This window comes from Oryctolagus cuniculus, chromosome 5 (assembly GCF_051225735.1).
Source record: "Oryctolagus cuniculus isolate XC-2025 breed Fujian yellow rabbit chromosome 5, ASM5122573v1, whole genome shotgun sequence".
NCBI lineage: Eukaryota > Metazoa > Chordata > Mammalia > Lagomorpha > Leporidae > Oryctolagus > Oryctolagus cuniculus.
This window is the reverse complement of record NC_142871.1, coordinates 11,373,523-11,517,701: the sequence shown is the minus strand read 5'-3', so window position 1 is coordinate 11,517,701 and position 144,179 is coordinate 11,373,523. Positions and strand designations below refer to the sequence as shown.

At 41.6% G+C, this 144,179-nt stretch overlaps 1 protein-coding gene across 11 annotated transcripts; it reads right to left on the bottom strand.

The window, feature by feature from the left end:
• Window positions 1-46,767: 46,767 nt before the first annotated feature.
• On the bottom strand, window positions 46,768-115,849 carry LOC149126408 (uncharacterized). Of its 11 annotated transcripts, none has more exons than XR_016233606.1 (4): window positions 115,553-115,849; window positions 114,383-114,531; window positions 112,451-112,524; window positions 71,355-71,896 (listed from the first exon to the last, which is right to left on the bottom strand). XR_016233606.1 is itself a non-coding variant. In XM_089332522.1 (3 exons), the coding sequence occupies exons 1-3, from the start codon at window positions 115,821-115,823 to the stop codon at window positions 47,087-47,089; spliced, it is 576 nt and encodes a 191-aa protein (XP_089188648.1). In that variant the 5' UTR covers window positions 115,824-115,849; the 3' UTR covers window positions 46,794-47,086. The 11 variants fall into 11 exon arrangements, 2 of the variants coding, with proteins under 2 accessions (XP_089188648.1, XP_089188649.1); XR_016233600.1 differs by having other exon boundaries at window positions 71,373-71,896; window positions 114,383-114,580; XR_016233603.1 differs by having other exon boundaries at window positions 71,374-71,896; window positions 114,495-114,580.
• Window positions 115,850-144,179: the final 28,330 nt, after the last annotated feature.

The following is a 144,179-nucleotide window of genomic DNA, read 5'->3' as shown; positions in this document are numbered from 1 at the left end:
TGAGCATATAGTCATCCTACTGTACATTAGAGCTTGAGATTTATTCATCCAATAACTGAAAGCCTGTACCCTGTGAATCTCCTTTGCCCTTCCCTCCCAACCCCAATGGCTGCCAACCACTCTGCTTCCATGAGTTCAACTCTTTTTTAGATTCCATATATAAGCAGGGTTATTTCTTTACTTGTCTGCCTGTGCCTGGCTTATTTTCCTAAGTGTTATGCCCTCCACATTGATCTATGTTGTTGCAAATGGCAATGTGTCCTTCTTTTTTATGACTGCATGACAACACATATATGTACACATATTCACGCACACACACATATCTAGGGAATAGGCCACATGCTCTTCACCCATTCATCTTTTGATGGACACTAAGGTTGATGATGCATCTTATCTAACCGCAACAGGCATGGCGTCCTCACACCTCTTCATGATGCTGATTTCATTTTCCTTGGATATATATCCAGGGGATCATATGGCAGTTTTCTTCTTAAATTTTTTGAGGAAGCTCTACACTGTTTCCACAAGGGCTGTGTTTGAGAGAGAATGAATGGTTCAAGTTCTTGTCTCCAGTGTGTGAAAGAATTTTGAGACAAGATGTAGATAACGGTGCAAAGATGAGTAAGTTCTTCAGCAAGGCACAGGAACACACCAGAGAGGGAGTAAAGATACGCCCCAGGATGAGTTGCCATCTGATCTGGAAGCACAGGGGTGGTGCTTTGGGTGGTTTTCCAGGAAAGAGGAGAGATTTCCAAAAACTAGGTGAAACTGCCCATTTTCTGGCCCTTTTAGGAAGACTCAGAAGCATCCTGGTGTCAGATACAAAATGGGAGCAGGAGTGCAAGCCATGGCAATTTTATTCTAATGATTTATTTTTAAAAGATTTATTTATTTGAAAGATTTGCAAAGAGAGAGACAGAGAGATGGAAGCCGAAGTCAGGAGCCTGGAACTCTATATCTGGATCACCCACCCACATGGCACATTAGCAGGGAGCTGGACAGGAAGAGGAGCAGCTGGGACTACAATCGGAACTCATGAGACGCCAGCATTGAAGGGGTGACTTAACCCACTGCACCTCAACGCTGGCCCCTATTCTAGTGATGTAATAGGCTCTATGTCATGGCAGGGATGCAGTCAGCAGCCACGTTGGATATTTTTGGCTGGTGCCAATTCTGATTGTCGGCTTTGCTACAACAGTGATTTCAGCCACGTGAGATTCAGACGCAATCCTGGGGAGTATGTGGTGATATACTTCCTTTGGCCCTTTTTCTGATACCTGTCTCCTTACCTATGTCCACTGTATTAATTTATATTCCCACTAATAGTGCAAGGGCTCTCTTTTCTGCATATCCTAACCAGCTCTTGTCTTCTTGTTAACAGCCATACCAACAGGTGTGACTAACAACGATATCTCATTGTTGGCTGGATTTGCATTTACCTGACCATCAGTGGTCTTGAGCACCTTTTCCTATATTCATTGGTCTTAAGTGTGTCTCCTCTAGAAAAATGTCTATTGGGGTCTGTAGCCCATTTTTAATTGGATTATTTGGTTTTTGCTATTGAATTGTATCATTTCTTTATGTATATAGAAATTACTCCCTTATCAGACATATGGCTTGTAAATCTTGTCTCCAATCCTGTAGGTTGTTTCCTTTGTTGTACAGAAGCTTTTTAGTTTGAGACAATCCCACTAGTCTTGTTGCTTTTGTTGGGGTCCTATCTAAAAAATCATTGACAATACCAATACCAAGGAGTTTTTTCCTTAAGGTTTCCTCCAGGAGTTTTATGGTTTCAAATCTGACATTCAGGTCTCTAATATATTTTGAATTGGCTTTTTTATATAGCATAAGAAATGTGTACAATTTCATTCTTTTGTATACAGATACCCACTTTTTCCACCATCATTTACTGAAGTGACTCTTTCTGCATTATGTGTTTTTGGAATACTTGTCAAAGATTAGGTGAGTGAGTATGTGTAGCTTTATTTCTAGGCTTTCTATTTTGCTCCATTGGTTTGTGTGCATGTTTTCCAGTACTATGCTGTGTTGATTACTATAATTTTGTAATATAGTTTGAAATAAGAAAGTGTGATCCTTCCAACTTTATGATTTTTGCTAATAACTGCTTTGGCTTTCACAATCTTTTGTGGCTTCATGCCAAATTTAGGATTATTTTTCTACTTCTGTGAAAAATGACATTGGAATTTCAGTAGAGATTATAGTGTGTATATATATATATATCTTGCTTGTTTAATATGAACATTTAAACAGTATTAATTCTAATCCACAAGCATAAAATATCTGTTTATTTGTATTTTCTTCCATTTTTCACCAGAGTCTTATAGTTTCCAGTATTCAGAGCTTTCAGCTAAGCATTTTATGATTCCTGATACTATTCAATCATATTGCCTCTCATTCAATCTCCAAACAACCTCCATTTCCAATATCCATGTAGGTGGTGTGCACACACACAGATACAACACTCTCAGTGTGCACACACAGATACAACACTCTCACATACACATGATCTTATTTTTAAGCTTTAAAATATTTATTTGAAAAGTAGAGAGAGAGAGAGAGAGAGAGAGGGAGAGAGAGAGAGATCTTTCATCTGCTAGTTCATTCCCCAAATGACTATAACAGCTGAGGTTGGTCCATGCTAAAGCCAACAGCCAAGAACTCCATCCGGGTCTCCGATATGGGTGCCCATACACATGATTTTTACTTTGTACTCTAAATTACATCATTCTCTTTGAGCTCACATAAAGGGGTAGTCACTCGGTTTACACCACTTCCCCCTGAGGGTTCACAGTGCTTTCCCAAGGCCACAAGACAGTGGAAACGGGCACCTGACCCCTTGGTGAAGAAGTGGGTACATCACCCGCATGAGCACATATTATTTTTCTAGCATCTTATGTCAAAGAAATCCTTGATATGTATGTGCCATGCTCAGGAAATATTTGTTGATTGCTATCTCTGTGTCTGAAAATCAGGTGGAAGATGCTTCTTCAAGCCTGCCAATTTACAGAGACCAGCTAAGTGCCTGGCGTTCCTCCATGTTCTTAGCTGTGGATATTTTTCATTAGAGAAATGCTGGTGTGGAGATTCTAAAAACTGACAAGCCACAGACTCAGAGTTCAGGCTAGGAATTGTCTGTGGGTCCTCGAATTGGTAGCTTTGGGATCCACTAGGAGAGAAGGCCTACACTTCTGGGAACGGAGAGTCCCTACCCGCACTTCCGGGAACCAAAAGTCCTTGTCAAGGTCCCCACAGGTGCCTAAAGGCCAACCAATGAGGATCAGACCTGCCTCAACCTTTAACCCCCACACCCTGTATCTATAAAAGGAGCCCTCCCAACCTCTGACGTATGACTTCCCAGGTCCCTGCTCTGTTGGGACCGGAGAACCAGAATTCCAATAAAAGCTTGTGAATTAATTGATTCATCTGACTGGGAAGATTTGTTATGCGCCAGACACCTTGCAGGAATCACTGTACTTTTCTATCAAGCATTTTCTTTTTAAATAAACAAGTGATTGCATCCTACATAATTTCTTAGTGCTTAAGAATAAATGGGCATAATTAATGAAGTTAATAAAAACAAAATAAATTTCCTGCTCATTAAGATTCTCATCTGTGTTATTCTTTTTTAAAGATTTATTTATTTATTTGAAAGTCAGAGTCACAAAGAGAGAGGGATAGACAAAGAGAAAGAGAGAGTGAGAGAGAGATCTCTATCCGCTGGTTCACTACCCAAATGGCCACAGTAGCTGGGGCTGGGCCAAGCTAAAGTCAGGATCCAGGAGCTTCTTCTGTGTCTCCTAGGTGAGTAACGGGGGCCCAAGCACTTGGATCATCCTTGGCAGGGACTCAACCAGCACCCATATGTGATGCCAGTGTTGCACGCAGTGGCCCCACCAGCTACACCACTACACCAGCACCTCATCTCTACTACTCTTTACCTTAGGTTTATATTTGTTGTTTTCAGAAAAGTCAAGGTGCACTTATGGTCACAGTTGTCTTGATTAGTATTTTAGTATCCCAGGAAGGAAAAGCAGATACTAAGGAAAGCTTAGTCATATGTTACCCTTGTTGGGAAGAAGCTCAGAGACTAGATTCACCGGTGCTGTTTTCTGGTCCTATTCTGGACTGAAATCAACTCTAAGGGTAATGAAGCTAGCAGGTAACAGGGTAGTGGCTTTAAAATTATTTTCCATGTCAAATTGAAATGAAGGCTTATAAGCACCAAAGATAAAAATTGACTTGAAGACTACTTGGTTGTTAATTTTTATAAATTAATAATCACTGGGAATTAGCATAGTCTTTCAGCAATGGGTTCCAGTTTCAACAAAAGGAAGACTGAATTTTGCATGACAGAATAGACCCTTCCTTCTCTGTCTCTGCTTGGTTTCCCAGTCTCATCTCTTGCCAAGCCACCTATGAACCCTAGTCAGCTTCCCTTAGCAGACCCTCTCTCAAATATTCACCTTCTTTGCACCTGCTGATTCCTATGCCAGTAGGGTTTGCTCTTCACCCTGCCCACTCAACTCCAAAAACTCCTACTCACCCTTTCAGCCAAGGTTAAAATGTTACCTAAATGCAAAACCTGCTCCAAATGCACTCTCCCAGGTAGGACCATGGAACCAGATGTGTACTCCTCTTACAGAGGTTGAACCCATCCTTTATTTACATAGTGACCATGGGTCTTCACAGCTGCCTCTCACAGAAGAGTGTCAGCAAGACACATATTTTCACAATTGCACCCTGAGGGTGCCTGGAACCATGTGAAGTATTTGAAGGATCTCACTGAACACTGAGTACAGGAAGGAATGAAGAAGGCATGAAAGTGAGCAATGGACGAATAAATAAAATCCTGTCTGTGTAGACCGTGACACCAGCAGGCAGTCACCACTAACCCAGCGGATAATGAAGGCAAAGACAAAGCACTGCCTTCCATATGGTGGAAATCTGCTCCTGTCTGTCTCCACGAGGGAGCTGAGAATGACACACCCTTGGCGAGCCCTTCCTGTTACACAGGTCCCTCCCCTCTGCCAGAAATGGGTCTCTCTGGACTCCCCAGTTCTGGTCATGAATGTTGGTGCAATTCCTCAACAATAATATGAGTGGCACCTGATTTGATTTTGGCTGGAAGCAATGTCTGAATGCTTGCTTTCCTATAATTTGATCTTTTTTTTTTTTTTTTTTTTTTTTTTTGACAGGCAGAGTGGACAGTGAGAGAGAGAGACAGAGAGAAAGGTCTTCCTTTGCCGTTGGTTCACCCTCCAATGGCCGCCGCGGCCGGCGCGCTGCGGCCGGCGCACCGCGCTGATCCGATGGCAGGAGCCAGGAGCCAGGTGCTTTTCCTGGTCTCCCATGGGGTGCAGGGCCCAAGCACCTGGGCCATCCTCCACTGCACTCCCGGGCCACAGCAGAGGGCTGGCCTGGAAGAGGGGCAACCGGGACAGAATCCGGCGCCCCAACCGGGACTAGAACCCGGTGTGCCGGCGCCGCTAGGCGGAGGATTAGCCTAGTGAGCCGCGGCGCCGGCCTCCTATAATTTGATCTTAAAACTTCAGTTTGATCTTTTTTCCTTTTTCTATGAATTTTTATTCTAGAGCACTCTATGTGCATTCACAACCAAAAGTTCCACCACGCGTCTTGATAACCAACATAAATTGTTGAATAGACTCTCATTTTAAAAATAAGTTGTGAGTCCTCTTCACTTTAAAATGATTCACCTGATTCAAATCTCCATTGCCTAGATTTTAGAAGATCAACTCTTCCATGATCAATTCTATTACACAAACAAATGTAATCTGATCATTGCTTCTGTAGCCATGGTGATGACCATGGATGGCTCCAACAGTCCCCTCTGAGACAGTGGGCCCTGGATCAATAGTATTGGCCTTGGACTCTTCCTCAAGCCCTAATTCCATGTATCTAATAGACTGTAAAACATGTCCACTGGGATGATTTGGCATTTTAAAATGAGATCTTCCTACAAAGCAAACACCTTCCATGTAAAAAGCATCCCCACCTTTTAATGTTGTTGTTTGCACAGCATACGTTGTCACATGTGCTGAATACTGCCAATGACTTTCACCTTCTTTCTCCACCACAATCTAACTTGTCCACAGGTCCTGGCAACTGTACTTCCATTGTCCCTGGACAAAGTGCTACCTGGAAATCCAAGTTCAACTGCAGAGCACGTACCGAATGCACTCCTGCCCATCCTCCCATAACTTTATGTAACATCTACAGGACTTCCACATAAATGTTCCCCTGCCAATTTCCCACCATAAGACCAGAGGCTGTTTAAATAGCTCTATTGTATTTGTTTTGTTCCTTTAGCCTTTAACAAAGTGCTAGAGGATGTATGCGATTAATAATAATGTGCTTATTAAATCCCAACCTTGATTGCATCACTGTTTTCCAAATTCACAAGAAGCAGTGCTTTGGCTTGGACTATTGCTTTCTCTTGCCTAACATTTCTTGCTGTCTCTAAATCTGTTATTTTACCTAATTCATTACATAGTACATTAATTTTCCTATATTACTTCATCTTGTCCAAAAATTTAAGGATTCCTTCTTGCCTAATGATGTGAGAAAATTTCCTTTGCCTAGCGTTTGGGGCATTTTAAAATGTTAGACCTAAGCTGTCTTTCCATCTTTGGTGCCCAGCATTCTTCTGATTTTTCCTTTGCTGGCTTGTCACTCTTAGGATCCTCTTCTCCCATCTTCCCCCCAGTGGGGTTACTGGGAGAAGAAGACAGGACAGAGTGGATCCCGCAAATCACCCAGTGCGTGTCTTGTAGGAGAGTTGGGGAGGGGTTCCTAAAACGCACCCAGTACGTGAAGTCCTGGCAAGTTCCCCCTTCCTCAGATTGGGCCTCTTTGGAGAAACAGCGCAGCCATTTGACTCTTCAGTTCTTCATCTATGCAGAGAGCTTAGGAACCTTGTTTCTGAAATTATTTGGGACACGTATTGTGAAAATACAAATGGGAAAGCTATTGTCACGAAATGACAAGGGTTAACTATGTTGTGGACTTAGGGTACCTCAGAGCCAGTGGTCAGGGGAAGACGAAGCTCTAAAGACAACCTCTCTCTGTTCAAGCATTGCCTTTATCATGGCAAACGCAACTTAAAAAATACCCTCATGCAGTTCCAAAAGCAAAAAAGGTGAAAACTATTTAATCATTAAACAAAGGACTGATTCTTATGTAAGGAAATAAAAAAGAATGCCTTTCAACTTTACTTGGAACTAATTTTCTTGATGATTTCATTTACAATTGAAAGAATTTGTTTCCAATGAATTTTGACAGCTTCTAACTTTCTCTTTCTGTTTATTTTCCATTGGCCCAGATCAGGGGACCTTGATGGTTTCCACTGAAGCCATTCAGAAGCTGTGAGGAGGGGGCAGAAGGAGACTAAGGACTGCTAAAGCTACCAAAGAGCAAGTTAGCCCTCGGGGCTGTGGGTTAGTCCTGGATCCTCCAAGGTTCACTTTGACCTGCCATGGAGATGCACCTCGCTGCAAAGCCACGCTGGCTGCTCCAATTACACATTACATTTGCTTCCAGGATCATCATGAAATGCGCAGACCAGAGCACTACGTTAAGTGAAACAAGTCAAGCACTCAAAGACAAATATTGCACGTCCTCAATTACGTGTGGATGTTAAAAAGTTGGCATCATCCAAGTGGAGAGAATAGTGGTTACCAGAGCCTGGAAAAGGTGCTGAGGAGGAGGGAAGAAGAAAGAGGATGGCTTATGTGCACTGGGGTGCAGGAGAATACGAGAAATAACTTCTAATACTCTATAGCACAGCAGGGTAGCTATGGTTGACAACAAACAATTGAATATCACAAAGGAGATAGTAAGGAGGTTTTTTTATTATTATTTATTTGACAGAGTTAGACAGTGAGAGAGAGAGAGAGAGAAAGGTCTTTCTTCCGTTAGTTCACACCCTAAATGTCCGCTATGGCCAGAGCTATGCCGATCCAAAGCCAGAAGCCAGGTGCTTCTTCTTGGTCTCCCATGCAGGTGCAGGGGCCCAAGCACTTGGGCCACCCTCCACTGCCTTCTGAGGCCTCATCAGAGAGCTGGACTGGAAGAGGTGGAACTGGGACTAGAACCTGGCGCTCATATGGGATGCTGGCACTGCAGGCGGAGGATTAACCAAGTGAGCCACAGTGCCAGTCCCAATAGAGAGGATTTTGAATGATCCCAACACAAGGAAATGATAAATTTTGAGGTGATAGAATGATAATTACCCTGATCTAATTAGTACACATTGAAATGCCATAAATACTTAGAAGTATTTTATGTCAGTTAAAAGTAAAATATCTATTTTTAAAGACCAATGCTCTCTTTTATTTTCACCCCTATATAAATTATGCTGTTTATTCCTTTATTCACTCATTCATTTTCTTCAATAAATAATTATTATGTGCTGGTAAAGAATTCACGCGCTATTCTAGGTAATTAAGGAGAAAGCTATATGTACTCCTGCTCTCAGAGACATTAAAATTTCAAGGAGGAATCAAACACCTGCATGGGTAATTGCAATACAGTGGGTTAAATACAATGATAGATACAAATGTAGTTTGCAACAATAGCATGTAGTTACAGTACCTGTTCCACAACCAAAGAGGGTTCTTTCTCTAGGAAGATGAGCCTTTATTCAATCCTGAAATTTAAATAAAACTAAGGGGATGAAGTATGGAGGGACAGCAAATGAAAATGCCTGAGGACAAGCACTTCCCCTTTTAGGAAACTAAAATTCTGTGCAGCTAAATACAGAGTATGACATGGAGGAACCACGTATCCCCGGCAAAGATTCAACCACGTGGACTCAGAGTGATCTATGCTACACCACTCCCACTTCCCGGAACCATGGCAGACATGGCTAATTGATCACAACTTTCCCATGGAACTCGGAGGCAACCTCAGAATCCTTTTAGCATGGCACTCTAGGGAGTCAATTCCAATCCATCAGAAAGCAAGATGAAATCAACCTGCAATCTTTGCTATACAGGGAGCTTTTGAAAGTCTTAACTAGGGGAATGACAACCAGATTTGTGATTTTAAAAGCCCCAGTAGGAGAACTGTAGGTAGTGACTGGGGAAGGAGTCAAAAGAAAACCAAAAGGCTAATTCCATATCTTACGTAGGAATCATTCCAGGTCATAAATTCTTCTCATCAACTGTATTCAAAAAGGAATGAACGAGCAACACTACGGAGTCTGTGGAAAGGGAATAAGCTGGCTCCAAGCTCGGTCCTACAATGAACACAAAGTCCAAACAGCAAACGATTTAGGCTTTTCTCTCTTACATTTCCACAACGCCTCTATGCTAACATTTGCTCTGAGAGGGTGAAGGGACTATAGTTTATTTTTTTGTTTAATCATCAGAAAACGAATGCTACCACCTAAGGAGAAAGAATGCTATTTGCAGCTGCTGCTTCACCATCAGAGAGGAGACATCTAGAAACTTCAATAAGAAAAACCCAACAAGATGGGAATAATAATTTAGTTTGGTCTACACTGCTGTTAAAGGAGAGCAGTCAGTGACTTTCAAAATAACCTCACCTGGGCTTGTTGAATTAAGAGTCTGAAACTTTTTTTCCCACTTTTTTATATCCCAGCAGAACTGCCACTTGTCAGTCGATTTGTTTTTAATTCCCAGGTCTCCCTGGTTTGTTTGTAGCTACGATGCTTTTCCTTTTTAAGTGCATGAAGAGGGCTATCATTTTGATAATCTGTGTCCCCCCAAGGCTCCAGGGATGTGAGGAAACAAACATAACTAACAAGAGAGGAAAGCACAAAACTGGAAGGCTCCTGCTTATTACACAGGAGAGGCTGGGCAAGTGACAAAACACCAAGAGGGAATCAGCTATCTGACACCAGGCACTTAGCAAGGGGAGACAGGCAGAGATCTCTGGAGCCAATCGCATCTCTGGGTGGTTTTCTGCAGAACTGAGAGCTCTGGGCCTCTCGTGGAGCAGGTCTGCCAGGTCTACATTTCAGGGCAAAGACAGCAATGAGCATAAAGAGGAGGGGACAGCCCATTCGCAAAGCATCCTACTGAAGGTGAAACCAGGAAGGGGAGAGACAGGGAGAGACAGAGAGACTTATTTGAAAGAGACCGAGCAGGTTGAGTCTGGAACTCTTCCCCACCCTCTGACTGTGTACCACTCTCTATCCCACATTTCCATCACCACTGTTTTCTATTTGTTTTTGTTTTGTTTGGAGGAGAACTTTGAGAGAAGTTGGGGCAATACCACGGCTGAGAAAGAGCTTCTAAGATCAATCCCATTCACAATAGCCACAAAAAACAATCAAATACCTTGAAATAAACTTAATCAAAGACATTAAAGATCTCTATGATGAGAATTACAAAATCTTAAAGAAAGAAATAGAATCTTAAAGAAAGAAAAATGGAAAAATCTTCCATGCTCATGGATTGGAAGAATCAATATCATCAAAATGTCCATTCTCCCAAAAGCAATTTATAGATTCAATGCGATACCAATCAAAATACCAAAAGACATTCTTCTCAGATCTGGAAAAAAGATGCTGAAATTAATATGGAGACACAGGAGACCTCAAATAGCTAGTTTTTGTGCAACAAAAACAAAGCCAGAGGCATCACAATACCATATTTTAGGACATACTACAGGGTAGTTGCAATCAAAACAGCATGGTAGGCCACACCGCGGCTCACTAGTCTAATCCTCCACCTGAGGCGCTGGCACCGCGGGTTCTAGTCCCAGATGGGGGTGCCAGATTCTGTCCCAGTTGCTCCTCCTCCAGTCCAGTTCTCTGCTGTGGCCCGGGAGGGCAGTAGAGGATGGCCCAAGTGCTTGGACCTCAGCACCCCATGGAGACCAGGAAGAAGCACCTGGCTCCTGGCTTCGGCGCCACGTGCCGGCCCTAGCAGCCATTTGGGAGGTGAACCAAGGGAAGGAAGACCTTTCTCTCTGTCTCTCTCTCTCACTGTCTAACACTGCCTGTAAATAAAATAAAATAAAATAAAAAACAGCATGGTGCTGGTACAGAAACAGATGGATAGACCAATGGAACAGAATAAAACACCAGAAATCAATCCAAACATCTATAGCCAACTTATATTTGATAAAGGATCTAAAACCAATCCCTGGTTCAAAGACAGTCTATTCAACAAGTGGTGCTGGGAAAACTGGATTTCCACATGCAGAAGCATGAAGCAAGACCCCTACCTTACACAAAAATCCACTCAACATGGATTAAAGATCTAAATCTATGACCCGACACCATCAAATTATTAGAGAAATCGGAGAAACCCTGCAAGATATAGGCACAGGCAAAGACTTTTTGGAAAAGGCCCCAGAGGCACAGGCAGTCAAAGCCAAAATTAACAACTGGAATTACATCAAATTGAGAAGTTTCTGTACAGCAAAAGAAACAGGAAGGTGAAGAGGCAACAAAGAGAATGGGAAAAAATATTTGCAAACTATGCAACTGATAAAGGATTAATAACCAGAATCTACAAAGAGATCAAGAAACTCCACAACAACAAAACAAACAACCCACTTAAGAGATGGGCCAAGGACCTCAATAGACATTTTTCAAAAGAGGAAATCCAAATGGCCAACAGACACATGAAAAAATGTTCAGGATCACTAGCAATCAGGGAAATGCAAATCAAAACCACAATGAGATTTCACTTCACCCCGGTTAGAATGGCTCACATACAGAAATCTACCAACAACAGATGCTGGCGAGGATGTGGGGAAAAAGGGACACTAACCCACTATTGGTGGGAATGCAAACTGATAAAGCCACTATGAATGTCAGTACAATGTGAATTAATATTATAACTAGTACTCAAACAGTACTTTACACTTTGTGTTTCTGTGTGGGTGCAAACTGTTGAAATCTTTACTTAATATATTCTAAATCGATCTTCTGTATATAAAGATAATTAAAAATGAATCTTGATATGAATGGAATAAGAGAGGGAGCAGGAGATGGGAGGGTTGCGGGTGGGAGGGAAGTTATGGGGGTGGGGGAAGCCACTGTAATCCATAAGCTGTACTTTGGAAATTTATATTTGTTAAATAAAAGTCAAAAAAAAGAATTTTAAGTTCATAGTCTATGCTTTAGTCTAGAAAGGACGGAAAAGGCCTTTTGAGGATGAAATTTTGAGTTTTAACTGGTGGAGTCCTCTTTGCTTTCTACACTCAAAAACTATTTTGACAGACCTTTAGCTAGTCTGTTCTTTCTGTCTCAAAGATCAGCTGGTCTAGTGCAGGGAGCAAGGTGTCTGGGCTTACAGAGATGACTGTGGGGGAATGAGGTGTCTTGTAAGTTATACCTTTGGACTAGGAGTCTCTGTTACACAGCTAGCTGTCCATCAACAGGGTCTTGAAGAAGGTGTAATCCAGATGTTTTCTGTCCCTCCAGAAGTGAGTCTTCCTGAGAGAGATGTGCCAGGGTTTCCTGTACTCTCCCATTTCTGCCTCTCTCCCAGCCCCCAAATACACTGTCACATTTGAATAGATTCTTCCCTTCCACTGTCTCCAGTGGAGGACACCCAACCACAATGCATTTCATTCATTTGGTTCAAGGCAAGGAGTCCACTGAATAGTTTTTTCTTACTAATGTGATTCGCTTCTCAACGCCTTGATCCAAAACATCTTAGGTTCACGAAATGTTACAGTCTAACTAATTCCTGAGTTCCAGGAAGGAAAGAAGGATAAAAAGTAGGGAGAGAGGGAGGGAAGGAGGGAGGGAAGCGGGGAAGATGCCTGGGCTTGGCCACAGGGACACTCTTTTCCAATTGGCAACATGGCCATCTCTCTCCTTCTCCACACCCGAGGCCCAGGTAGTAAGAGGTAGTTAGGCAGGTAGGATCTATTTTTTTCCTTTTTCTCTCTTTTTTTTTTTCTTTTGGTTCTTCGTGGTTTCTGTTTTGACAAGCCCTCTTTAAAGACCTGCCAGCTCAGCTGAACAAAATTTGCTCTGGATTGAAACTTGGCATTTATAGCTGCAATCCCAGGGAAGCCTTTAAAAACACTAAATTTGGATTAAGTCTGTTAAGAACTCTCCAAATTGCACGTGTAAAAATAAATTTCAGGAGCTTTTTGTTCCTACTATGTGAAGAAAGCAGATTCTAATCTCTTACCAAGAGAATCTGCCAGTCTGTGATTAACATCTCTTCCTATGTCTGCAGCAGAAAATTTCTACAAATACAGCATACAAAGACTTCAAAAGATTCATGGGAAAATGGAATCAAAAGAGAAAAATTAAAAATATAAACTTTTTCAAACTAAACTCTATCAAGCTCAAGATACTTTTGTAAGCAATATCATCTATTTTTTAAAAAATTATTTATTTGAAAGTCAGACACAGACTGATTCACTCCCCAAATGCCCTCAAGAGCCAGGGCTGGGCCGGGCCAAAGCGAGGAGCCAGGAACTCAATTCAGGTCTCCCACATGGGTGGCCAACTACTTGACCCACCATCTGCTGCCTCCCAGGGTGTACATTAGCAGAAAACTGGAATCAGGAGAGGACCTGGGACTCAAACCAGAAACTCGATATGGGTGTCCCACACAGTGTGTTAACCATTATGCAAACGTGTGCTCCAATCAGCTGAGCTGTTTTTAGCCCACCCCCAATGAACTCAGGCATGTCTGGGGTCCTGAGAATTTAAGCATGTCAATGCACTGTTTCTCACATTAGTAACTGAAGACAGATGAGTGCCCTTTAGTCAATTTGTAAGATTCGGAAACTGAAGGAATCAGAAGGAGCCAACCAGGACTGTGAGTGGCATCCAATGACATCCCGCTGAAAGTCTCACGAAGGTCCTTGTTTGAGGACAGGGATGAGCAGGTGCACAGTGGTGAGGGGAAGGATTCCGGGTGGCTATTTCCTGCGGTTATTCTGGGAATGCTCTGGCTAACCTTCTCCAAACGCTGTGGAAATAAGCACATGCGATCGTTCTTTGGCCCTTCGGAAGTTGACAAGCAAAATGCCTCGAGCATCCCCCCAAATCCATTTCCCTGACTTCTGCTCTTGGCCAGCCTAACTTGTGCCTTCTCCTTGGCATGTACTGGTAATGCCAGGCTTCATCTGCTGTAAAATTTCATGGAAGAAATGCTACAGGATACTGCTCTCACTTGTTAAAATTTTCCATTGAAAGCTCTGCTCTTGTCCACAGCTGGTCCACATGCAGCAATTGTGCCCATAGGGCAGAAAGTCTGGTCGCCTTTGCCTTTTCCATCGGCGTTGTGTCAGATGGACCAGGGCAGGTGTCTGTGAAGATGGCTATCTTTCTGCCGTGACTCACGAGTCCTTTCAGGTTAGAGCATGACCAAGATGACTCTTCTCCGTCACAAATTCATGTGGATAGTCTGCCGCTGCAGCCTTCATTTTCAATGGCATCTTGTCCCTTCTTAAAGCAAGTTGTCCATGTCTAAAAGGCTGATTTCTTGGGGGGTGTTTTCTCCATCAACTTTGCCTAAAGCATCAGTGATTTCAGCAGTCTTCCACCGCAAATGCACCATCCATTTGATGTTTGTGCTTGTTTCCATTTTGGCAGGGTTCATGTCGCTCTTTGCAAAATGATGGCTTGTCCTTCTTCATGCCTCAAACTTGACCCCGTTCAGACATGCTATAACAAGTTAGAACGAGTTTCTTCTGGTGCAAAAAAATTTTTAAAATCTATGCATAATCTTTTCAATAAGATGCACTTTCCATGGCCTTCTTAAAGACCCCTCATATTCATACATGTAATTTACATGCACATTTTTAAACTATTTTGAATAATGAAATGCTGGGCTGGTGCCATTGCTCACTTGGTTAATCCTCTGCCTGCGGCGCAGACATCCCATATGGGCGCCAAGTTCTGTCCCGGTTGCTCCTCTTCCAGTCCAGCTCTCTGCTGTGGCCTGGGAGGGCAGTGGAGGATGGCCCAAGTGCTTGGGCCCCTGCACCCACATGGGAGACCAGGAGGAAGCACTTGGCTCCAGGCTTCGGGTCGGCATAGCTCTGGCTGTAGCGGCCATTTGGGGGGTGAACCAACAGAAAGAGGACGTTTCTCTCTGCTCTCTCAATGTCTATCTGTCAAAAAAATATAAAGAAATACTAAGGAAACTTCTAGCCCCTTCTCAATCCCCACTGGGACCTTGATCTTGAGGAGGCCAGGAAGGAGGAAGAAAAGTAGGAAACGCATGAGCCCAACGTGTGTCCTGCCCACTTGGCTAGGAGACAGCACAAGGAAGGGAGGTGCCTTTTTTCTCACCGGGGGCATAAGTCCACTCTTGGCAGCAGGCCCAGCATAGAGCAGAACCCGTTAGTGGGTTCTGCTCAACTTGCCATGAATGCAGTGTGGCTTCTTCTACCTCGTTTTTCTGCCCTGTCTGCATCCACTCACTAAGGGGTAGTGGCGGCCATGACGCCCATCAACCTCCTAATGGCTTCTTTACTTCTCAGCATCAATTTAAAAAAAAATCTGAGTGTGTTTTGCTCACAATCTTATCATTTTATTACTATATCAAAATCATACTGAAATGAAAACTTTTAAAATGCAGGGGAAGGAGTTGTGCTGCAGCGGGTTACGCTGCCTCTAGGGTCTCTCGCATCCTATATGGAAAAGCCTGGGATGGACTCCCATCTCTGCTTCCCATCCAGCCTCCTGCTAATGCGTCCTTTCCCCATGACAAACACTGAAGCAATGGATAACACGTCCATCTGTAACTCAGAGCACTGTGCTTTTGTCTTTATTAATTGTATCCTCTTTCTCTCTTTTCTCCAACTTTTTCAGTCAACTATTTAAGTAGTTTATCATCATTGTTTAATTTTTTCCCTGATGGGTATAAGTACTTTAGGCTAGAATGTTTTTCTTAGCAATGATTTATAGTCTAGAATTCTGATCCACGTTTTCACCACTATTAAATACTATACTGTTGGTTTATGTTTCCTCTTTGATCCAAGAATCTTTTAACAGTTTTGGTTTTTTCCACCTGAAAAGGCCTTGTCCTGTATTGAATTGTAGTTTCATTGTATTGTTTTCACATAATTTTGCTCTGCTATTTCTATCTCATCAGAATTTATTGAGTTTGTCTTGTGATATAACGTGTGATCAATTTGTGGGAAAGATCTATGGGAAGAGGGCTTGCTCATTAGATAAATATTTAGAAAGGCTAAGTAATTGCTTTATTTCATTCTTTTCTACCTCACTTTTTTTTTTCTCTTTCTCTTTCTTGTACTGGGAGACGTTGGTCACAACCTACACTTATTAGCAAGTTTCTTATATATCTCTATGGTTCATGATTCATGAAAGTCCTACTGTCATTTGTTGTATACAATTCTTTAACATTTAAAACATTATTTCTTTGAGAGGCAGAGACAGTGAGAGCCTAAGTAAAACATTCGTAGGAGAGGGTTCTCATGCACTGGTTCCATCCCCAAATACCTGCAATGGCCTGAGTAGGGCTGAAGCTGGAGTTGGAAATCAAATGAGATTTCCCACACGAGTGGCAGGAACGCAACGACATGAGCCATCATCGCTGGCTCCCTGGGTCTGCATTAACAGGGGGCTGGAGTGAGGATCTGGATCCGGATCAGGAGTGAGAACAGGATATGGAACTCCGGTATTTCAATGAAGGATGCAGGCATGTTAGCTAGCGTCATAGCCACCAGGCTAAATGGCCACCCCAGATAGTCATAATTATTGTATCCTGTGTGAAACAGACTTGGGCCAACCTGATTTCTTCCTTGTTTGATATTAAGATTGTGGCCTCTATTTCTGCTTCTCTTTGTTTGTGTTTTCCCAACATAACTCTACCCATTCTTTTGTTTAACTTTCAATAATCACTTTCAGTTTTATCTCCTATACAAGCAGAGGGTGGGGTGAACTTTGTAATCCTGTCTGAAGTATCTTTATTTATGTGAATGGCGCCTATTTTTACATACTCACATAGTAGATATGCATGGCCTTTAGTCACTAGTATTCATATATGTATCCATGTACGTGAATATGTATATATAATTTTTTTAAATGTGGCCTGTTTGCTGTATTTTGTCCTTGTCAATTATTAGTCAAGACTTTTATTCTGTTTTCACACTTTTACATTTAAATTTATATAATTTTCTTAATTATCTCTTTGCTTTAGATACTATACTTGTATATTAATTTCCTATTATGAGTAATAATTCATTTGTAAGCTCTCTCATTTTCTTCACTACCATCTTTCTATGTTTTAATTTTATTTGCAAGATAAAGAGAGGGAGAGAATTTCCTATCCAGTGGCTCATTCCCCCAAATGTCCACAACAGCTGGGGCTGAGACAGGCTGAAGCCAGGAGCTGGGAACTCTGTCTGGGCCTTCCACATGGGTGGCAGAGATCCAAGCACTTGAACAATGACCCGCTGTCTCCCAGGGTACAAATTATTAGGAAGTTAGAATCAGACTTGATCCAGGACTCAAACCCAGGCACTCTGAGATGGCTTACCTATGTCACAAGCAGTGTCTTAACCACTGCACCATCAATTTCAAACAATTACTGTCTTTTACATTTCCTTTTTTACTGGCAAATAAGCTAAAACATACACTCTCTGGTTTGTCAGCTTTAAAGGATCACTGTGACTCCAGCTATTACCTTCAAGGCAAGCAATGATCTTATACTACTTTCCACCTTTCCTTCACATGTTTGTTGGTGTGCTATTGCTACCAATTTGGAACGCATAAAAATGTATATCTTATTCTTTTATGCTATAACTTTCATTTAGCCTTAGCTTCAAAGTTAAATATATGTAATATTCACCATTAGTCTTCTTCTTTAAAGCTTCCATATCAGCTCGTGATGGGCCAACACTATTCCTCCAGCAGTTCACCAGCGAGACATGCTCACCTCTGCTGCACTGACGCCTTTACTACCAGAGGAGCAGTTTGCTGGATACACAAATCTTTGGCTAAATTTTTCCACCTTGAGTCTCTTGTAGGTTTTTCTGTGATTTCCACCATAAGACACTGTTGTTGGGAAGCCTGATGCCATTCAGACTGAGTCCATTCTGTGTTGCTGTAACAGAATACTACAGAGAACACACACATACTTACAGCTCACATTTCTCGAAGCAGGAAGTGCCAGTTCAAACTGCTATGCCCTGGTAAGAGGCTTCTTGCTGTATCATAACTTCATGAGAGGCATCAGATACTAGAAGAAGGGAAAACAGAGGGACTGAGGGAAAAGGGAGAGGGAGAGGGGTAGGAAGAGAGAGGGAGAGAGATGAGAGGGGACCAACTTAACCGTTTCTTGGGAACCCACTATTTGCAATGATGAGCCCACTCTGTGATAATGGCATTAACCATTAGGCCTTCATAGCCTAAGTAGTTCTTAATGGTCCCAGCTCTTGATGCTGCCACAATAACAACTCAATATCAAGGTGTGTTTGGGAGGGGACAAACTTTCAAACCATAGCATAACCTAATTTTCTTTCAAAAAATGTTTTGGCCTGGCTGTCATGAAAATATTTGCTTTATCTTCTATATCAAATACGTTTTTAAATAACTGTTAGCAGAAAGGGTTAATTTTGACGTTTAATGTACCTATTTAAATCATTTTTATTTAAAGAAAAGTGTCATGAATGATACTTAAAATATTTTTTTCTGTTTCAGTATGTTCATTTTCTAATTTGGGAATCCCAATTATAGAAATGTTACATTTCCTTTCCCTTATCTATACTTTTTTAAGTTTTTTTTTTTCTGATTCCTTCTGTTCTAACCTTTATGTTTCTAATCATTCTTCAAACCATAGCTATTTTATTTTGTTCTGTGCAATTCAGTCTTTATTTCTGAAGCATTTTTTTCTTCTTTTTTTATGAGCATACATTGATGTAGGATTTTTCTAAATATTAAAACTAGCTCCTGCATGTATGTCAGGAGCTCCATATATTAGGGCGAATAAAAACTAAATACTCACCATCTCTTTCTGCACTAAACTAAGTCTTTAGCTTCAAAATGGAAACAATGTTTTCGGAACTGTTCTGAAAAACTTGTCTGACAGGTAACTCATACAGAATACTTAATGAAATGCTGTAAAATGCCATAGTCATTTAATCAAAATAGTCCATTAAAGCAAGAATTGATTTTAAAATTACATATATATAATATATGTGAAAGTATATGTTGTGAAATATTTAGAACTTAAATATTTTATTTTACTCCAAAATACTTATTCATCAATCTTTTGATCACTACATCCTTACTTTTGGAAGGCTGACCAGTGAATAGAATTCCATGTCACTTTGTTTTATTATTTTAGTATAAATCACATTAAGACTTCCAGCTTCAATTTCTTTAAAGTTGGCAGAATATAAGGACACTTGGGGAATAATACAGGGGGAGGGGGTGTGGGGTATTGAAAGATCTCCCAACTTTCTTGATATTTTGCAGTCACACCATTGACACCTAAAACAGCAATATTTTAATAATTCCATCAAATCTTATATTAACTTTGCTTTCATAGACATAGCAACTCTTTATTCATATAAAGAGAACTGATTTCATGTATTTCATAGATACAATTCTAAGAAGATAACCATATTTCTTTCCCTCCCTCACTCAATTCCCCCTCCTTCCTTTCATTTTTCCTTTAATTTTTATAACAACATAATTTCAATTTACTTTATACTTGCAGGCTTAATGCATCACTAACCATAATGTTCAACAAGTAAAAAGTAGAAAGACCAGTGTTCCAAAGTAGTATAGACAAGGGCTATAAATAATAATCTAATCATAAGATGTCAGCTTCATTCTTACACATGTGGGATTTTTTGTCTTCTGTATCAACTACCACATATCATAGAAAACATGTATTTGTCTTTTGGGGACTGGCTTATTTCACTAACCATAATGGCCTCCAGCTGCATCCATTTTGTTGCAAAAGACAGGATTTCATTATTTTTCTGGCTGAATAGTATCCCATAATGTATATATACCACATTTTCTTTATCTAGTCATCAGTTGATGGACATCTGAATTTGATTCCGTATCTTACCTATTGTGAACTGATCTGCTATAAACATGGGGGTACAGATAACACTTTGATATGCGGACTTCATTTTCTTTGGGTAAATTCACAGGAGTGGAATCATGGGGTAATATGGCGGATCTATTTTCATATTTCTGAGAAATCTTCATATTATCTTCCATAATGGTCTTACTAGTTTATTAGGTTACATTTTCCCTCACATCCTTACCAGTATTTATTTATTTTTTTTTATTTTTTGGTCATAGCTATTCTAACTTGGCTGAGGTAAAACTGCAAGACCCCAGAAGCACAGGCAATAAACGCAAAAATAGACACAAGGGATTACATCAAGCTAAGAAGCTTCTGCACAGAAAAAGGAAACACTGAACGAAGTGAAGAGAATGGGAGAAAATATTTGCAAACTCTGCATTTGGTAAAGGACTGAATCCAGGATACATAAAGAGCTCATGAAACTCAATAGCAACAAAATAAACAATCCAGTTAAGAAATGCGCAAAGGACATGAACAGGCATTTTTCAAAGGATGAAATACTAATGGGGAACAGAGACATGAAAAAATGCTCAGGATCACTGGCCATCAGGGAAATGCAAATCAAAATGACATAGCAGCTCTTCACAGTTACAGAGAGGTACTTAAAAAAACGTCATGGAGATAAAATAAAAGATAAGTTTTAGGGTAAAAAATTTTTGAAATCCATGCAGATTGTTCACAAACATTTTGGAGACTTTTTGCATTTCATTATATTTCATATCATTCAAGATATATTATTGCAGTAATAAATTCAATTATCATTAACCCAACTGACTTTCAGATCTGGTAGGATATGGGTAGGTAAACTAAAAAGTAGCCTACTGAGGATAGGTGCATCTGTGATTAGGTTTTATAGAAGAGTTAAGAGCACTGTCCCATTTAGTGAGTGGGCTTTGTGCATGTCAATTAGGAAAGGTTCCTCTGATTTGCAAATTTATATAGCCCCTCCCAGGGTACTCCGGGAATTTCCATAGTCCTTCACTTATTAGAGGTGTGGAATAGGACATCTCTGTCAAGATTACAGAGGCTGATCTCTTTTCTACTTTCTTGCTAAGAAAAGCAGATTCAGAATTCTATCATACGCTCAGTGTTAGAAAAGTATAACATTCTGTATCGCACCCCAAGGAACTTGAAGAATATTCAGTTCTTTCTCTGATCAATCGGTTTTTTGGTGACCACATCAATGCCTCCTGGTCCAGAAGTTTTATTATCTTTTAAAGAGAGTTTGCTGTGTTCAGGACCCTCCAATATGTGCTTTGGCAATTTTATTCCTTTGCTTGACCCTTCAGTGTAAAGTTTATAATTAAAATGCTTTCATTTCTAATTTTCCATTTTGTTTCTAATGAGGTAGCTAAGTTGTATTGATGAGTTCCTTTCACAGGAATATTGATTTCTATTAAGATTCATAGATTTCCAATTTGAAAAACTATGCAAATTGACATTAAAATAGTACCTTTTAGCAGTCATGGGAAGATATGAGAGTAGTAAGGCCAGAAGGGGGATACTCAAGCTGTTGCCTAGATGGGCAGTGCTCCCTTCAGCAAAGGGGCATTTACACGGGGAGAACACATTACAGCTCCTGGGGCAACGTGTAGATAAATCAGCTCAGTTATTTGTTGTTTGTTTATTTGAGACCCAAAGACACTGAGACCCCAGAACCCTCAGAGACCATGGGGTGACTCCACTCATTTCTGATGCTACATAGAATCTCTTTCTCCATATCGTTATGCTTATCTTACTCATTTGCCTTCATGTTTTCATTGCTCTTGAAAATTTACAAACTATATCATATGCTCCCTTAGCAAAAAGGAATCACAAAGAGCACATAATAAACTCAGAATAGCTTTAGAAGGAAAATATGTTATGATATGAGATGAGATAAATGGTAAAATACTTGTGTAAGAAAGGCAACTTTGATCAAGAGATAGATCTCAGCGGAAAAGCCAGGTTAAAATCTATGTATACTATGATTATATTTCTTGAAAATGTAACAAGTCTATGAATACATATGTATGCATATAAACTCACACACTGTGAGTGAATACTGAGAAAAAGAAAAAAATCTTGAGGAATATATACCAAAACATTAGTAATTGTTTCCAAGTGTTGAAGTTAGGAAGTACTTGTTTTTAAAAGTTTTTATTTATTTATTTGAGAGACAGAGAGAAATAGAGTTCCCATTTATTTTTTCCCCACAAATCCCCACAAGATCCAGGGTTGGGTCTGGCCAAATCCATGAACCAAAAATTCAATCTAGATCTCCCACATGGGTGACAGGAGCCCAATTATTTGAGCTATTACCACTGCCTCCCAAGGCCTGTATTGGTCGAAGCTGGTGCCAACAGCTGAGGCCAGGAATCTAACCCAGGTACTCCAGTGTGAGACACAGGCATCTAAACCTGCATCTTAAACATTAGGCTAAATGTTCGCCCCTAAAATGGGTAAATATCTTTTTTCTTCTTTATATTTTCTGTACTTTTCAAATATTTAAAGTAAAAATGGATTGTTTTTATTAGAAAAATGAAAACTACTTACATTTTCTGGAGAAAAAGGAAATGCAAATGGATATATATTTCTAACCCACGGCAGAGGTATATGCTGCTCAGGTCTCTCTTGTATCCCTTCTAGGGACACTTATTCATTGTAGTACTAAAATATTGTGAATCTCCTGGGCACAGACAAAAAAGTCATGTACATAGATCTGTAATGTGGGGAGATACAAAGATGTTAAAGAAAATCATTAGTTACAGTGAAAGGCCACAGAATGTGAAAAACGATATTTGAAAGTCAGAAGCAAACATATGTACGCGGCTACATTCATCATGTACAAGTACCACAAAGACAAAGCACACTGTTTCTCCATTCTATCCGTGTGTCACTCAACTACAGTAGAGCAGAGGTCGCAGGTGTCAAGTATCAATTTGCCTCAAGCAATGCTTCAGAAACCTTGGAACTGCCTTTGTTAGCATATTGTCAGATTCAAAGAGAAAGGAATTAGTAATTCTGGGGAAATTCTAGCGTTTTATATTGAGTCATAAAAATATCTTTTGCAGAAATGGGCCTAAAGTAAAGTCAGGAGACAAGAAGGTTAAAGGCCCATGGAAGTATAAATTGAAACTAAACAGAATATTCGGAAGAACCAGCTTGGTCACATGGCCCCCTTGCTGAGTTGCTGGAGCAAAGCGCCAAGATATTCTGTGCTATGGGATAGGAGGCAGGAAAGAGAAAGAATTGGGAATGATTTACATTTATTTCCAAAGCGTATCACTGACAAGAGCTTATGAAACCCTCTGATGTCCATTTCAGGCCAGGTTGAAAGAATCCTGCCCGCTTACCGAAGATGTGTTGCAGGAGAGACACAAATAGAAGAGTAGTACCATATGATTCTGACTGGTAGATTATAGTGACAATCAGAAAGCAAGAATGAAGGGTAGGAGTTCATCTGGTTTCAGTGACATTTAACAAAAATAAGTGCCCATGCATTCATCCAACAAACATTTATTGAGCCACTACCATGTGCCAAGCAATGTGCCAAAGATATATCTATGTCTAAGACATAGACTTTGCCCTCAAGGCACTTCCTTGAAGTCGAGAAGTGCTCAAGAAATTCAACAACAATGAAACCAACAATCCAGTTGCAAATGGGCAAAGGACTTGAACAGGCATCTCTCAAGAGAGGAAATTTAAATGGCCAACAGACACTTGAGAAAATGCTCAGAATCACTAGCCATCAGGAAAATGCAAATTAAAACCACAATGAGGTTTCACCTCGCTCCAGTTGGAATGGCTCTCACACAGAAATCAACAAACCCCAAATGCTGGCAAGGATGTGGGGGAAAAGGTACCCTGCTCCACTGCTGATGGGAATGTGAACTGGTGCAGCCACTGTAGAAGACAGTATGGAGACACCTCAGAAATCTGAAATAGATCTACCATATGACCAGCGATCCCACTCCTGGGAGTTTATACAAACCAAAATAAATCAGCATATGAGCTATCTGTACTCCCATGTTCACCGCAGCACAACTCACAACAGCTAAAATATGGAATCAATCCAGATGCTTTCACTGTTGTCTGGAGAAAGAAATTATGGTATATATATACTATGGAGTTGCACTCAGTTGCAAAAAAATAATGAAATCCTGTCTTTTGCAACAAGATGGAGATAACTGGAAACCATTATAATTAGTGAAATAAGCCAGTCTCAAAGACAGATATCATACATTTTCCCTGATCCGAGGTAACTAATAGCATACTTGAAATGTAATGTATTGGAGTGAAATAGATATTTTGAGATTCGATGATTGTTAATAGCCCCTATGGGTTCCTGGCTTCAGCCTGGCCCAGCACTCACTGTTGTGGGCAACGGGGAATAAACCAGCAAGTGGAAGATTTCTCCATCTCTATCTCTGTGTCTCTCTGTCGCTTTGTCTTTCAAGTAGATGAAAATCCATAAACATTTTAAAAATTCATAATTCATGTCAAGTACACCAAAACATGAATAATAACTAACCACATATTTGTCTAAAAATCAATGGCAAAGGTATTAATATTTAGTTATTGCTTTGTTATTGCTTTGTTTTTCTTTTGGCATTTAAATGAACACATTCTGATCTGTAAAATCTGAAGAGGCTTAAAAATGGGCTTTTATATACAAGTATGTATATATACCTGAAGCTCTTTTTTTATCCCTAGTATACATAAACATCTTTATTTTTCTAGCAAAAAATAATACATAGTCACATTTCAAATTCAGAAGATTCTAAAAATTGCAAATAAAAAAGAAAAATCTTTTTAAATTCTAGCACTTAAGGAAAACTACTTGGCATATACAATTCCAAATTTTTTTATATGCATTAACTCATTAAGACATAATATGAGTATATATGAGGGAGTTTTAAAATGCACATTATCTTTTAATTCTGTTTTCTGCAAATTTTTGGAGTCCCTCTCATGCATCTGTTTATATGTTTTCATATTTATTAACAACTTAACATCATGCAAACTTCTCTGAGCATTTCCAATTAAAATTTAGAAATTAAGTCATTTCTAAATTAATTAAATTATTTTATTTTCTGGAAAAATCTTAATACAGTATTCATAGAATATCTAAAACAGAACACAAAAATATACTCTCTCATATCAAAACCTGTAGGATGCAGCCAAAGTGGTACATGTAGGAAAATATTAGCCTTATATCTTAATAAAAGAAACACTGTAGAAAAATAATGAACTAAATCTTTAGGTTAAGAAGTAACAAAGTAAGCACCGAGTAAGCCCAAAACACATCTGAAAGGGAGAAATGAAAAACAACAAATTAATAGAATCGAAATAATATCTCTGGAAGGTTAACAAAAGCAAAGTTTACTTGAAAAGTCTAATAAAATATTATTGGTATCACAAATAGAGAGGAAAAATGTACAAAAAGATATTATTAGAAATGAGAAAGAAATTATGTCATAGAGAAGCAGATTTAAATGTAAAGGTTTAACAAATGTTTAAGAAACACACAAAATCCATGTACTGGAAATGTTCCTGGGGAATACAAAGTGAAGGTCTTTAAGTTATTCATGTAGAATAAGAGAATTTTGATTAAAAATAAAGAAAATAAAAAAGAATATTACAAGGTGCTCTTTATATGAATGGAAAAAATTCAAGGTAAAATACTAGGAAACCACAAATAAGGATACTATTTTTTTTTTAATTTATTTTTTGACAGGCAGAGTGGACAGTGAGAGAGAGAGACAGAGAGAAAGGTCTTCCTTTGCCATTGGTTCACCCTCCAATGGCCACCGCGGCTGGCACACCACGCTGATCCAATGGCAGGAGCCAGGTACTTCTCCTGGTCTCCCATGGGGTGCAGGGCCCAAGCACTTGGGCCATCCTCCACTGCACTCCCAGGCCACAGCAGAGAGCTGGCCTGGAAGAGGGGCAACCGGGACAGAATCCGGTGCCCCGACCGGGACTAGAACCCGGTGTGCCGGCGCCGCAAGGCAGAGGATTAGCCTAGTGAGCCACGGCACCAACACAGGATACTATTTTTTTAAAGATTTATTTTATTTATTTGAAAGAGTTACAGAGAGAGGTAGAGACAGAGAACGGTCTTCCATCTGTTGTTTCACTTCCCAGATGGTGCGCCGATCCAAAGCCAGGAACCAGGACCTTCCTCCAGGTCCCCCACACAGGTGCAGGGCCCAAGGACTTGGGCCATCTTCTACTGCTATCCCAGGCCATAGCAGAGAGCTGGGTCAGAAGAGGAGCTGCTGGGACCAGAACCGGCTCTCATATGGGATGCTGGTGCTTCAGGCAAGGGCATTAACCCACTGCACCATAGTGCTGGCTCCATAAGGATACTATTTGAAAATAGAAAATTGTAAGTGTTGGCAAGTATGTAGAAAAGAATGTAAAATACTACAGCTGTGAAAACCAATATGGACATTCCTCAAACATTAAAAGTAGGTTTACCATACCACTCAGCAATTCCACTTCTGGTTATGTACCCAAAAGACGTGACAGCAGCATTGTTCACAATAGGAATGAGTGGAATGGTAGGCTAAGTGCACACTGATGGATCCAGATAGGCAGAATGTGGTGTAAGCATACAACAGAATATGATTCAGCCTTAACAAGGACCAAAATTCTGACACATGCTACAGTGTGGATGAAACGTAAGAACATTATGGAATCCACCAGTCGGCCATACAAAGACAAGTACTGAAACATTTTGAGAAATATTTTGAGAAATATGAGGTCGGTCCCAAGTATAGTCAAATTAATAAAGACCAAAAGTAGAAGGATGCTTCCCTGGGACTGAGGGAAGAAAGGAGGGTGGTGTTCGTGTTCAATAAGCACAGAGTTTTAGTTTGCAAGATAAGAGGTGAGTTGTCGCACAATGTGGATGTATTCACATTTCTGAACTGAGTACTAAAAAATGGTCAGGATGGTACATTTTGTTTCATGTGTATTTTGCCACAATTTTAAAAATTAACTAACCAATTTCAATAATGACACCAGAGGGAAATGGTACATTTTCATAAATTCAGAGAAGCAGCAATGAAAAATATCAGCATAGCTATCAGGGATGGTATTTTTCTCATCTTCGATGCTTTGTGGTATCTTTGTTGAAAATCAAACTTGTCACAGCAGTGGAGCTGCCCGAGCAAGCATGAGTGAAATGAAGACACACACAGTGCAAGGGAGTGGGGTGCACAAAGGCACCTGTGGGGCTGTAAGGATTCTACATTGTACTGAAGCAGTGGTTTAAAAAATGTAAGAAGAAAACTTTTTAATAATCTTCAATTATAAAATAGACTTAAACAGAAAAGATAATTATGTCCAAATAATCTACAGAAAGGAAGAAAAGGGAAAGAGCCGAGTGAGTCATAAGACAAACGGAAAAGTCCCATCCTCTCGATGGCAATTACTTTAGCAAGTGCAAGTGATAAGCCATCTTAACATAGCAAACAAAAGATGAAAGTTGTCACATTCAACTTTCTAAGCAGCCAACTATGTGCCATCTATAAGAAACAATTTTAAACATAAAGACACACAGGTTCAAAATTTTAAAAAAGAAAAGGTTATATTGTGCAAACAAAACTCAAAAGAAAAATGAATGATTTTATTACCAATGAGAGGGAGATACATTAAATATTGACAAAAGGGCAATTTTAATAATAACATAATACCTGCCAGTAGATATCAAGACATATGAAGAAAAATCTTATAGAAATGAGAGAGAAAAGAGAAAATCCAATTATAACGTAAAACTTCATGATTCTTTTCTCAGTAATTGTTGATGGAGAAAGTATATGAAATTGAGTAAGGATATAAAAGACAAGAACAAAATTTTCAATCAACTTGATATAATTGACACTTATGGACACATCACACTACAATTTTAGTATAACACACATTGTTTTTGAGTGTACACAGCAGATTCACCAAGATGGATGGTATTCTAGGCTAACAAACAAACTTTAACAAAATCAAAAGAAAAGAAGCCATGTAAAACATGTTATCTGAAAAAAGTGAATGACATTTGAAATTAATAACAGAAAAATAGCTTTAAAATTTCCATTTATTTATAATTCATTTATAAATTAAATGACATGCTTCTGAATAACCCAGGGGACAAAGCAGAAGTCACAAGAGAAATTAGAGCATACTCTGAGCTGAATAAAAAGTGAAAATACAGCCTCTCAAAATATGTAAGATATAGGTGAACTATCATTTAAATGGATATTTACAGTATTGGTAAAAAAAAAGGTCTCAAATCAGTGACAGAACATCTGCCTTGAGAAATTAGAACAGGAAATTTAACCAAAAGTGAGCAGAAGAAAGAAAAAGACCAGAGTGGAAGTAAATGAGTAAAATAAGTATCAGCAAAACCAATAGAGAATATCGATGGAACCAGAGGGCTGCTCATTTCTGACTATAACAGGCAGTGACTTATACCACGTTGACTATTCCATAAAAAACAACAACATTGGAGCCAGCGCTATGGTGCAGTGGGTTAAAGCCCTGGCCTGCAGCCCCGGCATGCCATATGGCCGCCAGTTCAAGTTCCAGCTGCTCCACTTCCAATCCAGCTCCCTGTTAATTCACCTAGGAAAGCAGCAATGATTGGCCCAAGCCCTTAGGCTCCTGCACCTTCACCACTGTGGCCATTTGGGGAGTGAACCAGCAAATGGAAGACTTCTATCTCTCTGCCTTTACCTCTCTCTGTAACACTGTCTTTCAAATAAATTAAAAAAAATCTTTAAAAAAGCAACAACATCAAAAATAAATGTATCAGAGAGCTATCAAATTACCTAGAACTTAAAGCACCAAGATGTTGAAGAAAAGGAAATTACATGCATGTCATCTCAAAGTCCATGCCTCTTCTCCCCTCAGATCCTCTGACAACTTCAAAGTGCAGGGCCCAAACTGAAAAATACAACAGAAAGCAGTGGCTAAAAAACTAAGAGACAAATATCCATAATGAACATAGATGTGAACATTTTCAACAAAATACTAACTAATTGAATCCAACAACACATCAGAAAAATAATTCACCTGGACCAAGTGGGATTTATCCCTGGTATGTTGGGATGGTTCAACATTAAGAAATTTTATACACCACATTAACAAACTGAAGTATAAAAACTATATGATTATCTCAATAAATGAAGGGTAAGCATTTGATAAAATACATCCTTTCATGATGAAAACCTTTAGCAAATTGGGCATAGAAGGAGGGGCCGGTGCTGTGGTATAGAAGGTGAAGCCTCCACCTGCAGTGCTGGCATCTGGTTCAAGTCTCAGCAGCTCCACTTCTGATTCAGTTCCCTGCTAATGGCCTGGGAATGCTATGGATGATGGTCCAAGTCATGGGCCCCTGAACCCACATGGACAACCCAGAAAAAACTCCTGGTTCCCAGCTTTGGCCTAGCCCAACCCCAACCATTGCAGCCATTTGGAGAGTGAACCAGCAGATGGAAGATCTCTCTCTCTCTCTCTCCCTCTCCCTCTCCCTCTCCCTCTCCCTCTCCCTCTCCCTCCCTCTCACTCCACCTCTCCCTTTCTCTCTCTACATCTCTCCCTTTCAAATAAATAAATAAATAAATAAAACTTAGTGTAGAAGGAACATCCCTCAACACATTCAGGGCAATATATGACAAAATTATAGCTAGCAACTTTTTGCATGAGGAAATGTTAGAAATATTTCAACTAAGATCTGGAACCAGACAAGCATACCCAATATCACCTTTGCTATTCAATGAAGTCCTGGAAGTTTTAGCCAAGCCATTAGGCAAGAAAAATAATCAATGGGATACAAATTGGAAAAGATAAAGTAAAATTATCCCTATTTGCAGATGACATGATTTTACATATATAGAGGAACCAAAAGACTCCACTAATAGACTACTGGAACTCTTTATAAAAAAAGAGTGTGGAAAAGTGGCAGGATATAAAAATAACACACACAAAAAAAGTCAATAGCCTTTGTATAAACAGACAATGCCATGGATGAAAAAGAACTTCTAAGATCAATCCCATTAACAATAGCTACAGAAAAAATTAAATACCTTGGAATATATTTAACCAAGAAAGTGAAAGATCTCTACAATGAAAATTACGAAACATTCAGAAAGGAACAGAAGACACAAAGCAAATGGAAAAGTCTTCCATGATAGTGAATTGGAAGAAGGAATATCACCAAAATGTCTGTACTATTGAAAGCATTTACAGATTCAACATGATCCCAATCAAAATACCAGGGCTGGCACCGCGGCTCAATAGGCTAATCCTCCGCCTAGCAGTGCCAGCACACTGGGTTCTAGTCCCAGTTGGGGTGCCGGATTCTGTCCCGGTTGCCCCTCTTCCAGGCCAGCTCTCTGCTGTGGTCAGGGAAGGCAGTGGAGGATGGCCCAAGTGCTTGGGCCCTGCACCCCATGGGAGACCAGGAGAAGCACCTGGCTCCTGGCTTCAGATCAGCATGGTGTGCCGGCCACAGCGGCCATTGGAGGGTGAACCAATGGCAAAGGAAGACCTTTCTCTCTGTCTCTCCCTCTGCCTCTCTGTAAGTCTGCCTTTCAAATAAATAAATAAATCTTAAAAAAATACCAATGACATTCTTCTCATATCTAGAAGAGAAGATGCTAAAATTTATATGGAAACACAAGAGAGATCGCTAAAGCAATCTTATACAACAAAAACAAACTGGAGGCATCATAATATCAGATTTCAAGAGATACTAAAGGGCAGTTAGAAGCAAAACAGCCTGGTACTGGCACAAAAATAGACATGAAGACTGAAGGAACAGAATAAAAACTCCAGAAATCAATCCACACATCTACAACAAACTAATCTTTGACAAAGGACATAAATCAATCCCTGGAATAGGACAGTCTCAACAAATGGTGTTGGGAAAATTGGATGTTTACATGAAGAAATATGCAACAAGACCCCTACCTTACACCTTATACAAAAATCCACTCAAATTACTACAAGAGAACTTTATGGGAAACTCTGCAAGACATTGGCATAGGCAAGGACTCCTTGGAAAAGATCCCAGAAGCATAGGAAATCAAAGCCAAAATTGACAAAAGGGACTTTATCCAGCTGAGAAGCTTCTGGACTTCAAAAGAAACACTCAGCTAAGCAAAGAGGAAACCAACAGAATGGGAAAAAATATTTGCACACTATGAAACTGATAAAGGATTAATTTGCAGACTATAACAAGAGCTCAAGAAACTCAACAAAAACAAAACAAACAATCCAGTTAGGAAATGGACAATGGACTTGAATGAGCATTATTCAAAATCTGAAATTCAATGACTAACAGACTCATGAAAAAATGTTCAGGATCACTAGCTGTCAGGAAAATGCAAATCAAAACCACAATGAGGTTCCACCTCACTCCAGTTAGCAGAAATCAACAAATAATAAATGCTGGCCTAGCAAGGATGTACCCTAATCCACTGTTGGTGGGGATATAAGCTAGTACAACCATTGTGGAAGACAGTATGGAGATACCTCGGAAAGATGATAATAGATTTACCATATGACCTAGCAATCCCAGTTCTGGGAATTAACCAAAGGGAAATGAAATCAGCAAATGAAATAGTTATCTATACCTGCCATGTTTATTGCAACTTAATTCACAATAGCTAAGGTAAGGAATCAACCCAGATGTCCCTGAACTGATGACTGAATAAATAATTTTATATATATATATATATATATATATATACACATATGTGTGTGTGTGTATAATACACACACATACATACTATGGAATAATACTCAGCTATAAAAAAGAATGAAATCCTGTCTTTTGCAACAAAATGGATGCAACTGGAAACTATTATACTTTGTGAAATAAGCCAGCCCCCAAGACAAATGCTGTATGTTTTCCCTAATCTGTGGTAATAAAAATATAATGTATAGGAGTGAAATTTACATTTTGAGCTTCAATGATTGTTTGCAGCCTTTGTCTCTATTGTTGAGGAATAGTGTTTTTTTTTCTTCGTACTATTTGTTTTAATCTTTACTTAGTGTAGGGTTAATCTTATGAGTATAAAGTAAACTGAAAGTAGATCATCGTAATAATTTACAGTGGGAATAAGAGAGGAAGGAGGAAGACGAGTGGGAGCATGGGCAGGAGGGAGGGTAGGGTGAGAAGTGTCACTATGTTCCAATACATGAAATACATGACATTTGCATACCATAAATAAAATTTTTAAAATATCAAAAAGGAAATAAAAATAAATAAATAAATAAAAGGTTAAAAGAAAAATACAGTATTTTTTGTAATATATAAATATAGGGTGAGGGGCCAGCAACATGGTGCAGTAGGTTAATCCTCCACCTGCGGCACCGGCATCCCATATGGGAGCCAGTTCTAGTCCCGGCTGCTCCTCTTGCAATCCAGCTCTCCGCTGTGGCCCGGGAAAGCAGTAGAAGATGGCCCAAGTCCTTGTGCCCCTCCATTCACAAGGGAGACCTGGAAAAAGCACCTGGATCCCAGCTTTGGATCAGCGCAGCTCTGGCCATTGTGGCCATTTTGGGGGTGAACCAATGGAAGGAAGACTTTTTTTCTCTGTCTCTCTCTCTCACTGTCTATAACTCTCTCTCTCAAATAAATAAATAAATCTTCAAAATAAATAAATAAATAAATAATCTTTTAAATAAATAAAGAGTGATAAACATTAAGGCCAAGGACTCATCAATGAAGTGAGGCCTTGGTCATCATGTCAGGTTTACAGTGAGGATCATAAAGGTATTGTAGAATCCTAGCCCCAATTTAGTTCACCCCCTGACTGGACTAATCTCATCTGCCCTTACTCTAAACACTACTGATGTCCAAACATAAACTTTTTGTGCATAGAGAGATCATCAGCCAGAACCTCTATAATTTTTCAAACACAATATCGAGCATTCAACCCAAAATGGTCATGCATATAAGGAAGAACTAAGAGAAATTCAGACAAGAGAGGCCATAGATATTCATATACTAGAATTTTCAGTAACAGACTTTAAAATAACTGATTAATTCTAAAAAACAAAATTGCCACCAGCAGAACTTCAAGAGAGACCCAAAGGCTCTGAGAAGCCATCAAATTATCATCTACAGGGGCTGGCGCCGTGGCTCACTTGGTTAATCCCCGCCTGCGGTGCCGGGATCCCATATGGCAGTCAGTTCGAGACCCGGCTGCTCCACTTCCCATCCAGCTCTCTGCTATGGCCCAGGAAAGCAGTGGAAGATGGCCCAAGTGCTTGGGCCCCTGCACCTGCATGGGAGACCAGGAAGAAGCACCTGGCTCCTGGCTTTGAATCGGTGCAGCTCCAGCCATAGTGGCCATGTGGGGAGTGAATCAACAGAAGGAAGACCTCTCTCTCTGTCTCTCCCTCTCACTGTCTAACTACCTCTCAAATAAATAAGTAAAATCTTAAAAAAATAATCATCTAGAGCAGTTTAACCATCAATAGCTGAATTTTGTAGCATATTTATTCAAATAAGATAGTAAATGAAATGGAAAATAAGTGAAAGATATCTAGAAATAAATTAGAGCAAGGCAGAATACATCTAAACATCTAGGAAGTACCACGGGAAAAAATAACTATTACAATACAGGAAAGAAGGCAAAAAATATGTAAGATAATGGACTGACATTTTCTTCTAGACTCAAATTATCTAAAATTATTATCTACGTAGTTTGAGTCTGAAATAGCAAGAGAAAAGGAAAGACATAAAAGCAAATAGTAAGGAGATAATACGCAGAGATTCCTCAAAATGATAAATATAAGAATCAAGCCAATGATTAAAGTTGTGCTGTGAACTCAAGAAAGATAAAAATAAAAAAATCACCAATAGATGCATCAGGAGAATCTTCTAAAAATCAATTAAAAAGATAAAAATTTCAAATCATGTAGAGAATGAATCAGTCATTACAAACAGCAACACCAAGAGAAACAGATAAATTCTATTTAATTCTGATAAATTCTCAGAGAAAGAATGAAGTCAAAAGACTATAGATTGGCAACTTGGGTAGTTGGAAATGAAGTAGCATACAACCTGGATTTCTACACTCATTGAAAGTATGTTTCAGAAATAATGTCAAAATAAAGAAATTTATAAATGAACAAAAATTAATGCTTTCCCTCATTAGCAAAACCATGACATATTTTGAGAGAGAAAATAATAAGCTCTGATTATTTCACAGAAATCGAGGGAGGAATGAGGATAAACAGGTTAAATATTATGCAAATCTAGATAAATATTGACTACACAAAATAGTTTTTAATATATGTATATTTAAAGAACAGTACTACACAGAAGCACATACAGGGGAGGTGTTAGAATTCAAGTGTTTTACAGTACCTCACTGAATTCCCTAGGAATTGATAACAATATTCACTCATGTTAGATTCTTTTTTTAAGATTTTATTTATTTGATGCAGTTACAGAGAGAGAGAGAGAGAGAGAGAGAGAGAGAGAAAGGTCTTTGGTCTGCTGGTTCACCCCTCACATGGCCACAATGGCGGGAGCTGGAGCCATCTGAAGCCAGGAGCCAGGAGCTTCTTCTGGGTCTCCCACACAGGTTCAGGGTCCCATGTGCTTGGACCATCTTCTACTGCTTTCGCAGGTGACAGCAGAGAGCTGGATTGGAAGAGGAGCAGCTGGGACTCGAACTGGAAACCATTTGGGATGCTGGTGCTGCAGGTGGAGGATTAAACTACCATGCCACAGCGCCAGCTCCCATATTATATTCTAAAAAGTCAAGGATGTAGCCAGTGCCGCGGCTCACTTGGTTAATCCTCTGCCTTGCGGCGCCGGCACACCGGGTTCTAGTCCTGGTCGGGGTGCTGGATTCTGTCCCGGTTGCCCCTCTTCCAGGCCAGCTCTCTGCTGTGGCCAGGGAGTACAGTGGAGGATGGCCCAAGTACTTGGGCCCTGCACCCCATGGGAGACCAGGAGAAGCACCTGGCTCCTGCCATCGGATCAGCGCAGTTCGCCAGCCACGGCGGCCATTGGAGGGTGAACCAATGGCAAAGGAGGACCTTTCTCTCTTTCTCTCTCTCACTGTCCACTCTGCCTGTCAAAAAATAAAAATAAAAAAAATAAAAGTCAAGGATGTATGCCATAGCATCTAGGATGAGCACTTAGAAATGTTAATAAGAAATGAGGTAAACAGAATAACAAATAAATTCTTGATTAACTGTAGTAACAGGAAAGTAGAAAAAAAGACGTAAGAAAGATATAATACTTAAATATAGTAATAGGTAGACTTAAAATCAAGTATCTCAGTAATGATACTAAGTATGAAAGGAAAATCCAATTAAAGGCAAAATTTCAAAAACTGAATTTCAAAAATTGATATAGTATTACAAACGAATCCATTAAATATAATGACACTGAAAGACTGAAAGTGCGATAATGAGGCTACATCATACAAACGCTAATTGAAAGAAAACCGTGAAAGCAACACTAATCTGAGACAAAACACATCTGAAGGTAAGAAGTGTTACTAGAGAAGAGGGGCAAATCATAATGTCACTAGGGTCCCACTTTACAATGAATGTGAAATATATTGACGTTCAACACATCTAAAAAGATAGCTTCAAAATATGGGATGAAACACGGGCTGTCATAAAATAATCGTTCAAGCTTAAAGAGAAGTTGTATAGCAGCACTAGCGTATCTGAGCTCATCTTCAGATGGATAATTTCCTGTACACAGGCTGCCTCCTATATCAAGTGTCTACACATATCTGCTTCTCTGAGCGCTTCCCAGAGAACCTGGGGAGCACCCAAGGTTCACACACGATCCAGGAATAAAGAGAGCCAATGTCTATTGAGGAAGAACCCGCAACTAATGGAAGATGGGAGCTGGTAGACACACTCTTTTTTTCTTCCTCTTCTTTCAGTCATGCTCTCCAAGAATGGGAAATTTTTAAGGCATGTGCTATGCATTATTTTTTGAGGGTCTCAAATGGAATTAAGTTGAAGTCTTTAAGAGTGGAGTCCAGCTCCATTGTGTGCCCTGTATCAGCTTTTCTTCCCTTTCTTGTCTCGCTTTCTCTATTCTTGTAATTTCCAAGATTACCACTCAAATAAAATACCTGAGCCCAAGCATTCTCCCAAGTGTGTGATTTTAAGGGAATCTAAACTGAACAATAACTCTATTGGTAGCAAATAGTAAAACTATTGTAAAAATATAGATTTTGAATAATATATTTAACAAATGAGACAACTGAATTATACAGAACACTGTATCTCAATAAAGACTGTATTTGTTAAATGTGTTTTTAAATGTCTAAGCATGAAGGGATCTTTATCTTTATTACCGATTATTTTAAGGGATCTTTATCTTTATTTATCTTTATTATTGATTTCTAGGCTAATTTTATTCTGATTAGAAAATTTAAATCCTTTAAAATATTCTGTAACTCGTTTTACAACCCAATATAGGTCAGTGCTGGTAACACAGAATACCTAGGTATGGAATGAACAGAATCCATACAAATCTGAATTCTGAAAATTAGAAAATGTTGATAAAGTAAGGCAAAGATTATCTAAATAAATGGATGGTTGCATTGTGTTCATGAATTGGGAGATTCAGCATAATATAGATGTCAATTTTCCTCAAGTCAATTCACAAGTTAATGTAATTCCTATAAAAACTCAGCAACATTCATATAAATATAGAAAATATTTTAAAATTTATATGAAATGGCAGAAAGTTAGCACAGCTAAAAATTCTTGAACAGAAGAATTACATCAGAGAAGTCACAGTAATTATAGCAATTATTGTTACTGTATGATGAATCTAAAGAATTACAAAGTAACAATAATCAAGACCAAGTAAAACTAAGATAATGAATAAACACATAGATCAATAGAATATAATGTAAACTCCGTGACTATATTCACATCAGTACAGCTGACTGATCCATGGAAAGGTGCAAAAGCAATTGAATGGAGGAAATACAGTCTTCAAAAAGTGGTGTTGTAGCAATTGAGTGTCATTAGGCAACTAGTGAACCTCAACCTAAGTGCTATAACTTATATGAAAATTAACTGAAAATTGATCATAAATTTAAATACAACACGAGGGTCAGCACTGTGGTACAGCAGGTTGAGTGATCGCCAGCAATGCTGGAATCTCTGGGAGATCTGGTTTGAGTCCCACCTGTTCCACTTCTCCTATCCGGTTCTCTGCTGATGTATCTGAGAAGGCAACTTATGACGGCCCATATAATGGGAACCCTGTCACTCATGTGGGACCCAGGTGGAATTCTGGGCTCCTGGCTCAGCCTGTACTAGCCCTTGCCATTGCAGCTATTTGAGGAGTGAATCAGCAAATGGAAGATCTCTCTCTTCTCTCTCTCTCTCTCTCCCCCCCCACCCTCCCTCCTTCCTTCTCTGTCTCTCACTCATTCTCTCTATAACTTTGCTTTTCAAATAAATAAACAGATTTTTTAAATGTAAAAGTATAAAACTTTCATAAGAAAAAATATTTGGGGGCTGGCACTGTGGTGTAGTAAGTAATCAGCCACTTTGACACCAGCATCCCATATGGACAATGGTGAGTCCCAACTTCTCACTTCCAATCTAGGTCCCTGCTAATGGCCAGGGAAAAGCAAAAGATGGCCCAACTGTTTGTGCCCCTGGCATCACATGGCAGACCTGGACAAAGCTGCTGACTCCTGGCTTCAGACTGGCACAGCCCTGGTCATTGAGGATATCTGGGCAATTAATCAATGGATGAAAGTTCTCCACTCCCCAGCCCCGTAACTCTGACAAATTGAAAAGGCAACCTATTGGATGGGAGAATATATTTCCAAACTGTATAGCTGATAAGAGATTTATATGCAAAATATATGAGCAACTCAATATAACTCAATAGCAATAAAACCAAATAATTCAATTTTAAAATGTGCGAGAGAACTGAATACGTGTATTTGCATAGCCAGTGAGCTTATGAATAAGTGCTCAACATCACCAAACACCAGAGAAATGCAAATCAAAACCATAGTGAAATACCACCTTATACCTGCTAGGATGGCTATCAAAAAATTCAATAGATACATGGCAAGTGTCTGGAGAAAAGGGAACCCCTGTTCACCGCCAGTGGGAATGTCAACTTGTAAAGTGAATTATGGAAAATAGTGGAGGTTCCTCCATTAGTAAAAATAGAACTATCATGTGGTCCAGCACGTCCACTGTGTATTCAATGAAATGAAATCAATATCTTGAAGAGTCATTTGCACTCTCATGTTCACTCCAGCATTATTTGCAATAGACTCCCTATGGAATCAAACCAAGGATCTATCAAGGAATGGATAAATAGTGGTACAGACATGTAATAAAATTGTATTTAACCATTAAAAAAAAGGGAAATCATGCCATTTGCCACAACATAGGTGAACTGAGAACATTATGAAAAGTGAAATCACAGAAGGACAAATATTGCCTGATCTCACTTATAATGGAATCTAAAACAGTGGAACTCACGGAAGGAGAGTTAAGAATGATGATTGACTGGGGCTGGGAAACGGAGGAAGTGGAGAGACGTTGGTTGAAGAGTACCAACACTCAGTTCTAAGATGCATGAGTTCTGAAGATCTAACATATAGCATGGGTAGTGATGGATGTGTTAATTTGATTGTGATAATCATTACACTATATTTCTCTATCAAATCATGACATCATCTACCTTGAATATATTCAGTCTTTATTTGACAAATATTTGAAAATAAGAGAAGTCAATCATAAAAAAAGAAAAAATACTATTACAAAAGGGATAAATCCATGAAAAGACATTTCAGCAAAGAGAAATATAAATAGTAAATAAGCACAAGAGGGTGTTCAAACTTATCAGGAAACCTGAATATCCAAATTAAGCCAACAATGAGCTATCATTGTTAACCTGTGAGAATAACTAACATATAACAGTGATAATACCAAATGTGAGAGGCATCAAGGTGGCAGAATAGGGAGGGAGTTTATTGCTCTAGTCTAGAGGAAGATAGTTAAAAAAAAAAAACAAAAAGTGGAGAGAGTGCAACATCAGGGAAGAGTTAGGAAGAAAACGGCACAGGAAACTCCATGCAAGTTAGAAGGACACTGTGGATCTATGTGGAGGGTGTGCATGTGCACAATTCAGGACGCCAGCAGCAGAAAGCCTCAGCACTGGCTTTGGAGAATGAGGTAAGGCCAGATCGCAGCATCCCAAGCCACTGGCGATAAGCTGAGGGAAGAGCCTGGTGTGAGACTAGCTTGGAGCTTGGACATTGTACCTGTCAACCTAGAGGGAAAAAATGGGGCACACTTCTCTCTCCCCAACTACCGAGCACCAGTGTCTTGTAACTAGCTGAGAGTGGGCGGGTGTCATTTTGGACATAGGTAACAGTTGTACCAGCTAGTCTCCATACACCCAGCAACCAGCCGAGAGGAGACACCTGAGTCTGGCTGGAAGAATTGACAGGGGGCTGGGTGCTCATGGTTGTAAGAGCCTTGTATTCTGGGACTGTGAAAACACTGTGGCTGCATGGGAGGGTGTAGGGTGTGGCTGGGTCTTTGGGTAGTCACCATGAGTGGCTCGGCATGCTCGGGGCTCCCTGATTCCCTAGTGAGGGTCACTGCTGTGAGATCTGTGCTCACAGTGAGGACTGCACGGATCCTTTGTGTAGGTCCTGGTGGCAGCACAGGTGAATATTGTACCCACTGGAGCTATTACCCAGGCATTGGTCTCCTTGGAGGAGAGGAGGTGAACATGACACTATGCTAGCAGAGCTGAACAAACCTACCCTCTGATGAGAGAGAGAGAAAGAGAGAGAGAGTTACTACACCCAGTTTGGGAGTCACCTTGGACACTTTCCTCATCCTGGAGCACTGTAACAGAGCTACCTGGCCACAACTCTGGGTATTCACTAATTCACTAATCCACAGAGCCATAGTCCTAAAATAAAAGCCATCATGGGGAAAAAAAATACAAGAAGTACCTCCACAAATGCCTAAAAATAAGCACAGATATTCAAGAAACAAGAATGAGGAAGACCACAAAGGAACACAACAACACTTCAATACCAGAATGGGAAAATGATGAGATTGAAGAAATGCCAGAAAAGGAATTCAAAAAATTGATCATAGGATTACTTAGAAGTAATCAGAAGCAAATCCACGAACTAAAGAAATCCATACCTGACATGAAGGAAAATTTTTCTCATGAAATTGAGATTTTAAAGAGAAACCAAAATAAAATATTGTAAATGTAGAATTCAATAGAACAAATAAAAATTGCAGTGGAAAGCCTAAACAACAGAATCAGTGAGGCAGAAGAAAAAGTATCCAAGTTAGAAGACAAACTGCTGAAAATTTTACAGCCAGACAAAAGAAGAAGGAGGAGAAGGAGGGAAGGAGGGGGAGAAAAAGAAGAAATTAGAAAACTGAAACACAGTGTTGGAGATCCATGAGATTATTATCAATTGACCCAACATATGGGTCTTAGGAGTTCCAGAAGGCATGGAAAGACAGAATGGATTAGAAGACCTTTTTAGTGAAATAATTACAGAAAACTTCCCTAATTTGGAGAAAGAAATGGATATCCAAGGACAGGAGGATGTGCATAACAGAAATGCCAGATTACGTTCAGAGATCTCCAATTACACTCACAGCTAACTTCTCATCAGAAACCCTACAGGCTAGGAAAGAATGGTGAGATATAGCCCAAGTCTTAAGAGAAAGAAACTGTCATCCCAGAATACTGTACCCTGTACAGCTCTCATCTATGGACAAAAGTGAAATAAAGACCTTCCATAATAAACACAAATTGAAAGAATTTGTCACCACATGTTAACTTTACAAAAATGCTTAAGGATATGCTACATACAGTACCACAGAAACATAGTCACCACTATGAAGGAAAGTGAAGGCAGAAAACATCCCAGTAAAGGGACAAAAGAAATCCAAAGTAAACAACAAGAATCTTTATGGAAAAATGGCAGGGCCAAGTTATTACTTATCAAGAGGCACCTAGAATGTAAATGGCCTCAACTCTCCTATTAAAAGATACAGCCTGGATAAATGGGAAAAAAATGACCCATTCATTTGCTGCCTACAAGAAACACATCTCACCAACAAAGATACATGCACACTGAAAGTGAGAGGATGGAAAAAGATATTCTATGCTAGCAGAAACCAAAAAAGTACTGTTGTAGCCATCCTACTGTCAGATAAAATAGTCTTTTACATGAAAATTGTTGAAAGAGACAAAAAAAGGGCACTGTGCAATCATTAAGGGATCAATTCAACAGGAAGGTTTGACTACAATAAATGTATATGCACCTAATTACACTGGACCTGGCTATTTAAAAAAGAATTTTGAAGGATCTAAAAGGAGACATAGAATACCATACAATAGTAATGAGAGAAATCAGCCATGGACAGATCAACCAGACAGAAAATCAGCAAGGAAACAACAGTTAATCAGCACTACAGACAGAATGGATCTAACAGATATCTATAGGACTTTTCATCCTATAGTTGCAGAATACACATTCTTCTCACTAGTGCATGGAACTTCCTCGAGAATAGACCACAGGCCAGGTCATAAAGCAAGTCTCAGCAAATTCAAGGGAATCGAAATCAAACCATGCATCTTCTATGACCACAATGGAATCACGCTGGAGATCAACAACTCGAGTGTCTAGAACATGTGCAAACACATGGAGAATGAACAACATGCTCCTGAATGAACAGTGGGGTCACAGAAGAAATCAAAATAGAAATAAAAAAATGCTGAGGAACTTTGTTTCATACTATTTTTTTAAATCTTTACTTAGTATAATCTTCTGTGTATAAAATTAATTGAAAATAGATCTTAGTAAAAAGTAAGAATGGGACTAGCAGTGGGAGAAGGAAGAAGGGTGGGAGTTGGGGTGGGAGGGTGGCTATGGTGGGAGGAATCACTAGCATTACTTTCTTAAGGTTGTATTTATGAATTGCAAGAAGTTTGTATACCTTAAATAAAAACTTTCTGGAGGAGAAAGACCAAATGTTGGTGAGGATGCAGAGAAAGGAATCCTATGTTGACACTACGTGGAAATGTTAAAGGCACAGTCACTCTGGAAAATGGGTTGGCGGCTTCTTAAAACACTAAAATGTGCTACCGTAAGACTCAGGAAACAGACCTCTGTGCACTTGGCTCAGGGACATGGAAAGCTATGTTCACAAACAATCTGCACATGAATGTTCAGCTGACTCGTCTCAGGGGAGTCAGCGGCCTCCCCAGATAGTTCAACACTATTACGATGTGGGTTTCACTTGGGGTGAATTGTCAACGTCACATGCTTAAAGCAAAACTTTCCATCCTGTGAGGGTGGCCTTTATCAGCAAAACAGAAAATTCAGCATGTGAGAACTGCAGGAGAAAGTTGATGCTAGCTTGAGTGGTAGTTATGTTTGAAATGAAAGGAGAATCAGATACAAAATAATTATACAGACATAAAAATCATAGCTGTTCTTAATAATAATGCCAAATATATTGGTGTACTATTTTTCAAAATAATTCTGAATGGCTGTTCTCAATTAGCACTGTTTATTATGAACTTCTGAAGTTTTGTCTAGGGGAGGCAATCTGAGGAGTTCCATTTTTCTCATTGAAATGACCAGAAACATTATAACAAAGAGTGAGAAGGAACAGAAGGTTTAGCAAGGCTACAGAATATGTCTCTTATTCCATGTTCAAAGGCACTGGATATGAAGCCAAAAACGATGTCTTTATTCTTCTGTGAGAACGCCATTGTTCACCGTGTTATAATTATGAAATTTGAACTTGAAAGGATGAAAGAGAAGCTAAATCCACAGAATGAAGTGTATCTTTTCTGGAAATAGTTCTTAATGACTTAAATGGCAGGCTTATGTACCCGAGACTGACCCAACAGTTAAAGCAATACACCGTAATAGCCAACAGACCCTGCAAAGCTGCACTTCTTGATTCATTTGTGTTCCAGACAAATTAGCAGGCTGTACGGCAGAGAGAGAAAACACTGCTAATCTTTCATGACTGTTAAGATGTTTTACTGAAATGTAATTGTGGAAACAAATTTCTCCTGGACAAATATATATATATATATATATATATATATATATATAGTACCATTTGCTTCAATTCAAAATGAATTCATTTACTCCTTAATCTAAGGAAAGAAAGAGCTCTCCAAATTGAACAAAAGGAAATGTAGGGAATTTCCACAAAAGAGAATTTTAAAATAAAATGAAGAAAGACTTCAAGAATGCTCTCAGTACTTTGAAGCACACAAGGGAATTAATGGAAACTAGGGCCACAGCAATCCTAGAATTAATATCTCATATTTTGAAAATCAACATGTTTTAAAATGAAAAAGGAGGAGAGCTGCGTGGAATGAAATAAATAATCCTGGTTCATTGTGTATCCGTAATACTCACCTCTCTCAGGCAACTCAGACATATGTTAAAGACATAACTGCCTCTACTTCCATGTGAGGTATTTTTTCAATAAATGAAACTCCAACCTCAAAAGCAGTTGACAATGTGAAATTGCAAAGCAGCTGTCAGAAGGCCTGTGTGGGAGACACAGTCACATGCACAAGTGCTAGGAATCGAGAAGCTTTTTTAATGGATTCAGAGACCTTTGGAAAAAAAAAGGTCTCCTTCTCCAGTAATTGAATTTGACACCAATGTTCTTTGGATGCTGGGCCTGTGCAGGGTATTTTCCCATCCACATCTAGGCTAAATTGGAGATGGTGACCTCTGATAGACTAGAGCAATCCAGGAAGTAATAGAAACCTCACTTCATAGAAGCGGGTGACAGGCTGGGATTAAATGCTAGGCTGGCCAGGAACAGCCAAACTCCTTCTCAGGGAGCCCACAAGCTTCCGCTGGAAGGGAGATTTTTAAAACATTGTATCAATGCTGCTTTTTAAACTTGCACTAACGGAATGCAGTATTATAAATGAAGGTCATCTCAGACTTGGGTTACAGGCAGGATATAAATCCAAACAAGATGTCCTAGGTTTCTAAGTTCAATTCCATTTTAAGAAACTCCCTAACAATGAATGATGTTGGATGTAGACAGGTGTATACATAAGGATGTTCCTTGCATTGTTGTTTAAAATAGTGCAAACATAGACATGCCTAAGTGTACAGGACAATGAATTGGTCATGCTAAGCTATAAAATAAGTAGAAATTTATGTAGTTAGTAGAAAGGATCTTTTAAAATAATATTTAATTAAAGTAAATTTCTCAAGCTACATTTTTGTGAAAGCAACATAGGGAATTATGCATGCAATTAATATACTTATATCTGGATATATACTGTATGTATAGATTAAAAGAATAGAAATGATTGAGTGATGACCAGTGGGCAATAAGATTGCAAATTACTCTCTTTTTAAAAGATTTATTTATCCCTTTGAGAGGCAGAGTTACAGAGAGAGGAGAAGAAAAAGGAGGAGGAGGAGGAGGAGGAGGAAGAAGAAGAGGAAGAGAGAGATCTTCCATCTACTGGTTCACTCTCCAAACAGCCACGACAGCCAGGACTGGACCAGGCTGAAGCCAATAGCCAGGAGCTACTTCTGGGTCTCTCACATGGGTGCAGCGGCCCAAGTACTTCAGCTTTCTCAGGCAAGTTGTATTGGAAGTAGAGGAGCCAGGTCTCGAACCAGCACCTATATATGATGCCAGTGCTGCAGGCCATGGCTTTAACCCACCGAGCCACAGCACCAGCCCCACAAATTATTCTTGTTTTTTTGAGTTTTTTTTTTTAATAATGTATAAGTTTACTCTAATGAGTATTTACTACTTTATAACCAGAAAATTGAAAAATAGCAGCTAAGAGGGTACAAATACAGTTACAATACTTTTAATCAATAAATTTTTGGTTATATTTTCTTGCTAATTAGTTGTTGTTTCATTTGTTAGACAAGGATGTGTTAAAAACACTGTTGGGGCAGATGTCTTGCACACTTTTTAAGACACTAGTTAAGATGCCCGAAGCCCACACTGGAATACGTGGGTTCAATACCTGTCTCAGGCTCCTGATTCCAGCTTCCTACTAATGCAGATCCTGGGAGGCAGCAGAGATGGCTCAAGGAAATGGGCACCTGCCACCCACATGGAATACCTTAAAACTGGGTTCCTGGCTCCTAGCTTCATTTTGGCCCATTCTCTGCCATTGCAGGCATTTGGGGAATGAATGAGCAGATAGGAGTGCTCCATCCCCTCCCTCTTAACAATGATTTAATTTCTGATTGTCTTGAAAAAGACACACATTTTCACTTCTCAAAAAGAGAGAGCAATCATCTACTGGTATGCACAGGGCACTGGTTCCAGAATCCCTCAACCCCTGCGGATACCAGAACCCAAGGATATTCAAGTCCCTTATTCAAAACAGTGAAGTATTTGCACATAACCTATGTACATTCTCCTATGTACTTTAAATAATTTCTAGATTGACCATAATACTAATACAAAGGAAATGCTATGTAAATAGTTGTTACACTATATTCTTAGATAATAAATAAGAAAAAAATAAATAAGAAAAAAATTCAGAGCTGAGGAAATATCCATGGATGCAGAATCTGCAAATATGGAGAGCCAACTATATATACAAATTTGCCTAATTCCCCTACCAGCAATTCTTAGAAGCTAATAAAAAAGAACTAAAAATAGGGAATGAATTTTCATCTGCTGTAAAACTAAGAAGATGATACAAACCTACACAATAATCTGTAAAGAATATATCTAAACTATAATTAAATTATTCTATTACAATAATATATTGAGTGCCTCCCTTAATCTTCTTCTTTAAAGATTAATTGGTTGAATAAGTTTTGACACATCCATACTGTTAAATATGATGATTTATATCTATACAAATTGAATTATAGGGCTGTATTATTAAATATGAAAAACACACTAACAGGATATGATGATAGATGTAGAATAGGCAAAGATATATAATTTATAATTTTATATTTCCCATAAATATATATGTGTACAATTACATTTATAGACATGTATGCATATAAACAGATGATCTCCAACTTACAGTGGTTCAAATGTATCCTTTTTGACTTTATGATAGCACAAAACTATAAAGCATTCAGTAGAAACTGTACTTCAGGTTATGAAATTTGATATTTTCCCAGGCTTTCAATATGTAGACAGAGCTGGGCAGTATAGTGAGCCAGGGCTCACAATCAGTGCTCCATCACAAAGTTAAGCAACCAACACTCAATACTCAGCACTCTACTGCATTGCCAGCACGTCTTTAGATGTCGTGTTTGTGTTTTAACATGAAAGTCTGTATCATGCCAGTTTGTGTGTGTGATGTCCAATGGGTTATTATAAAACAGGTTTTGTGTTAGCTGATCTTCCCCAACTGCAGGGAGGTGTTCTGAGCATATATAAGGTACCCTGGGCTAAGCTATGATGTTCAGCAGTTTTGCTGTATTAAATGCACTTTTGAGTTGTAACATTTCCAGATGAAGATGAGTTTATTGGATTGTAGCCCCTCTGTCAGTTGAGGAGAACCTTACTGAGGTACACACACACACACACACACACACATGTATACACATTTTATAGAACAATCAGGGACTATGAACTCCATATTATTGATTGTGCATATGTATGAAAAGAAGAAAGAGATTATATGTGCATGGAAACAATACGAATGGACACAAATATTGGTATTAATCTTAATGAAAGAGGCAGGAGCTATTTGGATGTCAAGTTCAATAATCAAAACTATCTTTTAAGTCCAACACACACACTTCTTTTTCCTGTGCAACTGGTAACTGGACTTGCCATCCCAACTTATAAAATTGGATGAAATACATGAGTTAACTCTTTCCAGATGTTGAAAACAGGCAGTACAGAATGTCATCCTTGAGAGAGGGAAAACATAAGATAAATCCTACTGTTCCTCCACAATTGCCCTGACGTTCAGCCTAATGATCTCTTCCTGCTCTAGATCGGGAAGGGGAAGTCAATCAGAGCAGTCGTATTGTCCGATGAGGATGCAGGTATCTATGTTCCAGATCCCTGAACCAGCTGGAGTTTGCAGAGAAAGGCTCATGAGGAAAGACGGCCTCGTATGGGATGAGCGTTGTTTCATGGGGATTCACTGGGGTTCCAGGCTGAGCATTGGACTGATTAGCAACAGGACCAGATTCTTCCAGGCCCAGCCTGGGCAATCTGCTACAAGGAAGAGAGCAGACAATGACAATTGAGGTTGTGCAGCTTTTGGAGACACTGGAGTTCCATCTGCAGTCAAGAGAATACACTGAGCATAGTGGACATTCAATTGGCAATAATTATATGTTAGAGTAAGATGCGTAACATAGAATTTTGTCCCAGCCTTAAGATAGAACCCTCTTCACAAAGAATAAAAACAATCTTGATTTGGTGGAGTGTTGAACCTTGACTAAAATGTAAACTAAAAATTTGTTATCTCAAAAACAAAGAAATAATATTTAAAAGTTAAACAATCAGGAAAATAATAATTCATGAAAAGTTAGATTGCCAAAGTCAATCTGCTCCTTAGGGAGAACGAGTCAACTCAACAGGCAATCCACTAGGCTAGAGAATAATGTGGGCAGGTGATACTTCTGCTTGGGAAATAAATTGGTGCTTGAGACTCAAGCAACAAAATAAACATATAAAAAGAAAAAAAAACAATTTTGACAGGATGAAGATTATTTAACAGATTTAAAGTTTTCCAGGAAAAAATTTCAATATCTTTTAGTGCGGGGTCCCCAATCATAAAGGAAACAAAGTTCCTAAGCCTTCGCTGGACAAGGCCACTAAGCCTTTGCTCGAGTTTGCCGCACTTCCGCATCCCAGTGACTCAGCGTTTCCAATAATCCAAGATGGCCCCCGGGGGAGGTACCTAGCCTGACAGGAGACTTCTGTATTCCTGAACAGTATGAGTCCTCAGCTGTGATTGGCCCTTGAGGGCGTGCCCGACTCGTGTCCTGCCTGAACTTTCAGCTGGTTGGCTGGGTTGCCTTGTGCCCTGGACAGCCCCCTTTCTGTGTCTTATAAAAGCTCTTCCCCCTCCCAATAAAGTCAAGAACCGGCTGTGCCCTGGGCGTTGACTGATCTCCCGGCTTTGGTGACACTCATCATCCCGCTCAGCCCCTGAGCTCCCCAGGCTGGCCCTGAGGAGCTCTATCGGACCTGCTGCCCCGTGACGTGCAGCATTTTAGAACAAGACAACATAACCCGTACTCCCTATAACATATAATGTACAATGCATAGCACATATTCAGTAGTAGAAATATTAGGAAACAAAAAATGTTACCCATACACAACAGAAAATTTAATTAATAGTAATAGGTCCCAAAATGATCCAAAGGTTATGATTTTAAAACAATTATTATAGGCTGGTGCCATGGCTCAATAGGCTAATCCTCCACCTGCAGCGCCGGCACACCAGGTTCTAGTCCCGGTCGGGGCACCGGATTCTGTCCCAGTTGCTCCTCTTCCAGTCCAGCTCTCTGCTGTGGCCAGGGAAGGCAGTGGAGGATGGCCCAAGTGCTTGGGCCCTCCACCCACATGGGAGACCAGGAGAGGCACCTGGCTCCTGGCTTCGGATCAGCGTGGTGCACTGGCTGCAGCGCCATTGGGGGGTGAACCAACGGCAAAGGAAGACCTTTCTCTCTGTTTCTCTCTCACTGTCCACTCTGCCTGTCAAAAAAAAAAAAAAACAATTATTATAGAGGCCAGTGTTGTGGTATAACAGGTAAAGCTCCAACCTGTGATGCCAGCATCCCATATAGACGTCAATTTGAGACTAGGATGCTACACTTCTGATCCAACTCCCTGCTAATGTGCCTGGAAAAGCAGAAGTTGATGGCCAAATGTGGGAGACCTGCACCCATGTGGGAGACCCAGAAGAAGCTCCTCACTCCTGGCTTTGGCCTGGCATAGCCTTGGCCATTGCAGTCATTTGGAGAGTGAAGCAGCAGATGGTAGATTCTCTCTCTCTTTCTCTCTCTCTCTCTCTCTCTCTCTCTGTATGTATGTATGACTCTGACTTTCAAATAAATAACTAACTTTTAAAAAACAACTATTACAAATACATTTAATATCTTAAAGGAAAATATACTTAGAATAAAGACAAGGATGGAGAAATTCAGTAGAGAATATTGTTTAAAAAGACATTTTGAAATTTGATCATTGTTTACAACCCTTGTCTCTACTGTTGAGGAGCAGTATTTTCCTTCTTACTGTTTGTTGAACTCTTTACTTAGTGTATGGTTAATCTTACTAGTATAAAGTAAATTGAATATAGATTATTGTAAAAATTAAGAGAGGAAGGAGGAGAAATGGTAAAAACATATGAGGGAGGGAGGGTAGGGTGGGAAGTATCACTATGTTTGTAAATCTGTATATATGAAATACACGAAATTTGTTTATCTTAAATTTTTAAAAATAATTAAAAATAAAAAGAATCATACTGAAATTTAATAATCAAAATGTACAATATCTAAAATTTAAAAATTCACTGGGTAGACTGATTAGCAGATTGGAGCAATCAAGGAAAGGGTCAGTGAACTTGAAAGCATGATTAAAATGTATCCGATGTGATGACACGGAGGCAGGGCCAACACTGCATCACAGTGAGTGACATCACCTATGATGTCAGCATCTCATGCTCCAGTGTCCGTTGAAGTCTTAGCTGCTCCACTTCCAATCCCACTTCCTGCTAATGTGCCTGGGTCAGCAGCAGGCGTCGGCTCAAGTACCTGAATTCCTGGCACCCATGTGAGAGACTCAGATGGAGTTCCTGGCTCCTGACTTCAGCCTGGCCCAGCCCTCACTATTGTACTATGGGGGAGTGAACTACTGGATAAAAGATACCTTCCTATCTTTCTCTCCTTCCCTCTCCCACTCTCCCTCTCCCTCTATTTTCTGTCACTCTACCTTTCAAATAAATAAATCTTTTAAAAGTATATAGAGAGAAATGACAGCACCAAAATGAACAGAACATAAATAACCTATAAGGGGACAATAAGAGAGTGAAAATGGAACAGGAAAAATTTGAAGAAAATTTCCCAAATTCAGTGGAAAACAACAAATTCCATGAAGCTGGCAAAATGCCAAAAAAGCTCCCACAGGTGAATGCATCATAGTCTGGCTGTTGAAAACAGATAAAGAGATAGTCCTTAATGTAGCCAGAGTTTACTTCTTATACACAAGGAAACAGTGGTGTAAGTAACGACCAATATCTCTTCAGAAACAATAGAATCAATTAGAAAATGAAAAGGCATCTTACAGCATGAAGGAAAATTCAATGTCATCCCACAATTTTATATCCAGAGGGAATATCCTCCGGAAATGCTATTTTCGGATGCTAAAATTTTAGAAAACTAGTCACCAGCGACTCTTTAGTAAGAAAATTCTAAAAGAAGTTCTTCAAGCCGGAAGGAAAATGCTACCAGATGGAAGTTTGGATTTACACCTGAAGAGCACTGGAAATGTTAAATATAAAAGTATGTGTAGGCTTTCTCAAGGGAGAGCAAGATGGCAACAGAACAACCTCCTCCATCCTTCATGTCCTCACAGAGACAGCAACTGGAAGAACTATTCATGGACTGATCTACCAGAGCTGCAGAAGCCAGGAGAGGGACTGCAGCACCAGGCTTTAGCACAAGAACAGAAGTCTTGAAGAAGGCGGAAAGAAGGAGTTACCCCAGGGCTGGCGCTGCGGCTCAGTGGGTTAATCCTCCACCTGCAGCGCCGGCATCCCATATGGTGCTGATTCTAGTCCCGGCTGCTCCTCTTCCAAGCCCGTTCTCTGCTATGGCTTGAGAAAGCAGTAGAAAATGGCCCAAGTGCTTGGGCCCCTTCACCCAAGTAGGAGACATGGAAGAAGCTCCTGGCTCCTGGCTCCTGGCTTCAAATGCGCTCAGCTCCAGCCATAGTAGCCATTTGGTGAGTAAATCAGTGAATGGTAGACCTTTCTCTCTGTCTCTCTCACTGTCTGTAACTCTACCTTTCAAATTAATAAATAAAATCTTAAAAAAAGAAAGTTATCCATATCACCACTTCCCCAACTTTAAGCAACACAGGGTAGAGATGTCTCCCCCTTGTGGGAGGGAGGGTAAATTAAGTCCAGTAACAGGCCCAGGGCTGGGCAGGGCCACAGAGCCCTTAACCCCAAGCCAGTACCCATGGATTGAGCCCCTGAAGCTGCATCAGCCAGGCAGGCAATGGACGGCGTTCAGCACACCACTCCCAACTGCAAGCAACAGTGTGGAGTGGAGAAGACTCCATGGCAAGTGGGCAGGAAAAGGAGCACAGAACTGAGGTTTGTAGAGCACTTAGATAAGCAAGGGCTACAAAGAAAGGAAGTAGGCACACAGAAAGTGCCCTTCCAGCTCTTGATATCAACTATGGACCAAGAGAGACTTTGCTCATTGGAAAAAAGCTACAGAAGTAGGCCCTAGATGTCACTATGCATACCACAGACATTGAGGCATTGAGTTCTGGAGAATCACTGGACTGCCTTAAAGACCCAGCTCGTGTGGATTCTTGGAAATAGCTCTCCAACTTCTGCAAATCCAGTGCTACAAACCAGCCAGGAGGCCCCCATCTGCCCTCTCATGATTCCTGGAAGTGAAGTGCCAAAGTGAGTCCATTTTAAAACAATAAAAAGCAGCCTCCATTTTCCGTAGCAGACCCGAGTCCTTATAAAAGCAGGCATTCCGGAGATACCAAGCTTACCAAAGGCAGCTCAGTGGAGATTACCAAATAAGGTAACTCCCTGAACCCAAGCCAATTGGAGACCACCCCGTTAGACTACGAGCAACCGGGACAGCCCTGTCCAATCACCAAAAGCCCTGTACTGTAAGCCTCTGCTGATGTAACCCTGTTTTTTTTTCCCTTTAAAAACGCTCCCAAACAAAGGCCGGGGCCTATCTCCTGCTTCTGCTGCGTCGGTTAGCCTGGACGAGGTCCCTGCCGTGGCTTGTATTCCCTAAATAAACCTTGCTTTTGCACTTTGGCGTGATCTGGTCTCTGGTGGCTTTTCGGGGATCCAGTAGTCTCGACATCACAGAAGAAGTAGGGCAGCACACTCCAAAGGCCCAGGGATGCAAACCAGGGACCCTAGTCATTACCAGCCCTGGGGAGGAACGGAGTAGCCTTTCCTGGGTGGCTCAGCCCATCCAGGTTCCCAAGAACTAATTGAGTGGCCTCACCCTTCTCCCTGTGACCTCAAAAACAATTGGGAAGCTCATACTGAGAATCCCAGCTGACTGTAGCCCTCAGAAGCAGACACTCGACCTCACATTCCCAGCCTTGGCCCCAGCAAGCCACTGGGCAGATCTGCCCGAGCTGTTCAGAGTGAGGGTCCCATGCCACTGCCTGTGCCAACCTCAGACACAGAGAGGCATCCCAACCCACTACCGGGCATGCTGAGCCACATCTATTGGCCCATGGTGATGGTCCAGCACTCACACAACCTGCAGAAACTGATGGGTGTCCCATACCCAAAGCTGGGTTCATCACAAACAGGACTGCCAGTGACTCTACTGTGCCTAAGGGAGCTGCATTCCATTAATGCCCACACCCCTGCAGCCTCAGCCAGTGAGATGACTGCAGATATCACCAACATTCAGTACAACTGAAGAAGCTACAGCTATACCAAAACACCACCTCAAATCAAAGCAACATCCCACCAACACCCAGGACACATCCCCAGCAGAAAGATACCCTATAAAAAAGTAGAAGCAACTGACCCACTAGATGCACAAAAACGAATGTAAGGATACAGAAAACATGAGAAAAGAAGGCAACATGATGCCTCAAAGGAACACCATAAAGAAATGGAAATCAATGAATTACCCAACAGAATTCAAAGAATAACTACAAGGAGACTTACTGAGAACACAGACAATTCAATAACATTAGGCAACAATTCATAGTATGAGAATCTCAGCAATGAGACAGAGATGATTACAGAGTGTCAATCAGAAATATCAGAACTAAAGATCTTAATAAATAAATGGAAAATACAGTTAAGGGCGGCCCAGCCCCGTGGTGCAGCAGATTTAGTTGCTTGTGATTGGGTTGAGGCCTGGCTACTCCACTTCCACTCTAGTTCCACACCAATGCACCTGCGTGGAAGCAGACGCTGACTCAAGTACTAGGACCCCTGCCACTCACGTAGGAGACCAGGCTGGGTTTCTTAATTCCTGGCTGTGGGCTGGCCCAGCCCTTATTGTTGCAGGCCTATGGGGAGAGAAATAGCAGATGGAAGTGCACTCGCTCGCTCGCTCTCTCTCTCCCCCTCCCTCCCTTTCTTTCCCTTCTTCCCTTCCTTCCTTCCTCCCTCTCCGTCTTTCTGTCACTCTGCCTTTCAAATAAATGAAGAAGTCTTTTTAAAAAAAGTTTAGAGTCTCAACAACAGAACTGAGACAAGCAAAAGAAAAACTTTTCAAAGACAGATGTTTTGAAATAACTCAAGAAAAAAAAAAAAACAGAAAAAAATTTAAAAGAATGAACAGAGCCTTTAAGACTTATGGGAAACCATCAAGCAAGTAAACAGTTACATTATGGGTGTTCTGGAAGGAAAAGAGAAGGAAACAAGGGGAAAGTCACAGAAAACCTATTAAATGAAATGAATGCTGAAAACTTTCCAAATATTGAGAAAGAAACAGATATCAGGTCCAGGAATCCCAAAGAATCCCATAACAGGCGCTGTAGCACTGCCATCCCTTATTGGGGTGCTATTTGGAGTCCCCGCTGCTTCACTCTGATCCAGCTCCCTGGTGATGCGTGTGGCAGGGCAGCAGAAGATGGCTCAAATTGCTTGGGCTCCTGCCACCCACGTGGGAGGCCAGATTGAGTTCCAGGCTCCTAGATTTAGCCGGCCCAGCCCTGGCTGTTGCAGCCATGTGGGGAACAAACCAACAGAGGGAAGATCTCATTCAAATAAAGTAAATAAATAAATCTTTTTAAAGAAAACACTCCTCTATAAGGCATACTATAGACAACCTGTAAAAAAGATAAGGGAGGATTTTAAAAAGAGCAAGAGCAAATCATTAAGTCATCATCCATAAGAAAATCCTCATTAGACTAACAGCAGAATTCTCAGCTGGAAAGCTACATGCCCGGAAAGAATGGGATGACATACTAAATAAAAGTCCTGAAAGGAAAAAAAAACTGCCAGACAAGAATACTGCACCCAGCTAAGCTACCCTTCAGAAACAGAGGAAATAAAGAAATCTCATGACGATCGAAAACTGAAGACTTCTCCCCGACCTGACCAGCCCTCCGAGAGATGCTTATAGGAGTCCCATGTGTGGAGAGAAATGATGATAACCACAGCTATGGCAGTATATGAAGGCATGGATCTCAATGAGAAGACAGATACACCAAAGCAAAAAGCGAGAAAAATCTAAGGATTCATATTTTATCCCTACTTTTTTCTGGATTTGATTTGATATATATTTAGGTAAGGGTTTTTCACCTGCATTAATTGGGACTATAGTTTTTCTTTTTCTTCCACTCAATGGATTTTTATAACAAGGTTATTTAATCCCTTAAAATAAACTGAAAAGCATTTGTCCCATCTCTATTTTCTAAAAAAAACACATTAGTATGTTATTATTTCTGCTTCAAACATTTGGTAGAATTCAACAGTGAAACAATTTGGGTCTTTAGTTATTTCTAGAGAAAGATTTATTTAAGTAAATTTAATTTCCTAAGTACATATAAGGTTATAAAAATTTTTTCTTTCCATGGCAGTTTTCTGAATTTCTGTTTCTAAAGAAGTTGTTGGCATAAAATTGCTTAACATCCATAAAAAAATAAAATAAAAAACAGAGCTACCCTAAGATGCAGCAATCCTATTCCTACATGTGTATCCAAAGGGAATGTGATGTGCCCATTGGACAGCATTTGTGCTTCTCTGTCTACTGTAGCACTACTCATAGTAGCCAAGATATGGAATCAGCCTAATGTCCACCAGCAAATGAATGGAGAAAGAATGTGGTATACATACAAAATGGAATACTATCATGTCACAAAAAGTCTATAATTCTGGTCATTTGCAACAAACATGCATGAATCTAAAGGACACAGTGTTATAAAGAAATGCTCAAAATCACTATTCATTAAGGAAATATAAATCACAACTAAGTGAGATACTTCACCCCAATCACAATGGCTGTTATCAAAAAAGCAAAAAAAAAAAAAATACTGGTAAGGAGGCAGAGAAAGAACTCTAACACATTATTGGCAGGATTGCAAAATCAGACAGTCATTATGAAACAGTATGGAGGTTTCTCAAAAACTGAACATACAACTACCATATAATCCAGGTACCCCCTACTGAGTATACCCCCAAAGGAAATGAAATCAGAGTATCAAAGTGATCCCTGCACTCCCCTGCTTAGCACAGCACTATTCACAACAGCCAATATAGGGGATCAACTGAGGTTGATGAACCAGCAGATGAACAGACAAAGAAAATGTAGTGTGCTTACACACAATGGAAGATTATGTATCCATTAAAATGATGAAATCTGGTTGCTTGCAGCCACATGGATAGGATTGGAGTACATTATATTAAGTGATATAGGCCAGGCACAGAAAATAAATGCCTTGCATTCTCACTCACATGTGGAAGGTAAAAAAAAAAAAAAAAAAAGATTTCATTAAAAAAAAAAAAAAAACAGTAGATTGGTGACTATTTGAGGCTAGGAAGGGGAGGGGGGAGGGGAGAAAAGGAAGGTTCCATAATTGGTACTAAAATAGAGTTAGATAGGAGAGATAAGCTCTAGTGTTCTGTATTACAGTAGGGTTAGTATAGTTTAAAACAAATTATGCAAGTATTTTATAAAGAAATTAAAGTGAAGAATTTATAGGCTCCAAACACAAAGAAATGATAAATGGTTGGGGAGATGAAATACTGATCACTACACAATGTATATATGTATCAAATTATAACATTCTATCCCATAAATATGTACCATAAATTATTGCCAGTTAAAAATAATTTTAGAGACATATGTAAAAGACATTGTATTTTGCCCCTTGATATGTTTAAAATCATATAACTCTTTAAAGCAAAACAATGAGGGCAAGAGTTTAAGACATAAAGAAGCAATACATATAACAATAAGAGCACAAAGTTTGAGGGACAACTAGAACTACACTCTTATGAAGTTATCTCTTGCGGAATGTTTAAAGTGTTTACCCCAGAAGACAATGAAAAATTGAGGATATGTGTTTAATTCCTAGAACAATCACTACAAACATAAAGTCTAGCAGAGCAGGCATTTGGTACAACGGTGAAGTCACTAATTGGGATGCTCCCATTTCATACTGGAGTGCCTGGCTCAAGTCCCAGTTCCTCCTCTTCCAATCCAGCTTTCTGTTAAGGTGGACCCTTAAGGCTCAAGTACTTGGGACACATAAGAGACCTGATCTAAGTTCCAGACTTCTGGTTTCAGACTGGCCCAACCCTGGCTGATATGTGCCTTTGGTAAGTGAACTGGCAGATGGAAAATGTCTGTCCGTCATTCTGTCCCTCTATCTGCCTTTCAAATAAAATAAATAAATAGTCTACATAAAATATCAATAGGGAAATATGAGTAGAATAGTAAAATGATTTTATTAGTGCATCAGAGAATTTACAAAGATAGATGAGAAAAAACAGCTGACAGGACAAATAGGGGGGAAATAGCAAAGTATTAGTCCTAAATCTAACCATGGCAATAATTATTTTATATGTTAATGAGCCAAACAATTTGAATAAAGGCAAAGATTATTGGGCTGGATAAGAAAACTGAAAGCTATTCCTAATTATGCTAGTCATAAGAAATGTTTCTAAAATTATTTAAATTATTTTCACTTTATCTGAAAGACACAGAGGCAGTGACGCAAAATTTCTATATGCTTGTTCTGTCGCCAAATGGCCACATCACCCAATGCTAGATCAGGCTGTAGCCAGGAACTCAAAACTCAGTCCAGGTCTCCCATGTGAATCACAGGGAGCCAAGTACTTGAACAATCATCTACTGCTTCTCAGGTGTGCATTAACAGGAATCTGAAATTGACAGAGATCCAGGGCGTGAACCCACACACTTCAGTACTGGATGGAGGTATCCCAAATGGACATCCAACGACTGTGCCAAATGCCTACTCTAGGATACTTTTTAAATAAAAGTAGACACATGGATTGAAAATTTTGAAGTGCAAAAAGATACACTAACCAAATAATAAGCGTAAGAAAGCTGGAATGGATATATTTTTCACAGTGATTCCCAGGGGAAGACCCTTTGTCTGGACTGAGGTGTGGAATGAGGACTGAATTGTGAAGGGATTGGAGAATAATTCAAATGAGAGGAGGCAGGTGGAGAGAGTAAGAGAATGTTCACTGGAATTAGAAGTGAAGAATTTAAAGGCTTTCGCTTTCATTCCTTAGTTGAACTTCATCATTGCCTTGTCCCTTAAGCAGGATGGGCAACATGACTTATGGAGTCTGCCATGGGGACTGAGGCTCAACAATCCCAATCTCATCGCCTCGTTCTGTGGATTCCAGATGTTCCATTTGGTTTGGCACTCAGGATTATAAGTGTATGTCTCATAAAGAATATAACATATATTGTCAAATAACAATGTTCCTCCTCCTTCCTTTTCTAAAAGCAGAAAATACACCTAAAGAAGACATAAAAAATTATAAGTAGAAAATCAATCACAGATTATTCACCTCCTTGAAAGATAACCATGGGCCAGCGCCACGGCTCACTAGGCTAATCCTCTGCCTGCAGCGCTGGCACACCGGGTTCTAGTCCTGGTCGGGGCACCGGATTCTGTTTCGGTTGCCCCTCTTCCTGTCCAGCTCTCTGCTGTGGCCAGGGAAGGCAGTGGAGGATGGCCCAAGTGCTTGGGCCCTGCACCCCATGGGAGACCAGGAGAAGCACCTGGCTCCTGGCTTCGGATCAGCGCGATGCGCCAGCTGCAGCGGCCATTGGAGGGTGAACCAACGGCAAAAGGAAGACCTTTCTCTCTGCCTCTCTCTCTCTCTCACTGTCCACTCTGCCTGTCAAAAAAAAAAAAAAAAAAAAAAAAAAAAAAAAAAAAAGATAACCATGGACAAAATATAGAATTCCTGGGTCAAAGTGTATGAATGTAATGCATATTTCTTAATACAGCTCTAAAAGAATTAGGAGACTATGTATTCCAATCAGCAATTTACCTACACTGAATATAACTATAAATTTTAGCCATCATTTCAATACTCAGTGAGCTAAGTCCTAGCCCCCATTCTGCATGAAAACACATAGTTCCTGTCTTTGATTGTGTTCACTTCCCTTGATATTTCCAAGGCTCCTCAGGATATTCTTGGTGTCGAGATGCATCCCAGTAGTGGGGACCCCATTCCGCTCCAGGCCATAGCACTCGGCCTCCATGCATGTCATGGTTCGCATCCAGTCCTTCCTTCCTACGAGGCCAGGCTCACTCAATCTTTGTCACTCAAGTGTGGACACACGTTTGACCTTTAATTACTTGAGGCACAGCAAAAACACAGCATATAACTAACTTTCCAAAAACCTGAGAGTTAGTAAGAGAATACAGGATTTTTAAAAAATATAATATTTTAACAAATTCTTTAAATGTCTTTGCTCCCAAGTCTCTTGGGTATACCCTTTTTGGATCTCCTTGTGACCTTGTCTTTCTGGAATCCTTAAGATATTTTGAAGATTGACTATTCCTTATCCACAAGGTTTGGAACCAGAATTGTCTTGGATTTTTTACTTATTTTTGAATGTTGTTATGTATGCATATGCTCATACATAATTATATATCTTAGTGATAGGATCCAAGTCAAAATGCAAAAATCATTTGTGTTTCATATACACCTTATACATTTAACATGAAGAAAATTTTATACAATATTTTTAGTGTACCTGCATTTTGACTATGACCCATTGTATGAGGCCAATTATGGAATTTTCCACTTGTGGCATCATGTGGGCACTCAAAAAAATTTCAGGTTTCCAAGCATTTCAAATTTATGATTTTTAGATTAGGGATGTACATCTTGTATCATATCACAGTGGACAGTTTGCCTCCACTGACAGGAGGTGGCTCTGTCCTGCCCCATGCTTTCATTGCAGACCCAAATGTTCTTTCTCATTTTCAGCCAAAGGAAAACATCCTTATAAAAATCTTTACAGAGATCCAATTTTCCTCCATGTAAGACAAGCTTTCTTTAATGTGCACATAGCTTCATACATCAGTCCAAAGCATCTTCATTCAGACTACAGTGCTGCTCCCAAGAGCTGTGGGCGCTTTACCTGTTTCAACATACCAATGCCTTCTCGTCCAGATCACAAGAAGAGCACGCAGGGGACAAACTTCAGCTGCCACCCCAGAAGGCGAAAGCTTCTTAAGACTCACCCAACAGTAATTCTTCTCATTACCAATAATTCCAAGATCTGGATTTCATTCTGGGTACAGGAAAACACTCCTGGCGGTTTTACAGCAGTCGTTTGTCCTGTAGGAAGAGATGGAAATGAGAGCTCATTTTTGTTTGAAATCACAGTTCTTTGATGGCTTTTGGTTGCCTATTCTTGATTTACATTGTTCACCGTGCCTCTCTTTGTGATCCTTCTCACACACGCCCCCACTTCCCAGATCCCTGACGGGTCTTTACCACAGCTTCCTGCTGCACGCAGAGAGCCACCAGGTATGGAAGGGAAACGGCATGAAATTTAGGGACAGGTGTATCAGTTCGTCTTCTGAAGAGCTTGCATAAGGGCTGCCCCGGGATCCCTGTGGGTCCTGCCACTGATCAGACACCAGACACCACCCAGCCGATACCACAACAGAGCAGAGTTATTTGAACTCTACAAGCAGACTCAGCTCAGGACCCAAAGCCAACATGAGTCACGTGGACACTAAAGCGGCCTCGTGCCAAGGTTGAGAATGCAAACTCTTAACTGCTTTCTCTAGAACGGAATCCTGTGACTTCCGAAATCCCAGAAACTATTTCCCCCCAAACCAAATTTTGCTTTGTTCCACTTATTACTCCAACAATATTTATTGATAACAACTCACCAGAAACGCTGCTAAGCACTAGCTTCTTAGCAGTGAACCACACCAACTCCATCCAACACTATTCTAGTAGTAACCACAGACAAATAATTTTGAAAGAGTTAGCAGAAGTCACTACGAGCATCACACAATAATTCCTGCGTTGGAATTAGTAGAGTGGAAACCTCACTTTCTCTGGGGCTGCTTTCCCAAAGCCTCTTGTTGATCTCAGGGCCACCCCTACACTTCTACCAGCCTCCGCCCTGCATAAAACTGTGTTTTCACATAAATCTGTGTTTCCATGCCATTGCTACCTGCCAAACGTTCTCGCACCTACAGCCATCCTGAACCTGCTCCATCCATGCTGACGGCCACCTTGATGCGGATGCTCAGCTCTCTGGTCTTCCACGTTTGTCCAGCTGTTTGTGATCCCTAATTTGGAGAGAGTATGTGACCAGATAGAAGGAGTCTAGGCATGAGATTAAAATAGGTTTAAAAAATCATAAAAACTGTTTTGTAGAGAGGGGGTGACAATATACTATACTCAACTTTTTTAAGAGTGATTCCTTGTGTTATTTTTCTTAATATCACTCTTTCAAGTATCATTAAACTCACCTAAATGAACAAGTAGTCACTTGGAAAGTTATTCACATTTCAATTAAACTTGTTTTTCTATACCAAGAGTTGTCTGACAGAGAACTCCGCTGCACATTGAATCAGGTGAGAAATGAAAGTTCTTTTTCTTTTTTTAAAGATTTTTATTAATTTATTTGACAAGTAGCGTTACAGACAGTGAGAGAGAGAGACAGAGAGAAAGGTCTTCCTTCCGTTGGTTCACCCCCCAAATGGCCACTACGGCTGGTGCTGCACTGATCCGAAGCCAGGAGCCAGGTGCTTCCTCCTGGTCTCCCATGTGGGCGCAGGGCCCAAGCACTTGGGCCATCCTCCACTGTCCTCCCGGGCCACAGCAGAGAGCTGGCCTGGAAGAGAAGCAACCAGGACTAGAACCCAGCGTCCATATGGGATGCCGGCACCGCAGGCAGAGGATTAACCTAGTGCGCCACCGCGCCGGCCCTGGAATAAAGTTCTTTAGGTACAAAACAGGGTGTAACATAACTGCACAACTCATATTAACAATCTGTAATTAGTGGACCAACTTTCTGGAGAGAATCAGCTTAAGATGGGTAGAGATAATAAATGCAATCCTATATTTGTAATACAGGTTATAAAGATCTACACCATTCATCAAAAGGAGAGATATACATGGGCATCCAAAATATAGAACTTACTATTGTAATACTTTATTCATTTTAGTTTTTTTTTTTTGTTCTAGTACCATTGGTTGAACTCTGTAATTAACACACAATTATTCTTAGGTGTTTAAATTTTAACTGAAAAGTGATCCCTGTTAGGAATTTGGAAAACATTATGCTGAGTGAAATAAGCCAATCCCAAAGGGACAAATACCACTTGTTCTCCCTGATAGGTGACAACTAACTGAGCACCAAAAAGGAAACCTGTTAAAGTGAAATGAACACTATGAGAAATGGTGACTTGATCAGCCCTCGCCCTGATTGTTGATGAACAACTTAATATGTTATCCTTCTTAGTATTTTTTTGTTTGTTCTAATTAATACTGTTGGTTGAATACTGTAATCAATACACAATTCTTCTTAAGTGCTGAAACTTAACTGAAAAGTGATCGCTGTTAAATATAAGAGTGGGAATAAGAGAGGGAAGAGATGTGCAATTTGGGACATGCTCAAGTTGACTTGCCTCAAACAGTGGAGTTAGAAACATACCAGGGGATTCCAATTCAATCCCATCAAGGTGGCATGTACCAATGCCATCTCACTAGTCCCAGTGATCAATTTCTATTCACAATTGATCATAATGATAGGACTGAGAACCAAAGGGATCACATAAACAAGAATAGTGTCTGCAAATACTAGCTGATAGAATAAAAAAGGGAGAGAATGATCCAACATGGGAAGTGAGATACACAGCAGATCCATAGAATGGCAGATGTCCTAAACAGCACTCTGGCCTCAGAATCAGCCCTTAAGGCATGCGGATCTGGCTCAATAGCCCATGAGAGTATTTCAGGCATGGAAAGCCAAGACACTCTGGGGAAAAACAACAACAACAACAAAAAAAACACCTAAATGAAAGATCTCTGTGAGTGAGATCCCAGTGGAAAGAACAGGTCATCAAAGAAGGAGGTACCTTTCTCTGAAGGGAGGAGAGAACTTCCACTTTGACCATGGCCTTGTCTAAATATGATAAGAGTCGGTGAACTCAGGGGGCTTCCATAGCCTTGGCAGCTCATGACAAGAGCCTAGGGTGATTACTGATGCCATAAACAAGAGTGTCAATTGGTTAAGTCAACAACAGGAGTCACTGTGCACTTACTCCTCATGTAGGAGCTCTGTCCTTAGTGTGCTGTACATTGAGATTTAATGCTATAACTAGTACTCAAACAGTATTTTTCACTTTATGTTTCTGTGTGGGAGCAAACTGTTGAAATCTTTACTTAATGTATGCTAAACTGATCTTCTGTATATAAAGAGAATCAAAAATGAATCTTGATGTGAATGGAAGGGGAGAGGGAGTGGGAAAGGGGAGGGTTGCGGGTGGGAGGGACATTATTGGGGGGAAGCCATTGTAATCCATAGGCTGTACTTTGGAAATTTATATTCATTAAATTGAAGTTTAAAAATAAATAAATAAATAAATAAATAAAAGAACTTACTGCACTGATTTTAAAAATTTTGATTCATCAATAAGTACAATAAAGGAGAAATTCATTTGTGGATGAAAAAGCAAATTAAGGCGACAAATAATAACTTTGTCATGTCAATTAAGCATTGTGATTTAAAACGGAGCTGTAGGCAGAGAGTCACAGTATTTATTTGCTAATGTTGATTTTTTTTCTAGTTGTATAAATAAGTAGCTGCAAACTATAATCAAATAAACATGGAGTAAACCATTGAAAGAATATCAAGGATATCTTAGCTACACAAAGCTCCAGGAATATGTCTTTTCCTTGATTTTATCAGCACAGATTGTAATACATTATCTTCCTCCCCAGGGAAACATTGGTCACAGCCTTACAAAATTGTCTGAATTGTACTCCGACAGAGAATGTACCTCTTCCCCGTTCTGCTGCTGTTAGCTACTCTATCATGAATGGGTAGCTTCTGCTTTCCTCTCATGCTTGCTGAAGTCTTGCCTTAAAGCCACAGACCAGAAATTTGGTCTGCAGCAAGGAGGAAGAGCCTTAGCAGCTCATAAGAGGGACCCTACCAAGGATTTTAACAACCGATCCTCAGGTTTCAGGGGCTCCACATAGGAGCTGACATCTCTTAGGTGAGCAGCATGGGTATTCGGATTCCCAAGACTCTTCTGGATTCACCACTGGATAATTTCATGAAAGCCAATTGATGACTAGGTCCAATGGAGCAAGAACAAATTAGAAGTGAACGAACTCAAGAGGAATATCTGACTGTGGGTATTTATTTTGGAATAGGAGTTTGTAATGTTCTATTTTCTGATGGCTATATGAGCAAACACTTCCTTTTTCTTTTTTATCTTTTTTTAAATTGTAGAAATATACATAAATATAAAATTTTCCATTTTAATAAGCTTTAAATGTGCAGTGGAATTAATTACATTTACAATCTATGCAAACATCAGATATGTACAAGAGTACTTCAAAAAGGTTGTGGAAAAATAGAAGTAAATGATAAGCTTGGCTTGGCTCAAAAGACACTGGAGAGCCATGCAGTTTTTTCATAATTACAAATTTTCTATGAACTTTTGGAAGACCCCCTTCATATGTACTATTTCAAAATTTTAGCACAAAAATACTTATTTTTAATCCATTTTTCCATGAATTTCTTAAGTACACTTATATTTCCAAAACATTTTCATTACTCCAAACAGAAACTCTGTGCCCACTGAGCAACAACTCCTCCTGCTCCCCACTTTGTCCTCAACCCCTGGAAGCCTCTGATCTACTTTCTACCTTTCTTAGTTTGCCTGTTCTAGTTATTTTATCCAAGTGGTCTCATGATATTTGATTGCTTATGTCTGGCTTATTTCACTTGTTCTAATATTTTCAAGGTTCATCTGTGTTGTACCATGTGTCAAAATTTCCTTTCTTTTTAAGGCTGAATTATCTTCCAGCATGCATACATACTGTATTTTGTTTATTCATTCATATATCCATAGGCACTTGGGCTGTGTCCATCTTTTGGCTATTGTGAATTATGCTGCAATGAATATTTCCTACAAAAAAAATCTTTTGGGACCATGTTTTCAATTCTTTGACATATATAACCAGGAATGAAATTGCAAGGTCATCTGTTTGCTCTCTAATCTCAAATTGATAACTATGCTTTGGCATCTGGTTCTCTCTGACTCCTTGAAAGTTGGAAACAAATACTTTAATTGAGTTTCTTTTAATGACAATGTAATTTTTATTTCATAAAAAGTTATCATATTTTCCATCAGAATATAATTGAACAAATCAAATATGTAATCAAGGCCATCCATGGGATGTCACATTTCAGAATAAAACTCGTTTAATTCGCTACGAGAAGCCCACCATTTAATAGCAAAGGTTGTACTTTCACAGGTGGAACTAATGTCTACCAAATTCTCCCAGGAAACTACTCTCAGACCTATTTTTTCATTCTACAGTGTCCCAGGTATATGTATAGTAAGACAGGTCACTTCCTAGCAAGTCAGGAACCTTGAGAGATTTGGGGGATGTCACAGAGAAAGAAATGAACACAAATTGGTAGCTACTGCAGGCAAAAACTGATGAGATAAAATTTTTGAGTTTGGCATCTTAACCTCAGCATGCAAGAACAAATATAAGCAATGTACTAATTTATATTTAGTCTCTGGAAAATAGAGATTATTGAAAATTCAATCTTACCTTTCTAATAAACACTTCAACACTTCAACAGTTTTTTTTTTTCTGGTCTTAATAGTGCTTAATGCCATAAGGCTCTAGATTTGATGACCTGACTATACATGTTAATTAATACCGAATGCTACCCCTATGAGAGCAGCCAAAACACAAGATGAAATTTTTCTGACCAAGAATAAATCCTGGAGATAATTTATGCACACAAGGAGGGACTGCTGAGAAAAAATGTGAACCTTGAAAATGAAAGGATGCCTCATCTAACACATCAACTAACAGAACTATTCAAGGATTCTCTGAATCTCTGGAAGCGTGCAATTTTAACCACCTGTTTTCTATTAATGAGGGAATTTTACAAACCTGTAAGGATAGTTGTCAATCTGTGTCACAAGTGATTCTATCCCTATAGAAAAGAAAATGAAGTCTGTGCTCTGTGGTAAAGACTTCATCCCAAGGATGAGCGTTGTATTACCTAGGACCCTAACCAGTCTCGGGCACTAACCAGCTTTGTATGGGATCCAGCATTCTCTCTTCCGGGGATGATAGACACGTTCACCTCTCTTGCTCTTTTTAGAGCCAGATAAACACTCTGATGGTTTCCCCACTCATGAGTTAAATAAGTCTTCTACATGTGCTCACTTGACAAACAACTGCAAAGCTGTAACGGAATGGCAAGTGAGCCTACCCGCCGTCTTTCCTGAGAACAGGAATGTACAGATTCCAGCGGCACACCGTCTCTAACCTGCTCTGAAAGAGAATTGTCAGCTTAGAAGTGATATTTAGTTCCTACAACATGCCTGCCCGAGGTAAAATAAAATCACCCTCAGACTCTCAGAGAGTTAACCACCACTTTCAAATAGCTGTTAAAGGAAATTTTTTGGTAAGAAGTAAAGTAACCATGACTAAGATTCCTTCTTTCAAATCAAACGGTGAATAGAGTTACAGAGACAGGAACGTGGGGAATTCCAACAGAGGTTAATTAGGTGAAAACTTTTTCTTCTTTAAAAGGAGGTAAAGTGATTAAGTTTAGATGTGTTTGCAAAATGGGTTCCCACCCATGTATTTTTGAAATTTAAGGCTGCTAAAAATATTGCAGATATGATTTAGAATTCTCCAAAAACAAAGGAAAATTAAAGAAATGAAGAAACTCCAATCCAATAAGAGAGGAAGAAAGGGGGAAAAGAGAAAGAAAGATAAACATGAAGTAGACAGCCTAGCATAGCTGTTGGAAATAAGTCTAAATATAGCAGTCATCCAAAAACGTAAATAAATTAACCTCATTTATTAAATTAGACATTGTCAGATGGATTTTAATTCAGCTATATGCTGGTTTCAAGAAATATTGAAAGAAAACCCAACAGAGAGTTTAAAATAGAGTTACAAAAAATACTCCAGGCAAATACAAAAAAGCAATAAAAAGCCAATACAGCAAATTATTATCAGACAAAATAAAATTTAAGGCAAAATAATAGAAATAAAGAGCTGCAGTACATAACAATAAAAGGAAATTATATAGCAATAAAGTATGAAAATCATGAAATTTCACATGCCTATACACATAGCTTCAAAATATGGAAAGGCAAAATTTGACAGGATTACAATGCAAAATTGATATGATTCTATCAAACAGAAAGATCTAGTCAGGAAAATATTGCTCAGGCTAAATATTTAAATGACAAAATGAAAAAGCTTAATCTAAGAGCAAATATAAAATATTTTCCAAAAATATTGTATCTACTAGATCACAAATGATATGACAAAGAACTGATATGGTTAAGACCATTCTCTGACAACACAATTTAATTGGAAATCAAACAATTAAAAGATAACTAAAATAGATAAATGCTGGGATCTATCTTGGTCTCTTCCCCCCCCATGAGTTGTGGAAACATTATTAGGTTAAAGAAAAGATTCATGGCCGGCACTGTGGCTCACTAGGCTAATCCTCCGACTGCAGCACTGGCACACCGGGTTCTAGTCCCGGTTGGGGCGGCGGATTCTGTCCCAGTTGCCCCTCTTCCAGGCCAGCTCTCTGCTATGGCCCAGGAGTGCAGTGGAGGATGGCCCAAGGGCTTCGGCCCTGTACCCACATGGGAGACCAGGAAAAGCATCTGGCTCCTGGCTTCGGATCAGCACGGTGTGCTGGCCGCAGCGCACCAGCCGCAGTGGCCATTGGAGGGTGAACCAACGGCAAAGGAAGACCTTTCTCTCTGTCTCTCTCACTGTCCAATGTGCCTGTCAAAAAAAAAAAAAATTTTTTTTCACAAAGTTCCAAACAGCATATTTGGAGCAAAACATCATTAAGCTACTGTTATACCTAAACTTATGAAATAGAGCTAAAATGTGACTTAATTAGAAAATGTATGTCCTGCTGGTGCTGCGGCTCACTAGGCTAATCCTCCGCCTGTGGCGCCGGCACCCCTGGTTCTAGTCCCAGTTGGGGAGCCAGTTCTGTCCCAGTTGCCCCTCTTCCAGGCCAGCTCTCTGCTGTGGCCCAGGAAGGCAGTGGAGGATGGCCCAAGTGCTTGGGCCCTATACCCGCATGGGAGACCAGGAGGAAGCACCTGGCTCCTAGCTTTGGATCAGCGCAGCACCAGCCATAGTGGCCATTTGGGGGGGGGGGGGCGGTGAACCAACGGAAGGAAGACCTTTCTCTCTGTCTCTCTCTCACTGTCTAACCTCTGCCTGTCAAAAAAAAAAAAAAAAAAAGAAAAAGAAAATGTATGTCGGTCGTAGATGTACTTTGTTTAAAGATTTATTTATTTGAAAATCAGAGTTACAGAGAGGCAGAGAAAGAGAAAGAGAGAGGTCTTCCATCCACTGGTTCACTCCCCAAATGGCTGCAATGGCCAGAGCTGGGCTGATCTGAAGCCAGGAGCCTGGAGCTTCTTCTGGGTCTCCCACGCAGGTGCAAGGGTCCAAGGACTCAAGCCATCTTCCACTGCTTTCCCAGGCCATAGCAGAGAGCTGGGTCAGAAGTGGAGCAGCCAGGACTCGAACCAGAGCCTACATGGGATGCTGGCACTGCAAGCAGCTTTACCTGCTATGCCACAGCCCTGACCCCCCCAGATGTATTTTTAAGGTATCTTTTTTTTTTTTTTTGACAGGCAGAGTTGACAGTAAGAGAGAGAGACAGAGAGAAAGGTCTTCCTTTGCCGTTGGTTCACCCTCCAATGGCCACCACGGCTGGTGTGCTGCGGCTGGTGCACCGCGTTGATCCGATGGCAGGAGCCAGGTGCTTCTCCTGGTCTCCCATGGGGTGCAGGGCCCAAGTACTTGGGCCATCCTCCACTGCACTCCCGGGCCACAGCAGAGAGCTGGCCTGGAAGAGGGGCAACCGGGACAGAATCCGGCGCCCTGACCGGGACTAGAACCCGGTGTGCCAGCACCGGAGGCAGAGGATTAGCCTATTGAGCCACGGCTCTGGCCTAAAGTTTCTTTAATTAATATAAACAGAACAGATTTCATGTATTTCAAAGGTATGGTTCTAAGAACCATAAGGTCACTTCCTCTCTCCTCCTTACTTTTTTCTTTTATTTTTGCAATAACATACTTTCCATTTGCTTTATAATCACAGCTATAATACTCCACTAAATATAATGTTCAACAACTAAAAAGCAGAAAAACCAGAGTTTCACAGGAAAATAGCCAAGGGCTATAAATGTTAATAAAATCATAAAATGTCTCTTATTGATCAGAGTGGTTTTTTTATTCTGTATATTAACTACCATAAATCAGAGAAAGCATGATATTTGTCTTTTTGGATAAGGCTTATTTCACTAAGCATAATGGTCCCCAGTTGTGTCCATTTTGTTGCAAAAGACAGAATTTCATTCTTTTTTATGGTTGAATAGTATTCCATTGTGTATATATACCACATTTTCTTTAACTACTCATCAGTGGATGGACATCTTGGCTGATTCCATGTCTTAGTTGTGAACTGAACCGTTATCAATATCAGATAACTCTTTCATATACTTATTTCACTTCCTTTGGGTATATTTCCAGGAGTGGGATGGCTTGGTCATATGGTAGATCTGTTTTCAGATTTCTGAGGAATGCCCATACTGTAGTCTATAATAGTTGCACTAGTTTACAATTCCACCAACAGTGTATTATGATACCTTTTTCTCTGCATCCGTGCCAGCATTTGTTATTTTTTGATTTTTATATAACAGTCACTTTTTCTTCAAAATTTTATTAATATATAGAGAACAGATTTCAAGTACTTCATAGGTACAGTTATAAGAAGACAAGATGAAACCTTATTGTGTTTTTTATTTGCATTTCCCTGATAGCTACTGATCGTGAGCATTTTTCCATATGTCTGTTGGCCATTTGTATTTCATTCTTTGAAATTTGTATTTCATACTTTGCCCATTTCATAATTGGATTTTTGTTTTGCTGTTGTTTAGCTTCTTATATATATTCTGGATATTAATCCTTTATCAGATGCATAGTTTGCAAATATTTTCACCCATTCTGTCAGTAGCCTCTTCATTTTGTGGAGTGTTTCCTTCACTGGGCAGAAGCATCTTAGCTTGATGTAATCCCATTTGTCTATTTTTGTTCTGATTGCCTATGCTTCTAGGGTCTTTCCAAAAAGACATTTGCCTGTGCCAATGTCTTACAGAGTTTTCACCAATGTTCTCCTCTACTAATCTAATGGTATCAGGTCATACATTTAGATGCTTGATACATTTTGAGTTGATTTTTGTGTGAGAATAAAGTTGGGGTCTTGTTTCATGCTTCTACATGCAGAAATCTAATTTTCCTAATAGCATCTGTTGAAGAGAGACTGTCCTTTCTGCAGGTAGTGATTGTAGCTCATTTGTCAAAGATTAGTTGGTTGTACGTGTGTGAATTAATTTCTGGGGTTTCAATTCTTTTTCATTGGTCCACATGTCTACTTTTGTGCCAGCATAGGCTGTTTTGGTTATGACAGCCCTGTAGTATGTCTTTTTTTAAAGATTTATTTATTTATTTGAAAATCAAACTTACAGAGAGGCAGAAGTGAGAGAGAGAGAGAGAGAGAGAGAGAGAGAGGTCTTCCATCCAAAGGTTCACTCCCTAAATGGCGGCAACCGTCGGAGCCCCACTGATCTGAAGCCAGGAGCATGGGGCTTCTTCCAGGTCTCCCACATGGGTGCAGGGACCCAAGGACTTGGGCCATCCTCTGCTGCTTTCCTAGGCACATTAGCAGGGATCTGGGTTGGAAGTGGAGCAGCTGGGACTTGAACTGGCCCCCATATAGGATGCCAACACTGGAGGCAGTGGCTTTACCCACGATGCCACAGTGCTAGCCTCTGTAGTATGTCTTGAAATATGATATTGTGATGCATCCAGTTTTGGTTTTGTTCTTTAAGGTTGCTTTATCTATTCAGGGACTCCTACATTTCCATGTGAATTTTAAGACTGTTCTTTCTTCTGAGAAGAATGTCCTTTGTAATTTTTTTTTATTTATTTATTTGACAGAGTTAGACAGTGAGAGAGAGAGCCAGAGAGAAAGGTCTTCCTTTGCCGTTGGTTCACCCCCAAATGTCTGCCACAGCCAGAGCTACACCGATCCGAAGCCAGGAGCCAGGTGCTTCCTCCTGGTCTCCATGCGGGTGCAGGACCGAAGGATTTGGGCCATCCTCCACTGCCCTCCCAGGCCACAGCAGAGAGCTGGACTGGAAGAGGAGCAACCGAGACTACAACCTGGCACCCTAAGGGATGCCAGCACCGCAGGCGGAGGATTAACCAAGTGAGCCACAGCGCCAGCTCTGTCCTTTGTATTTTGATTAGAGCCACAGTGAATCTGCAAATTGCTTTGGGTATTATGGAAATTTTTATAGTATTAATTCTGAAAGTTTTAGCCAGAGCCATTAAGCAAGAAAAAGAAATCAAAGGGATACAGATTGCAAATGAGGAAGTCAAATTATCCGTTTGCAAGTTAACATGGTCCTATATATGGGAAAACCAAAAGACTCCACTAAGAGACTATTAGAACTCATAAGACAGTCTGGCAAAGTTGAAGGATATAAAATCAACACACAAAAGTCAATAGTATTTGTATATACAAACAATGCCACAGCTGAGAAAGAATTGGTAAGACCAATCCCATTCACAATAGCTACAAAAAACACTTAAATATCTTTAATTCCAAGGATATCTTTTAATAACCAAGGATATGAAAGATCTCTACAATGAAAATTATAAAACATGAAAAAAATAAATAAAAAACACAACAAAAATTGGAAAAAATCTTCCATGTTTGTGGATTGGAAGAATTAACATTATCAAAATACCCATAAATATATTTTTAAAAGAAATATTGAAATCAAGCATATTAAGTACATGAATCTAGAGGAAAAGCAGCACATTCAAAGATGAGAAGAAAGGCAATAATAGATTGAAAAGGCAAAATTAACTAGGCTAATTGAGAAAAATAGAGACCATTTGCTTAAAACAACTGATGATACTGCACACAATTTCCGGCAACATTGATGGCTATGGTTTGAATGTGTCCCTTAAAGCTGATGTGCTGAAAACTTGATCCCATGCAGAGGTGTTGGGAGGTGGGACGTTTAAGAGGTGCTTATCCAAAGGCCGCAAGAGCCACATCCTCATGAATGAATTCATGCTGTTATTGCAGGTGTGGGTTCCCTATAAAAGGATGGATTCACTTTTGCACATGCTGGTGGCCTCTTCTCCCACCCCTTCCTCCATCTCTTTGCTAATCTGTCATGACATGGCAGCAACCATTCTGTGGAGCAGCAAGAAGGCCCTCATCAGATGCCAGCCCCTCAGTGCTGGGCTTCCCAGACTGCAAGGAAAGAAATTTATTCTTTATAAACTAGAGTCAGACAATTCTGTTGCTGTTAGGAAAATGGCACAGTCTTATCTATGGTGCAATCTACACCTTGATTTACATCCTATGCCCTGGCTCCCGCCACCATTGCTGAAACCAGATATCCACATGGCCCAACTACCAGTATCAAGTTCCACCCCCAACCTAATGGGATTGGCGATTCCTACTTCCCTGCCCACCCCCTGGAAAAGGTATATTAGACCCCCTTCTTCGCCCCACCCCTCTGGTCTGCTGGGTTTTTCCCAAAAAACCCTTTGCCTTATTCCGCTGTTTGGTGTGTTTTGTGACAGCATAACAGTTACAGCACCACAAAGTGAATAAAGACACTGATCATGATGGAAAAAAGAATAGAGAAAGAACAATTTTAGGAAGGAATAAAGGGGCAGAGCTTTAAATATATGTGAGATTTTTACAGTCTGATGTCACTAAAAATGCCAAATAATCTGAAAACTTATGTAAAATGTACTATTTTCTAGAAAACATGAATAACTGAACGTTATCCTATAGCCACGATAGTTCATAAACCATTGTATAAATTTGTTTTGATTATTTTCTTCCAAGCATAGATTCAAAACTCTGACCAGCTAGCAAATATTCTCAAAGAACAAATGATTTGGCTGGTGCCGCAGCTCAATAGGCTAATCCTCTGCCTGCGGCGCCGGCACACCGGGTTCTAGTCCCGTTCGGGGCGCCGGATTCTGTCCCAGTTGCCCCTCTTCCAGGCCAGCTCTCTGCTATGGCCCAGGAGTGCAGTGGAGGATGGCCCAAGTGCTTGGGCCCTGCACCCCATGGGAGACCAGGAGAAGCACCTGGCTCCTGCCTTCGGATCAGCACGGTGTGCCGGCCGCAGCACGCCAGCCATAGTGGCCATTGGAGGGTGAACCAACGGCAAAGGAAGACCTTTCTCTCTGTCTCTCTCTCTCACTGTCCACTCTACCTGTCAAAAAAAAAAAAAAAAAAAAGGAACAAATGATTTTACATAATAAAAAATAATTTCAAACAATAGAAATAGGAAGGAAATGTTATAGGTATCATTTGGAATCAACCAAAGTATCCACCATCAGATGAATGGATAAAGAAAATGTAGTATATATACACAATGGAATATTATTCAGCTATAAAAAGAATGAAATTCTGTTGTTGCAACAAAATGACCTAACTGGAGGACATCATGTGGAGTGAAATAAATCCAACTCAGAAAGACAAATACTGCATGTTCTCCCCTACAAGTGGGAGCTAAAATTAAAAAAAAAAAAAAAAAAAGAAAAAAAAAAAGAAAAAAATATCTGTGTGTAATAGTATTGCTACATAGGCCAGCACCGCGGCTCACTAGGCTAATCCTCTACCTGCGGCACCAGCACCCCAGGTTCTAGTCCCGGTTGGGGCGCCAGATTCTGTTCCAATTGCTCCTCTTCCAGTCCAGCTCTCTACTGTGGCCTGGGAGGGCAGTGTAGGATGGCTCAAGACCTTGGGCCCTGCACCTGCACCTGGGAGACCAGGGGGAGGACCTGGCTCCTAGCTTCAGATCAGTGCAGGGCACCGGCCGTTTTGGCCATTTGGGGGGTGAACCACCAGAAGGAAGACTTTTCTCTCTTTCTCTCTCTCTCTCTCTCTAACTCTGCCTGTCAAAAAAAAAAAAAAAAAAAAAAAAAAAAAGAAAGAAAAGAAAAAAGGAAAAAAAACAGTATTGTTACAGATATACTTTTGTAAAACTGTTTTAAACCTTTGTCAAACCAATGATTATGAATGTTATGAATGTTATATTACTATAGTTTTGTTTTTCCCCCAGAAACCTTATATTTAGGGAATACAAACTTTATGCATTTCATAAATACAATTTTAGGAATATAATGATCTTTCCTATGGTACCCACCCTCCCGCCCACACTCCCACCACTCCTCCTCCTCCCTCTCCTATTCCCATTCTTATTTTTTACTAATAACTATTTTCAACTAACTTTATACACATACAATTAACTTTTTACTAAGTAAATACTTCAACAAATTGTATGAAAAAAAGTGTTCCTCAAGAGTTAAGACAAGAGTTGTTCAAAGTCATTGCATCTTGAAATGTTAACTTCACTTCCATAGATTAGCCTTTAGGTGTTCTATTAGTTATCACAAAGCAGGGAGAACATATGGCATTTGTGCTTTCTGAACTGGTTTATTTCACTAAGTATGATGTTTCCCAGTTTTACTCCTTTTGATACAAATGAAAGAATTCCATTTTTTTACTGCTGTGTAGTATTCCATGGTGTACACATCCCATAGTTTCTTTATCCATTCTTCAGCGGACAGGCATTTGGGCTGACTCCATGTCTTAACTATTGTGAATTGAGCTACAATAAACATGGGGGTACAGATCACTCTTTTAATATACTGATTTCATTTCCCTTGGGTAAATTCCCAGGAGTGGGATGGCTGGGTCATATGGTAGGTCTATATTTAGATTTCTGAGATAGCTCCGGTCTGTCCCTCACAGTGGCTGTAACAGTTTACATTCCCATCAACAGTGGATTAGAGCACTTTTTTTCACCATATCATCACCAGTATTAGTTGTTTGTTGATTTCTGTGTAAAAGCCATACTAATGGGGATGAGGTGAAACCTTATTGTGGTTTTGATTTGCATTTCCCTGATGCTTAGTGATCCTGAGCATTTTGTCATATGTCTGTTGGCCCTTTGGATTTCCTCCTTTGAAAAATGCCTGTTTTAAGTCCTTTGCCCATTTCTTAACTGGGTTGTTTGTCTTGTTGTTGAGTTTTTTGAGCTCTTTATATATTCTGGTTATTAATTCTTTATCAGTTGCATAATTTGCAAATAATTTCTCCCATACTGTCAGTTGCTTATTCACTTTGCTGAGTGCTTCTTTGCAGTACAGACGATTCTCAATATGATGTAATCCCAATTGTCAATTTTGGCTTTGATTGCCTGTGCCTCTGGGGTCTTTTCCAAGAACTCTTTGCCTATGCCAATGTCTTCCAGGGTTCCCCAATACTCTCTAGTAATTTGATGATATCAGGTTGTAAATTTAGGCCTTTAATCTATTCTGAGAAGAGGTCCTGTTCCATACTTCTGCAAGTGAAGAACCAGTTTTCCCAGCACCATTTTTTGAATAGACTGTCCTTGCTCCAGGGATTGATTTTAGTTCCTTTGTCAAAAATAAGTCGGTTGTAGATGTGCAGATTGATTTCTGGCATTTCTATTCTGTTCCATGGGTCTATCCATCTGTTTTTGTACCAGCATCAGGCTGTTTGATTATAACTGCCCTATAGTATATCTTGTAATCTGGTATTATGATGCCTCCAGCTTTGTTTTTGTTATATAATATTCCTTTAGTTATTCAAGGTCTCCTGTATTTCCATATGAATTTCAGCATTGTTTTTTCTATATCTGAGAATGTCCTTGGTATTTTGATTGGTATCACATTGAACCTGTAAATTACTCTTAGTTGGACAGACATTTTGATGATACTGATTCTTCCAATCCATGAACATTTTTGTGTCTTCTTCTATTTCTTTCTTTAATGTTTTGTAATTCTCATTGAGGAGATCTTTGACATCCTTGGTTAAATTTATTCCAAGGTATTTTATTTTTGTAACTACTGTGAATAGGATTGATCTTAGAAGTTCTTTCTCAGCCATGACATTGTCTGTGTATACAAAGATTGTTAATTTCTGTGTATTGATTTTATATCCTGCCACTTTACCAAACTCTTCTATGAGTTCAGATAGTCTTAGTGGGGTCTTCTGAATTTCCTATATATTGAAAAATCATGTCATCTCCAAATAGAGAAACTTTGACTTTATCCTTCCCAATTTGTATCCCTTTAATTTCTTTTTCTTGCCTAATGTCTCTGGCTAAAACTTGAAGGACTATATTGAATAGCAATGATGAGAGTGAGCATCCTTGTCTGGTTCTAGGTTTCAGTGGGAATGCTTCCAAATTTTCCCAATCCAATAGGATGCTGGCCATGTGTTTATTATAAATTTGCTTGATTGTGTTGAAGAATGTTCCTTCTATACCCCGTTTGTTTAAAGTTTTCATCATGAAAGGGTGTTGTATTTTATCGAATGTATTCTCTGCATCTATTGCAACATTCATAAGGTTTTTGTTCTTCAATTTTTTTTAATGTGATATATCACACTATTGATTTGCAAGTGTTCAATCATCCCTGCATACCTGGGATAAATCCCATTGCTGAAAGTGGAGTACTGAAGTCCCCCATTACTCTTGTATTGGAGTCTGTCACCCTTTAGACCATTAACTTTTTTTTAAATAGCCAGGTGCTCTGTAGTAGGGTGCATACAAAAATATATGTTTATAATAGTCACATCTTCCTCTTGAATTGATCCCTTAATCATGACCTGGTGCCCTACTTTGTCTCTTTAAATAGTTTTTGTGTTAAAGTCTATTTTGCCTAGGATGGCTATACATGCCCTTTTTTGGTTTCTGTTCGCACGGAATATATTTTTCCATACTTTTACTTTCAGTCTGTGTGTAACTTTGTTGGTGAGATGTATTTCTTTTAGGCAGCAAATAGTTGGGTTTTCTAATCAATTCAGCCAGTCTGTATATTTTAGCTGAACAGTTGAAGCCATTTACATTCAAGGTGACTATTGATAAGTAACAACTTGGCCCCGCCATCTTCTCATGAATATTTCTATTGTTTATTTTGTATTTCTTTTGTACTTTTACTGGGAAATGTCTGCCTTCACCTTCTTTCATAGTGATGGCCATGTTTCTGTGTGTGGCACATCCTTAAGCATCTTTTGTAAGGCTGGGCACTTGGTGGCAAATTCTTTCCATTTCTGTTTGTTATGGAAGCTCTTTATTTCACTTTCATTCATAGATGAAAACTTTGCAGGGTACAGTATTCAGTGTTGACAGTCTTTTTTTTTTTTCTGTTAAGATTTGGAATGTATCTTGCCATTCTCTCCTAGACTGAATGGTTTCTGATAAGAAGTCCACTGTAAGTCTAATTGGAGATCCTCTGAAATTAATCTGACAATTTTCTCATGCACATTTTAGAATCTTTTCTTTATGTTTTGCTGTGGAGAGTTTGACTACAATGTGTGTGGTGAGGATCTTTTCTGCTCATGTATCTTTGGAGTTCTATGTGCATCCTGAACTTGGACATCAATTTCTAACTCCAAATAAGTTTTCTGTAATTATTTCACTAAAAAGGTTTTCTAATCCATTCTCTCTTTCCATGCCTTCAGGAATTCCTAAGACTCATTATCTTGGGTTGTTTGATAGTATGCCATAAATCTCTGACACTGTTTTTTGGTTTTCTAATTTCATCTTTTTTTTTTTTTTTTTTTTGGTCTCACTCTAAGATTTCTAGAGATTTATCTTCTATCTCAGATACTCATTCTTCTGCCTCACCAAGTCTGTTCTTAAGGCTTTATACCATATTTTTTATTTGTTCTATTGAATTCTTCATTTACAGTATTTTGTTTTGATTTCTCTTTAAAATCTCAATTATGTGGGAAAAATTTTCATTCATGTCATGTATGGATTTCTTTAGTTCATGAATTTGCTTCTGATTACTTCTAAGTAATTCTATGATCAATTTTTTGAATTCCATTTCTAGCATGAAATCAATTTATTCATCTTAACATCCTAGTATTGAAGTGTTGTGTTTTTTTGGGGGGGCATCATGTTGTCTTCCTTATTCTTGTTTTCTGAATTGCCACATTTCTTATTTGGCTTTTGTGGTGATACTTATTCCCCCCCCCCCCCCCGTGATGGTTTGTATCTTTGTTCTATGCCTCTACTATAGTTTTAAAGATCTGTGGTTACTTTAAAATTTACTGTATATGGGTGAAACAGTCATTTTCCATTCAATTATTAATAGTGTTGCCTATACTTTTTGACAGATAGAGTTAGACAGTGAGAGAGAGAGAGAGACAGAGAGAAAGGTCTTCCTTCCATTGGTTCACCCCCCCAAATGGCTATTATGGCCAGTGCACTGCACCGATCCGAAGCCAGGAGCCAGGCACTTGGACCATCCTCCACTGCCTTCCTGGGCCACAGCAGAGAGCTGGACTGGAAGAGGAGCAACCAGGACAGAACCGGCACCCCAACCGGGACTAGAACCTGGAGTGCCAGCACCACAGGTAGAGGATTAGCCTAGTGAGCCGAGGTGCTGGCCAGCTGTTGCCTAAATTTACACTTAACCAGAGTCTCTTTGCTTTTTACTTGTTAAACTTCTTGTTGTTGAAATAGTAAGCCTTTTTTTCTCTAAAATAGATTTAAAATAGGTTATCTCAAAACTGAAAAAAAGGCAGAAAGAAAGGGAGAAGGGAAAAGGGTGGGAAGGAAAGAGGGGGATGGAGGGAGTGAGGGACAAAGGGAGCATCATTATAGTCTTAGAATTGCATCTGCAAACCACATTGAATCTGCTAACAACTAATTAAAAATTAAAATTAAAATATTAAAAAGCACAAGAAGAATAGCTCAAAAAAGGAAAACTATAGCTTACTATAAGACACAAAATCATAAATAAAATATTAATAAATATATTAACATAAAAATTAATAAAGTGTAATAAAAACAGCATGACCAAGTAGAATTTGCATCAGAAATTCCAAGGGCCAGTGCCACAGCTCAATAGGCTAATCCTCCGCCTAGCAGCACCGGCACACTGGGTTCTAGTCCGGGTCGGGGTGCCAGATTCTGTCCTGGTTGCTCCTCTTCCAGGCCAGCTCTCTGCTATGGCCCTGGAGTGTAGTGGAGGATGGCCCAAGTGCTTGGGCCCTGCACCCCATGGGAGACCAGGAAAAGCACCTGGCTCCTGCCTTCAGATCAGTGTGGTGTGCCGGCCGCAGTGCACCGGCCATGGCGGCCATTGGAGGGTGAACCAACGGCAAAAGGAAGACCTTTCTCTCTGTCTTTCTCACTGTCCACTCTGCCTGTCAAAAAAAAAAAAAAGAAAGAAAGAACGAAATTCCAAGATAATTTGTTGTTAGGGAAAAAAAAAATCACACATGTACTACTTAAGAAAGAAAAACTATATGACAATCTCAACAAATGAAAAAATCTAATTTAATTAAATTCAGCAACTCATTGATAGCAAATTCTTATACTAAAAATAGAATTTTGATTTTCTAAAGCCTCAGTAAAAATTTATACCAAAAAAATCTATAGCAAACTTTACAAAGAGTTATTGGTAACACCTGACAAACATTCTGCCATCACCCTTTTAATTTTACACAGTACAATTAAAGCGTATTGTTACAAAATAATAATCAAATATAAGAATTGGAAAAAACACAATTTCATTATTTGGAGAATATACAACTATCTACAAAAATCCAACAAATTTACAGAAGCAATAATAATGTTCAGCAAAATCATTAGACTCACAATCATCAAATGAAAATCATCTTTTTTCTACAAAAAATTTTATCTTAACTCGTTAAGCCCCACTTTTTCAGTTCTACAAATATTTCTATGATACAATATTTATTTCAAAAGTTACCATAAGTGGCATACCTTCAGTTAAGTCTTTATGGGAGTCCTATATAGAGGATGATGGGACATAATGGGTTGATGCAGTAATTGGAAACAAATAAAATCTGCTCAGTAGGTGACTTGTTCTTTCTGCTAGGCACATAAAGGCTTTTATTCTATATCATCGACACTCATGAATTTTGCCAAGATGGGCGTGGGTATCTTTTTCTACTCCTCAGTCTTCCTTGGAACTGTGAGCCTTTTACGTCTCAAGACTAAAATCTCTCCTTAGCTTGTGGATATTTTCTTTGCATATTTGTTTAGTAACAGGCAATATCTAATATTCACATATTCTGTCTCCTGAATCTATCTCCGACTCTTTTCCCTCATGATTTGTCTCTTTTTGGCTTACTTTTAAATTAGCATAATTAAGTCAGTGTGATATTAAATGCAATGATAGAATTATAAATAATTGCAATCACAGGGAAGGGAAAGTAATAAACTCAGTGTATTTGGGACCACAGTATAGAGAAGTGGGATCAATCCACCAGTGGTTGGGATTAAACATTTTTAAACTTCTATGTCAATTTTAGCTAAAACTGAAGAGAAGTTAATCCTGGCCAATTTTTAATATGCAAACTGATACTGACATTCTTACTAGGTACATTTGTCAGTTGAAAAGAGTCAGTTACAACAGGCATTTCACAACTGAGTGGCTTCCTAAACTATTACAAAAAGATGCTCAAAATGCTCCAAATTGGGACTGGTGTTTGGCATAGGCATTTGGCACAGCTATTAAGATCCCAGTTGGGGGGCCAGCACTGTGGTTCAGCAGGTTAAAGCCCTAGCATGCAGTGCTAGCATCCCATATGAGCACTGGTTCAAGTCCCAGAGGCTCCACTTCAGATCCAGCTCCCTGCTAGTGCGCCTGGGAAAGCAGTGGAGCATGGACCAAGTCCTTGGGACCCTGCACCCACATGGGAAACCTGGAAGAAGCTCCTGGCTTCAGATGAGCTCAGTTCCAGCCTTTGCAGCCATTCAGGGGGTGAACCAGTGGGTGAAATTAGTCTCTCTCTCTGTCCTTCAAATAAAATGAAAATAAAAATATTGATACAAAATTTAAATGCTCCAAATTAAAGTTACAAAATACCTTCATATAGGAGTCTTCAAAGAGTTCAAGGAAAAAGTACATTATGACACAGATTCCAAAAATTTCTTAGCAAAATAAACTTATCTTGTGATTGGATTTTCCATGAACAGTTTTCAGCACCCCTGTGTAGAAGACATCCGCCAGCCGGCGCCGCGGCTCACTAGGCTAATCCTCCACCTTGCGGCGCCGGCACACCGGGTTCTAGTCCCGGCCAGGGTGCTGGATTCTGTCCCGGTTGCCCCTCTTCCAGGCCAGCTCTCTGCTGTGGCCAGGGAGTGCAGTGGAGGATGGCCCAAGTGCTTGGGCCCTGCACCCCATGGGAGACCAGGAGAAGCACCTGGCTCCCAGCTTCGGATCAGCGCGGTGCGCCAGCCGCAGTGCGCTGGCCGCGGCGGCCATTGGAGGGTGAACCAACGGCAAAGGAAGACCTTTCTCTCTGTCTCTCTCTCTCACTATCCAGCCTGCCTGTCAAAAAAAAAAAAAAAAAAAAAAGACATCCATCTTTTCCTTGATGAGAAAAGACCATTGCAGCAAAGATGTGGAAGCTAGACATGCAGAGTGTTACAGATTGTCTTCAATGTGGTTAATGTTATTAAAATTAGACCTTTAAAACACAGCCGAAATTTATAATACTTCATAATAAAATGGATGAGAGATTATGAAAATCTGTTGTTCTGCGATGAGATTCATTGTTTAGCTGTGACAAGTTAAAATAATTGTCAAGTTTACAGATGAGCTACACATTTCCTTTTGCTAAATGACAAGTGTTCCCAGTTTGCCGACCTTTTCTGTGATAAAAATCAGCTCTAAGTAGTATGCTACCATAAAAACATTTTTGAAAGAAAAAAATCATATTTAATCTGCCCCATCTCACCCCCGTTAAAATTGCTATTATCAAAAAGACAGAAAGTAGAGGCCAGTGTTGTGGGGTCGCTTGTAAAGCCACCGCCTGCGATGATGCCAGCATTTCGTATGGGCAGCAATTCAAATCCTGGCTGCTCTACTTCTGATCCAGCTCCCTGCCAGTGGCCTGGGAAAAGCAGTGGAAGATGGCCAAAGTGCTTGGGCCCCTGCCACTCATGCGGGAGATCTACATGAAGCTCCTGGGTCCTGGGTTCAGCCTGGACCAGCACTAGCTGTTGTAGCCTCCTGGGGAGTGAACCAGCAGATGCAAAATCTCTCTTTTTCTCAATCTCACACTCTCTCTCTCCTGATGTTCAAAATAAATAAATAAATCTTTTTGTAATAAAAGACAGTAAGTAACAAATGTTAGTGAGTATGTGGATAAAGGAAAATTCTTATACACTGTTGGTAAGAATATAAATTAGTGCAGCTGCTGTAAAAAAAAATAAAACCACTATGGAGATTCTTTAAAAAGCAGAAATAGAGGCTAGCACCGCGGCTCACTAGGCTAATCCTCCTCCTGCGGCGCCGGCACACTGGGTTCTAGTCCCGGTCGGGGTGCCGGATTCTGTCCCGGTTGCTCCTCTTCCAGTCCAGCTCTCTGCTGTGGCCAGGGAGTGCAGTGGAGGATGGCCCAAGTGCTTGGGCCCTGCACCCCATGGGAGACCAGGAGAAGCACCTGGCTCCTGCCTTCAGATCAACATGGTGTGCCGGCCGCGGCGGCCATTGGAGGGTGAACCAACGGCAAAGGAAGACCTTTCTCTCTGTCTCTCTCTCTCACTGTCCACTCTACCTGTCAAAAATAAATAAATAAATAAAAATAAAAAAATTTTTTAAAAAGTAGAAATAGAACTGCCACATGATCCAGCAATCCCACTATTGCATGTACCCAAAAGACATGAAGTCAGTGTGTCAGACAGATACCTGCTTCACCGCGTTTATCACAGCACTGTTTACATTAGCCAAGATACTAAATCAATGAGGGTGTGCATCTTCACATGAAAGGATGAAGAAAATGTAGTACACTCACACAACAGAATACTATTCAGTCATGAAAAAGCACAAAATCCTGCCTTTACTGCAAAGCAGATGGAACTGGAAGACAGAACATTCAGAAAAATAAGGCAATACAGAAAAACAAGTGTGGCACGGCACGTTCTCCTTCAGAGGTGAGAGCAAGAACAAAACAAAACCCTCGATCTGATCACAGCATGGGGATCACTAAGGGTTTGCAGGGATGGGGTGGGGGTGGATAGAAGAGGTTGGCATAACAGTTGCCAGTTAGAGTGCAGGAGTGACTTCCTAGTGTTACACGCAATAGAGGAGTCACTACAGCTCAGAACAGCTTCATACTGACTTTGTGAACAAATAGAACAAAGGATCTCCAAGCCTCCAATCATGACATGTCGTCAGAGAAGGGGAAATGTTAATTACCCTGATTTGATCAGTACACACATTACATACATGTGGTAAAATGTCACACTAGAGCCAAATATGTACAACTCTTCATAATAATTTTTAAAACATAGTAATTACTTTTTAACAATATCCAGAAATAATGGCTCAAAACCCAGGCTTTGGATTAAGCTGCTTTTAACTTTCGTTGATTTATTTCCATTTTACTTCAAAGGCAGAGAGACAGAAAGAGAGAGAGAGATTGAGCTTCCATCCACTGGTTCACTCTCCAGTTGCCCGCAGCAGCTCAGGCTACACCAGACTGAAGCCAGGAATCCAGGATTCGGTCCAGGGCTCGCACACAGGGAGCAGTGAACCTCCCAGGTTCACACCACTGCCTCCCAGAGTGTGCATTAGCAGGAAGTTGGATCAGAAGCAAAGGTGGAACTTGAACTCAAGTGCTCCAACACGGGGTGCCACACATGGTGGTTTAACTACTGTGCCAAACACCCACTCCTGGATTTAACGTTTTGAAAACAGGTCATTCAGAATGCTTCTCTCATTCTGCAAAATTCTTCCCACAGCAGTACAAGTGTAGCTTACATAAGACTAGCTGTATACTCGTAGGCACACTTCAAAAAGCAGAAACCTAATTTTCTAACCTACTTAACATTCGTACAAATGAATCATTCCCATGGGTTTGATGGTGGACAAAGCCTATCTCAGCAGTGCTTCTGGGGAAGGCAGATGAGTAGACTGGGCCTGATCGTGAAGTAGGGGAGGTGCCACATGAGTGAGATTTCCCACTCAGTCTCCAGGAAGAGGTGAAAACCTCCTGGAAAAATGGGCTCATGGCAGAAATCGAAGGACACGGAAGAAAACATGTGTTCGAGATGTGGCAAAGAAAAGGGAGAGGGAAAAGTTCAAGGTTTGCTCAATTGGACCACAGCATAGCGAGTCCTGTGGTTTCAGAAGGGATTTGGCTCTTCCTATTGTGATGTCACAAACCTGACCCCGTGGTTGTTTCTCTGTTGGGAACTGAGACTGGGATTGTCACTGAGGTTGACGTGAGAACAAGAGGCAGCTGAGATCAATCCAGGCTCAGGTGCAGGAGGGCCTCCCTTGGCTCCACACCTGTTCCCCTCACCCCACATCAGTCTGCAGCCCTGAACCTCTCCTGTTCTGTTAACTATGCCACTGACGCATCTGGAGCAGTAGCCTGATCCAAGACCACCGGTGCCACTCTCTGTCTCTTCCTTAATATCGTGGATGAGACATATCTCCATGCTCCAACCTGGCTTATGGGTTCTTATCATCGGGTTTCCCATCCCAAGCCCAGCAACACTGTGTTACTGTGAACTCCTTTGCCATTGGTCCTAGTGTAGATACTTCCATTAGGACTCCCTTGGGGATAAGATGCTGTGACCTGTGGGAGAAGTGCTGGGTCCTTAGCCCAGCTCTTGCGCTGTGGTGGACACACAGATCGACATGAGGGTCTTGCAGATCGAGAGGGAGACCTTACTTGTACACTCAGAACAGCTCTCAAGTCAGCAAAGCCCTCAGCCATCCTGCTGCCTTCCATGTGCGCCCCAATTTCCTGAAATAACAAAGTACCTGATTCCTTTACGTTAACTTATGACTTGAATCCCAGATGATATGTATACTATGTGTGATAGCTGGACTGTGTTTCCACAAAAGTCATACGTTGAAGGCCTAGCCCGCAGTATGCCAGAATGTGGCTGCCCAGTGCCATGGAAAGTGACTTGCAGTGCTGCAGAATGTAGGTATCCACTATCCCAGAATTTTTCTGTCCAGACAAGCTGTATCCCATAATATGGCTGTGCAGGACCTAAGAATGTGGTTGTCCAGTACTCCAGGGTGATTGTGCAGTATCTCAGAATCTGGCTGTGCAGTGCCCCTGAACATGACTCTCCAGGATCCCCGAGTGTGGCTGCCCACTACCCAGGCATGTGACTGTACAGCCAGCCCTCCCCACATCTGCAGGTTCTGCAGCCATGGATTCAAACAACCACAGTTGTCTAAAAAAATGTTTAATTGTTTCTGTACCAAACATGTACAATTTTTTATCATTATTTCTGAACACTACAATGTAACAACTGTTTACAAGGCATCCATGGTATGAAGCAATCTAGAGGTGATTTAAAGTATGCAAGACATTGTGCAAGGGTTCTGCAAGTGCCACATCACCTTAAATAAGGTACGTGAGCATCTGCAGAGTATGGTTTCCTAGGCTGAGTGGAGTCCTGAAGCCAGTCCCTGTGGGATGACTGTATTTGAGGATAGGGTTAATAAGGAGGAGATTGAACAGAAAGGAGACTGTTAGCATGTGTCCTAATAAGGAGATTTGGACAGGAGAGGCTTTGTGATGCAAGGGGTTAAACTTCAGCCTGGGATGCTGGCATTCCATATGGGAACTGCTCCACTTCCAGCCCAGCTCCCTGCTAATGTGTCTGGGAAGGAAGCTGAAGATGGCTCAAGTCCTTGGGCCCCTGCCACCCTTGTGCAAGACCCCGATACAGTTCTTGGCTCCAGGCTTTTCCCTGGCCCATACCTGACCATTGCAGCCATTTGGGGAGTGAACCAGAAGACCAAAGATCTCTCTCTCTCTCCCTCAACTCTTCAAATAAATCAATCTTTTTTAAGATACAAAAGGGAGATGGATACCTGAAGAGGAATAATCAAACATACACACACAGAGAAAAGATCTTACGAGGACACACCAAGAACATAGCCATCTGTAAGCGAAGGCGGGGGTCCTCAGAAGACGCAAAATCTGCTGGTGCCTTGATCTTAGACTTCCAGCCTCTAGAACAGTGAGAAATGAAATTTCCATTGTTTAAGCCACGCAGTCTATGATATTACTTTTAGCAGCCCAAGCAAGTCAATACATCCTGGTATTGAAAGAATGTTCATGTGTGATTCACTGAGTGTCTATAAACTTTGAGAAGTAATGAAAACAGTGCAGGTACCCGCAAGTTGGAAAATAGGCACTTTCAGAATAGTCCATCTGACTGTCAAAAATGGGAACAGCATGAATTCCAAAAATTACAGATGGGTACAGTGGAAATGAATTCCCTCAACAAGAATTCTGGACAGAATTGTTTAACAGGTGGTTGGTGAGCTCTTAGAAAACAGAGCCAGAGCCACTCAAGGAAAATCTAGCTTCACTCTAACTAAGTCAAGCTCAGCTAACTTCCTTTCCTGTACTGATGGAGGGGAAGGCCCCAGTCATATGGCATCTAGATAGCAGTAGGATACTTGGGGAAAGGCCTCCTGGGAAAGCTAGAGAAATGCAGACTGAACGTGACTTGGCATTGAGTGGGTTTGTGGCTCATTGAAATGCATGACCCTCCAGTGTTCATCAAGAAAGCATTACAAACGTGAAGATTAAGGCGCACGGTCCTGCCCATGACCATGATGAGCTAAAACTCATTAATTGCACACAGGCAAACACAGCCATCATGTGTGGCAAAGGTTGCCCATTGTCTCCCAGTATCTATTTGCCCCTTCTTCAGATAATAAACTCCTGAGCGGAGCATCAAAAGCAGGGAAGGGAAAGGACCCTTTGCAAGCTGACGGAATAGCCATGGGACTAGATTCTGTCCAATAGGATTCATGCAGACCTGCAGTGCTGTGAGGAGTCAGGTGGGTGAACAGGCAGTTAGGGCGGTCCTGATATGGGCAGGCAGATAGGATTAGGTTGATTAGATCTGTGAGCTGGAGACCATGCCTTCACCCCGTTCCCTTTCATGATCTCCCGCCCCTACCTGCCCTCACCTGTATGCCCACCTGCCCATCAGGCTCAGTAACCACTCCCCTCTGGAAGTGATCAAAAGGCCTGGAGCACTTGGGCCCTCTTTCTTGTTCATCCTCACACCTCCTGGCATGGGTGGCCTTTTGACTGCCCCCATGCCTGGGTGGCAGTGCGGTCCACGTGCTCTCCTGCCCACATGTTCTCTCTCCCTGCAGCCCCTCGTCTACTCCCTGGAAAAGTCTCGTAAATGTCCAAGCCCCTTCTCCCTCTTATAAAGCCTTCACTTCCCTGTGTATTTCTCTCTCCAAATATTGTTAAACTGTACCATGTTGGCTGTTTCATTTATAAGCAGCTGATATTTAGAATTAGAATTTTTATCTAAATATATGGCAAGAACCCTCAAAATATTAATCTTAAGGTGTCCGATATCAGTCCCTGTGGGAACCGGGGTGCAAAAAGCTTATTTTCCCAAAAGTTACCTTTAGCAAGGCCAAAGGTGTGGGCCCCATTCCTCAGGAATTTCCAATCTTATCATGAGACGAGCAAGGGGGAGGTGCCAGCCTTCTGAGCGTCCAGTTGACTGTAAAGCAAATTAGGTGTCGCACCCTTCTAACGGCTCTTTCGTTTTATCATGAACAAGCCAGACAGGGTAAAAAGATCACAAATTAGGTCTTTTGATGGGTTTTGTCCTTGCCTGGTAACTGAATATCAAGCTGCTAAGTGTTTTTCTTCCCCCAGATTGCGCTTAAAAACCCCACTACCACCAGCCCCTTCGGATTTGCCTCTCTTGGAGCCCATCTCCAGGCTGCTCTGGCTGGAGGTCTCAGACTTAAAAAAACCTTCCTTTGAAATGCACATCTGGCTTTTCTCTTTGCCTTGTCTGCTTGGAAATTCTTCTTCCACGTGAGACAAAGAACTGAGGTGATCATCTTTTCTCCGTGTCTGGGCCAGGGGGTGAGGTGGGGGGGGGGGGGGTCATGACTAGCCCTTTCTCCTTTGACTAGAGCGTGGCCATGCACGTGAGCCCATGTGGCCCTAGAGATGATGTTGAAATAGGGGAGAAGGCACCTGGGTTTCAGGCCCCAAGGAGCATTTCAGCAGCCCTACACTGCTTCCTGCGCAGACAGGTGGTGTTGACTCTGCCTGAGCACCCGAACCGACCTCCTAAGTAACTGATCCAGTGGAGCTGACTGGCAGAGGGCATGAAGCTGGGGGGACGACCAGCAGAGGCAGCATCAATCAGGACACCAAGAAATTCTCAACAGGCGGAAAAAGCCCACGCTCACTTGATGCATTTTAACAGCCTTACAGTTATGTTAAGATAATCAATTGCATAATAAATTGTAGGAAGGGCCACCATAAAAGAAGTTCATGTATTTTTTAAAAGAGATTGGGGGGCTGGGAGGAGTTGAGTTTCTGCTCACCTCAAAGCTCAATTTGAGCACAGCCTTGGGCTGTGGTTGGGAAATGCATTTTCCCCTTGGTGATGTTAAAATCCCCATTTGCGGCCGCACCGTGGCTCAATAGGCTAATCCTCCGCCTTGCAGCTCCGGCACACCGGGTTCTAGTCCCGATCCCAGTCGGGGCGCCGGATTCTGTCCCGGTTGCCCCTCTTCCAGGCCAGCTCTCTGCTGTGGCCAGGGAGTGCAGTGGAGGATGGCCCAAGTCCTTAGGCCCTGCACCCCATGGGAGACCAGGAGAAGCCCCTGGTTCCTGCCTTCGGATCAGCGCGGTGCGCTGGCCACAGCGTGCTGGCCACGGCGGCCACTGGAGGGTGAACCAACGGCAAAGGAAGACCTTTCTCTCTGTCTCTCTCACTGTCCACTCTGCCTGTCAAAAAAAAAAAAAAAAAAATCCCCATTTGTTCCATTCTTAGCAGACCATGCAGGAAAGCAGTCAGGAGTCACCAGGTACAAATTGAAAAGAAAGCCATCTGACCCTGATCTCCATGTATTTTCTTCCACCAAGAAGCCTTCAAATACGTAAGGCCACACCTTTCCTCTCTTCCATCACACCACATCCCACACAAACTCCTGAGCCTCAGGGTTACTTTCACTTACAATTATTTCTTTTTTCAAGAATCAGAATTTGGCCTAGCAAGTAAACTGCCAGTTGGGACACCTGCGTCCCACATTTGCAGTGCTAGGGCCGGCTCTGCTCCTGACTCTAGCTTCCTGCTATTGCAGACCCTGGGAGGCAGCCACCACCTGTGATGGCTCAAGCAGCTGACATCCTATCAGCCATGTGGGAGATCTTGATTAAGTTCCCAATTCTGAGGTTCAGCCTCAAAATCACTCTGAGGATTTTAGGACTGAACCAGTGGTTGGGATCTCTCTCTCTCTCTCTCTCTCTCTCTCTCTCTCTCTCTCCCTCCCCCCCCCCCCGCTCTTTCTGTATGTGTGTGTGTGTCTTGATGAAGAAGTGTTGTGAAGAGGGAGATGGTTCACCACACATTTTTGGTTTTTAAACCACAGGAAAGTATTATCTAGGAATAAAATTTGATAAAAATTAATTCCAGGCAGCAAGGAAAAGGGTGTGGTCTCTTCCAGCACGTCCTTGGCTTGGCTCTTCCCTAGCAAGTCAGGAGAGAAGTGAAGAGAAACAGACACCACGAGCATCCTCATTTAGCTGAAGCTGGGGGCGAGGGGTCTGTCTTTCAGCTTAAGCCAGCTGTCCTGTCCACCTTCCTGGCAGAAGCACCAACAATGCTTCCATGGAATCGCTAAGCTGTCTGAGTCATCACGGCCTCCCCGTGAATTTTCTTAGCTTCCTTATCCTCCATACCACATTCTGCAGCATCAGGACAGCTGAGCCCCATCCCTGCTGCAGGGGTGTCCAGGATGCAGCCTTGCTGTTTCAGACACCAGGAGCAGGGGCTGCTCTCACTGCCGCCTCTCTCCCTGCTGTGCCTTCCCCTGTCCTTTGCTTGGACACCACTCCTTACTTCCAGAATCACTTCACAGATGGACAGGCAGAGTATGTTCAAGACAAAGTATTTTCCACGGCCTGCCTCCTTTTCTTTTCACTCTCACGTTTTAGCAGAAGCAGAGCACCCAGAAGACACCTTCAAAGCCTGGCTGAGGTCTCAGGCCACTCAGTTCCTTATGCACATGTTTCCCTCATGATAATATGGGCAACGATCTTGCTAGACTTTCTGCCACCACGTAACAAGTGCAGTTACCACCCAGACCTTCCTCACGTTCCTGGAAGCCCCATCCCCAGAGGCCACTGCACTTCCATGAAGATCATCTACAAGGCTCTTCTAACTTCCCCTAACTCACTCCTCCATGTCCTTGAAGCCCCTGCCCCCTGTTGAGTTCCAAAGCCAAGTCTACATTTTCTACGGAAGCACCCTGTATTTGTTGTCTGTTGCTCTGCAATAATCTACCCCAGTGGATGGAAGATCTCTCTCAGGCTGACCCTCTCTCTGTGTAACTCTATCAAATACATTTTTAAAATTCTTTGATATCCCTTCCTCCAGGAGATAGAGTTTAATGCTCCTCCTCTTGAATATGAGTGGGCTTAGTGACCTGCTTTTATTAAACAGACTAAAGAAAGAAAAAGGAAGTATGTTCACAGCGCAGAAAACTACAGGCGTTATCTTAATGAAGTGATCAAGGTTAAGTCATGTGGACATTGTGCACCCACTGATATGACCCAATGAGAAGAGCAAACCCGCTCTGTGATGTTCTTCCCCCCAAATCCATAGCTTCAGCATATGTAGAAGAAAACTTCAGAGAAACTCACATTGAGGGGCCTTTCTACCAGATATCTGACCACTACTCTTCAAAATGTTTAATGTCATGAGAGATGGAGGAACTGTGATAGACTGCAGGGAATGAGGGTGTGGCTAAATGCATTATGATATCCTCAGTGGGATTCTGGAACAGGGAAAGTATACTGGAAAATTTTGGTAAACACAAAGTCAACAGTTTCAGCAAGTTGTACTGCACCAATGTTAAGGTTTTAGTTTTGCTAAATACACGTAGGATGTTAATGTTAGGGGAAGCTGGATGAAAAGTATATGGGAACACTCTGTACTCCCTTAGTAACTATTTAGTAAGTTTGAATTATTTTAGACTAAAAAATACAGAGGGTTGAAAACAATTTGGTGAGAGGCACGAATGGAGAAATCTCTTATGTGCAAGGTAGAAAGTCAAGTAATTTGCAGAGAAAAATGAGGATGGGAGAAAGAGCATACTAAAGTCTTTATCACTACTCGTCAAAAAGTCTACTCTGCCTGGGCATTTAGCCTAGCATTCAAGACACCTGCACCCCATATCAGATTGCCTGGGTTTGAGTCCTGGCTCTGCTCCCAAATCAAGCCTCCTACAAACACAGCCTAAGAGGCAGCAGATAATGGGTCAAGTAGTTGGATCCCTGCCACCAGATGGGATACATGGATTCAATCCTGGGTCCTGGCTTTGGCCTTGCCCAGCCCTGTTTGTTATCAACATTTACAGAGTGAATCAGCAGGTAAGAGAACTCTCTCTGCCTCTCTCTCTCTCTCTCTCTCTCTCTCTCTCTCTCTCTCTGTGTGTGTGTGTGTGTGTGTCTGTGTCTGCCTCTCAAATAAATAAAAGTTTAGAAGTCAATTTTGCATTTTAAAAAATTAAATATCTAAAAAATGACCACTCTGAGGCCGGCGCTTTGGCGCAGCAGGTTAAAGCCCTGGCCTGAAGCACCTGCATCCCATATGGGCACCAGTTCTAGTCCCGGCTGCTCTACTTCCAATCCAGCTCTCTGCTATGTCCTAGGAAAGCAGTAGAGGATGGCCCAAGTCCTGGGCCCCTGCACCCACGTGGGAAACCCAGAGGAAGCTTCTGGCTTCTGGCTTCAGATTGGTGCAGCTCCAGCCGTTGCAGCCATCTGGGGAATGAACCAGTGGATGGAAGACCTCTCTCTCTGTCTGGACCTCTCTCTGTACCTCTGTCTTTCAAATAAATGCAAATAAATCTTAAAAAAAAAAATGACCACCCTGTGCATAATGAGCTCTTTCCCTGTGTCTTCTGGACAGGTTGCCCTGAAGTAAGAGACTCCAAGCCACCTGTAGCAGGAGAACTTTCCTGATGGTGGCCTGAGGCAAGCAGTGATGTCCTCCATGTAGGCTGAGTGTGGATTCCACAGCCCCTGTGCGTACACTGACATTCAGGGGTTGTGTTAACCACACAATGCTTCTGCCATGTGGACTGCAAATCACTTGTAAGGCGCTAAGATTAAAAAGGAAAAATATACCTGATTTGTACTTTCATGATATCCTATTAAATGAGTACAGCCTCTGTATTCAGTATATATCTTACCAACATTTGATTAAAATCCAAAAAAAAAAAAAAAAGGTAAATACATTTAGCAGTAACTTCATGATCTATCTAGAACTGCGTCTTTATTTTTCTTAAACATTGGATGTGTTACACCACCCAGCTACAAAATAGAACCCAGAGTGTAGGATACACACACAGCAACTATAAAAACAGCCATATTGTCACACCAAAATATATTTATAAAATTGGTCAAGGAAATTGAGTTTAACATATGCTGTTATCATACAAGTATTTTTAATGAAATAACACTTTGTATTTATATAGCACCTTTCTTCTAAGGAGCAAAAATATGGCTCAGATATTATTACTCATTCTCACACCATCCTTGACAGGTGGGTAAGTAGCAACATTTATACCAAGTTTAGTCACTGGGAAACCAAGACATACAGAGAGCAAAAAACTACACACAGTAAGCCCCAAATTTGGAATCTTCCAGTCCCTAATGCCTACCGTGCTCTACCCAGTCTTTTTTTTTAAATGAAATAGTAAAAGCTGGTTTAAATACTGAAGAAAATAAATCAAAGGAAGAGGTGGGGAATAAAACAGGTTGATGCCAACATATTTTTGAAGCTAAGGGTAGAACTCAGACTAAAAACTGTCAAAAGGTACTACGAATATCTGGACCTTGATCATCTATGTGGACAATCTATACTACAGCCCAAGTGCAAACAAAAATGTATTTCCAAAATATGTCCTACATAGTTCTCAAGGCTTGAAGTAAAAGTCCATTTCTCCATCCGCTGCCACAGGTGATCCGCAGCAAATTAATCAGCAACACGGCAAAAGTAAGTTAGAATAGCACAGAAATTCTAACATGAAACAGCGCAGAAATTATTACATAAAATACAACTTCAACAACATAGGAAACTTGGATGATGCATTCCAAAGAAGCTCTTTTCAAAATTATTCAAAGGAATAAAAAAAGTCTCTTTAAAGATAAATGCAAATTATAGACATAGTCGGAACCTTAAAATATGTCTTGAATAAGAAAATCACCAGAAGATGAATTCCTTAAGAGCATGAATTTCTTTTTAAATGTTTTAATATATTTAATCTCCAGTGAACTTTAAGATATCCAAGGTGTCATATCCAATCTTTTTCTATTCAGATAATATTCGATGTCTGAGAATCTTTGATCAGATCTATCCACGTTTCCAACCAGAATCGGTAAAATCAGCAGACGTTTGAGAGAAATCACTTACAAAGGGAAAAATGAAAGTGTTTAGTGGTAAACTTCTCAGTCAAAGAGACAAAGATGGGCACTTCTATGACATTCTAATTACAAATGTCAATAGTATGAGAAAACAAAAATAACGGTCGATATTAGTGAGCATTTCTGTGCACTAGGATGGGTGTCGTGCCGGGGATATCGTGTGCTATCTCATGTTATCATCGTGAAACTCCTTTGAAATAGTCTCATTCCACACACGGGACCTTCAAAAGCTTCATGAAAGATTCTGCATGGGTTACAGGTGTGTTGTGCCCTCATAGACCAGGGGAGGTTAAGGTACACGCAGGCGTCTAACTCCACATCCCAGCCTGAATGCTGCCTGGCTTTTTCCTCCAGCCCTTCCCTTCTCAGCACACATGGATGAGTTCTACCTTTCACTTCTTCCCCTACCCTGAAGAAAAATCTAAACAACGTCATTTTGTAACATTGAAAACTTGAATAAAAAAATCTGTTAAAATTTTACCTAGAGAAACACTTCCCAAAGTCTCACGGAGAGAAATTCAGATAAAAGCGCATGTTTCCACTACTTTGATGTTCCTGGGCTTAAGATAGGATTCCCATTTTGAACTCCATCTTTCCCTATTTGACTGACTTTAACCTAACGTGTTACACCATGAAGCTGCAAAAACTATGTAGGACTTAAAAAATAAATAAACTCCTTCAACCCTCGAAATGTTATGGAATATAGTAAATCACAATAAGACCTCTTTAATTAATATAATTAACTAGTTAGTAAATTAATTAATGCCCCCGGCAGCTGATGCTTGCTGAACCGGAGAGCTTCTTGGCCTAACGAGGAGAGAGAAAAGCAATGATGTTTCAGCAGTCCCTGAACTCGGGACGGCCGGAGGCCACCTTCAGAAGTCCCTGTCTTCTGCGAGCTCACAAAGAAGTTTCAGCCCTGCCGCACGCACCGTGCAGTCCACATCCGTGGAATGAATTAGGAGAGAAGGCCCTGGTTGTAAATCAGAGAACCAGGCTCATCACCTCGCGCTCCACTGGTCTCTCCTCCACCACTGAGCAGAGTTCATCTCAGCAGTTGCTGGCCTTACGACCCGTTCCTTCTTCGGACTCACGCAGGAAAATGAGACGGAGCAGAGCCCATCTCCGAGCCCTCACCCTTAGTGCCGGGGCCTTTCCCCCTCTCCCTGGCGTCTGCTATCACTGGTCTGTTTTTGTTTACGGCCACTCACTGCAGCAGCTTCAAAGCATGAAACAACTTTTCTGCTACCCACGCAAAGATCTCATCTGCTCAGGACAAAAATTAATGAAGCTATAAGAACAGTGTCTCCTAAACTGAAAAGCAATCTCGCCCGTTAAATCAGCCTTGGGACAGACTTTGCCTCCTGAGGGTTGGCTCCTGCATGTCTGTGCAGGTCTCGTTCCTGGCACCCACCTCTGTTTTTGTGGGATCCATGGTGGAATTGCTCTTTCCATCTGAACCGCTTTTAGTGGACCTCATTTCTTTCAGTTTTGAAGAGTGTGATTCCTTCTGTCAGTTACCCAGATCACAGACTGTCATTCAACCCACCAGTGACTCTTCCCTGGGCATTCACCAACACACACTCCTCTTGGCTTCTCTTTCTCCTGGCACATAGATGACAGTTGTCTTCCTTCCTTCTCCCTGACCTCCTTCCTAACACTCTGCTGGCATCTGCTCGCTTGTTAAGTCTTCTAATGAGCATGTGTCCAACAAACATCCACGACGGGCTGAATTACGTAACAGGGCACAAGGATGAAGAAGACACAAGAAGTCTGCATTCTTCTGAGGAAACCCAAGCGTCAGACTGGGAGAGACCGTGGAGCAAGGACAGAGCATCATAGGACCAGCCCAAAGAGCCGGCTCACCCAGTGAGGGGCCTGTCCCTTTCTCCTTACTCTTCAGGCTCTGTGTGTTTCCAGGATTTAATCTCATGGACATGCTAAATATTTCCCTTTCTATCAATCTCCTCTGTAGACACACAAGATGGAGCTTCCCAGCTCCCAATCTGAGTCCATGTATTAATTTTCAGCCAACAAATTTTAAGTACCTATGCTCTCCAACTTCTCATCATCAACACCACCATGAACATCAGAGTACTTAAAACCCGTGTAGTCAATCCCACTTCAGTCCATGGCCATATGATTTGGGGGTAGTGAGTTTCCATACAATATGCTTAGGATAACTTCGAAAGTCAACATTGACTCTCCCGTTTGGCCTCAACTTCTGATCTTCTTAAAGAGGGGGAAAATGAAAATCCTCAGTTCATTTTATTCTCTGAGTCCCTGATGTAATATTCTACATGCATCTACCATGATTGGTCTTTCTTTTACCTATCTGGTTTTGAATGTCATTGACTAACTTCAGAAAAATCATCTTGCTAAATTGGCTCTGAAAGTAATTGAGGCAGAAGACATATGCAGTCCCTCAGCAATCGTTTTAGCTGCACTGTCATTTTTGAAATAAACAGTCTAATAAGGGGTCAGATACACGGGTTTTAAAAGCCTATTTATCATACATTCAAAACCTTTAATCATTTTATAAGCCTCACATTGAATGTCTGTTGTCATTCTTTTTCTCATCACGGTGCTTTAACAAACCAAAATATCATTATGTTGTTCTTCTTCTAGAAACAAAAAAAAAAAAAAAAAAGAAAATTAACTTGAACGTGGAAGAAATAAAGCTCTAGAGAGATGGGGGCAGACACTGGAGATTGAACGCTAGAAAAACCACTTCAAATGCTGCTCTGCTATGTGACTTGGCACCAATCCTTTAAGTTCTTGCAGCTTCGGTTCCCATATCCATTGGCTAAAGATAGTAATAAGCCCTGGTTCATGTGTGTTTCTGAGGGTGGGTAGGGAGGAGTGACGGGCTTAGCAGCACTCCTCACCGCCCCCTCCTGCTCTCCTGTCTCGCCCTCCCCTAGCTGCCCACACCTCTAGGGTTTTCTGCAGCTCTGGCCTCCTCTCACCCTGCTCTCCAAGTCCTGTCCATCCTGGACTCTGACATTTGGGTCCAACACTCTGTCATTTCCATTTAACAGCCCCTCTCTAAGACATCTCAGCCACACTGGTGAATCCCATTTTCGTTTAATTTTTCTTTGAAATGCAGAGAGTCAGAGAGAGATCATCCATCCACTGGTTCACTCCCCAAATGCTCTCAACAGCTGAGGCTGGGCCATGCCAAAGCCAGGATCTGGGAACTAAATCCAGGGACCCACGTACTTGAGCCATCACCTGCTGCCTCCCACGAATGCATTAGCAGGAAGATGCAATCGGAAGCAGACCCAGGACTTGAACCCAAGAATTTCAGATGCTGGACACAGGCTGTCCAAGCAACGCCTTCACTGCTCTGCCCTCCCTGCAGCTGTAATCTGCAGAAGACCCCAGTCTCTCCTTTGATTTTCAGATCTTTATACAAGTGCATTTACATGATACCTCCCTTTGTGGGTATCTCCTATGCAACAGGCCTAAGGGAAAGTCACATTTTCCCTCATATTGTGTAGTCTTCTGCATGGTCTATACATGGAAGAGAGAGTGAACTCACCCAAGTGTGCAAGCCCAAAGCCAATTAGTCATCCTTGAACTCTTTCCTATATCCCCAACTCCAACCACTTACCAGTCCCATTCATTCTGTCTCCTACAAAAGGCAAAACCATGCCTTCAGAGCTGTGTCTTCATGCTTAAGTCACAAGTACGTCTCCTAAGCCACCACATCCTGCCCTGCCCAACACGCCAGTGCCGTGGTATCAACCCCTGCTTAAGCTTTCTCACGGCTCTGCATTCCCTTTGGCTCTGAAGTAGAATCTTTCATGAGAACTGATGGCCCCACCTGATCCAGACCTGCCTACCCAACCAGCCCCATCGCCCAGCACCTTCCTTACCCTAGACTTCTGGCCTCCTTCAGACCTCGGTTCAAGTTCGCATCTTCTGATGGTATTCCATGACCCTGAAAACCTGTTTAGACCCTTCTTTCAGACATTCTTGGCTCACCACATGATTTCCTTCCACAGCACTGATCACGTTTGCTGCTGTATGATAAGCTTCTCTTCACCAATGGCTGCCTCCTGTGCTAGATGGGATGACCCAGAAGGGCAGGAAATAACACCAAAGCTTGTATTGCTTATCCTTGAATTCCCGGAGGCAAGACTATATATATAATCTACTGAAATAAAGAAATTATTTATGAAATCATGTTTTACATCTTTAATTAATGGACACTGAAGTAGATAGGCTGGCAGGGTGGTTAACAGCCACTGTTCCTGAGTCAAGTTATTAGGATCCCTTTCTCGCCCTATTGTTTACTAGCCGTATGACATGGGGACGTTGCCACTGTCCCCAACATGCCCTCTACACAATTGAACAGCTCCTGTGGAAACTCAGAAAAACCAAACTCAACCTCACAGCAAAAAGGCAAACAAAATCCAGTCTTTAGCCAAAATCAAGGTTATCTATTTTTAAAATGCCTATAGTACACATTAATTCATCAAAGGATATTATTTAAAAAGAAGAAAAAGTAGTCACCACTGATCATCTTTTGCTAATAAGCCACCATCCACACAAAACCGTGTGAGGATGATGCCATTGGGCACCCATGCTCCAGACTCTCTGCCTGCCTTGAGCACCCCAGCTCCCCCACAGACCCCCAGCCTGCACAGGTTGGCAGTCAAGGCATCTCCCCTGCAGGAAACACATCCAGGCCCTGTGCCCCGCGTGCAGTGAGCAAGGCAGGCCAGGCCCCTCTCCTGCAAGCAATCAGCTCAGGCCCTCAAGCATGAGATTTAATTGCTTGTTCATTATTTTAGCTCACAGGGGCTACAAGCAAGCATGGCATTTCCGAGCTCACCATCGAACAGAACCCTGGGAGCTGTCAGATTAAAAACCAACAACAGAAATGAGAATGGAGCCTGGCTGTAGCTGGCCAGCTTCAGGTGCCGGGCATTCAACAGGAGAGACCCCATTTAAATGTACGACCACCCCTCGCTGTTTGTTCTGCCCTTTTCAATTCTGTCTGAGCGGGGGGAGGAGTGCCACACAGAGATGAGGATTTGAACTCGCAGCCCCTGAGAGCACGCATGTCTCTTTTCTGCCTGATTGTATACTTAAACTGCCCATAAAGTCAATAACGTCCCATGGCTTCACAGCAAAGCCCAAAGATTAAAAAAGAGACACCGTCCTTTTGAAGATGTGCAAGGTAGTAAGTGAGCAGGCTGAATCCTCTTTGGGTTTAAAAATCTGTGCAGTTCTGCCTTCAGGTGTCAAAATTGCCTTAAATCTTCAGCTTTGTTAGACCTGCTGCTACACTTATACAATGGAGCCAGGCAGACTCAGCAACAATTTGGAAATCATTATATGTATTTATATATATATATATATATATGTATATATACATATATACGTGTGTGTATATATATGTGTGATATATATGTGTGTGTATATATGTGTGTGTGTGTGTGTGTGTGTGTGTGTGCCGATTTCTCCCTCCACATTGTCTGCTTAAAAAAAAATAGTGGGTTTTTTTTTGTTTCTTTTTTTTTTCCCCAGATGCATCTTCAGAAAGCAGGATAGCTAAACTGCAGGTCTCTTGAAAAAGCATAAAGACCTGGCCACTGCCTACCAGGGTATGAGCACAAAGGTCACAGCTGAGTCTCCTCCCCCGTTTCATTTCCGCTCTGGGAGCAGATTTGACCTCGCCTCTCCCGAGGCAGAAAACTTCCACAAAGGCGGGGGGACTATTTAAAGTGATGAAAAAGATTCTGAATGAAGGATTCTGCCTTTGATGAGGCCTGAAAGGAATGCAGTGCTTAGGAAGTGGATGAAAGTCAACAGCAACAATTCTCTGCTTCGGATGAAACCCTGAAGGTGCTTTTTCCCCCAATGATCTTAAGAACAACAACAACAACAAAAAAACCGAAACAAACAACCAGAGACCTGAAACTCTGCCCATGCTATGGTCTCTCTCCATTCACGTGACAGGAACTCACAGAATGCTAGAGTCCTTGTTGAGGCCCAGGCTCATGACAGGACAGTGTCCTGTACCAGGAGAAAATAAGACCATCGAGGCACAGGATGCTGTGGGGACAGCCTCCTTCTTCTCATCCATCCTCAATGAAATCAGCAGATGAAAGAGTGATCTGTACCCCCATGCTCATTGCAGCTCAATTCACAACAGCTAAGATATAGAACCAGCTCAGATGTCCATCAACTGACGACTGGATAAACAAATTGATATATATATATATACACACACATACACTATGGAGTACTACCCAGCTGAAAAAAATGAAATCCTGTCTTTTGCAACAAAATGGATGCAACTAGGAATCATTACACTTAGTGAGATAAGCCAGTCCCAAAAAGACAGATACCATGTTTTTCCTGATTGTGGTGACTAATAGAGTATCTAAAAGGTGATCTATAGAAGTGAAATTGACACTTTGTGATGCGATGATTTTGAACAGCCCTATTCTTGACTGTTGAGGAACAGTTTTTTTTTTTCTTTTTTTTCTCCACACTATTTTTTGAACTCTTTACTTAGTGTAGGGTTAATTTTATGTTTATAAAGTTAATTGAAAATATATCTTTGCAAAAAATAAGAATGGGAATAGGCAAGGGAGGAGAGAGAAGGGTAGGAGCGTGGGTGGTAGGGAGGGTAGGGTGGGAAAAATCACTATGCTCCTAAATTTGTATATATGAAAAGCATGAAGTTTGTACACCTTAAATAAAAGATTTCTAGGTAATAAAAAAGAAATAAACTGCACAGGCAGCCAATAGGACAGTTGGAAAATTGCTCTAGAGGAGAAAAGAAGGGAAGGATGGCTTCTAGAAAGAAACCCTTGAAAGGGTGCCATGTGTGATCCTTTTCCCTCCTCTCTTTCTACCTTTCCCACCACCTCCCCTCCAGAAGCCCCTTCTCATCATCTTCAGCTTCTGTCTCCTCACTGGAGCTTGGCAGTCTTATTGCCCAAAAGCAGGGAAGGAGAAAGCAGCCATCTCAGGTTCCGTCTCATCCAACTCATCCTTGCGAGCCAGGAAGGTACAGGGCAGCATGGTGAGTACCTGTTGGATTGGGAACAGCAACTGAAGCACAGCCACAGAGTGTTCGCAACAGCCAGGCTCCCCTGAAGGGGAGGCACTGACAGATGCATATTTACTTTAAAAATCACACAGCAAACCTGGTTTCTGAACTTGAATTAGGGATGTCTAACTGTACACATGTCCAGTTCCTAAGTGGGCTGCTCTCATCACTGGGGTGTGCTGTGCTTTTGTTCAGAGGCCCAAGCTGGCTGCAATCATTTTAGGAGCAGACCCAATCATGCTGGCGGCGTCGGCATCGTCTGCACTGCAATTTCTTAATGGAAAGAATTCGTTATCAGTTTAGGCCACCAGCCCGGATCTCTGAAACAGCATGACTCAGATGGTTCAGCACTCAGAGAATTAAAGCTTTGCGTGCCTGGCTTCCTTGGGAGGTTTCCTGACTCTCCTGAGGAGGAGAGAATCAAATTACCGGAGCCATCTCACTGGTCATTCACCCAGAGTTTGTGTGCACCTGCTATGTTCAAAAGGCAAAAAGTAAAAAGTTTTTTTTTTTTTAAGTTCCTACCTTCTGGGGAGTCAGTAGCTGACAGATTTTAGAGTCATAAGAATTAGCAAAAAAAAAAAAATGAAGATTTTAAGTTTCACAGATGAGGAAAGGCCCTGGACTATTGCCTAACTCCTCAACAAGTGAGAGAGGAATTCCCAAACCCAGATGTTCTGACTCGAAGAAGGCCCACCCTTTCCTCTCTCTTTTCTATCAGCTAAGTGGGTCCAGAATCAACAAAGAATCGTGTGGCTGGGAAAGCCAAGGTCGTGTTGTCAGTCAAAAAACACCCACCACTTGCTGAGGACCTACGTACCTGGAGGGTTGCACACACTCATGCTCACTCCAAGTATCTGAAGCAAAGACAGAACTTGGAACCTGAGTTTGAGAAGGCTGGATACAGAGTGCTTAAGTGACCTGTCCCAGATTCAATGGATCAAGTGGTGACTCAAAGACTCACACCCCAGTCCTTTCTCTGCCCCTACACTTTAGGAGCCAGGTTTCCCATCTGCTTTTGCTGTTCCCTGTCATGGACTGAACATCTGTGTCCCCCCAAATTCACTCATTGAAATCCAAGCCTCTCCCCTATCCCCAAATCATGGTGTATGAAGGTGAAGCCATTGGAACACTCATGGTGGGGTGCACGTCCTTCTAAAGCAAAGATATTGGAGAGAGGATTTGTCTCTCTAGGCCATGTGAGGACTCAATGAGATGAGGTGACCTGCAAACCAGGAGCAGGCCTCTCCCCAGCCCCTAGACCTGCTGGGGCCTTGCTTTTGCATTTCTCAGACTGCAGAACCAGGAGGAAGACATGTTTGCCATGTAAGCCCCAGTCTGTGGCGCTCTACTCGCTCAGTCGGAGCTGATGAACATGTTCCCTTGTTTCATCTCTAACATCCTCATACCCTAGCTTGCTCCAAATAACATCATCTTGGAATTTGTTGAGTTAGATGGGTTCCTAAAGAACAATCGGTCCAGATTTCTTACTCTATAGGTGAGGGGATTGGCCCAGCAACTTCGCTGTGGTTGTGTGCAAGCTCTGGAGGGCACCCACAAGGGCACCCACCAACCCATGGGCAGGGGTGGAGAGACCCAAAGCCCAAATTTGTCTCAGGCTGGAATCCCCACCACACATGGATCCCTAGATCTAATTTAAACTTACCTTAAAGCTTATAAAACATACAAGAAAAATCCAAGTATGATTCAACAAAACCATTCCAAGAATGGCTTCCGTACTTTTTCTGTCCTGGAAATCTTGGGAGAAAGATCCTGGCACCCAAGCAATCAAAGCTTACTCTTTTCTTTGAAGAAACAAAACCAGTGGTGTAGTTACACAACGTGAAGCACACTGTGGGCAGAAAGCAACTCCCTTCTTACATGTGCCAATGTATTCACCAATCTACGAAAGACACGCAGATGTAGCAACAACCTAGGCTAAGTCTGAATATCTGAGTCAAGCACAAAACTGGGCTCTAAGTGTCCTCAAAGCCCAAATAAATGGTAAAATAGATGAGTTCTATTGTTCTCCAGTTTTCCGCAGAATACAGAAAACAGTATCTTTTCCAATCTCTGAAAGCCAATCATCACGCGAGGACATGAATTCATCATATGGTTGTCTCAGTAAAGGAAATCGGTCATCAGAGAAAGCATGGCCCTCAAGGATGCACAGGTGGTCCCCTCCCCGCATGACCCACACAGTCATGCCTGAGAGCAGAAGCAAACTTCATCTAACTTCTCCTTCCACCAAGCATAAGAAGAGGTAGCACTGCTTTATTGTTTGGAAGAGTGTGCAGAGTGGTGAGTCTTTGCAAAACTAGCTCTCCCAAACTCTTAGTAAAGTTTTATCAAGTCTCACCACTCATCACACCACACAACCCTGCCTCCAATGGGCCTCAGCTTACTAGATTGACCACACAGTTGGTGGAAAGTGATGTCTCATTTTCACCTAAGCCTCATTGATCTTCCGCATCATGTTTGGCTGAAGCTAACTCTCCTGAAGCTCTAGGGAATGGAAAAGCACTGTGTGAATCCTATCACTCTATTCCCCCAACTGTGCTCTCCATAACCAAGCACAAGATAACACTTGTATCCTGGGTCCACACTGAAGAAAACTGCAGCCTTTTGAGCCCAGGTCACCACATGCACGTCACAAGCCCAAGTATCCAAAGCCAGCCTCAGGAGGAAGATGATGTGTGTGCCCAGGAAGGTTTTTACCCCATAACCTGTGACTGGGGGCCCACGGAAGAAGCAGTGGCCGTCCTCTCACTGGGGAAGCAGGAAGATGGGGAAACCTCTGCAAAGCAGAATTGATTTGTGGTCTAAAGAGTATCAGGTTCAGAGCGCAAGCTCTGAGGTTCATCTCTTACTAGCTAGGGGGCTTTGGGAAACTGGTCAATTCTGCTGTGACTCAGTTTCCCCATTTTAAAAACAGACAGCCATCTAGGAGTTGTTGGGAGATGAGAACTGAGTGAGCAACATACATGAAGAGTTAGCAGTAAGCAAATGTCAGGTCAGTGCTTGGGAAATTTCAGCTGTTATCATTGCTTTGTTGCTATTGCTGCTACTACGTAAGTATTGGGAACTTCAGAAAAAAGAGAGCACTGGATGCTGCAAATACAGAAAACAACACAAATTCTCTTGGGTTCCAGACTCAAAGAAGCCTGTATTTGAATCTCTATTTGATGATGTGAACAAATTTGCCTAAGAAATTCAACCCTTTGAACAGTTCTTTACCTGTAAAATGGGCACAGTAATATCTACCAGATGTGTTTATTCAATGTTTTTCTCTAAGAAAAAAATTAACTCAACTGCACAATAAGAAGCACACTGTATCTGTGGGCAGCCAACAATTTCCTGTTTTTGCATGCATCAGTTTATTTATGCACCTATCAGAGAAAGATGGATATAAATCATCCTTACTGCAGTCCTTGGCCTTAATGGACCCTCAGTAAACAAGAGCTCATATAAATGATGTGCAGCAACCAGATTCAAGCATGACCTCAAAAAGATGAGCAGAATTAGAATGGCAAATTGAGCAGAGAGGAGATCTCAGGACAGGAGGACATCCTGGAAGGAGGATTAAGCACATAAGGGTTGGGAGGGATTCAGGCAAACAGTCTGAATGTTGAGAGGGATTTCTTGGGAGCACAGAAAGTTACAATTTTTTTAGTTGTAATTGCCACACAATATTTGTGCATGCTTATGGCCTGCACTATGATAATTCCACACACACATATAAGGTGCAATGAATCAGAAAACACAACCCTATCACTTGCAACAATCATGGAAGGCATGATGTTAAATGAAAGAAGCCAGACGATTCATGGAAGGACAATTACTGCATGTTCCTATTCATCTGTGGAAGCTAATAAAGTGGATCTCCTGGAAGAAAGGTAAGACCTGATAAAGCAATAACAGGTTTAAACATCAGGATGCACGCTGAGGAGCAAAGATAAGGCCCCTGTGGAGGGCTCTGCAGCAGATAGTAGCTAGATAAACAGAGTTTCAAAGATCACTCCTCCAAGGTAAGGAGAACAGATGGGACAAAATGGAACGAGAAGGGTGGGATCTTTGCTACCCAGCGGTAGTCAACTAGTAGAACTCTGAGTGCCTCCAGCAGTCCACTGTAGCTCTCTATTTGCAACAGGATTGGATTTCAGGTGGATAGCCCCTTCCCCCATGACTGCCCATCATTGTCCTGCACCGTAAAGATTTCTTTTCCAAGACTCAATGAGTTTATAGATATGGATTCCATAAGGATTCTAGTCACTCACCTTCTACTGATTTTTAGCTTAAAACACAGCAGAAAATTATTGACATTATTTCCTTGAAAACCCTTCCCTGCCTGCACATGTCTGTGTCAATAATTGTCATGTTGGCAATTGGAACTGGGCCTTTGGCAGCTCGCCTGGGAATGTCAAATAGTCTCCATTAGGTTTGAAAGCTCCAAGTTGCAGTAATGGGTTGATACTCTACCTGATATGATTGTACAAAATTACATAATTGATTTCTGGGACACTGTGCCACACAAATTTTATAGGTTTCTTTTATTTGGTGCCTCAAAAGGCAAGTGTGCTTTCGTTCATTTTCCTCAGTGAGAGGACTTCAAGTCTTGCTCCTGGCTGGTCCATGTTAAACTCAGGCGCCTATTTTATAAGCTTCTACAATCTTTTTCTCCATCATTTTAAACATCAAAGCTGTGATTTTCCACTGGCTTCTAGCAGCTGGTAATTAAAAAGCGAGCTTGACATTTGACTCTCCCCAACTACACAACGCACAGAATCTCCAGCATGAAACAAGGAATGAGCCATCTCGTTTCTATATTTTTGCAGGTTTTTTTCCCCTCAGTGTTAGGATGGTTACAAATGTAGTTTTGCTGCATACCTTTGCCCTGTGTTCTGTTGATACAGGCATTCTCTTCTTGAAAGAGCCAGTTATTTTGAACCTCAGGACAGCCTATGGTCAGGGAACAATGACAAGGTATGAAAGAACTGGCTTCTGTGAAATCCACTCTCTCTGTGTCAATGGACACAAGGACTAATGGGGCTCCCGTTCAGGCTTGACTGCACTGAGCCACAGCAAAGAGGAAAAGCTCAACTGGCCACCTTCAGTGACACTGGGTAATTGTCCCTCATATTTAAACAAAGGCCATGACAACTCCAGTGCTTAGAAGGAAAAAAGTCATTAGGCTGAAAAAGTGCTGGGGGAACTGTATGTGCACCATGCTCCAGGAAAAGAGGGAAGGAAACCATAGAATATAAAAAGGTACAGCATATCCCTAAAGACAAGGAAAGCAAAAGGAAATGAACTTTTGAAAAAGAAATCGTTTGAATGAAATTTATTTCACTTGTTTAATTTAGCTAGCAAGTTGGATGTTGGACAGGGTTCCAGTTAACCCATATTCTAGCATCTTGATATTCAGCCTGAAAGACTTAAGGAAATTTCTTGCTCCTTCTCTTTGAGAAATACATTGATTTTAGACAGAACTTTTCAAATAATTGGTAAAATAGATTGTCATCAACAGACAATCCCCAAAATAGTTCCAATTAGTTAAAGTGACAGCCTAGAAAATACTACTAATCAGGACCTACTATTACACCCTATTACATAACATGCCAACATGCGCACAGGTGTTTGATTGACAACAGTCTCAGCAAAGACGTAACGCGATCTCCATTCCAGTTTTCGGTGGGATCCTGAGGATTGGATCATCTCAAAAACCCTGGAATACTACGAGAAATGTCACATTTCTTAAATGAAAATCACTGGAAATTAATTTTGTTCTGAGATTTTCACTTCTTCAGGAACACTTGGGAGATATCCTAAGCGTTATAAAACCCACGCTTACTCCTTTCTCAAGCTCATTCACCATTCTGCGTTTATTCCAGTCAATACAACTCAATTGACTAGTCTGTGCCAGGCATAGCTGGGTAGGCAGTAACGACACAGAATGAAAAATGCTGACCTGTGCCCACCAGCCTGGAGCAGAGAAACTATCCAATATCCTAAAGTAAAAAAGTCCACTCATTTGTTATTAAAAGTAAGAAAGATCTACCTATTTAGATAGAAAAGAGACAAAAATTTTTATGAATTCACCTATCAGCCAAAGAATAAGCCATCATTAGTAATTTCTCTGTTCACCCAATTACGTAAACATTACAAAACAAATTCCTCCCCAGAAGCTAATGTTTAAGTAATTTTTCAGTGAACCTTTGAGGTGGGAGGCTTTTCCTTGACATAATCACCTGTGACAGCCGTGGGTTTTTTCTGAGTTAATATGTTCTTAGGAAGCTGTTTCGAATTCAGACATGGTTTTGATATTTGCATCTCTGGGGTAGCCAAGCCAATCATTCTCCTCACCTGTATCCAGTTCTCTCACTCCAGGCACTCACAAGACCTAACTGTCCAACCCGCTCATGAGGAGTGGAGGAAGCGGTTATGGGATTGGTACAGGCCAAGGTGTTGATGCTCACTGAGCCGTAATGCCTACCCCGGACATGCCCAGCATTTCCCGGCCAGAATCATGCGACTTTCTCTCCAGTGAAAGATCTCTCAGCCTGTGTCCTGGAGACAGCTCCCACCAAACTCAGAGACTCATAACAACAGACAGAAATAGCGCTTGGCTGCAAGAAACTGCTGCGATTCTAGAGTTGTTTGTCACTGCAGCCCAACTAAGTCTACCCTGATTTGCACCTTCTGGCAGTTTCACTGCTGAGTTGCTCTTGGGGCTTCCTGTCCAGAGGAATTGAGGAGGAGGAAAGGAAAAGGAAAACCGCGAGCATCCCACCCCGGGCTTGGGAGCCTTTGGAGACGTGAGGTTTGTTATATCTCCTGAGAGGGGACTCCTCAGAACCACAGCATGGGGCTTAATTTCACCATCCTACAGAGGAGAGGAAGACTTCATTTTCCCTCTTTCTTAGAGTTGTTAATTCTCTCCAAATACCTACATATCTCCTGGGCAGACGCTTCAGACCAGATGAGGTTGGATCAAGAGATAGGGCTGGAAAAAGAACTACAGTGAAGTGTTGATGGGAATCTGAGAAGCCACCACTGGGAGAGACCACGTCAGCGCATGCAGATTTCTGACCAGAACCATTTTGAATGATTTTCCTAAATATCTGTGGGTGATGTATAGTGCTGGAAACTAGACACTCAGATATGAAATTCTCCAGTCTCCTTCCATCATCTGCCCTCATACTTACATTAGACTGGTCCCTTGTCAAATATGTATTTGAGCCTTTGGAATCCCTTTGGTCATCTTATGCAAGGCATAAACAGGTGGTTCTTCATCCCAGCTGTGCAGAAGTTTGGCTTGCATGCAGATGGGAGAAGGTTTGTATTCAACACATCTAGGGGATTACCCTCCCCTGTGGGTACTTTACCAAAATCTCACTGATGACTCTGCTGTGTAGTCAGGGTTGGAAACCACTGAACATATAAAGCCATTTCTCTCAGTTCACTGGGGAAATGCACAACTTCCAACCATAATAATAAAAATAGGGAAAATTTTGAACATATATTGGGCACATATAAGCCATTTCTGAACATTGTCATTTAATGATCACACCAACCCTATGAACTAAAATGTGAATATTACTTCCATTTTATAAACTTATCCAACATCTCACAGCAGTACCAACTCCTTACTCCAAACTGGATTCCTTTGTTTTCTGTTAAAGCACAGCCTCACCTAGGAGACGTGTCTCCCTGGGGATTACTGTCAGACTCATAGTCTCAATCTCACCAATTCTGAGACAGCACCCAGGAAGGCCACATTCCCCAGCCTCTCTTGAACTAGAGTGGCTCCCTGTAGTAGTCTGTTTCTGGTTACTTTAACTAAAATATCAGAGAGGAGCTTCTTGGGAAAGAAAGAAATGGTCATCAAGTGAGCCAGAAAACAGAGGCAGAAGGAGAGGCAGAGGGGAAGTGGAAGAGAACACACTAGGCTGAACTTGAACTCCAAGATTATAACCAACTCGGTCTCAAGAACTTTTAACCAGCAGGTTAAAGTCCCTGCCTGCAGCACTGACATCCTGTATGGGTACCAGTTCAAGTCCCAGCTGTTCCACTTCTGATCCAGCTCCCTGCTAATGTGCCTGGGAAGTAGTGGAGGATGGACCAAGAGCTTGGGTCCCTGCACTCACATTGAAGACCTAAAAGAAGCTCCAGGCTCCTGGATTCGGACCAGCCCTGGTCGTTGAGGCTATCTGGGGAGTGAATCAGCAGGTAGAAGACCTCTCTGTCTCTGTCTCTACCTTTCTCTGTAACTCTGCCTTTCAAATGAATAAAACAAAAATCTTAAAACCAAATAAAAGAACCACCCCCCAAGGGCATGCCTCCAATGACCTAAACACTTCCCATCAGACTCACCTCTCAGATGCCATAATTAGATTGAACATCTTGCCTGCATGTTGTGGAAACAAGTCCCACTCAACACATAACAACCCCCACACATGTGTTATGGGCAGTGTGATGCAGGTCCCTTCCAGGCCTGGCCAGAAAAGAGCTCACAGAATGCCCTCAATCTCCGCTCCTTCTGCATTAATGGCAGCCATTTTTAAGGTGGCAGCATCACAGGCTACACGGGGCCAGGTTTCCTGAGCAAACTTTTAGAGTTCTCAGGGACACTGCCCTGCTAGCACCAAACTCATAGGAGTGAGGACTCACCCTTGATTTAAGATGTGGAGGTTGATCTTACAGCAGCTCATGCTCCTTATTCTGACAAATATAGTCTTCTACGGTGATAAAAAGGAAATACTCATGGGTGACTTATGGTTCAATTTCTCAAATTCAACATAAATCTTCCAAATCTCATCATTACCAAGAAGTTTCAGCTGAGCAACCACTGAGCCAAGACTCTTCCAGTTAACTACGCAAAACAAACAACAATCCAACAGCAACTCACCCGCAGCGTATCCAGGGACTCTCATTACTCCCCTCCCCAGTAACTCTCTCTTCTGGTGTAACTCCAGGGCAATCAGATTATTCATGACATCTTGTTTACCTGATGGTTTGAAGCTTTATTTTAGATGATCACCTGGGGAAAGGCCCCCTTTTCAAAGTCTCCCGAAACCCCAGAGTGTGTGAGTGACTGCAGCATGCCGGTTGGTTCCGATTGCTGGCAGGATACAGAGGTTGAAGATGCCGTTCCAGTTAATCAATTACAACCCATATGGGGCTGTTTTAATCAGTGCTTCAAGATGCACCTGGAAACAATTAACTCTCATAGATAACAATAGCAAGAATACAGAGAGTGCTCCTGTACTGTTGCAACTGGCACCTTTGTTTTAGATCATCTGAGGTCCCCAGGTGTCTCCCAAGAGCAAGGTCCCAGAGCATTTTCCAAAACGAGATGGTGAGTATGTGGGAACCATCCCGCAAAACTAATTACCACAGCATGGCGGTCGGGGGACTTAAATTATACTGGGTGATGGCTTGGGATGCTACAAACATATAGACTTAATTTGCCATGGAGATATTCATCCATTTAGAATATTTCTAAATAAAGTTTGGCAAAACGCAAGGCTGGGATGTGACAGCTCTGTGATAGGTCTCTCAAAGTAGATAACAATGGAAACTCGACATCACTTATGGCACAGAAATTACTAACAGGCTGAAGACTCAAACGTTTAACATTCTCATATTTTAAGTTATTAAGTGAATATTTAGATTTATGTTTTGGTCTTACAATAGACTATCCAGAGACAGAGAGGAAATGTTTCCAATAGGAGTAGTTGAACAAAAAGAATGACATTTCAACCTGGACCTGTTGTATGTGTAGGAGGACGCTGGGAAAGAGAGGAAGCAAAAATGAGCAGCCAGTGCAATGCTCTAATGAGGCTTTACCTCATAGACTTAGGCCAGCGTGGGCACCAGCTCTGCTGCATACCCAGGCTTCCCTTATTTTAAACATGCTTCTGTAGCGAAAAGCAGTGTTTCTCAAAAGGGGTCCAAAGACACTCTGGGATGTTAAATAGAAGTCCGATTCCTTGGCTTCATCTGCAATCTAATGAATCAGAATGTCTGGAGCTTCAGCAGACAGGATTTTCACAATCACCGTGAGAGCCACACTAACAGAGGCTGACCATCTGTGAGAGGTCAAGTGCGGGAAATCCTGGTACAATACATCAAAAACGGATGTTTCTTCACAAGAATAGAGAAGTCAAATCCCAATAGAAATGCTATTTCTTTCAAAATTAAGATTTTAAAGATCAGGAAAGTCAGAAGTAATGAAATGCATATATTTAAATAAACAGAAGGGTAGCATGAGAAAACCATTATGCTTTTGTAGAGATAAATAGAAATAAAAGTTTGAAATTCACGTAGATAATAACTAGGTGGACATACAGATACATATATAAAATCCCTACTGTGATTAGCAAAAAGCTTAAGAGAAAAATCATTGTTCTTTATTTTATTTTCTCCCTACTGTTAGCTTCCTTCTGGTTTTTTTAAACAACAAAGACTCCATACCAGTCAAAGGCGAAAGGTTTTGAAATAGCTATTAGACAGGCAGTGTTACCCCCTAAAACAGCCAGCGCAATTCATCCTTCACACTGCTCAGTGGGAGGTTAAATTCTGAAGGCTGTTTGGGCAGGATTTCATACTACACCTTTCCATTTATAGTTTGGCTTTCCAATCGGCAGCATTCAAGTTATTGGGTATCCAGTCCCTCTGCCATTGTTGGGAGCCTGGTACCAAGTGCTCCTAGAAATAGATGTGACTTGAGCAATCAAAACCACATTTTCAAAGGCTAAAGATGATATGCTCCATACTTTTTAGACCACAGGGAAGCTCTAGTACATTTCAACCAGAATGGTTTCAGAGCAAGACAGAAATCCACAAATGAACCTAGGAAAAGAAACTTGGGTATCTGTACAAGAAAGAGATTTCAACTGCTCCATGCAATTCCTGATTACAACTGCTGCAATGTCAAATTGTCTCCTAGGCATGCTGAGGTGCAGTTGGATGGAAACATCTAAAAAGCAACATTAAAGAATGAGGAGATGGTGCTGCTATAAAGAAGGTAAGCGTGGCGTCAGCTGTGAGCACAAGAGGGCAGGCACATTTTTGGCTTGTCAGGAAATTTCCCACTGCCTTGCACATTCATTAACTATTGTAGGTATGCATATATACATACAAATACACATATATTCATTTTAACAAGATAGAAATTAAAAATCAGTAGAAAAAAGATGGTTTTTTTTCCCAAGGTATAACCTATGTTAACACTGAGTCTTAACCAAACTACTTCAAAACCTTCCAAATTTCTCTTCTCAGCTACATTAACCTTAACCTAAACCACGATCAACTCTTTCCTAAACAACTACAAGAACCTTTTCCAGGAGCTCACGCCCTGATTTGAGGCCATCCTCAATCTTCTCTTCATATTTCAACCACAGCCATATTTTTCAAAAGCGAGTCTGATTTTCTCACTCTGACACACACACTGACACCCCACATAAGACACATCAAATCATTTCAATCATTCTCACTGGTCTTAGACAAAATCTCTCAATATGGCTTCCAACACCAGCATGGGCTAGCCTCTCTCTACCTGCACAAAGTCATCTTAGCAGGCTACAGCCATGCCACACTGCCCTCTCGTCCTAATATCCCTGCTCCCTCTGCCACAGGGCTTTGGCACTTGTGTCCTTCCGGCTGGAGTCCTTCTCCACCTCCTCACGTCCATTGCCTTCCTTCCTTTTTGTAAGGACAAATCTTGAAATCATCAGTTCATGTACATGGTCTGCAAGGAGCCTCCATCAGGCCTTATGTCAAGATCACTTATTCTTTTTTTAAGATCTATTTATTTATTTGAAAGTCAGAGATACACAGAGAAAGAAGGAGAGGCAGAGAGAGAGAGAGAGAAAGGTCTTTCATTTGCTGGTTTACTCCCCAGTTGGCTGCAACAGCCGGAGCTAAGCTGATACAGAGCCAGGAGCCAGGAGCCAGGAGCTTCTTCCAGATCTCCCATGCAGGTGCAGGGGCCCAAGGACTTCTGCCATCTCCACTGCTTTCCCAGGCCATAGCAGAGAGCCGGATCAGAAGTGGAGCAGTTGGGACTCGAACCGGCGGCCATATGGGATGCTGGCACTGCAGGTGGTGGCTTTACCCACTATATGACAGTGCCAGCCTCTGTTAAATATTCTTAAATCACCATGGTTTCTCCTTTGAACAGTCATTATTTTGTGTTCATTTATGTGATTAAAACTCACCTTCTTTCCTCTACTGAATGTTCTATGAAGGCAAGGATTGTGTCGGCTTTTTGCTCCCAAATATATCCAGTTACCTGGGAAAGCACAATAGCGGGTTCTCAGCAAACACTGGGGAACTGATGATTCAAGGGATCCCATATATCCGCTGGTTCCATATTCCTAAGCCCAGGTTTTGTTATTGCTGTGGTTGCTTTCTTTCTAAGCCATAGAAGATTCCCCCCTTACTTGTCAAACGTTTCCCATTTAAATGATTTAACCAAGTTTGTAATAACATGGAAAAAGTCAGACGCAGATATGTGTCTGAACCACAAGTTCAAAGGATTCTCAAGCGAAGGAATCAGAGTGAGGGGATTCCAACAATGACATCCACGACATTCTTTTTTTAGGTCCTTACGAAGCTTCTTCGGAAAGCAACTAGTTCTTGAATGCTGCCATAGACTCTGGTTTCACAAAGTTCAGAAAACAAAGTGTAGAAATGCAAGTTGGATAAAGGGACAATCTGTGGAAACAACCGGCATTTTCAAATATCAGACACTTCAATGCTGAGACCTAGCCATGGTCACTGTCCCATGGGTAGGCAGGATGTGTCCAGAGATTTTTTTTGTCTCCTTTAAAAAAAAAATGCTCTGTTCAGTCCCGTGAATCCAGCCTCATGATGTCCATTGGAATGAGTATTCATGTCAGTTAATGAGTAGCTCAGCCGATTTTTCTAAATTCTAAAAATGTAGCAAAATATTTCACTTGAAAGCAATAGAAATTTATAAATGGGGCACTTCGAAGAACTCATTGGAAATGTAATCAAATAATAAGATTATCTTGGTGCAAAAAATTTGAAATCCATGAATAGTTTTTTCATAAAATGCATTTTAGATGAACTTTTTGAAAATTCTTTCTATGCATGAATTTCAGAAGAAATTCAAAATGGAGAACTTAAGAGTTTACTCTGTAGACAAAGTTGGCGTAAAGATAGATAAGCTGATGTAGCCACGTTCAAGACTGTATCCATGAACATCAAAGGCTCCATCATCTAACTGCTATGCGGTCCAAATGGAATTCAGATCCACCTCAGTCTCCCCATGACCCTCAACATCCCCACCCCCACTTTAAAGAAGAGAAAGCAGTGCTGATCAACTTGGTGATTTGCTCTAATAAATATTTTAGGTCTAATCCAAATTATATCGACATGATCAGTGACAGCCACCCTAAGTTCTTCTATTTGAGATATTTTACATAAGTTTTTTTCCTGAAGGAAGGTCTTAAGCAGGTTTTATAGAATTCTATTCCGTGCTGAGACAAAGGATAAAACGTCATCAGAGCCCCAGGCACGTTGTCTTGCTATTTCTCTCACACAGAGGTCCGCTCTCGATTTCTTTTTTTTTTTTCCCTGTTTCATTCAAAAAGCAATTCCACTGCCAACCCGAGGTTAGCTACATTAATCTAATGTCAACTCCATTATTGTTAATTATTTTATGGTGGCTATATTTTAACAGAAGGGGTACAAAGATCCCTCATGTCATTTGATGCCCACCAAGAATTATATTGAAATAACTACATTGATTTCCAGATCTCAGCAAGCAACTAGAACATAATTAAACTTTTATCTCTGCAAATTTTGCTGTCTTTTTTTTTAACCTGGTTACCTATTGTTCTGTAGGCTAATCTTATTTTGCTTCTCAGGTGGGCCTACAATTTCATTCAATGCTTAAGAAATAAATTAAAATGAAAGACATGTAATAATCTGGACATTTCTCAAATAAGAATTTCCATTGGCATATTTTCTCTGGGTTCATTTTTTTTCCCATTTCTTATTTGACTTTAATAAAGCTATACGCTATTGAAGTTAAATAAAAGTGTTCCTCTGAGCACTTGGAGTTAAATTAAAATAACTATAAATCTGAGGAAGCAGCCATTTAAAGAATCTACTTGACCTACCTTAGAAGTGATAACCTGTAGCTATGGAGAAAGCCGGCTCTGCTGGGATTCACTCTGCCACCTGCTCACACCTCCCATGCTCGTCCCTCCCACGGCACAGCTGTGGCCTCACCTTGCCCCCTCCTCAGCCCTCGCTGCACTTCTGAAACCTGATGAAAAGGAAACTTTCGCCAGACTTCTGGAAATTTTTTCTTCCATCTTAAAAAAAAAAAAATAGCATGTGAAGGAACAGTGGGTTGAAGCAGGAAGAAAAAATAAAACCCCAGCGGGCTGAAAGCCCACTTTAATTCCCACTGCCGTTAATTATGTCTGCCACACTGATGAGTCCCTCGGGTCCTGTGCCTTAGCCTCCTCATCGGAATATCGAAGGAGCTAGATCAGATCCTGGCTGGGACAAGGAGTGGGAGCATGGCGCTCAGCTACAGTTCATGCCGAAATCCATGACGGTCAAAATCCCTGCTTCTGCGGAGACAGCCTCGGGATGGCCGACTCCTTTCGGTGTGGTCCGACTCTGTCGTGGGCCTTGCTATGGCAAGCCCCTTGTGGTCCTTGCCCCAGTGGTCCAAGTGCTAGAGGCTTGCTCCCCGGGGTGGTGTGATTAGGGGGCGATGGAATCTTCAGGAAGTGGGGCCTGCTGGGAGACCATCAGGGCAGGGGCCGGGCCCTCAGGAGGTACCAGGCTGTGACCTCTTGCATTCTCACATGAGGGCTGTTTAGAAAGCTGGGGTTTGGCCTCACCATTCTCCCTCTGCTTCCTGATTCACTGTGTGATCCTCCATACGTACTCTGCCATTGACCACGGGTCAAATCCTGCTTCTCAGACTCTAAACCTCCCTCCAACACTGCAGGCAAAGCCAACCTCTCTTCCCTTCGTAAGCACCTTGTCTCAGGTCTTTCATTAAATCTGTCTTCCTTGAACACTGTGTGACCCAGGGTCTAGTCTCAGCCGGTCCTCCGTGTCTCCCTAAAACCTGCAGCATGAGGTGCCCCAGCACAGCCTATAGGAATACCCATGAGAGGGGCTGACCGAGGCGTTCTTTGTGAAAGGTCTCGTGTCCCCTGGGAGATGGGGGTCCACCCTGCTTCCTGTTGGGTCCTCCGCATGCAATCAAGACTGTAACCACAGGTTTCCAGCACGCTGCCCCAGTGCCACCCTGTACCCTGCCTTACCTTGGCAAGGCATCACCAGCTGGGCAGGGGCCATGTGTCGCTCCCCCTCTTCGTGGAGGAACAACACAGGACCCTGCGCTGCTCTTTCGTCTGCTCGGCCCTCCCCGGGTTTGCTGCTGGTTCTTCCCGGGTTGGCTGCTGGTCCTTCCACCTCCGTGGAAGGGCGGCTCCCCCTGCCACTTTCCCCACTTCCGCGGGGGAGCGGCACACCGCCAGCCGGCTCTCTCGGGGGCTGCTCAGGTGTTCCTTCAGATAGATGCTCCTGGTGCATGTTGTCTCTCTCCTCCTTTATAGTCCTCTTCCACCAATCCCAACTCTGCTACCCACACACCGAGTACGCTGCTCTCCTCCAATCAGGAGTAGGTCCTGCTGTTTATTGGTTGAACTGGAGGCAGCTGTGTAGAAGCTGTTTCCTCCTCTCCCAGCGCCATATTGTGGGAGAGCAGATGCATAGAATAAGTCTTAATTCCAGTAACTTAGTCTAATCCGAGTTGCTCCCCACACCATGTTCAAAGATTTTCCAAAGCTGTCCTCTTCCCACTCTGCGATGCTTCCCTCCACTCGCCCATCCATCATGTCAGCTGGGGCACGCCCTTCTTCCTGATTCAGGGGAGGGGTGGCCCAGCCCAGTGTACGGTTTAGATGTGGTTTGTTCCCCAGAGGTCCATGTGTTGAAGGTTTGGTTTCCAGCGTGGCAGGGTCAGGGTGGGACCCTGACAGCCTGGGACCACAGGCAGAACGGATGCACAGAGGTCCCGTGGGGCTGACCCCCCTTCCATGAGAATGAGGTTTTATAACAAAGCCTGGCACCTCCCCCGACCTCTCCAAGTACCACTCCCAGCACTCGCCGCCCTCACCCGTGCGCCCAGCTCTGCAACGCCGTCCGCCATGAAGTCCTCATCAGAGCGGGGCAGGCGCCAGCCCCATGCTCACAGACCTCCAGAGCTGTAAGCTAAATAAACCTTTTTTCACCAAGCACCCAGCCGCAGGGTTTTTGCTTTTGCTTTTGTTTTTGTTTCTGTTTTGTTCTACCCAAAGACAACAGACTAAGACATTACAGAAGGAGGTCTAGAGCAGCGGCAAGGTGTGAGCTTTTGAAGGCCAAGTCTCCAGTTGCCTGTTGGTGGATCAAAGTCCCTCCTTTAACTTCTGAGAGCTTGGTGGGGGACAGCGGTGAGGTGACCTAAAGCAGGTAAGGAAAACTCAGAGGGCCCCTGGTCCAGGGCTGTACAAGGAAGCAGTAAGGGACAAGGAGCCCCAGGGTGTCCCCGAGCTGGCATGGGGGCAATGAGATGACTTGTGCATTTTTGCAAGCACTGTGGGGTCTCAGAATCAGCACCTTGTGTTCTTTGCAGAGAGAGAGAAAGCCACTTCTATCTCACTGCCACAGTAGAGGCCTGCACTCTGGTCCTCAGGAGCTCTCTCTACATTCCCTGTCTACCACTGTCTCTCTCTCTTTATAACTCTGATTTCAAACAAATAAATAAATCTTCAAAAAAAACATAGTCTGGGACCGGCGCCACAGCTCAATAGGTTAATCCTCTGCCTGCGGCACCGGCATCCCATATGGGCGCCGGTTCTAGTCCCGGTTGCTCCTCTTCCAGTCCAGCTCTCTGCTGTGGCCCGGGAAGGCAGAGGAGGATGGCCCAGGTGCTTGGGCCCCTGCACCCACTTGGGAGACCTGGAGGAGGCACCTGGCTCCTGGCTTTGGATTGGCATAGCTCCGGATGTAGTGACCATTTTGGGGGGGGGGGGTGTGAAACCAATGGAAGAAAGACCTTTCTCTCTGTTTCTCTCTCTCACTGTCTAACTCTGTCAAATAAATAAATAAATAATCTTAAAAGAATATTCTACCCAGAACAGTATGAAATAAAAGCTCAGAATTATCCAATTAATATGTAGCACACAGCCTAGGTGAGGATAAGATCTGGAGAGCCCCATCCCGAGGTCCTGGCTTCCCACCCGGGCTGGCACACCTTGGCGCTTCCCCTGTAGTGGCCCACGGTCCACAAATCTGAAGATGTGCCCTGTCTTCAGACACTCTCGTTGCTGAGATAATCCAATCTTCTCCCCTCAATTGCCCCAGCATCGCTCCTGCCCTGATTCATGAGGACTTCAATATTCTTTCATATTTAAAAACCCTTATGCAAATCCTGCCAGCAGCCCAGCAAACGAAAGCTTCTGCATTAATGCTCCATATTATTCACACACAAAAATTCCATTTAAATCTCATTAAGCTGGTGACATAAATCCAAACAAACTAGAAAAGGGCCCGTTAAGGTGGAAAAGTGACATATGTCTTCCAGACCCCTGGCAGAACAACGAGGAATGAAAAAACTGATGAAGGTATTACCCATTCGGGACAGCGTTCCGATGGACACATATGTTACTTTTCTGCCTGGAACTGGCCGCTCAGACTGCCTGCTTTTATCTTAATAGCATTTAAATGAAGTATTTGTCAGCAACTATTTCCCGTAATGTGACGTATGTGATTCAGGGAGGCTGCGAGCTGAGTGTCTGGGAACGGCAGTGTCCTGGGAAAATCACAAAAGGTCTGTCTGCTCACGGCATTTTTTTGATTTCCCTCTAGGCATTTCTTGGAGTTTGCGATATAATTCATCTGTCATGTAGTATTAACAACACACCTATCAGGGACTTGGAGATTAGGGAGGCCCCTCTGCAGCCCAACATCCACTGTCCTTCATGTTGTCACGCCTCGTCTGTAATCCGGTTTTCCCTTTAAAACAATTACAATCACATCTGAGGGTTACAGGGGCTTCACAATAGCGCCCAGCGCTCTTTAGGACCATTGCTAATTGCCTATTAGCCCCCATCATGCTCCTGCAAAGTGCTGAAGTTACAGATGTGGGGAGCGAGGCACAGCGGCCTTGGCACTGTGCACATACAAATCCGAGTTTATCTCCGCTCTCCATGTGAGAGCACGAGTTCAGGTTCTGCTGGGGATGACGGCCTTGCAGTATCCTGATCCTTTACATACGTTCCTCCAAGAAAAGCTTTGGACACAGCTTTTGGTACCTGCAGGACTGCCCCAGGAGGCTTAACCTGAGTGTGTGACAGGTGGCAAAGTCCCGGCTGCTGACCCGGAAACAGAGTCGTTTGCCAGCCCTCGGCATGCACGCACTGAGCTACCAGACACTGCACCAGAACCCAAGGCGAGTTTGCCTGTAGGACCTCTGAGGCTCAGTTCGGGTCTGTGGAATCAGAGTAGAAGACCAGGGCCGGCACTGTTGTGTAGAGGGGTAGCCACAGCTCACAACATCAGCATCCCATATCACAGCACAGCTGCTCCACTTACGATCCAGCTCCCTGCTATGGCCCGGGAAAGCAATGGAAGACGGCCCAAGTGCTGGGGCCCCTGCACCCACGTGGGAGACCCATGCTCCTTGCTTCCACATGGCCCAGGCCAGCTGTTGCGGCAATTTGGGTAGTAAACCAGCAGATGGAGGATCTCTCTCTCTCTCTCTTTCTCTCTCTCTCTCTGTGTGTGTGTATTCTTCTCTGTCAGTCTGCCTTTAAGATAAAAAAAAATCTTAAAAAAAAAAAAAAAAGAAAAACACAGTGAAAGGCCCTGCAGGCATTTGGTCCAGCAGTGCCGATGCTTGCGTCCCACATCAGAGCCCAGCTTCTTGCTAAGGCAGCAGTGGGGGCTCGTGTGGTCGGGTCCCTGCTACCCATGTGGGAGACCTGGATTCAGTTCTCAGCTCCCAGCCCCACCCATTTAGAGAGTGCATCAGCAGATGGGAGTTAGCACGTACTCTAGCTCTTGCTGGCTTCCCTCTTTCTCTGCCTCTCCAGTATATGTATATTTTATTTATTTATTTATTTATTTATTTATTTATTTATAATAGGCATGGATGGCTCCCATGTTACGTCTATCCATTTTCGAGAAGGAGAATGAAGGAGATACAGAGAGAGAGAAACAGAAACTAGGTAAGGTCACAAGTCCAATACACCCACTGCCAGGGAGGCATTAATCCCCCTTCAGTCTCCACTCCAGCAGGGAGGTCTCCCGGGGCCACCCCTCCCCTCCTCCCCGGGATGCACAGCCCTAGTGCTGTTCAGGGTCACTCCCCAGCACTTCTCCGCCTGTCCTTACAAAGGCAGAGCTGTGAGGAGGCTGGGAACATGACCTCCGCAGTCACCCTGCCCAGGCTGGATCTCTACTCTGCACTCACTGATCCAACTGTGCCTCACCATCCTCTTTAGTAAAATAATGAGCTATGTATGTAAGGAACATTAAGAAGAAACGCACGGCACATAGATAGGGCTCCAAAACTGTTAGTTGTGATTATCGAATTGTAGAGACAATTGCTTCTCTTTGCCATCACACTGAAATCCGGTGACATTAGGGACTCTTGGCTCATCCCAAACAGCACAGTGCTTGGCTGAAAAGATGTTGGTGAGTGACTCTATATACCAGTGATCCGAAAGCATTCTCAAAATTATTAAAACTGTGTAATTTCAAAAGTATCAGCATGGTGCTTTTTTTTTTTCATTTAAAATGTTATTGAGGTATAATTGATGAAAAATTGCATGTACTTAAAGTGTACAATTTGATAAGCTTTGACATCCCCCAAACCATCACCACATCAAGACCCTGAATTCTTGACAGTCCTTCCCTCTACACTCCTACTCCAGGCAGTCAGGGGTTTGTTTTCCATCATATGGATATTTTCTTTTTGTCTTATTTAGAGTTTTATATAAATGAGCTCATGCAATATGTCATCACCTTCCATTTTCTGTTTGCTTTTGAACAGCTTCTATTGGTATGCCTTCAAGTTCATTAATCTTGGGTTCTCATTATTTCTGCCATTTGAAGCTATTATCATATAATGTGAAGGTAATATAACAATAGTTTTGGGAATGCAAGCAACCAAAACTCTTACTGCCATGCATTTGTATTTAAGATTCCAGGACAGAACACAAAATTGTGGAAATTGGGCCAACACAGGGGGAAAGTATTGGAAAGTTCTTCATTAAGGCTTGAGAGACAAAGAAGGAGGTCCCCAGGAGGAAAAGGAGGGAAAAGGGGAGTGCTAACAGCTGATCAGATGCGCTTGATTATTTGAAAGACATTGTAGGTACGCATTAGACAAGCTGATCACAAATGTAAAAAAAGTAAAGAAATACATAAAAATAATCAAATAAAAATTTAAAACTAAACAATTGTTAACTCCAGGAAAAATTAAAAAAAGAAATCTAATAAAGCCATGCTATGTGTCTTGCCAATGAAAAATATTTACTTATTCAAAATAATGTAAAAACTATCAGATAATTAACCCAAAATATAATATAATTGGGAGAATGGTGAGTCAGGGGCCAAACTATAGGCAAGCTAAATCCTGAATGACTATTAGGGAACAGTAAGGGATATTGTCTCAAATTTGATAGAGAAACAAGTGCAGAAGTATATCTCTGAGAAATGTGGAGCTAAGTACCTGAAGTTAATTGCTAGGAGAGTCTGCAGTGACCACCTCAGAGGTGTAGGAGGGTAGAAAGAGTGTGTCCAGCGTGAGGATTAAACCAAGGGACACAGAGTGGGGAAAATCAATGGAACATGGATTTTTTTCTAATTGTGTACATTTCTTTGTTTTTTTTTTTTTTGTTTTGTTTTTGTTTTTGTTTTTTACAAAATGGTTAATTCCCATATTTCCTTTCCAATTTCTTATCAGTAAGTCTAGAAATAGAGCCCTTAGCAAAAGGTAACCTGCAGCACAATGTGGCCATCCAGGGAGACTGGTCTTACGCAGGGTCTGCTGTTTGCTCTGTACAATGGGAGCATCTCGGTCACTCTGTTTCCTCTCTTGGCCCTCTTTGATGTCTCTTCCCATTTTTGCTTTCTTCCATACTAAAATAGTCTCTAAGAAGTCACTGTATCTAAAATTGGAATAAAACATTGCTTTCAAAGGGAAAGTTTGACTGTGGATGGGGTTAAATGCCACAGAAGGGACTGGAAGTTGCGGACTCTACTCAAAACCCAGCGGCAGTTGGTCCCAGGTGGTGTCACCCAACAACAGGCTTCGGGCTGTGCCGACAAATGCAGATCTCTCAGGGCTGCTGTGCTATGGTGACCATGACGCTGTTGTGGTCTTCTCTGGCCACTGTTCAGGGGAGGGGGTGGTGGTGTTAAAAACAGCCCAGCTCAGACAATGCAGCAGCTGCCTCCACTAAGAATAGAACCCCGTGTTTGATTTGAATTAGCCATTTGAAACAAGAGCAAAACAGCTCTGAAAGTAGTACCATCTGTTTTCCTTTAAGGCTGGGTCATAAATAACAAGATGAAAATATATTTCCTGTTCTGGATTTGTGACCTGAACTGCCTTCCCCTGCATTGTCACTGACCACTTCTTCTGTAAACGCTTGTGACATTAACGGGGCAGCTGCTGGCGTCAAGTGTGGATTCTGTTGCTGATTTGTTTTCTGATTCTCTATCCTGATGAGAGCTCCCTTGATTTCACCTCTCACTTGTTAAACAAGGAAAAGTGAATGAATTATTCCCCATAGGTGTATTTGAAAAGCCAAGTATCAAAGTGATCAAACAGTTCAAAAGTGTGGCTTTGAAAATTCCTACAGCAGAAGGATACCTTGCAGTTCAAGGTCAAAGCGAACGAGGTAAGGGAGAAGATAGGAAACTCATCCAGCATCTGTTACTCACCAGGCTTAGCCTGGCTAATCCCAATAATACAGGAACAGAGAGAAGAAAGCAGCGGCAAGAACACCGGGAAGAGGAGACCGCAGACGAGCCATAACTGTCCTCTCTCTGGCGATCACCAAGTGTCTTGGGGCCATCCTGGGCAGACTTCCCAGCAAGTGTAAAGTGAGATGAGCGAGCTCATTGCTCGGTCATCTTTGTAACTCTCATTCATGCTGAAAAGACTCTGGATTGTTCCCTTGACAACCCACAGGGGCAAGGCCGTGAAGGCTGGGGGCCGACCGTCAGCTGCCAGTCTACTCTGGGTGGGTTTGGGATCAGTCAGCCGTGAAGGGAGCTGTGCCTATCAGTGAATGTCCCCACCTGTGAGCATGTTTTTGGAAGAAATGAGGTTGATGCAAAAGACAGACTTAGAGCAATAGACATGTGATGAAACACATCCATGAGTTAATGAAGGAGACCCCTTGGAGACGCAATACAATCACTGAATCCTGGACACAGGACACTGACCGAGCCTAAGCAAAGCAGGTCACACGCTGTCATCAGCAAGGTGGGAAGTTTGGGAAGGGGCTGGCCATCCCACGCTTGGACGAACACACAAACCTCCCGCCTGCAGGCACAGCCTATCCAGACCACTTGGTATCAGACTGTCACATTAATCTTCCTTTTAAAAACAAAACCCAAAAAGATCCCCCACCAACCTCCATTTAATCCCTATTCCTGCAAAATAGTCCCCTCTCTCCTGCTTGTCCTCTGTCTACAGCTTCAGTTGACCACCTGTGCACTGCCCTCCTGCCTCTGCTCCTTCTGCGCCCAAATCTCCCCCATCTCCATGCACATGCTGAGGCCTGCACACCCACTCTCTAAGGCAGGTCCGGCTCCACCTACCCCAGAGCTTGCTCCCACCCCGCCAAGGGAACTCCATGAAAGAACAGAGACCAGCTGCCTGGGGGACAGTGCTCACTGAGTCCTTCCACGGCAGTTGTCCTAACAGGGCCCTGAGAACTGGCACTGTGATGGAGCCGGTTGAGCCCTGTGTCAGCCAGCAGTGCCTGAACACATGTGGCCCCACCTTACTCCTGAGGAACTAGGATTTTTCGAGAAACCATTCAGGAAAGTAACAACTCAAACCCTATCTCTCCGTGCCCTCATTCTTGCTCCTCTGAATTTCACACTTGGTTTGTACCTCTCTGCTCTGATAGCTATCCTGGCTGCTTATCTTCAGTATGTATGTCAAGACACTATTAAGGCAGGCGCCGTGGCTCACTAGGCTAATCCTCCGCCTTGTGGCACCGGCACACCAGGTTCTAGTCCCGGTCGGGGCGCCGGATTCTGTCCCGGTTGCCCCTCTTCCAGGCCAGCTCTCTGCTGTGGCCAGGGAGTGCAGTGGAGGATGGCCCAAGTGCTTGGGCCCTGCACCTCATGGGAGACCAGGAAAAGCACCTGGCTCCTGGCTCCTGCCATCAGATCAGCGTGGTGCGCTGGCCGCAGCGCGCCAGCCGCGGCGGCCATTGGAGGGTGAACCAACGGCAAAGGAAGACCTTTCTCTCTGTCTCTCTCTCTCATTGTCCACTCTGCCTGTCAAAAAAAAAAAAAAAAAAAAGACTATTAACAGTCAGGGTCCTGGATATCCTTTAACAAGAACCAGTCATTTTCCAGAAATGAGGCCAGCTGCTTCTCAGGTATTACCTTGGTTGATTTAACTCTAACAGCACCCAGAAAGCTGGGTGGTAGTGTCCCCATGGTACCAAAAGGAAACAAAACAAGAAACATCCAGGGCTAGGTGAGAGTAAGGAAGTCATGAACCTGTGGCCAGTTCTGGATCTGTCTACAACCCATCTGCCAAGTCCTTTTCTAGATTCTACACAGTCAACAGCACTGGTCTTTCTTTCAGCATCGAAGCCCATCTTGAATTTCCCAATAGTGAGTGCATGAGTGGCTTCAAGAATTCATGGAAACTTTGTACTATTTTCATTTTACCAGCAATTTTTTGAAGCTCCCTCATGTTTATTAATTGGTTGGCTTCTGAAGTTTTTCTAAGACCAGCCATGGAAACAACAGCTTTGTACAGGCTCATGAACCTTGTAGAATCAGTGCATGTGAGACCATTCCCTCCAGCACCCTTTAAAAAAATCTTTAAAAATTGTATAGAAGAAAATTCTTTGTCTCCTAAGATAAATGCTTACTCTTCAACAAAGTTTCTAATTCTTAAAGATGTTTGAAGGGGCCAGCATCGTGGCGCAGTGGGTCAAGCTGCTGCTTCTGATGCTGGCATCCCATATGACACCTGCTTGAGTCCTGGCTGCTCTGCTTCTGATCCAGCTCCAGCTAATGCACCCGGGAAAGCAACAGAAGGTGGCCCAAGTGTCTGTGCACCTGCAATCTATGTGGGAGAACTAGACAGTGTTCCAAGCTCCTGGCTTCTGCCTGGCCCCGTCCCAGCCACTATAGCCATTTGGGGAGTGAACCAGTGCATGAAGATTTCTTTCTCTCTTTCTCTCCCATTCCTTCTCCCTCTCCCCATTCCCATCTCTCTCCTCCTCCCCCTACCTCTCCCTAACTCTGGGTTTCAAATAAATAAATAATTTTTTTTTAAAAAAGGTGCTTGAATCCATTTCCACTGAAGACCACAATAAAGGACAACCCCTTCAGCAAAACAACTCTGAGCAATCCTGCAGTCTTCTCTCTGAGCTTGAGTTTGGTGTGGCATAATCTAGGGGGTGCTCAGTGGGGGCTTGAAGCCAGCAGCACCCTCCTCCCACAGCAGCAGCAGATCCACTAGCTATGGGTCCAAGTGATGGAGAGAATGCCCTGGGTGACACACAGCAGTGGCCCAACGCTACATTCTGGTTTGAAGCCTAGCTCTGTCTCTTACAACCTATGTGACCTTACACAGTTAGCTAAGCCACTCCCTACTCAGCTTTCCCCATATATGAGGGCACTTCGAAAAGATCGGAAAAATGGAATTAAAGGATGTTTCACTTGGTGCAAAAAGTATCTTGAAGTCCGTGCATAATGCACATTTTCCATGAACATTTTGAAGACCTCATGTGAAACGGGGATAATCATGCTACCCATCCCTGAGGGTAGGGGTGTGCAGTACACAAGTTAACACATGTCAAGTGTCTCCAAAGAATGTCATGTGTGTACTAAACCTTCAGCACTTGTTGGAGATTCTTATTCTATTTGTGGGCTCCATGGAGCTCTAGGTTGATCATCCCTGTGACTAATTTTACATAATAATAATGAGAAGCTAAACAGTTCTGAGTGTTTACCAGGTTCCGAATACATTCTAAGTGCTCTTTAGGTACTTTCTCAATTCCCCTCACATCTCTTAGGTAATTGCTATTTTTATTCTCATTTTACAGATGGGAAAGTTGACGGCCAAAGTGGTTAAATAATCTTCCAAGGCCATTTCACCAGGTGATAGTGCTGAATTTAAACCAAGCTCTGTCTGAATGCAAAGCCCAGGCTCCTCATGACTATTTTCAGGGTCTCCCATGCACCTGTCAGGTCATCTACTAGAAGAATGCATTGGGATTGTGTCCTTGCTCCTGCCATTTCTCTGCCTGCTAAGCCCCTACCTACCCAGATTTCTCTGTGAGCTAAGTCACACCTACCCCACCTGGAGTCTTCCCAGCACCTGTCCCTCCTCTCTAAACTGTGCTTAGCACTCATGGGCTGAAACGCACTATCACGCTCTTTGCCGGTTTCATATGTCTCCAACTGCATGTTGCAACCAGGATAGAAAAGTATCTCATATCTTTCTTCTGTGTTACCCAATCCTTAACAGAACAAATCTCCATAAATTGGTGAGTGGTGAGCTCATTAGCTAATATAACATATAAGAATGCTTTCAAAAGCTCACGGGAGATGGAATTAAATGATAGATTTATTTTGGTGCAAAATTTTTTTAAAAATATTTATTTATTTATTTATTTGAAATACAGAGTTACAGAAAGGTAAAGGGAGAGAGAGAGAGAGAAAGAAAGAGAGGGAGAGGGAGAGGGATGGGGGAGAGAGAGAGAGAAAGAGGGGGGCTTCCATCCACTGGTTCACTCCCCCAATGGCCACAATGGCTAGAACTGAGCTGATCCAAAACCAGGAGCCTGGAGCTTCTTCTGGGTCTCCCAAGAGGGTGCAAGGGCCAAGCACTTGGACCATCTTCCGCTGCTTTCCCAGGCACATTAGCATGGAGCTGGATCAGAAACGGAGCAGCTGGGACTCGAATCGACACCCATATAGGCTGCCGGCACTGCAAGCAGCGGCTTTACCCGCTACACTACAGTGCTAGCCCCGCAAAAAAATTTTGACATTGTATATATTAGGAGTCTTCAGGAATATCATGGACAGTGTGTATTATGAAAAACTATGCATGAATTTCAATTTTTTGCATCACAATAAAGTTATTCTTTGAGTTCATTTTCCACAAACGTTTTGAAGTACATTGGTAAAAGGTTTCAGATGTCACAGGGGGCAGGTGTTCAGCCTAGAAGTTAAGATGCTGGTTCAGATGACCACATCCCACATCAGAACATCTGGGTTTACTTTTGTGGAGATGGGAGCATACTCTCTCTCTCTCTCTCTCTCTCTTTCTCTCTCTCTCCTTGTTTCATTGGTCTTTCTACCTCTCAAATATATATAGAATCTGAAATGAATTTGGAGGAAATATTCTTCCTGATCATTCTGATAGAGATCCAGACACAAGCTTAATCACTGCATAGTAGTAAGCCAGTGGTTATTCTCTAACTCATGCCCATAGCGATTTCCTTAGGCTGAGTTTTCCTGTGTTTTGTTAGGGTGGTAAGAGCCTGTGTCTTTCACCTTTTCTCTGGTTTGGTTTCCTTTCAGCATACAAACCAGGTCTTCTATCACTACTAAAAGAAAAAGAGCAAAGTTATATGCAATGGGTTCTTTTTAAGATAAAAGAAGAATGAGGGTTAAGGAAAGGACCTCAAAGTTAATTTACCCAAATCCAACTACATCCTTGACCTGTGCAGACCCCAATAAGGCATTAATTACAAAAGGATTAACACTTTTCCCCATTGTAACAATGGAATCCTCTGTCAAAGGAAGGTGATAATAATATTTGCATTCATCCATTAGCACAGGATTCGTAGATTATGAGAAAGGCCTTAACACTCCTAAATGAAGTTAAGCATACCCAATGAAGGGACAGAGCTGCTTTTCACAGTCTGAAAAGATGTGAACCACTTTGACAAATCCCAGCAACATCTTGCTCAGAGCTCTGCCCGAAGCTAGTAGGAGCACCATGAACGTATGAGCCCTGCTAGCATGGAACTTACTACGTCAAATCAGTAACATTACCTTCTTGACAGGCATTACTTTCTTGATCTTCTGCCTTACGTGCTCAGCCTTCCCCTGTTCTGCTGCCTGCTCTGAGGATTGCCAAATTTCAGAATGGATGCAATGGCTCGGGGAGAGAGATATGGAAACACCATTTCTTCCCTGCATGAGCCAACATTTGCAACCATGTTGGATGGAGAATACCATTAGTACGGTAAATTTTAGTTATAAACATTTAGGGTTCCTTTTTTACTTAACTAAATTTCAACACCAAATCTATATATGCCTTGAAAAGGGATTTTGCACTTTTTGTGGAATGACATGACTCTTTAAAAATGTAGTAAATATAAGGATACTTGGGTCAGGGAAAGAAAAAAGGATTTCAGAATAGGATACACACCCTCAGTGGGATTTTTCTTACTCTTTCAAGTTCGTCCTCCCATCTAGGTCAAGTCAGTAACGCTGCCAAAGTCTTTGCGGGCACAGGGAAGCCTTTCACATGCTGATAACCTTGAGAGATGAATAGAAGAAAATCTAAGAACTTTCCTTAAAGGCTCATTTCTCCTCCATGAAAAGGATATTTGATTGAAAATAAAACAGAGTTGACAAAAGTGCCAGATTCTACCACATTCCTGCCACTATTTGAACTAGTCACTTTATCACTTTATCCTCACACACATCCTCTGGAATTTGAACTCTCAGGCAATGTGAAGGGACATGGCAGCTTCACCTTATAGGCTTGGTAGGGCAGGGAGAGGACTGAGCTGACCCCCAGGTCCTCATCTCGTGTTATGCCCACAATTCTGTTACACAGCATGGCAAGAGATCTTGCAGGTGCAATTAAGGTTACTAATCAGTTGACCTTGAACGGCCTCATCAATTGTCTGAGACCTTTGAAATCAGAGATGTTTCACTAGCTGGTAGCAGAAGAGAAAGGCAGAGAGATTAAAAAAGGAAGAACGATTCAACGTGAGGGAGGTCCTCTGATGCTGACATGGAAGGAAATGTGGCAAAGACTTGAGTGTATCCCCTAGGAGCAGAGATGTCCCTGGTCAACAGTCAGCAAGCAAATGAGGACTTCACTCTTACAACTATAAAGTTCTGAATTTGATTAACAATCAGAATGACTTAGAAGTGGATTCTTCCCAGAAACTCCAGCTTAGCCCATGGTACCCCTTGATTTTGATCCTGTAGGACCATAAGCATAAAACTCAGTTGTACCTACCCACATGTTTGATCTGCACAACTTTGAGATATTAAATATATCTTGCTTTTGGCCGTTACATTTATGGTATTTGTTACACAGTAATAGAAAGTGAATGGGGCCAGTATTGTGGCACAGAGGGTTCAGCTGCTGTCTGTGATGCCAGCATCCCATATAAGCACTGTTCAAGTCCTAGCTGCTTCACTTCCTTTTTTCCTCCAGAAACTTTTACTTAAGGTATACAAACTTCACACATTTCATAATTACAACTTTAGGAACATGCTGATTCTTTCCACAGTACCTGGCCTCCCACCCACCTCCTCCATCTCCTATTCCCATTCTTATTCTTTACTAAGATCTATTTTAAATTAACTTTATACACATTTGATTAACTCTGTGTTAAGTAAGGAGTTCAACAAATAGTAAGAAAAAAAAAAACTGTTCCTCAACCATCAAGACAAGGGCTATTCAAAGTCATTGCTCTCAAACCGTCAATTTCACTTCTATAGATTTCCTTTTAGGCATGCTATTAGTTATCACAGGTCAGGGTGAACATACAGTATTTGTCCTTTTGGGACAGGCTTATTTCACAAAGTATGATGTTTTCTAGTTTCATCCATTTTGTTGCAAATGATCAGATTTCATTTTTTTTTACCACTGTAGAGTATTCCATGGTATATGTATCTCATAGTTTCTTTACCCAGTCTTCAGTTGACAGGCATTTGGGTTGATTCCATATATTGGCTATTGTGAATTGAGCTGTAGTAAACATGGAGGTGCAGATAACTCTTTCATAGCCTGATTTCATTTCCCTGGGTAAATTCACAGGCATGGGATGACTTGGTCATATGGTAGGTCTGTATTCAGATTCATGAGGTATCTCCATACTGTCCTCCACAGTGGCTGTATCATTTCACCTTCCCACCAACAGTGGATTAGGGTTCCTTTTTCCCCATCTTCTTGCCAGAATTTGTTGTTTGTTGATTTCTGTCTGAGAGCCATTCTAACAGGGGTGACGTGAAACCTCATTGTGGTATCGATTTGCATTTCCCTGATGGCTAGTGAGCCTGAGTATTTTTTCATGTGTCTGTTGGCTATTTGTACTTCCTTTTTTGAGAAATGTCTGTTTAAGTCCTGTGCCCATTTCTTGACTCGGTTGTCCATTTTGTTGTTGTAGAGTTTCTTGATCTCTTTGTAGATTCTGGTTATTAAACCTTTATCAGTTGCAAAGTTTGCAAATACTTTTTCCCATTCTGCCGGTTGCCTTTTCATTTTGCTGAGTGTTTCTTTTGCAGTATAAAAGCTTCTCAATTTGATGTAATTCCATTTGCCAACTTTGGCATTGATTGCCTATGCCTCTGAGGTCTTTTCTAAGAACTTTTTGCCTATGCCAATGGCTTGCAGGGTTTACCCAATGTTCTCCAATAATTTGAAGGTATCAAGTCATAGATTTAGGTCATTAATCTATTTTGAGTGGATTTTTGTGTAAGGTGGAAGATAGGGGTCTTGCTTCATACTTCTGCATGTAGAGATTCAGTTTTCCCAGCACCATTTTTTAAAGAGACTGTCCATGCTCCAGGGATTGATTTTAGCTTCTTTTTCAAAGATAAGTTGGTTGTAGATGCATAGGATGATTTCTGGCATTTATATTATGTTCCATTGATCTATCTATTTTTGTACCATGACCAGGGTGCTTTGATTAAAACTGCCCTAGAGTATGTCTTGAAATATGGTATTGTGATGCCTCTGGATTTGTTTTTGTTGTATAAAATTGCTTTAGCTATTTTGGGTCTCCTATGTTTCCATGTGAATTTCATCATCATTTTTTTCAATATCTGAGAAGAATGTCCTTGGTATTTTGATTGGTATTGCATTGAATCTGTAAATTACTTTCAGTAGTATGGACATTATGATAATATTGATTCTTCCAATCAATGAACAGCGCAGATTTTCCTTTTTTTTGGATCTTCTTCTATTTCTTTCTTTAAGATTTTGTAATTCTCATCATAGAGATCTTTGACATCTTTGGTTAAATTTATTCCAAGGAATTTCACTTTTTGTAGCTATTGTGAATGGGATTGATCTTAGAAGTTCTTTCTCAGCCATGACATTGTCTGTGTATACAAAGGTTATTGATTTTTGTGTGTTGATTTTATATCCTGCCACTTTACCAACTCTTCTATGAGTTCCAGTAGTCTATTAGTGGAATTTTTGGATTCCCTATATATAGAATCATCATCCACAAATCAGGATAATTTGATTTCCAGTTTCAATCCATTGTGGTCAGAGAAGATGCAAGGTATGATTTTGATTTTTGCTAAATCTTGCTTTATGGCCTGCATGTGGTAAATCCTAGAGAAAGCTCCATGCACTGGTGATGAGAATGTGTATTCTGCATGTAGGATAAAAGTCTTGTGGATATCCATTAGGTCCGTTTGTTTGCTAAGTCTGTTGTTTCTTTACTGATTTTTGTCTGGTTGATCTGTCCATTGCTGAAAGTGGAGTATTGAAGTCCCCATTACTATTGTGTTGAAGTCTATGTCTCTCTTTAGAACCCTTAACATTTCTTTTAAAATAACCAGGTGCTCTGCAGTTAGGTTCATATACATTTTTTGTTTTTAACTTTTATTTAATGAATATAAATTTCCAAAGTACAGCTTATGGATTACAATGGCTTCCCCCCCATAACATCCCTCCCACCCGTAACCCTCCCCTTTTCCACTCCCTCTCTCCTTCCATTCACATCAAGATTCATTTTTCAATTCTCTTTATATTCAGAAGAGCAGTTTAGCATATATTAAGTAAAGATGTCAACAGTTTGCTCCCCCATAGAAACACAAAGTGAAATATACTGTTTGAGTACTAGTTATAGCATTAAATCTCAATGTACAGTACACTAAGGACAGAGCTCCTACATGAGGAGTAAGTGCACAGTGACTCCTGTTGTTGACTTAACAAATTGACACTCTTGTTTATGGCATCAGTAATCTCCCTAGGCTCTTGTCATGAGCTGCCAAGGCTATGGAAGTATTTTGAGTTTGCTGACTCCAATCTTATTTAGACAAGGTCATAGTCAAAATGGAAGTTCTCTCCTCCCTTCAGAGAAAGGTACCTCCTTCTTTGATGACCTGTTCTTTCCACTGGGATCTCACTCACAGAGATCTTTCATTTAGGGTTGGTGGGTTTTTTTTTGTTTGTTTGTTTGTTTTTGTTTTTGTTTTTGTTTTTGCCAGAGTGTCTAGGCTTTCCATGCCTGAAATACTCTCATGGGCTATTGAGCCAGATCCACATGCCTTAAGGGCTGATTCTGAGGCCAGAGTGCTGTTTAGGACATCTGCCATTCTATGGGTCTGCTGTGTATCTCACTTCCCATGTTGGATCGTTCTCTCCCTTTTTTGTTCTATCAGCTAGTATTTGCAGACACTATTCTTGTTCATGTGATACCTTTGGTTCTTAGTCCTATCATTATGATCAATTGTGAACAGAAATTGATCACTGGGACTAGTGAGATGGCATTGGTACATGCCACCTTGATGGGATTGAATTGGAATCCCCTGGTACGTTTCTAACTCTACCGTTTGAGGCAAGTCAGCTTGAGCATGTCCCGAATTGCACATCTCTTCCCTCACTTATTCCCACTCAGGTTCATATACATTTGTAATAATCACATGTTCCTGTTGAATTGATCCCTTAATCATTACATAGTGCCCTTCTTTGTCTCTTTTAACAGTTTTTGTGTTAAAATCTATTATGTCTGATATTAAGATGGCTACACCAGCCCTTTTTTGGTTTCTGTTAGCATGAAAAATCTTTTTCCATCCTTTTACTTTCAGTCTGTGTGTATCTTTGTTGGTGTAATGTATCTCTTGCAGGCAGCAAATAGATGGGTTTTGTTTTTAATTCATTCAGCCATTCTATATCATTAAGCTGGAGAGTTGAGGCTATTTACATTCAAGGTTACTATTGATAAGTAATGACTTAGCCCTGCTGTTTTTCTATAAATATTCATATTGTTTACTTTGGATTTCTTTTGTACTTTCACTGGGAGATTTCTGCCTTCACCTTCTTTCATAGTGATGTCCATGTTTCTGTGTTTCTGTGTGTGGCACATCCTGAAGCATCTTTTGTAAGGCTAGACACGTGGTGACAAATTCAATTTCTACTTGTTATAGGTAGTCTTTATTTCACCTTCATTCATAAATGAGAGCTTTTCAGGGTACAGTATTCTGGGTTGATAGATTTTTTTTCTTGAGACTTGGAATATATCTCCCCAGTCTCTCCTAGTCTATAGGGTTTCTGATGAGAAGTCAGCTGTGAGTCTAATTGGAGATCTTCTGGAAATGTGCATTTCTCTTGTGCACATCGTAGAAACTTCTGTTTTGTTTTACTGTAGACAGTTTGACTACAATGTGTCATGGTGAAGATTTTTCTGGTCATATCTATCAGGATTTCTATGTGCTTCCTGTTTGGATGTCCTGTTCTTTATTTCTGCAAATTAGCAAAGTTTTCTGTAATTATTTCACTGAAAAGGCCTTCTAATCCATTCTGTATTTCCATGCCTTCAGGGCCTCCAAAACCTGTATGTTTTGGGTTACTTGATAGTATCCCATAGATCTCCAACACTGTTTTTTAGTTTTCTAATTTCTTCTTCTTCTTTTCTTTTGTCTGACTGTAAAATTTCCATCAATTTGTCTTCTAACTTGGATAGTCTTCTTCTGCTTCATTGAGTCTGTTGCTAAGGCTTTCCACCATATTTTTAATTTGTTCTATTGATTTCTTCATTTCCAAGGTTTCATTTTGATTTCTCTTTAAGATCTCAGTTTCATGAGAGCAATTTTCATTCATGTCATGTACAGATTTCATTAATTCATGGTTTTGCTTCTGATTACTTCTAAGTAATATTGCAATCAAGTTTTTGAATTCCATTTCTGGCATTTCTTCAGTCTCTTCATCTTCACATTCTAGTATGGAACTGTTGTGTTCTTTTGGGGGTGTCATGTTGTCTTCCTTATTCTTGTTTCTTGAATTCCTGCATTTATTATTAGGCATTTGTGGAGATACTTGTTGTTCTTTTCTGTTTTATTTTTTCTCTGTGAAAGATATTTTGTTTTCCTTTTGATCTTTGGACTCTGCCTCTGTGACTTGGAAGTGTGTCTGATTCTTCAGTGAATATTCAGAGACATGTGATGGTTGTGGTCACAGATCTCTGTTCAGTGTTCTAGGGTGAAGGGAGTGTCCAAGGTGACCCCCAGGTTGGGCGTCATAAATATCCTCTTTTTTCACAGGAAGAAGGTTTGTTCTGCTCTGTTTATTTAGCCTCACACTCACCTCCTCTCCTCAAAGAGACCAGTGCCTGGGCACTAGCCCCAGTGGGTATGATATTGCTACAAGAACCACACAAAGGGTATGTGCAGTCCTCGGTGTAGGCATGCATCCCACATCAGCTGCACCACTTTCAGTACAGGCTAATACCTCTAGGAAAGTAGTTGAAGATGGCCCAAGTACTTGTGCCCCTGCCACCCCATGGTATGAATGGAGTTCCAGGCACCTGGGATCTGGTCTGGCCCAGCCCCAGCCTTTGTGGTCTTTTGGGAAGTGAATCAAAGGATGAAAGGATGATCTTGATCTCTCTTTTTCCATCTATCTCTCTAACTCTGCTTTTCAAATAAGTAAAATAAATCTTAAAGAAGAAGCTCAATGTCCTTGTTATAGTTGAAAACTGGTTTCCAAACTTGTCTCACTATTCTTCTGCTCAAGGCCTCCTTCCCAACAGAATTGTACCCATTGGTTCCTAAGCACACCTTTGTCTTCTCCCACTTCCTCTTTACATGCAGGATTTTGCGATCCTTGGAGGCCTAAGCTCTGGATAACCAGGGCCGTTGAGACCAACTCAAGCTTCAACACTTGAAGAAAAGGATCTTAGCACAGCCTGCAGTGCACCCTCCAAAACCAAGTCCTCTTCACGTGTTCAGCTCATTGACAATTTTTTTTTGACAGGCAGAGTGGACAGTGAGAGAGAGAGACAGAGAGAAAGGTCTTCCTTTTGCTGTTGGTTCACCCTCCAATGGCCGCCGCGGCCGGCGCGCTGTGGCCGGCGTACCACACTGATCCGAAGCCAGGAGCCAGGTGCTTCTCCTGGTCTCCCATGGGGTGCAGGGCCCAAGCACTTGGGCCATCCTCCACTGCACTCCCTGGCCACAGCAGAGAGCTGGCCTGGAAGAGGGGCAACCAGGACAGAATCCGGCGCCCCGACAGGGGCTAGAACCCGGTGTGCCAGCGCCACAAGGCGGAGGATTAGCCTAGTGAGCCATGGCGCCGGCCCTCATTGACAATTAATCACATCCCACTTTTTGGCACCTTTTCCTATGTGGTCCATATCCTTATTTTATTACCACATATTTCTTGATAATTACATAGTGAAACTCTTCAATGCAGGAGCTTCTAATTTTTTATGCCCCATTCTACCTACTATATACCTTGCACATTAAAGACACTCAATAAATATTTGTTCATGTGTCTTGCTCTAAAGTATCTCCAATGTTAATGAGATTAAATGACACCCAAAGACCAAAGAAAACCTCATTAGCCAAGCAGTGGGAATCTCAAAAGTGACCTGCCCCACATTCCACTTGGCCTTTTACTGTCGTGAACCATAAACACATTTAAACTGTCAAAATTAAAAATGTAACTGCAAAAACAAGATAATCACAGAAAATAGGTTTTTCAATTGATTTTTGTGACATTCAATGACATTGTAATCCCCCAACTATTTCCTGAGCTACCAATTTGCAAAAAAAACAGTGCTGTTTCTGTGGCCTAAGTTTACATGAGTACACTGTTCACATGAGTATGCAGGAGAGGAAAAACCCAACAAGAATGAGAAAGAGTTTGTAATAAAACATTATTAATGATTAAGAACAATCATAAAGGATCCAACAGTGTGATGTAGAGGGTAAAGCCACATCCCATATGGCTGCCAGTTCATGCCCTGGCTGCTCCACTTCTGACTTAGCTCCCTGCTAATGCATCTGGAAAAGAAGCGGAGGATGGCCCAAGTGCCTGGGACCCTGCCACCCACATGGGAGACCCAGATGAAGCTCCTGGCTCCTGGATTTGGCCTGGCCTAGTCCTGCCCATAATGGCAATTTGGGGAGTGAACTCTCTCTTCCTCTCTCTCTCTGTAACTCCAACTTTCAAAAAAAAAACAAACGAATAAATCTTTCAAAAATTGATCAGTAAAACAGGCATGAAAAAGCCAAGCCAGAAGTTGGCCGTAGTTTTTCGTAAGCTATGTTGATTTGGTGTAATCCCTGGAAATACCAATAAGGCTTAAAATCCCAACTAAGACATTTACTAAACTCCATGAATCTATTTTAAAGTTTTAGGGAAAAGAACCAAGAGTGCAATTTGGAAAAATAATGAAAGTCAACTTCACTACAGTTCAGTCCCTGCCCTCTGGTGTTAGCCTCCACCCCCACAGCAAGGTGCTGTTCAAGAACCATCTAAAAAATTAAACTTGAACCTTCAAAATGTCATTCTCTACTTTTATTTGTTTCTCAAAGGAAAATGTAGCCTAAAATCAATTTTACATGTATTTTATGTGCTCTCTTATACATACAGAATCATCACACCCAAGGGCTAGCTGAGACTCTGACAGGCTATTTTGTTTTTTCATCTACATTAGGCAGCTCTACTCTTAATCCTTCCTTGATAGGAAAATCTCTATCATTTTTTAAGACTTTAGGAGAAGGCGATTTCTTCAACTCTCTCATATCCGTAAGGTAGTTAATAGCTTTTCTTATTATCTAGCCTAAATCCTTCACACGGTGCTTAGGGCTCATTTCTTTTTCTCTGACGTCCACTAGGGGTAGGGGGCAGAATTTATCACTGCCTTTCACCCAGGAAAATACTCAGAGACTGGTAATTACGGACTCAGCTCTGTAGTCTCCTAACGGAATACTCCAAGGGGACTGTAATCCTTGGTGAAAATTTCTGCAACTTCTCCTGCCGTCCTTTATCTCTAAACCTCAAAGGTGGTTGCCAACCTCGGTTAAGGACTTAATTACCCGATACTGAAGTCTTTGGTGGTCCTTGTATGTTACACCCTGTGCATCTGTCCAAGGCCATATCTCAGGAATATAGGATGAAATAAATCATCCTAAGCTCCCCTCATTCCTACTAATAATTTTATGAAGATAATTTGGGCAAAATAAGTTTTGAAAGCAGCCATGAAATGTGAAAATAGGTCACAGAAAGGATGAATGTACTCAGGAAAAAAAAAGGTAGAATATAAATACGTCCCAGTGTTAGCAGTGGTTGTCCCTGGATGATGGGAGAACTGTATGCCTCTAACTTTGTCCTTCTCTACAGATTTCTGTATTTTTCAGCCTTCTTATTATGCCTAAGCATTAATTCTGGATGATAAAAGAAGTGTGCTGTGGGGAGAGAGGTATTGGAAGGGAGGAGTGGCCCAAAGAGTCCTACGTGAGGAAGGTGGTAGGGACCACATTCACAATGTGTGGGACACTGGCCCCCACCTATCCCACCCCATTTCAGCACTGAAGGCCCAAGAAAGTCTCAGATCTGAACAAACCAGGACAGCTGGTCACCCTAGAGGTCGAGCAGGTGAGGAATGTCTGAGATGCTACCGTGGCCAGTGAGAGCCATCGTTTTTTTCCACTGGAAGGAAACCACTTCCCCCTTCCCCAAGGGCAGCTAAACATCCTGACATTTCAGGAACCCAAATGCATAGAAAGGAAGGAATTACTCAGCCCTAACCACATTCTCGTTTCCATCCACAGAGCCATTTGGCAGATGTAGATCAAGGTAACTTGACCTTTATAGACTGGATCAGGACGGAAGATTCCAGATTGGTTCCTTTTGCTTTCTTATGACTTGTTTTTCCTTTCCAATGCTGTGACAAAACTCAGAAATGCGAGGATCATGCTTTCAAGAGCCACATTTACGACGCGGCTGTAGCTTCCGCTCAGCACTCAACTCCAGTTCCTTAAATCTCTTTCCCTCCACAGAGCCAGGGTGGAGTCAAGCTGTGTATAAGGGACACCTCACTGGCCTCTCCGGCCACCCTCCATCAAGAACCTGGTAACTGTCCTGGGGCCTTTGCAGTGTTGTAGGGTAACAGCGTATCCACAGGAGACAGAACAATTGCATTTGGAAGCAAGGGTTTTTAAGGGAGTCACACCGTGCACAGACAGATCCACAAACCCCACTGGAATGGCAGGAATGCTTGTGTCTTCCTCACATGTAACATAGGTAACATGTTTAGCAAGGCAGAGCACATAAGACAGAGGGTGAGCATGTGTGTGAGTGCCTGAATGCCACTCTTCCATAATACAAAATCAGCCTCTATCATTCATTAAACATTCACTGAATAGCCTGGGAAGCTGAACTCGGCCAAATATCACGATACAGGATGAATAAGATGTGTCCAGGAGTGGACATTTGGTGTGGCAGTTAAGTCGCCACTTGAGATGCCCCTGTCTCATATGAGTGCCCGGGTATGAGTCCCGGCTCTGCTCCCAGTTCCAGCTTCCTGATAATATGCACCCTGGGAGGCAGCAGTTGATAGCTCAACTATTTGGTTCCCTGCCATCCCATGAGAGACTTGGGCTGAGTTCCCAATCCTGGCTGTTGTAGTCATCTGATGAGTGAACCAGCAGATTGGAGATGTATGTATTGCACACTCTCTCTCTCTCTCTCTCTCTCTCTCAGAGATCTCTCAGAGATCTTCCATTCACTGGTTTCCTCCCCCACGTAGCCACAATGGCCAGGGCTCAACAGGGCTGAATCAGGAGTCAGGAACTCCATTCAGATCTCCCACATGGGTAGCAGGGATCCAATCACTCAGGCCATCTTCCACTGCTTTCCCAGGAACATTAGCAGGGAGCTGGATTGGAACTGGAGCAGCTCGTACAGAAACCAACACCCATATGGGATCCTGGCATTGCAAGCAACAGCTTAAGCCACTGCACAATACTGGCCCCTAAATGAATACATTTAAAAAAAAATGTGGTTCCTGTCCTCAAGGAGTTGCTCAGTATGGGGAAAAGAGGCGCACATGCAGATAAGTCAGCTCTCTGAGAGCTCTTGGGAAAACAAGCTGCATGGGTCATGAGCACTCTGAAGACCGACATCAGAGAGTTTACTGGAAGAAAATCACCTTGGAACTCGGCCCACATGGCTTTTAATTGTTTATCAGTATACACCTTCACTATAAAATATCCAAAAGACGTAAGTACACAAAATAAAATCATTTGTAACCCCAATGCCGAGAGATAAACAACCTTTAGCCCTTTTTATATTCTTCAATAATTCTTATATCTAAATGTACATAAGACTACTTCAAAAGTCCATGAAAATGGAATTAGAAGAAAAGTTTATTTTGGCACAAAAATTTTTGAAATCTGTGTTTATTTTTTTCATAACACACATCTTCCATGAACACTTTGAAGTACACTCATAAAGCACATGGCTATCCTTAATGAGGAGTATATAATACACACAACTTTGCAATCTTATTTTTTCACTTAAAGATAGAGCATGAATGTTAAATATCTTTTAAATTACATGCAACTCTTTAAATGGCTGTGTAATACTCCACTATAAATCTAAGCATATTTTTGCCTAACCAATCATTCTAAAGTTTCCTAAATGGATTGCGTTGTACATTCTCATTCATTAGGATTTAATTCAACTCCTGTTGTTGACTTAACAAATTGACACTCTTGTTTATGGCATCAGTAATCTCCCTAGGCTCTTGTCATGAGTTGCCAAGGCTATGGAAGTATTTTGAGTTTGCTGACTCCAATCTTATTTAGACAAGGTCATAGTCAAAATGGAAGTTCTCTCCTCCCTTCAGAGAAAGGTACCTCCTTCTTTGATGACCTGTTCTTTCCACTGAGATCTCACTCACAGAGATCTTTCCTTTAGGTTTTGTGTGTGTGTGTTTTTGTTTTTTGTTTTTGCCAGAGTGTCTTGGCTTTCCATGCCTAAAATACTCTCAAGGGCTCTTCAGCCAGATCTGAATGCCTTAAGGGCTGATTCTGAGGCCAGCGTGCTGTTTAGGACATCTGCCATTCTATGAGTGTGCTGTGTATCCTGCTACCCATGTGTGATTGTTCTCTTCTTTTTAATTCTATCAGTTATTATTAGCAGACACTAGTCTTGTTTATGTGATCCCTTTGACACTTAATCCTATCATTATGATCAATTATGAACTTAAACTGATCACTTTGACTAGTAAGATGGCATTGGTACATGTCACCTTGATGGGATTGAATTGGAATCCCCTGGCACGTTTCTAGCTCTACAATTAGGGGTAAGTCCAAGTGAGCATGTGCCAAACTGTACATCTCCTCCCTCTCTTATTCCCACTCTTATACTTAATAGGGATCACTATCAGTTAAATTTAAATGACTAAGAATAATTGTGTGTTAATTAAAGAGTCCAACCAATGGTATTAAGTAGAACAAAAAAATACTAGAAGGAATGAAATAGTAAGCTGTTCCTCAACAGTCAGGACAAGGGCTGATCAAGTCATTGTTTCTCATAGTGTCCATTTCACTTCTACAGGTTTCCTTTTAGGTGCTCAGTTAATTGTCACATATCAGAGAGAACATATGATATTTGTCCCTTTGGGACTGGCTTATTTCACTCAGCAAAGTAGCAGGATATAAAATCAATGCACAAAAATCAACAGCCTTTGTATACACAGGCAACGCCATGGCTGAGAAAGAAATTCTAAGATAAATTCCATTCATAATAACTACAAAAACAATCAAATACCTTGGAATAAACTTAACCAAGGATGTCAAAGATCTCTACGATGAGAAATACAAAACCTTAAAGAAAGAAATAGAAGAGGATACCAAAAAAATGGAAAAATCTTCCATGCTCACGGGTTGGAAGAATCAATATCATCAAAATGTCCATTCTCCCAAAAGCAATTTATAGATTCATTGTGATACCAATCAAAATACCAAAGATATTCTTCTCAGATCTGGAAAAAATGATGCTGAAATTTATATGGAGGCAAAGGAGACCTCTAATAGCTAAAGCAATCTTGCACAACAAAAACAAAGCCGGAGGCATAACAATACCAGATCTCAAGACATACTACAAGGCTGGCGCCGCGGCTCACTAGGCTAATCCTCCACCTAGCAGCGCCGGCACACCGGGTTCTAGTCCCAGTCGGGGCGCCGGATTCTGTCCCGGTTGCCCCTCTTCCAGGCCAACTCTCTGCTGTGGCCAGGGAGTGCAGTGGAGGATGGCCCAAGTGCTTGGGCCCTGCACCCCATGGGAGACCAGGAGAAGTACCTGGCTCCTGCCATCGGATCAGCGCGGTGCACCAGCCGCAGCGCACCGGCTGTGGCGGCCATTGGAGGGTGAACTAATGGCAAAAGACTTTTCTCTCTCTCTCTCTTTCTCTCTCTCTCTCTCTCTCTCACTGTCCACTCTGCCTGTCCAAAAAAAGAAAAAAAAAAGACATACTACATGGCAGTTATAATCAAAACAGCATGGTACTGGTACAGAAACAGATGGATAGACCAATGGAACAGAATAGAAACACCAGAAATCAATCCAAACACATACAGCCGACTTATATTTGATCAAGGATCTAAAACCCATTCCTGGACCAAGGACAGTCTATTCAATAAGTGGTGCTGGGAAAACTGGATTTCCCCATGAAAAAACATGAAGCAAGACCCCTACCTTACACCTTACACAAAAATCCACTCAACATGGATTAAAGATCTAAATTTATAACCCTAATACCATCACATTATTAGAGAACATTGGAGAAACCTGGCAAGATATAGGCATAGGCAAAGATTTCTTGGAAGAGACCCCAGAGGCACAGGCAGTCCAAGTCAAAATTAACAATTGAGATTACATCAAATTGAGAAGTTTCTGAACTGCAAAAGAAACAGTCAGGAAAGTGAAGAAGCAACTGACAGAATGGGAAAAATATTTGCAAACTATGCAACCAATAAAGGATTAATAACCAGAATCTACAAAGAGATCAAGAAACTCCACAACAACAAAACAAACAACCCACTTAGGAGATGGGCCAAGGACCTCAATAGACAATTTTCAAAAGAGGAAACCCAAATGGCCTACAGATACATGAAAAATTGTTCAGGATCACTAGTCAGGGAAATGCAAATCAGAACACCTGAGGTTAAGGCACACATGACACATTGATGTGGTGATGATCCGTTGCCTAATCCATTATGGCCTCTACAGCTCCAGATAATATCCCAGTCGAGGAGTGGCTTTGGATGTCTCCAGCATGGCTGAAAGGGTGAAGCCTTGGGAATGGAGAACATCATTCTGGAAGGGCATGAACAAGTGCAAATCAACAGTTGAGGGTGGACTCAAAGGGAGCCCTGCAATTTCAGCAGGAGGAACCAGAGATTGGATATGATGTGTACACAAAGGTGTCCTGGAGTTGGGGACCTATGAAGAGATGCTGGCACTGGAAAAGAGACTTAGAAAAGATTAACCTTTGGGATGGCCACATTCTGCCGATAGACTGGGAGAACACTGATGATTTGTCAGCTCTTCTGTGGATGTGCCCTATCCCGAAGGGGGGTGACCATCATGGCTTAGTTGTAAATGTTCAGATTCCATTCACCCAAGGACAGGATTGCCAGCATCTGAGATTGCAGCATTTGAAACATTGATCTCTAGAGACACTAAGCAGGTGCTATAGCACCCAAAGCATAATAGCAACAACTAAGCAGCTAATTTACTCTGTCTTCATCAAAATAGGTCAGCTATCAAAGGGGAAGAATGATTAAGACCAGGAATATCTGGATGCCATATTTCATCTGTTCTTGGAAATGTATGTCTTTTCTTTGTTTACAGTTCTGATTTACAATCAGGTTGTCTCTCTGAATTGCTGGGACCCGATCTCCATCTGCCCCACGACAATCACGACATACTTCTCGTTGTGACCAACATCAGAAACAGGGGAAACCCCAGAAGAATAGCAGGAAGAACTCAGAATCAGATGGCTGTCGGAAGCAGGTTGCCAGGTGGTTGCCAAGAATTGTTCAGTCACCTTCGTGAAGCAGAGTCAGAGCAGGCTAGTTCCAATGCACCTGCACAGCTCCGTGAGGGATTCTGCTCCAATAGCCTTGAATTATGTCAGAGAATCCTGCAAGCCATGCTGAATAGTCAGTATCCCTAGTGGCACAGATATGTAAAAGTCATGGACATCAATGGAAGGGAGGCAGAAGAACGGGACTCCAGACGTGGAAAAGCCTTCGGAATACCTTAAGCAACTTTGGCCTCTTTTATTTTCCTTTTTTTCCTGTAGGCATGAGAGTGACAGATGAGAAAAACCTTTGCCTAAGTTCAAAGAGCCCTTTAAATAAGCATAAAATAAGCTCTAAATGATAAGAAAGCACTGGATCCCAGTTCAGTGGGCACTGGCTTTGCCTCATGGTGGCATACAAAGCAGCAGGGCATTTAAGATCAATTGTGACTTAGAATTAATGAAATGGGTAGCTGGGCTTTTAATAAATGTGTTTTGACCAACGCTCTCTTTCTCTCAAAAACATTTTTCAGTTTATCCTTAAATGGCTGAAACTCAAGGAAATTCAGCTCACTATCTTGCAAGAAAAATTTTGAGAAGTGCCCTTGGTTACCTGATTTTCTTTAATGCCTTCAAATCATCAGTCTCCTCTTGCCAGAAGTCACTAGCAAGCCACCTACTAAAGCAACATCTTTTTAACAGGCTCTGCCTCTATGTTTTCCTGGAGAACAAGGCTTTGCACTAGGCCAATCCTCTTGGGACAGCCTAGCCTCTTCTATGTTTTGTTTTCCTCTGCAGTTCCCTTTTTATGGTCGAAGCCAATGTTAAGGTCATCCGGCCTCAGCTGATCTCAATTACTCTCCTTTCTCTGCACAGAGTGGTGGGTGACCCCACTCTGTCTCTTCCTCCCTCATTTCCTCTCTGTAAAGTGAAGGAATGAGCTAAGGCACCCTCCAGGTCCCCACGGCACTAACAACCCATGCTCTGTGTAGATTCTCAGAGAGACTACTCATATGGTTGATATTTTATTTGTACACAAAACAAACTGATTATACTAAAATGAACCCTTTTGCCTTTATAAGCATACTTCACTGACTAGTACTGAACACTGACACATTACAAAGTCACATTTTTGAAAGGTCACATAGCAAATATCAGCACCACTCTGAATTGCTTGCCTTCTGTTTTCTAAAATTATATATTTTCTTATCTTGAAATTCACTGTAAGTACTGGGTCTTACCAAGATTGCTAAATTGAGATGGGTTGTTATGATGAAGTTAACTATTAATATTATCTACATCCTCTAGACTCTAAGGCCAGGAAGCCAAGTTCACATCCCCCTGCTTGACCATGGCACCTCTAGCACAGAATCTGGTGCAT

Bases quoted from the DNA above. Each gene is read 5' to 3' on its own strand.
- LOC149126408 (XM_089332522.1), bottom strand. From the start codon at position 115,823: ATGCACCAGGAGCATCTATCTGAAGGAACACCTGAGCAGCCCCCGAGA. The intron at 59,614-115,552 runs GTAAGGCAGGGT...CTCTTCCTACAG, and splicing joins GCTGGTGATGCCTTGCCAAG to GACAAACGACTGCTGTAAAA. The intron at 47,295-59,516 runs GTGAGTCTTAAG...TCTTCCTTGTAG, and splicing joins ATGAGAAGAATTACTGTTGG to CAGATTGCCCAGGCTGGGCC.